This window comes from Rhynchophorus ferrugineus, unplaced genomic scaffold (genome assembly GCF_030347505.1).
Source record: "Rhynchophorus ferrugineus isolate W39M unplaced genomic scaffold, kcgeb_rfMv2 rfM2, whole genome shotgun sequence".
Classification (NCBI taxonomy): Eukaryota; Metazoa; Arthropoda; class Insecta; order Coleoptera; family Curculionidae; genus Rhynchophorus; species Rhynchophorus ferrugineus.
Genome location: NW_027472581.1, coordinates 72,455,641 through 72,599,819, shown reverse-complemented (window position 1 = coordinate 72,599,819; position 144,179 = coordinate 72,455,641). Strand labels below are relative to the sequence as shown.

At 30.6% G+C, this 144,179-nt stretch overlaps 1 protein-coding gene and 1 long non-coding RNA gene across 2 annotated transcripts; one reads left to right on the top strand and one right to left on the bottom strand.

Moving 5' to 3' along the window:
- Window positions 1-43,880: 43,880 nt before the first annotated feature.
- Window positions 43,881-126,644, bottom strand: Cad96Ca (tyrosine kinase receptor Cad96Ca). The gene is made up of 10 exons (XM_076394615.1): window positions 126,265-126,644; window positions 87,672-87,916; window positions 77,508-77,975; window positions 77,258-77,446; window positions 72,595-72,717; window positions 70,750-70,885; window positions 61,834-62,171; window positions 53,410-53,533; window positions 52,211-52,368; window positions 43,881-44,985 (listed from the first exon to the last, which is right to left on the bottom strand). Exons 1-10 carry the CDS (start codon window positions 126,332-126,334, stop codon window positions 44,761-44,763), a joined length of 2,076 nt encoding a protein of 691 aa, XP_076250730.1. The 5' UTR covers window positions 126,335-126,644; the 3' UTR covers window positions 43,881-44,760.
- Window positions 64,664-66,910, top strand: LOC143190371 (uncharacterized). The gene is made up of 3 exons (XR_013004218.1): window positions 64,664-64,716; window positions 66,687-66,770; window positions 66,828-66,910. It is a non-coding gene; the product is annotated as an uncharacterized LOC143190371 (long non-coding RNA).
- Window positions 126,645-144,179: the final 17,535 nt, after the last annotated feature.

Below are 144,179 nucleotides of genomic sequence, written 5' to 3'. Positions count from 1 at the left end.
GCAAAATATTCTCAAATCGAGTAACCAGGAATAGCCATCAGATCGGTGACACAAAATATACAAACATATCTTTTAGATTCTATTTTCATTGGACCTGTTCGAGGTGCTGTCAGCTGCAACTCTTATACGGTAGATTATTTTTCGTTTCTGTCTAAGAAAATGTTATATTTGAAACGAAAAGTGGGTGTGCTAAAATATTATTAATCAAAATCATTTAATTTTAAGCAGTGTTGTTTAAAATTTGTGTTTCATTAATATTATTTTCAATTATTCCTGTATTGTTGAAGCTATTAGAGTTATGGCAAGTTTTGGGTAAAAAACGATCAAGAATAGTATGATCATGTAAAGTTACATTTTACATTTCTTGTAGAGACTACAAATTAATGAAAGCTTTGACGGAAGGTGGAAGATGTGAAAGAAAAAACCGACATATGCGAAGATTTTATCCTAATATATATTAACAAAATTCGATTATAACTATGTATTTAGGTATTATTATTTACAAGGTATTTAGTTATTCGCAAAAACAGCTTTTTATTTAATTTGCTCTCTGCTGATCTGATAATAATTAATGTGGTTTTGGAGGTAAATCTAGAGGTTATTAAGATTTTTCTGTAAATTTTACTGGTGTTAGCTTCTAATTTATTTCAGTTTTTATTAGTAAATATATTTCCTCACAGAAAACATATTATCGCAGGTAATCAATATGTTGGTTTGTGCCATCGAGAGTTTACATAAATGTTGCAAAGAATATTAACAATTATAAATAGCTTCATTCATTTTTAATTCCTCATTTGTAGGTGAGTTATTAGACGCCACTTGGGACGCAAGACAAATTTCCTTTCCATTCCTTTCATATACATTTCAAATTTGTAAAAAATAAATTACCTAATTGTATTCGTTATATTTTTAACATTTCTGTGACAGAACGGGATATTTTGGGTACCCCAGTTACGGGTTCTTTCTAATAACTTTCCAAATGTTTTTTTCCTTCCAGATAAACCTATTATATATATTACTAAGGCCATTTTTAAACAAATTATTGAATTTACTTGGATTTTGCGGCGAAAAACTGAATTTAATTACGTGAAGTACCTTCGTTTTCCCGTATGGTCTGCAGGGTATCGAAATCCTGCGTGCACAATTCATGTTTCATCGTGAGACCGTAAACAGCGATAATTTTCACGAAACTGTAACAACTGCAATATATTTATTTCTTGCGAACAGCAATATTACGATTCAGCAAAATCCTGCCAGAGATATTCAACATTATGTAAATTGAAGATGCAGCTTTGGTGTCAGATCACACGATTTTAATGTCAAGATGAAAATATTTTTTTGCAACAAAAAAACGGTTCAAATTATCATTATTTTATTTTAAAATTTTTCCGAAAGTTATGCATAATTTACATAAGTTATCGAAGTGTTATAGTGGGGTATCACAGTTACCCTATCTGAAACCTAATTTGTGTAGCATGGTTTCGGAGAGGTTAATAGACATACTAAAGTCAAATATTAATTTTAAAATTGTTTTATTTATATATTCCTTGTTTTAATATACAAACATGCATAACTCCATTTATTATTTTATATTTATGTTTATAATACAAAAGTAAAGGAAGATCATATATACTTATATTTGATGCTTTGGCATTGTTATTACACTTTTGAATATAATCTTACTTACACTGCTTTTATTTTAATGTTTAGTGGTGTAGTAATTTATACTTATCATTACTTCTTGATTATTGAGACTTAATGGAAATTAGATTTAGTTAGATGGGATTAAAATGGTTCGTGACTGTTAGTTCTTGAGGTAGTTTGCATATATTTTAATATATTTTAGTATAGAGACATGTCTTACTTTAATTGGTAATATACATAGCAAATATATTTCTGATTTTTTGTTGAAGATATTGTTAAAACAAGTTTTAGTAGCATAACATATACTTTTAAATTATTCTCTTTATTAACGACGAAACATAATAAATTCAATAAATCGTGGTCGAACTTCTACCACTGCGCGATCACTGGTATTCATTTATTCTCTGTCTAACTTTTTTATTCCAGCATATCAAAAGTAAGTTGAGTGGCCAACGTTTTCCTTCGTATAAGAGGGGCCATTGGTGCATTCAGACACTTTGTTTTGTGTGTACCCCAATCAGAGCGGAGAAAGTGTTACGAGGATTAGCTCAAGACCATGCAATAGTGTATTGATGATAATGGAGAATACTTCAAGAAGCAATAAGGCTTTTTTTCCTTAATAAATTACCGTATTTTTATTATTAAGCACAAAATATAAATTCAAATTCGCTTAAAGGATGAAATTTAATATTAAAATCAGATGAACTTTATATTTGAGGGATTAAAAAGTATTTAAATTTTTATATGCAGATGCGTTGCATGTTCTCAGCTTATATTTTAATTTCTATTTCTTCTAGTATAGTGTCTTATCATACTGTATGTCGTATACTTATTAAAATTAATTTATTCTGAGAAATTTGCAATCGACGATATAACCTATGCTATATTGCATCGGAAATAATAAAGAAAAGATAGGGGAGTATGGCATAAAATCTGAAATCCTGCGGTCAAAGTAATGTTTAATAGAATCAGTAATAAGACGAATCGAAAAATTAAAGAACGTAAGCAGAATTGCTTCGAAAAATATGCTAGTGAATCAAGCTCAGGAAAAGACAAAAGTTATTCGCTATTAAAATCAATACGCAGGTTTAAAGGAACAATTATTGAAGTGCCGCCTAGAAATGGTCGAAATCAATAAGTTAGACGACTAAATCTGTTGATTTATCCGCACAATGTGTGGTTGAAATATTTCCACCGAAGTATATACAATACGCAGTGGATCCAATATCTGTTTATCAGGCCGAAATAGTTGTAAAACTGGCTACTCCAGTGGAAGCTGCATCAAAAATTGACAACTTCTAAACTATTATATTATAACAAATAGATAACACTTCACAACTATTTGACCGAGTATGACATTTGGGATTAAACAATATAACTTTCGCATTAACGTTTAAACCTATTTCAGCTCTAGTTCCCCAGGGTAGTGTCTTAGGACCTCTTGTATCTGTTGTACATTGATGATATCTCAAAGACACATTATTTGAACCATTTGCCGATGACACAGTTGCAAAACATATTATCTGCCTAGGGCTATAGAAAAAGTGGCAGTCAACAATATCCACAAATGGTCTAGAGATTAGAAAATACGGGACAATTTTGCGTTTGCGGCGAATTGACGAAAAGCTAATTATATCACTTGAGAGATGCCCAATTCAAACAGAATCAGTGAAATACCTCGACAATATCTCTCGGAAACATCATGTTAGATAAAGAGCAAAACAGAAAAAAAACTATAAAAAACTGTAGCGGCCATTCGAACATGAAGCAATTCAAATTTACTGGCTTTATTTCTATTGACAATATAAACCTTTTATATGTAAAAAATCTATGTTTGTATTTGTGGAATCGTCAACATGTTGAAATTTCCAAGCCAAAAGAAAGTTGTTGATAGCACTTTATTTCTTAGTTAATATTTGGTAGAATTATATATTTTTGCTTGAAGAATGGGTTTTAAATTTGATAAACACTTCTTCTTTGGAGCGAAGATTTGCCTTGGGCATTCCTGCAGCCTAATATTATATTTATTATTCAACCTAATATTATTTTTAAAATGACTTCCTAATTTCTATTTACATTCATCTAATCGATCTAAACTAAAATAGGTTTACTGAACGAGGTATTTTATAAAATATTTATCCAAACAAGTTATATTTCAACAATTAATTTTTCTTCTTATCTTTTTTCAAATTCAAATAAAATTCATCCTTTATTTTCACAAGCAATTATTTTTTCGGATAAATTAGTTTCAATGAATCAAAAGGTTCAATTTCCTAACGTAAAAATGTTATCATAGGGATGGGGAAATGTAGTGATTAGTGATAAAAATGTATTTAAATGTAAAATATAGTGCAATGAATAGGCTTCTCCATTGATACAGCTAAATAATGTCTAACGAAATATAGCATACATTATCTCATCGATGTTAATATTAATAACTTAGGTATTATAAAATAGCGTTTAAAGTTTTTACTAATTGTTTTATTAAGGTATCTATGTGATAAATATTTAATTTTTTTAATAGCGGCTTTCATAATATTCTTCAAATATCAGAAGTTATAATAAAAACACATGTTTTCACTTATTAATATTTTACTATCTCTATTTTTATTTTATAGATAAAGTTATTGGAAGTTAGAAGTTGGAAGAGTACAAGGGTTGCTCGTCTATTCAATCGTCAGAGAAAAATGACAAAAACTTTGTATGGGTCTAGAATTGAAGGGGAGGCAATTTAAGTGGGAAAATTGGCGAGTTGCTTCGTCGCTCCACATGAAAGTAACCAAACATTCTTTTTATTAATTTGTAACTTTTAGTTATTTTTATTACTAGTATTTTATATTCGGTAAAAAATGATTTTTTAAAAATTAACATGGAAATAGCAAGTGTTTTATATTAAAATTTTTATATTTATTTAAGACCATTATAACTTAATTTATATATCTATAGCCTATATATTTAATACCAATATATTATTTAATAAAACTCAAATCATGTATTTGTTGTCGTAACTTATCAAATATACTGAATGAACTTTCCGCTCTTCCATTCTCCAAACATTAGACATATGTTCGTCGCTCTACATGAAAGAAACCAAACATTCTTTTTATTAATTTGTAGCTTTTAGTTAGGTTTATTATTAGTATTTTATATTCGGTAAAAATTATTTTTTAAAAATTAACATGGAAATAGCAAGAGTTTTATGTTAAAATTTTATATTTATATAAGACCATTATAACTTAATTTATATATCTATAGCTTATATATTTAATACCAATATAGTATTTAATAAAACACAAATCATGTATTTGTTGTCGTAACTTATCAAATATACTGAATGAACTTTCTGCTGTTCCATTCTCCAAACATTAGAGATATGTTCGTCGCTCCACATGAAAGAAACCTAACATTCTTCTTATTAATTTGTAGCTTTTAGTTATGTTTATTATTAGTATTTTATATTCGGTAAAAAATGATTTTTTAAAAACTAACATGGAAATAGCAAGAATTTTATATTAAAATTTCATATTTATATAAGACCATTATAACTTAATTTATATATCTATAGCCTATATATTTAATACCAATATATTATTTAATAAAACACAAATTATGTATTTGTTGTCGTAACTTATCAAATATACTGAATGAAATTTCTGCTGTTCCATTCTCCAAACATACTTCTACTTTTTAGATTAAAATATCTCTAGAAACTCTCGCTTTGCACATTCTCTCGGGTTTTAAAGAAAAATTACTCAGGATATAAAAAAACTTTCTCAAAGACGACATTCGCTTCAGTGGCCCATACAAATTTCTTTGGTCGTTTTGCTACGTGAACAATAAAATATAAAACTATTGTTATTGGAAATAATTCTCGGATTATATTTTTTTGTTTGGTATTTTTATTGAAATTTATATTAATTAACATATTACTAATATAATAATTATATTTCATATTTTCCTTATGTCATTAATTAAGTATTTGCCGGTTTAAATAATTATACAGTTCATAGTGTTGGAGCTATTAACCCGCTATTTCCATTAACCAAATAATTAGTTATATATAAATTATCACGTACATCAAACTCGAAGAACCAATTTCTTTTTGCTTTTAATATACTTTATCTTTAGCAAATAATACACTATATTCTCAACTGTTGATGGACTTTATTTACTCGCTTTTATTATACATATTATGCTAGATGACCTAGTCTATATTTTTACACAGTACTTGTTTTCTTACTACATTTCTTAATACTCTATCTTAACCTAGCCTTTATATGCATATGTCAAACTTTACATCTAATTTTGTCGAAGGCTTTAAAGGTATAGACGAAAGAATTATTTCCCATCGACGCATTAACTACAAATGGCAGTGTCTTTACACGTAAAGACGCAACACATAGATGTCCACGTGAGGCAGTTGGTTAGACCATTCTGAGTATGTTTGTGATAATTTTAGGTGGCAATTGTAAAATCTAACTATCTAACTAAAATCAATGACGTTTTTAAACAAATAGTCTAAGTAGCAGTTAAAAAATAGTAAAATATGTTGTATAATAAATATATATATATATATATATATATATATATATATATATAAATAAATAAGTATGCCATTATATATGGTATACAACTACGTTTAAATATCCAACAAGGCTCGCGAGCAAACCATTTCGCTTCTTTTCATTGGTTAGTTTAAATTACTATTACATATGCTTGTAAAGAAAATATTTTATTAGAAAGATAATTCGTTGGTTGAGGATTTAATACGCATTACGTGACTAAATCCTGACGTCATACTCTGGTGTCCTATAAAATATGAAATAAAACCCAAATGCAATTTCTCAAAAAGAAATATTAAAATAAAATTCTACATAAATACAAATATTATAAAATATTAAAATGCTAAAATACAAGATCACAATTGAGAATCAGATCATTTGAGAATTGATTCAATTGAGATCAGAAAAATTAATATTTTAAAGAACAGCAACAAAATGTCAAAATGTAACAACAGTTTTGAGACTGAAGATACAATTATATTCAAATAATAGTGATTATAATTAAGTCACAATCAAAATCCTTTGTAGGGCATTCAAACGAACCAATCACAGAGACGGTCTCAATGCCGTATTGATGGGAGCACGCAAAACATTTCCTCGATATCCTATTTAAGTTAAATCTCTATATAATACTCCATGCAGATTGTCAAGCTATTTTGGCATGTGTTGGTTGAATGTTTTTTGAATTGATGGTTTTTATTATTTAAAGTATGAACCAAGAAACACAGCCAGAAATTTCATACTTATATGAGTATCAAATATCAGGATAGTGGATAGCATCAACTAATTTTACTCAACCCTTTAATACTATATAGAGGGACGGCGGTATTTTATATAAAAAGTAAAGCTGAATATTTTAATCCTTTGGACAATTAAGAGTTTATTATGATTTTTTGGTTGGATTAACTAGATCCTTGAACAACTTGCTTATTATATGGATCATTTATTTATAAATGATGCAAAAAGATCAAAAAATATTTGACTCTAACTGACTAATAAAAGAAAAACCTTCAGGATTACATTTTTTCTTAAGACAATATCGCGTTCCGTCGACTTTTACTCGAAAATTGGAAGTTATTTCAGTAAAAAAGGCAGCATGTTTACGATGACTACGCAGGAAATTGCCCAATTTACCATATTCAAACGCTGTGGTTTTTTTTCCGCCACCGAAGGAATAAAGACCCTCCTCAACCAACACCATGTTATGTCCGTATACGAAGCTGATTTAAAAATATACGATATCGGACAGTTTGTGTAAACTGTGTAGGAGTCAAGCCATATCATGAATTTTAAATGGTATCAAACATGTTGGTAAGTATTGTTTTATAATGTAGTAAAACTAAATATTATTCTTAGAAGGAGACTTAGGTATTTAAACAGCATCAATTATATAAGTGTACAAATACAGTTGAATGAATGAAGTTAATTTTCTTCAAGAAGTTATTTTAGCTTAATTTTGATAACAAAGAAGATGTTTTACTTCGCTTAATATATATTTAGAGCAATACTATTTTAGATTTACTTTTATCATTACGCACTTGCGTGTAGTCTGATTATTTTTCACTTCAAAAACATTTTAACAGCTTTTTCTCACTTTTGTGATAGGGATACCTTGTCGAATAAACGATGTTGTATTTGCAGCAATTTCGTACTTCTTTAGCATTTCAAAACTGTATGTCAGACAAACCATGGTGCATCTGTCTGAAAAAGCGGTAATGAGAGGACGTTATGTCTGTTGAGGGTGCGGCAGTATATGCAACTGTTGCAAAGCTTGCGGACCGTTTGTTAGAGATCTTTTATAATGAACTAACGGCTATTGTTGGGTACGTTTGTAAATTTATATTTAGGACATAGAATACCGTTTTTTGGGAAATTCTTTACCACCGTAGTCGTACCCCGAATCTTACTTATTTTACGGAAAGTACTTCCCAGGGTTAATGAGTATTTACTGGAAACATTTGTAAATCTGTTGATGGGGCAAGGCCCTTCGAAAATATAATATTATCTCAGGGTGGGTTTATACACCCGCCACGTTACGATACAGCTAGAGAGCATCGAATGAAACATTCACGTTAACGAGGTTGTGTTGAGAAGACCTCAAGAAACCATCGCCTTGAATCACTTCAGTGTAAATAGTTGATTAATAAATTACTAGCAAGAACAACGAGTACTTTATTTGCACCCAAGCCTAGTTGATATCGCCAGCTGTGAACAATCAAGGCAAATTGTAGTTAGCGTCAGTCTGTGAATCACTGGTATTAACAATACAAACATATAAAAGGGCTCCAAAGGCAGTTTGCTAAAGGAGCCATCGAAGAGGTTCTTCAATATCGACAAGTTTTATTAACAGCGTTGTCATGCAAGAAGATGGCTTTGTTTCTGTCACTGCTTATTTGCTGCTTATCACAATACTTACTTGATTAATTGGTTTAGTCGACGTGGGTAGATTTCTACAGTAATAGTTTCATTTTGTACACTTTGTTGCATCTCTTTATGGCCATGAATATTTCGCTTCGCTGTCGATGTGGATGACTGTCGATGTAGAATAAACGTTTAGAAATTATTTATTTTTTTGTTATTCAAAAATTAGTTACATCAGCACTTTTATATCATTTAGTGGCTGATAATAATGTATATAAGGCAAGAAAATAAAAATAAACAGCTAAAATTTAAATATAAGTAAAATATAATAGCTATATAAATGTAAATAATAAATTAAAAATGTGGAACGCTTCACGATTTTGCGTGTCCTCCTTGATAAAACATCACTAACATATTCTTTGTATCGTTCCAATATTACTATATGAGTTAGAAAGTGTGGAAGGGTTAAAAATAGAACAAGAATAAACAATTTTTTAGTAAAACTATTTTACTTACAAAGCTGTTTTATTTTATTGAAAGTAGAGATGACTTGTTGAACGATACTGAGGGTTTTTATCATTAGAAAACAGACAAAATGGACGTTATCATTATTCCGTCCGGACAGCTTATAGTTGTCATAAAAATTGTTTCTGAGTATCGATGGTACCTTCATAAGGCAGTTTGCCTTTCGAAATGACACTCTTTCTACCCAAATTTCCATGGCTTCTATGGAATGGTTTTCCAAATTTGGGGGAATTCATATTCCACTAGTCTCAGTTTAAGAATCTAAGCTAGTGCAATCCGCATTTGGTGGCCGTTCACCCTGAATTGCAAGTTTCTTTCCAATTTCTAGTAGACAACGTTAACTCACAGCAACTTTAGTCCGCCTTTGGTGACCTTGGTTGCATGTGCCGGGATTCCACGGACTACGGAGTGTATTTCAAAGCTTGAATGTTTCTTGGAATAGTTTATGGCTAGGGATCGTTGAGTACCTTCAATCCACCTTTTGTAACATTGCAGCTTCAGTTGTGATACTTTTGCCCGAACTCCAATTAACTGCGCCAAGAAACGCTTTGAGTAACTGCGGAACGATCCAACGTCAACCTGTCTTCTTTTCTTGATAATTAATTAGATTCCGATTAGTTGAATGACTTCAAAAAAGAAAAGCCTTCTGAACTCACCGGAATCCAGAGACCAGGCCAGTTAGAAAATATGAGAAAGTTTTATACAAAAAATAAACTATTTCACTAGAAAATTGTATTATTTTACGACAAGAAAAATCGATTTATTGAACGGCGATACAGTGCGACACTGAGGGCTCTTATCTATTAGAAAACAGATCAACCCATCTCATTTGTTCACCATTCAGGTAGTTTTATACATATTATTATTACAAAAGATGTGTACCACCTAAGCGAGTACCTTAGAAGAAATTGGTATATATTGGCATAATTTTGTTATAATAAAAAATCTGTTATTTTATATGCACAAATGTCGAACCCATCGAATTTAAAAGTTAGATAATGTTGTATTACAATGTATATCGGTAATCAATTCGCATGGAATCACCTAAAAAACTATAAGTAAGTAAGTTACACTGAGTTATTTTATTAATTCTTCTGTTGGTTGTATAAATTACTCATGATGCATTTTATTATAAAAATTGTGTTGGTTTGCTTTTTATGTTTTGAAGTCAATATTTTACAATTTTCGTTTTTCAAGGATTTCTTCTTGATCTATTATAATACGGTGACTTACACCAAATTTTTTCTTTGATATTAAAGCAACGAAATAAATATGTTCTGATATATTTCATAAAGCATCTATAAGAATGGGGAAATACAAAATTCAGTTGACATACTAAATTTAATTTAGTTACCAGGCCATCATACAAATCCCATTTAATCTCCAGCGATGATTCTTCGATTCGTTGACCCCAGCCGGGTTCAAACAAACAAATCTCTACTTAGAGACTAAAGATATATACAAATTAAAGTGTATAATAGAAAACAATTCAATAAAAATAGATTCTTAGATGTCCTGCTGCGTCTGTTTGCCGTTCATGCTATCTTAAAAATTTCATGCTACAGACAATGCAGACATATTGAAATGAAACGTGATAGAATTCGACAAACCGTAGCGAGAAAAACAAGACAAATTAAATGTCTCGACTTTTCTTTAGTAACAGAATAAAGCAAAAAAGTTTCGTCTAAAAATATACAGGTTTCTTTCATTGATTTCAACTAGCATCTGGATATTTTTTGGATAATTAGTAATTGAGATTGAAATATCGTAAAACCTACTGGATGTAAACTAGTTATAACGCGGGGCAGAAGTCCCGCTATCATTTTGATTACCTACAACTTTGCTCAAAGAAAAGGCAAGTAAGATTGATTTCCATAAAAAGTTTATTTGGTCTTTACATTTTATTTCGTTATGATTGAAAAATTATATCGGCTAAAATGTGACCGCGATTCGCTATGGAACTTTCGGCTCTTTTTAAGACATCTTTCATTTCCTGCAACATCTGAGGTTGAATCATTTGAGGGATATTCACAAAAATTTTTTATTTTAAAAAGCCTCATAAGAAAAAGTCTGGTGCCGTCAAATCCGGAGATCTGGCTGGCCGTGCTAAATCGCCATTTCGCGAAATTAGTCTTCGTTAAAAAAGTCATTCAATAATTGAATTTTTGAACGAGCTGTGTGTGCTGCGGTCCCATCTTGCTGAAATCACATGTCCTCTAGTCATTGCTCTTCTATTTCAGGCACAAAAAATTTCGAATCATATCTTGGTACCGTTCAGCAGTAACAGTAACTGCAACACCTTGCTCATTTTCAAATATATAGGGACCAATGAATTTCCAGCATACAGTAGTTTTTAGTGGATGCAATGGTGTTTCATAAATTAATTGAGGATTTTGTGTTTCCCAAAACCGACTCTTCTGTTTATTGATGTGACCATTGAGAAGAAAATGGGCTTCATCGCTCAGTATAGATTTAGACTAAGGATTACATTACCATAATCAACTGATTGATCAGGATCTCGTGGTAACAATTGTTGAATCGATTGAATTTTGTATGAGTACATTTTGAAATCGGTTTTCAAAATTCGCCTTAAACTGCGTGCAGAAATGGGACCCACGTCTGCGAATTGATGTTTCTGGAAACTCTGCAACACTATCGCGTACCAGAGCCTCATTTTAAGCGTTACGAGACGTCCGTTGTCTTCCAGAGTGAGACCTGTTTGCTGTGGTACCGTACTGTTGAAAATTCGCAAGTAAGCTATTCTTTTTGGTTTTGTGAGGCACTGGACGTTTAGGATATTTTTGAAGCAATTTCCGCAGAGTGGCAATAATGAAAATGATTATTTTCAATAAATATTGTCACTATTTCTGCTCATTCTTGTAGAGTATATTTACCCACAATAAAATTTGAAAGTCTACACAAGTCAATGGTTAAAGCAAAACTGAGCTAAACCTCAAAATGGCAGCGGGCCTTTTGCCTCACCTGTTACTTTCTAAATTTGTTCGTTCGATGTAGATATTTGAGAAACTGTATTAAATATTAGGTCCAATTCATGTTAGGAAGTGCAAATTATGATACATATATATATATATATATATATATATATATATATATATATATATATATAACACATATAGCACGTCTGAACATCTGAGTTACTGCAATCCGCCTTTGGTGGCCCTACACCACATTTATTTCTTTGTTTTATAAGTATATGTATGTATAGTATTTATATGGTTTCCGGTTAATTGAATTAATTCAAATTATAATCTCGAAATTCAACAACTTGTCCAGTTAACGAATTAGTATTGATTAAAACAAATACTTTTAATTGACTTAGCTAAAGTAAGCGGAGATTTATTGATTTAGCGGGTTGGGTGATAGAGCTGACAGGTAAGAGGCCAGTGATATCATAAGGTCTTGGTTGCTGTTTTTTTTTTCCGAAATAGCACATGCTCAATTATTTCTCCTACAAATTATTTTGACGGTTTCTTATCGAAAAAATGTATTATATAAATGATGATATTCATTATTTTAGGTCGAATAACACATATAATATATAAAGTCATTTATTTATTTTTAAGGTTTAGAATGTAATCTTGAACCTTTCTGATGATATCCTTGATATTATCCAAACTATTTGTACTAGGACAACTATTTGTATCAGCATATGTGAGTTCCCAGCATTTCTTTCGCATTGTACATGCTTAAATATTTCCGTGCTCTTGACAATATTTGGATGGTGGTACCGCCTTGGGGGCCATGCGTCGTTGTTTACGAGTGTAGTCCTTAGGTAGTGTTTTCTAGGATAATGGTATGTTTACATTATTCTTCTATTAGTTTATATAATTATTTGTTACCTAATAAGTAGACAGTACGAACATACGTATATAAGGTATGGATTATTAGTAAAATGTTATCATTTACTAACACTAATTTAGTAGATTGCTATGGACCGAACGGATGTTTATGTCAAATAATATGAGAATAGAACTTACTTGAAGACTATAGTTAAGATAAGAATGAAAAATGATCATATTTGCAAACGTTTATATTTATACATTACTGGTATTGCAGATATTTGAAAATATTAACAAAAGGTACAAGGTGTCCAATGGAAATGTCATGGATTTTTAAAATAGTATAAGATTGATAACATAAGATTTAAAGCTTTGTAATATATTATTTTTTGTAGTTTTTATAACCGATAAATCAGTGCAGAGCGGATAAATAACGCAGAAATATTGAAATAATCTATATCATATAACAAATTTTATTGCAATAATTGGAATAATATAAACAAGGAGCAAGTAATCTAAGGAAGACCCAGTGCAATTATGAATATAATTTTAAAATTATCTAGACTATAATTGAATAAAAACATTTTTGACAAAAATGAGGTATACATGGTGTTTATTAGCAACATAACCACAGCAAGCTGATGTAGAGTAAGTGATAAATTAGCTTTTTCCACAGCTTTAATATCCAAAAGGTGGAACTCTCCTGTTGGGATCTATGCACTATAATACTACTACCTTACATAAAATATAGATTAAATATTACTAGTTCCTGAAAATTATTGAATATTATGAAAATTGAGTAGTTAGTTAATTAGTTGAGTAGGAAAGATGGGTTGATAAAAGGTTGAATAGAATGAGGATGATAGAGAATTTGACATCTAATCTCTATGTGATTCCAAATTTCTTACCGGTTCCATTTTCTAAAAATTATTTACTTTTAAGAAGCTTTTATAATTTATTTTTTTTATGATTACCTCAGTAAATGACTTTTAAATAGCCACACAACCAACATAAATATCTGTCGCACTATATGTTTGACCATTAAAAGCTTGACTTTCTTGAAGAAATAATAAATGTTGAATAGGTTATGTATTGTTAGCTTTTACTGTCTTATCTCTTTTTGCATATCGAAGTTCATAGGCTTATTTTATTATTGATCAACAAAATGTGCAACGTCATGTATGTATTTGGCTTTGCTGGTCGAGAGTTTATTAATAATTAAAATTTCATCGTCATTTTTTACTGTTGTTGCTGAATATCCATAATCCTATGTCATCAATTTATTTGATATACTTGCTGATAACTGCATCTTATATTTATATTATTTTATAACTCCATGATATTATCAAGGCACTCTTTCTTTTCTACCTTTTGTTATTATTTTTAATTATCTGTAATAGTAATAGTAGAAATTGAGAAGTATAAACAGATACAAATATACAATAAGTTCTATTTTCATATTATTTGACATAAATATTCATTTATTCCATAGAAATCTACAAAACTAATGTTACTACGTTATAACATTTTAGTATTTATTCATTAACCAACAAATAACGCGTGACCATCGCTAACCAAACTAAAATAACAGCACCATCCAAAGGTTAACAGGAACAAGAGAGTCTGAGAAATGGTGAGAACTCAATGTGTACTGTTTGGACTATTCTGTACCTGACTTTGTAAATGGAATGGGATCATAAATTAGGTTGAAGGGGATGCCTGTCCAACGTGAGAGCATTATGCCTTCGGAATGTAAAATGGGGGGGCTTGTTATAATTATGCAACAAAAAACACAAGTTATCTAATGTTCACTAGGTTTTAATTTTCGTAATAATACAGCTAGAAAGTGTCCAACATCACGTCAAAGTAGTTCAGCAAAATCTAATTTCGCTTTACAGAGTCTATTGTGTTTTGCTTAAATTTACTGTAGCGTATATGGCGTTCAGATTTACAACTATCATTATTAACAATTCCACTTTTTACCAGATTTACAGCAGTCACACATACATTTTAGTACTCTACGCCTAAGATGCCACACCTAGCTTAAATTTGTAATACAATGCAACGTTTCAAAGTATTTAAAGGTAAGTATCAAAATACTCATCTTTAGTTGTTTCAGCTCTTTCGTGGACTCATAAACGCCTTGTTTCGAAATTTATAATCCAGCGAATCCAATAGCTTGTCACCTTATTGTCTCTTTAGTTCATTTATTTTTAATACAAAATTATTTATGGTGGTGGTGTCGATTACTACATTTCCTTACATACAAACAGTGAGCCCCCATCTCAATATAAATCATAATGTTAAAATTCATCTTCATCACCTTCTTGTTACACCACCAACAACAACCTACTGATCCCCGTAACTTTTGCCTAAGAATTAAAATATTTTGGGTAGTCATCGCTGATAAAGTACTGATTTTCAGGCTCTTCCTGAGTTCATTTTCGAAAGTTCGTCTAAAAAAGTAATAGTCTATATAACGAACGTGACAAATTGAGGTTTTAAACAGGTTTAAAAATACGCAAATATTTTTCCGATCTATTCGATTTGCCAAAGAATTGGAAATCTAGTATTTATGTTATCCTTAATATTAGTTGTATAATTAATACCAAAATTTTAGAAGTTCTGAAACGATAGTCTCATTAATAGTTGATTTACTCGAATTTAAGAAATTTATATTAGAAATATTGATTCTTAACAAACCAATGTGTTCTAGGGAATATAGAATTTCCCACAAAATTAGATTATTCGCAATATAATCAATTTGAGTTATTTTCTATGTCTCATTTTAAAACATCTCAATAAAAATATTTATTTTGTTGGCGCTCCTTTATATATGACAAATTTAAAGATGTTAAATCTGATTATATTTATAGGACAAAAACAAATGTAAAAATAAAATATTTATATAAATTTTTGGGATAAATACTCATTCACCCACAACGTATAGTAATATTGAAGTATTGACATAATATAGTAAATTTATAGATTATCTTTTACTCAGGTGAAGAGCACCTACTTCGGGCCATGTTTCCGTTAAAATATGACGTCAAGTCATAAATAAAGGAGGTCTAATATTTTTTATTCCTTCGGAAATGTATTGGGGGGCTATATTAGAAAACCTAGGAAGAAGTATTGCGCTTTTTAGGAGTAAATTTACAGACCATTTTTTTACATCCAAATGGATGTTTTTATACCCCTCCTATTTTTACAGAAATAATATTTTCGCACTATAGACATAGGCGTGGAAACATTTCTGGCGAGTAATTGAAATAAATAATTCTTACAGACCTTTATTTTCCTCACTTATATGTTATATATCAAACAGTCTTCTAATATATATGCTCAATATCCAAATATGTATATTCTAGTGAAGTGTATTGGTTGAATTTAATATCGATTGTCGATTTGGCTAATTTTGGTTTGAGAAATTTCCGACAAGGTTTTTATGGTGATAATATGGAATAATTGAGAGGCAAATAACAGAAACAACAATTTTGTTTTCCCACACCAAGTATCACTGTCATTGTCATCAATAGTTTCATTGTCATAAAGGATCAACATTGTTGGTTATTATATGTTTATGGTGCGTTCAGAGATTTGTTTTGTGACTAGAGTGTTAAATACTGATTTAAACTACCGGCCGCTGTTCAGAATCGCGATTAGAATATATGATATACTAAACATTGGAAAATGACTTCTCGGAACTGACCTTTTTATATTTTGAGATGATTTATCTATCATACAGATGTAGGTAGATCGATTCAATAGCGAGAAAATCAATTGAAAAATATTGATATATATTAATAGAGTATATATAGAGGTTATTACGAAATCAATCTTCGAAATTATCTCTCGACAATAACTTGTTATTTTATAAATACATTTTGAGACTAGTGTGGAGTTGCTATATAAAACCATATAGTTGTATAGAGATATATAATCTTAATGAAATTCAAACATATCAGAAGAGTCTTCTTCGGGTCATTTACTTGCTAAAAGCGATCCAACAAAAACACCCATTTTATTTTGCCAATTAGTGTATTGCCAATTATTTATGGGAAGTATTCGCTTTTTGACAAACATGTGAGTAGCATTTTTGGGCATTTTAAAATTATAGATTTCAATAGTAGTGGCTAATACAAGACCAGGCCGTTACATTTTTAACCGATTTCAAAAAAGGAGGAGGTTCTAGGTTCGGCTGTATATATATATATATATATATATATATATATATATATATATATATATATATATATATATATATATATATATATATTAATGTATGTTCGCCGATTTCTCTGTAGTAAATAGTAAGCAACTATTTTTTTGGTGTAGTGGTTAGAACGTTAATCTCACACGGCGATTTTCCAGTTTGGTTGGAATATTTGTCAAATTACCTAGACTAGGTAGAAACCTCAGCGCCTGAAACATTCTTAATGTTCAATCATTGTTTCTTTGTTTCTATTTTTCCTCACACGGACTGTACATTTACTTAGGCTATCGATTGTAGTACTTATTAAAATAACTGCGTAATTTATTGAGTAAATATCTAACATTAAAAAGAGAAATACAAAATATTTTTACAAAATGATGCCGAGCCTTCAAACTATACGAGAAAACAAAATAAAGCCAATGTAATATAACTGTTTGGACACGGTACAGATTTCAAACTGATTTTTATTTAGTTATTAGAACGATTATTACGTACTTATTTTATTTTAAAACGTTTCTTATGTTTTCAAAATATAAGTATTATTATTTTTTACTTTTTATTGAGTTCTTTAATTATTTTTTGAAGCCGGTTCAATTAAAAAAAAATTTATGAAAGTATTCATTTAGAACACAATTTATGAAAGTATTCATTTAGAACACAATATTTATATCAAACTCAACAGGACGTCACTAAACTTCAAGAGATTTCAGAAAATCTCAAGACCGTGGATGTAGTACAACCAGGGAACGTCCACAGACAATTTTTTACGTGCTAACTGCTACTCCCCCCTCCACAGAAAAAATGGGACTTTTGCACCACAAAAATGAACCAAGACAACCTAAAATGGGGAAATGAGCTAAACCCGACAATATATCAAACTAAACTAAAAGCGAGTGACAAAGCGCTGTTGGGATCAAGTCAAACTGATCTACTATAATCTGGTCCAGTCTCACAAAACTATTAAATAAAACAATTGATACGAGCATTAAAGTTGTAACGTTCTTAATTTGTTAAAAGGCGTGGAAAAATTATATTTAAGAGTAACAACGCTCGGCCAAATGTATAGAAGTCATTGAGGAGATTTCAATTCAACGCTTCAATTGGATCTTCTTCTACACCCGCCATTCTAAGTCTATCCGCCAGACATCAGTCTTTCTATCATTTGTCCTAGTTGGTGATGGTTTGGGCAAAATGCATTGATAAAGACGCCAAATATTGGATTGGTTCTTAGATCTTAAAAAGCAACGAAAATATGAGGAAAAATTGCACCAATTTTTCATGATAATACCTCACGCTTTACCTAATATTACTCAAAAATTATTTGTTCACTGTGATTTACAGAATTTAAAAATACCGTTGTAAATAGAGTCGCTTTATTTAAATTAGCGACTATAATATGTATTATAGATATTGCTTAATATGTGGTATTTCTAATTATAATACTTAATTGGTAGCTATTACTTCATGGCACATAGTACTTTCGGAAAATGTTTCTCTTTTTTCTTTATAATAATATAAAATTTCAGATATTTTACCAGAAATTATCATCAGTTGGTAAATAAACAACATAAAATTAATCCGAACATCATTCAAACTTTTGCATCGATAACTATGGTAAATATCTATACTCGGAGGTGAATTCAAACCTTTCAAACCCATCTTTTATTTTTAAGTGTATATTTAGGAAAATATTTCAGTTAGTAACTTATTTTATAAGCCAAACTTTATTAACAATACGTGTACTAACTTCACTAAGGGAAAGAAAGCGTAACTATCAAGCGAGCTAAATTCATTAATGTTGTAATGGCATCCGTATTGCTAAAATAACTTGTAATTAGCTGGTGTTACGTTGCTGAATAGCCCCTAAATAAGGGTCAGTCTAGGTTTATCGCTGGCAATTATTGCATTACGTTTTGTTGGCAAAGAAAACTTGTTCGTTCTAATTATTCCGTTCTGTTTCAAGAGCAATCTGGACTTAATTAGACAATATCAGAAATGAATGAAATTTTATCTTAACGAGTCTCCAGTGCCCTTGTTATATTAGTTTAATTGCAAAGGTCTTCAACTTAGAGTTCTTTTTTCTCATTTACAAACAAATAGTATACAAATTTCCCAAATTTTAAATATTAGGGATCTGTGATAATAGCTTACAATAACAGCGATTCGTCGATTGAAAAGTTTTTTTTTGGTATATTTTAAAGTCTTCTTTTTTACTGGACTGGACTATTGTTTAACGTGGGCTTCGAACCACGGTCCTCGGCATTAAGCCTACCGACTAGTTACTGGCGTAATTGAGATCATTTTTCTTGCCGGATTTTGCACTTTGCCTTTTGGACAATCAGAATTATAAAGAATCGGCAGTTACATTTACCAGACAACAAGATTTGAACCTGCGACTATCGCAACAGTAGGACTATCAGAACAGTAGGAATGCTACAGCCTCGTAACATTTGTAAAAGCTATACATTTAGAAGCTAATTTGAAAGTATTATAGTGGTTTCAAATTGCCTCACAAGAATATCGTCAACACAGTCAATTAAGAATAGGGTCAAACGAACATAGCTCTCAACAACAAGCATATTCTGCATGTCTTAAATTCTGGTAATGTTATTAACAAAAGAATGGCTATGACAGACAATGGATCTTCTCAATAGAGATTGCAGACTATTTGAATTAATAAAGCTTAAAAGGCACCTCTACTATTGAGGAAGAATTAGAAAAGGCTCCGATGGCATAATAACGCCTTTTTTGTATATTTCTACACTCTCCACAGATAGGTTTGAGTAAATGTATCTCTATAGGTGTAGTAAAACAAGGGATCAATATTTACAGTTCATTTACGATAGATTACCCGCCCTCATGCCAACAAGCGTTGAATCTGACGGGGGATTTTGTACATTTTGAGTCTCTATGTACATAACTACTGAAATAAGACATTTGTCGGATACCACTGGAAATACATTCTTAAATGGCTTTTTTTAATAATAGCCCTATCATTTATATCATTATTATAAATAATACAGGTACTACTATATTCAGCCGTAACCCAAAGTAAATTTTTACAAAGAATATATGTTTTCCATTATAGCAAACCTCCAGTTTTTGAAACCATTTTTGTAGTACGGTTTGTCCCTTGCTTCAAAATAGGCCGCAGTTTCGGCGATTACCTCTTCAATCTACGAAAATTTCTTCGAGCACCCTTTTGAGATCGGAGAACAGGAAATAGTCGCTAGGAGCCTGATCTGGAGAATACGGTAGATGAATGGATTTGTGCCATCGTCTTCACTGACTCGGTGCATTGTCCTAGTGAAGCAGCACTTTCGTTTTCTTCAAATGCGGCCGTTTTTTGGCGATTTCGTCCTTCAAACTGTCCAGTAGCGCTATGTAATTGTCGCTACTGATGGTCTTTCCTTTTTCAAGGTAGGCAGTGAAAATTATTCCATGCGCATCGCAAAATACAGACGCCATAACCTTGTCAGCCGACTGATGTGTTTTCCCATGCTTTGGAGCGGGATTATCGTGTGCAGTCCACTCGGATGACTGTCGATTGGACTTCGAAGTGAAACGATGGAGCCATGTTTTACCCTTTGTCAAATATTGACGCAAAAACTTTGGTTTATTACGCTTGACCATCTTCAAACACTTCGGAGCTCGCGCGGTAACTACTTTGCACAGAGCTTTCTTATACCCAAATATTCGTGAATGATATGATGTACACGTTCAGTTGATATCTTTAAAGTGTCTGCTATTTCATTCTATTTCAATTCCTTTTTATCTTTTGGGTGTGCACTGCGTTCACCGTCTTCGATGCTCATTTTTTTCACAATAACAAAAGTTGCTTCACTCAAAATGCTAATTCACAAACTAATTATCCGATAGCTGTCAAATTTATACACGCATCTTTTGAGGCTTAGTGCTAACTAAAAAACATATGGATTTAATTCTAGTAGCGCCATCTATGTGTCAGGCCGGGGACTTTCAATTGATCTGTATTCCATTTATGGTCCTATATTTTTACTTTTCTTAATACCCATCGGTCCTATACATTGCTTAAACAGTTTTCATCGCAAAAGGTATCTGATATCTTGAAAACCCAAATTTATATATAATAAGTAAATAATATATGTAGTAACTATAGTTTATTCGAAATACCAGTGAACTCACGTCATCAAAATGTCGAATGTATTGCTTATCGCGATTTGTAAGTTCGTTTCAAAATCAAGCAGTATTTTCCTTCTCATGTTATTCTATTTAAAAAGAGATACATTTCTGTCTGATAAGTTCGAGCATGTAACTGAATCAGTCTACCAAAGTCATCTGGAGGTCAGACATCTGCTAAATTTTTCAAAACATTAGTGGTAATACTCTAGTGGTAATTAGAACTAATTATATAAATCTAAATTTATATTTAGATTAAAATTTTGTTATATATCAAAGCCAAATTAAACTAAAATTAAAGTTGCGGCAACATTGCGACTTTTTAACGTCATAAATATAGGTGATAGTTCAATGTATTATTGTACGGACTAAATAATATTTCGTGAAGAGGGTTTTTAAAATCTTGAATCATTTTTCGGATCTGGATTTCATGACTATATTTTTTGACCTACCGGACATGACATCAAAAGTTCTACTAGAAATTTAGTGGAAACATTTTTGGTATATTTCTTTGTACTAGTGATCGGCCTATGGTTCTACTGCCACAATGTAATAAATTAATCATGTTTCTCTCACAATAGAGTAAGAGATCTAATTTACGTGTTTTTTTCAGTTTCATTTTAAATCCTGCATATTTTCATTACTTCGTATATGTATTCATATAGTCCTTATCTTTTATCCATATTATATCTCACGTAAAATATATATTACAAACAAAATAAATACACCAGGCTTTCATTATTTTATTTTTATTAGAATATACTATATAAAAGCTAAAACAAACTAAAAATCAAAGTTAAATTCCGCAACATTGCGACGTTTTGACGCCTTATGTTGAGTTGAGTTGAGTTCACTGATACTTTGAATATACTATAAATAAATATCTATTTGTAGAAAGGTCTTCCTACATCTGGAATGATTAAGAGTTAGAATAATTGATGATTTTAAATATACTGCCTTTTAATTAAATGATTTGTCCAAAAGGAGAAAACAGCCTGATTAAGCAGACATCTTTTATGCTAAAAAGGCGATTTAAGATTGATCTTGACAACAATACTATTTATTTTCATTAAATGACGCACGAAGAATATACAAATCAATATTTAAACTTTACATGTGTCTCATAGCATGTTGTTATTTAGATATGTTGAGAATGAAACATATTTTAGAGCCGCAAGTTAATTAAAACAGTCACTGTCGAGAAATATAATACTTGTTAATATAGTTGGAATTCACCTTTAAATAAGCAGTAATGGAAATAAGTATTACAAGCAGTAGTAAAAATAAGTATTGATAATAGCAGACATTTCTAAATGTATTGCTGCTGGAAATATGAATATATAGTCTATTCAACATAGCAGAGAACTCACGTGATCTAAATTTATGACGTATTAAAATGAAACTAATTTTACACAATATTATTTATTTCAACATTATACTATATCTAAGGCTTATATTATCAAAGTATTTAAATCAAAATTATTTATACAGACAAAATGGTTTGTAAGTTCTTTTATTATATTTACATTCAACTGTTTTCCTAACCACCTATGGTATCTCCTGGAGGCACAATCCACCTAATTAACAATTGTATATCTAAATAATGTATTCTACTTTCATTAGAGAGCATATTTACCTTTTTGTCTTTAGTTCTCCTATTTGCTTCATTGTGGTGTGTCGTTGTCAAGTCAATATCACTATCTATCACTTCTACTGTTAGTACCTGTATACAATTTTCTTGATAAAATTATATTTAATTATTATTTTTATATATGCGAAACATTTAGTATTTTTTATCTCCTCAATAATTGCAGCCAAATGTTTATGTATATTTTAAACAATTACACATATATCTATGCACATAAATCTGTTACCCTACAATATGATTTTGTGCAGTTATCTTATATTAATTATATTTCACCTTTCATAGTTTCCACCCTCATCACACTCTCTTGGTAATTATTATCATCGGTTCATAACCCACGCAAGGAAGTTTCATTATAAACCTAGTTACAATTCCACCATCAGTCAATTTCAGCCGAAGGGTTTTTATATACAATCAATCCTTCTTTCCACATATCCAAACCGTTCCTGCTTGTATTTCTTAATCTACCTCCAAGTTTATTGTATTAATTTTTTACATCGATTCTTTACACATCCCATAACAATTCAATGTGATTGAATATGCAGTGGTAGGAAGGAAAACGTTATACTTTGTGGCCATATTGTTCAGCCACTATGTATTTTTCTTCAGACCTATTTCTAAAAAATTACATAAAACGCAGTAAACATTTTATTTAATTTTACTATATAATAATATGAAATACTTTACTATTTAACATGATATTTTCATAACTTAATTTATATTATGCAAGCCATTTCTTAATTACAGCCTTTACCTATACATTTGGTGATATATTTTTCACCAGTGTACTATTGTATGGTGCATTGTCCATTACAATAATTGACTGTTCCTTCTAGTTCTTTAACTATTATACGGATATTGAAACCAGAACAGAAACTGTATTTCTTCATGCTAGTCGTTCTTGGACTTGGAGGAAAACACTAATTCTGCTTAAAGAATAAAACCATTCCAGCACGAAGAACAATATATCTGCAAGAAATTATTAAAAAAATAGTATGATTAACAAAACCTAGTCAAATAATATTATAACTTTTACGTTTATTAGTCAGCTTTTGTTGACTTTACACTATTTTTATTAGTGTCTTGCTTGGTGATCTAATGTTCCTTTTAGCAATATCTATGTCTATGCACAAATTGAAATAAGAAATATTCCTTAATTTTATTATATGATTTTAAAAATTTCTGTTAGACCTGACTTAGATACCACAGGGAGCTGCATATCCCTATGTTTTCTATGGATATTTTCTAGAGTTAACAATAGTTATGTCTGAAATAATTGTATTAAATTATGGTTATATTGAAAAAACTACTCATTGTTTTAATACGTTTCATAAATTTAATTTCGGATAAAACATATATAGAGGTATGTAGATACTTTCTTTTCGGCGAATCCAACATTATATTGTTCTTTTTAAGAGATTTTAATATTAATAGTTTAATGTCCCCTCGAGAAGTTCGTCCCCTCCAGAATCAGTGATTTAAAGTAAAAGTTGTTGTAACAATTACCTTTATTTCAACAGAACAGCGATGGTATCCTTAAGTTAGAACATCAAAAAAAAATTATTGATGAAGATATTATTGATAACTAGGAATGCCCTTCCATATAAGGTATGATTTGATATGCAACTTTAAGATTTGGGTAAATAGTAAATGTTAAAACTGAAATGAAGATAATATCTCAGAGGCTCATATCTCATGTTGATGGCGGGATGTTGTGTCAAATATTGATAACACTAGGACACAGTTCAGAACAGATATAACATAGGTTCAGAGTAACAGGAGAGGTATGTAGATGCTTCCTTTTCGGCGAATCCAACATTGTATCGTTCTTTTTAAGATATTTTAATATTAATAGTTTAGTGCAGCTGCAATACAATAAAAATAAAAACTCAAATAACTTAATATTTATTAGTATTGTGGCGACCGCCACGAACCTTTAGGCCACCACCAATTCACCATCAACAACTACAAAGGTTGGCAACGCCGGTGGATTGGTACCATGCAGTTCCAGGGTATAAAAGACCATCACGTCGACGTCTCGCTCTCTTTTCTTATCACCGTCCCCCTGTAACAGTACCACTTCCACAGCGCTACCGCACTTCCTTCACCTTAAACTAATATCCTGGCAATTCTCCCATCGACCACATGTATCAATCGTAAGTTAGAATAAACAACTTTGATTCAACCAGTGTTTTTAGTTCCCGTGCAAATTCCTTCCAAAAATAGTAGTGAGTGTTCTGACAAATAATCGCAGCGGCAGCCACACATTTCGACCGACCGACCGACCCAACGAACATTCCTACAATTGGTGACCCCGACGTGATCAAAGTGCCTAACAGATAAATCAACTCAACATAAGCCACTCGACAGGTGCTTGACACGTACATGGAAGGATAGCACGAGGAACGGAACCCATCAACATCACGTGGTCGACGACATCCCACGAGACTAGCCTGATGGACGAAAACCACAGAAGCCCATCATGTATACCAGCAACACATGAACACCCTGGCATCGCGAAACGGGACACGTAACCCACTTATAGGTCCCCTCAAACAAAGCTAAACGCCCCAAGACGAACGACGTCCTGCTACAACTCCGATGGCAGCTGATCCCGTAAAACTCCTCGCTCAGGTTGGGATCCCCATCTCATCAGCAGTCCCCGGGCGTTTTTTTGCGTGATTGCGGGTGCATTCCGGAACTTGCACCACATATAGGTACGTTCCACGGCTGTTCCACTAGGAGGGGAGTTATGTGGCGACCGCCACGACCCTTTAGGCCACCACCAATTCACCATCAACAGCTACAAAGGTTGGCAACGCCGGTGGATTGGTACCATGCAGTTCCAGGGTATAAAAGACCATCACGTCGACGTCTCGCTCTCTTTTCTAATCACCGTCCCCTTGTAACAGTACCACTTCCACAGCGCTACCGTACTTCCTTCACCTTAACCTAATATCCTGGCAATTCTCCCATCGACACCATATATCAATCGTAAGTTAGAATAAACAACTTTGATTCAACCAGTGTTTTTAGTTCCCGTGCAAATTCCTTCCAAAAATAGTAGTGAGTGTTGTGACAAATAATCGCAGCGGCAGCCACACATTTCGACCGACCGACCGACCCGACGAACATTCCTACAGTATCAATATTTCCTCTCTAATGAATTTTACTGGTAACAAGCTTCCCCGTTACCTCATTCTTGCTTAAAGTTGTTGATTAAAGACGTAATCTGTTTCTGATTATTTATTAGTTTCGAAATTTTCAACCAGATTAATAATAAGAAGGGATTTTAGTTTATAAAAACAAGCAAAGCACAACGTTTGCCGATTAATAATCTGTAATTATTATATTTTGAAGAATTTTGCAGACATTTGACAACTGGAGGACTTTTGTAGGCTGAATCGGTAAGTTTACTAAAATAAAATAACAAGGAATATATTATCTCATGTTAAAACCGATTTACAAACTCCAATAGGCAATACATTATACTATATTTTATAATTAGTGCTATTTTGGATGGTCTATATGGTTTTAGTTCATTTAGTCTTTCTTTCGATTTGTTATTGAATTTATGAAGTTTAGTTAGCTAACAGCTACCATACAGTAGCCAAAAGTACAAATCTTCACGTTATACAAAATCGTCGTCCTAGCCCCTCGCCGTTTAACTTGGATTTATTTATTATGCTTAGGGCCATAATGTCTAATAAAGCAGCTCATTAAACCGTTACAGTTTCGACTGAAGCGTTGTTTTTCAGGAGATATATTAGGCCGCCGATATATTATTCGCTAAAAATGAAACAAAACATTACCATTCATACCAAGATTCGGGTAAGTAGTAAATGTTAAAACTGAAATGAAGAGAATACCTAAGAGACTCATATCTCAAGTTGAGGTGGGATGTTGTGTCAAATAGTGATAACACTAGGACACAGTCCAGAACAGATATAACATAGGTTCAGAGTAACAGAAGAGTTTCATAAAATTGAAATTCGTGACACATTTTAGCCATGTGGTAAGTAATCCTCTGGAGGCATTCGGACGTGTTTAACTGTTATTTTAACTAGGTAAAAATGTATGATAATGAAATAATAGGTATAATTAAATTAACTTTTTCATAGATACCGAAGCAGATATCCAACACGCAATTAGAAAAATGAGAATATTCACCTGTCCCTATTTAAAATTAATTTAGTATGGCAAACACAATTTATAGTCGTAAAATGTAGTTGTCGTCACATAATTATCTTACTCAAACATATTAATTGTTACCGTCAACTTTCAGCTGCATGCAAGCCAGTATACTTTTCAGAACCGATGTAATAATTTATGTTGTTAAATAAATAATAAGGAAGAAAGGAGAGCTTACTTTTTCTAAGAGTTAATTAATCGTCGAGTTGAGAGATTGGCAATATATCACCTAATTTATTCACGTATTCATGTTCATTATTAGACTTAAATTTTTGCTATAATTTGGGTGTTTAAACACTTTAATTTTTTTTATTTAAAAAAAGTTTTGATAAAATCATCGCACTTATAGTGAACGTGGTATGTATCGTATATGTATATTGTTTTAGATATTTTAGAAACTGAAATTTCGATACAGTTTTTATTAATACTTTGGTAAATTTTTTTAATATATTCCAAATGGAAATCCAATTACGAATATAACAAAAATTGCTACGCTAGACAGATATTCCATTTCATAAGAAAAAGTTTACTAATTTTCATAAATAGCTCTGAATTTGAAAAAAAAATCATATGTCATCTGAAAACTACTTAAACATATCTTTTTTTGTTCTCTATATTGTCCTATTCTGTTGTTATCATTAGTTGTGTCATATATTTTGCTTTGATGTAAATATTTGCATAAATAGCATAATACAGAAATAGTGTTAGTGGCCATAGTGCGTTTAGGTTTCTGAATAAGGGATCATTTTATTATCGTGGAGTTGACGAAGGCTTTATACTAGCATTGGGAACTATCGACTGAAAACAGTCGAAACTGTCGATGGTCAAAAAACTAGCGACTGAAAATAGTAATTACTATTTTCAGTGAAATTCACGGTCCGACTGGTTTTTCAGTTCGTGATATCAGGCGAAGATGTGTGAACTGTTTCCTGTATAAATTATGAGGGGGGAAAGGACGGATATAATTGCATGGATCAGTTAATTTTATATGTGCTTTTTATTTTCCAACGGTAGTATAAGCGAGACGGAGATGTGCATATTTCCCACATGCTACCTCTGAAATAGAAAAGGAAAAAAATTACTGAATACTATTAACATGTAATTTATAATTTCATTTTAAATAATTTTACTTCTGTTTTACTATTTACTATTTTACTAATTTATATTTGGATGTCTTGTGGATGTGTAAAAAGGAATAGAATTTTTCTATAGAATGGAATAATTCTCCGCAAATGTTTTATGGTATTTTAATATGTTAATTGCTATTTCTAAATAATATACTATAATAAATATAGACAATACAATAAAACATAAACAAAACCTAAAAACTAAAGATGTACAATAACTATACATACTAAATAAAAATTAAACATATACGTAATCATATAAAAAAACTAATCGCACTAAAAATGATTGCACAATATTTACTAGTGCTTTTTTAAATAAAATAAATGCTTTATTTATTATTGACGGGAAAAATTTTAATCTTTTTACCCTATTACATTAACAATTTTGAAAAATATCGTTCCAAAATGATGCGATGCCGGCTTGGTGGCGCAGTGGTAAAGGCGATGGGACGGTCCTCCTACTGTTGCGATGGCCGCGGGTTCGAATCCTGCTGGAGCATGGTCGTAAATTTATGTTTGTGATTGTTTAAAAAAAATTGTGAATGTTCTAGGCAAGAGTGTAAAATCCGACAAAGAAAGTGATCCCAGTCACGCCAATAACCAGGCTGGGTAAGACCGGATGTCTTCTGGGATGATTTCTAAAGTTGATTACCCGCCAGTCGGTAGGCTTAATGCTGAGGACCGTGTTTCGGAGCCCACGTTAAACTTTAAGCCCAGTCCAGATAAACCCATAGTTGGTAAAAGGAGACTTTAAAATAAATAAAAAAAAAAATGTTGCTATATTACTATACAATATTGTTTTATTTATAAGCATACTACCAAAAATATCATAAAAATCTATGTATTAAATAAAATAAAGTCAAATCTATATATTACATATAAATCTATGTAAGCACAAATTCGGAACATTTTTGTCAAGGTCGCGGCTAGGACGACAGAGCCAGAACGTTAAAAATCAGTCGACTGAAACTAGTAGAACTAAAGCTAAAAAATAAAAAGTAATAAAATCAGTCGAATCAAAAATAGCGACTGAAACAGTGCATAGTAAAAGTAATCAATTACTATACTAGACAGTCGATAGTCGTTTTCAGTCGATAGTCCCCAACGCTACTTTATACGGTCACAGATATTCCATAGCTTATATTGCGTAAACTATACGAGGTACAGCCTTTTTGCTTAATAAAAATTGAGGTAGTTTTACATGAGTTGCACATTACATGAAGCGCACAATATCTTTTCAATATTTTATTTAAAAAGTGTTGCTAAAAACCATAATTATTGGTTAGTTGATTTACTCTGCTGTGTTTCCTTAATCTTAGAAGATATTACTTAAAATAGTGTATCAAAAAATACCTTATATCAATTTTTTTAAAAGACAAGTGCTCATAAATATAAGTAAAAGCAAATTTCATTAATGGTTGCTATTTATGAAATTAATGATTATGACAATTAGGAATTAAGAAGGAAATTAATCTTACTTTTCTTCGAAAAATATTGATTATATAACATCGATTATAGTAGCAAATGTCAGTATGTTAAAATATACACAAACTATCACAAGAACTCACTTCATTTTTTTACTAACATTCACTAACATTTTTTTAAATGACATTTAACTAAATCTAATTTCCATTATGTTTTAATAATTAACGTAATATTAATGGGTTTGAATTACTACACCACTGAACATTATATCAAAATAATCATATGTTAAGTATAATACCTTCTATACCTTCTTCTTCTATTTTCATAATTGTAACTCCCTGCAATATCTGCTTATGGCTTTATTACTACTATATTTACTTTTTGCTAAGGAGACGTGAGAAATGGATTAGAGGTTAATATCTTATATAAAACTTAAAAAAATCTAATAAACTTTACAATTACCTGTAATACAATAATGTACGATGTCCTTAGAAAGTATGAGTTCTTAAGCAAGAACACTTCTCAAGGAGAAACACAATTATGTTAGGGCCGGCTTCAAGGCGACAGTCAAGGTGGTCGTTCTACCGTTGCGATAGTAGCGGGTTCGAATCCCGGTAAGACTGGATGTCTTCTGGGATGGTCTCTAAGTTGGCCACTGGCCAGTCGGTAGGCTTAATGTCGAGACCATGGTTCGGAGCCCACGTATAAACTGTAGGTCCAGTCCTGATAAACCCTCGTTGCTAAAAAGGAGCCTTTAAAATATTAAATCGCTAAATCATAACTAACACAACTCCTTTACAGTTCCAAAAATACGGGAATAGCCACAAGTAATTCAAAATTTTAAATAATTTATATTTTTAAGATTCTCTATTGGCTGTATTTCGTTTTATTGGAATTTACTTATTTGTAGAGCACATTTCACAAACATTTTAGTCCTATACATTCTTACTCCGTATAAGCTTTAACCGTACCAAATTTTAAGCGTCTCAATGCTCCCGTTTTCCTCAGAAAGGAAAGCATTTTCACTAAACGGATTAATATATAGATTATAATTTGTACGAACATTATGTAACTTTATATCTCTTCGTAACCTTTTTATATATTTTCAATTAGTTTGTTCAATCAACTTTAAGTAACTTTTAACTTATATTAGACAAATTGAGAGTAAATGATTGCTTTTCATTTAGGTAGTACCTAATAGTAATAATAATATTGTTATTAATATTATCTACATTCGCTTATATTTAATTTTTAAATATCTACATTAAGTTTTTGCACAATATATCATAAATTAACTTTTTGGAATTAAATGTGAACATCAGTCAAGTATTATTTCCGAGGTAATTGACGTAAATATCCCAGTTTAAAGACATTGCGAACAATTTTCCTGAATTTAATGTTAAATTGGGAAAATACTCTACAATTTTCGTTGACTTCTGAAGATAGCCCGGGGAATCAACCTTTAAACTTTTGTAGGACCGATATCGTATCTAATTTAATTTGAAAGGGTTTCTGAACGAGCAAACTTTAAAACCGCCTTACAGCTTTTTCTCTATTTTGTCTTCAATGTGTTAATTAGTTCCTCAAATTTAATTTTTGGAACTCTTGGTTATAGTAGTTATAATTTTTTTTGTACGATTAGTATTTACACAATTTTTTTCATCGATAGTACTTTTAGAAATATTTAGATTGTAAAGTTATTTTCTGGTTGTCTTCTTTTTAATCTAATAATATTAATTAATTAATATATTATTCTTAATAATATTTTCGCCGATTTTTCCGTCATTGTGGGCCGATTTCCAAAATTATTTTTTATTCGAAAAAGTGTACTTCCGAGATAGTCCTATTTGTTGTTGTTGGGGTAATAGGGGGAAATCGAGGGAAGCGCTCAAGTTTCAAAGGCACTTAGAAAGTTTTCACATGTTTTTTTATATGAAGTAATCAGATATTTGGATATAATGTTATTGCTGAGCTGATGTTTTGGAAAATCAGAAGTCGTTCAGTAAAAAAGCCATTCAGTTTACGTTTTTAAGCACTAACTATGGCATACAAGACCTCGTAGAAATAGTGTAGAAAGATAGAAAACGGAGGTCGCGGGTTCAAATCCCTGCGGGGACAATAACTTTTTATTGTTGTTCAGTTAGGACATTTGTCAAATCACCTAAGCTAGACAGCGGGCTCCAGGTTCTGAAGCGTTCTTTATTTTCAATGATTGTATCAATGTCTATTTTTTCTCATACGGGCTGCACCTTTACTTAGCCTACCCATTGTAATATTAAATAAAATTACAGTGTAATTTATTGAGTAAATATCCAATACTAAAAAGAGAAAAATATTTTTAACATGGGTTCCGCACCGTCTTCAAAGTAGTCAGTTGGTAGTAGTTAAAATAATATTGTAGTGAGATAAATATGTTAGGTTTAGTTTAGGTAGCTTAATATTTTGCTAAATTGTGTGTATATAGTAGAATATAAAATACGTGTGGTAGATAGGTTGAGTAAGGTTTTTGATTGTTTTTATTTAGTTATTACAACGATTATTAAGTATATATTTTATTTTAACATGCTTTTTTATGTTAATTAATTTTTAATGAGTTCCTTAATTATTTTTTGAAGTCTGTTCAATGTTTCTCTTAAAAATATGTTATTATACATTTCTCTCGTAAATATTTAATTGTGGCTTTTGTATTTAAATATGTTGATTATATTTATGTTAATATATTAGTTTAAGTGTTATCGATTGGGATGGCAAATATGTTCGACGTTCCTTACAATACAGATGTGTGGGTTTGAATATTTTCTAGCAGCCACTTAGATTTCTTTTTATTGCTTTTCTTCATAGATACTCTCGTAACTATGTTTATATCAGTGCCCCTAAGATATGCCTTTAGTTATGTCATTTCAGTGAAGTATAAAATATATTTCTATTTATATCTTTTTGGATTCAGAGTGATCGAATTTTATAATAAGACATGTTAGTTATTAAAATATGAATAAATAAATCTTACATAATTCTCTTACATTAAATTATTAAGTATTTTTTTAAATTGAAGTGTATTCGTAGAGTATGTATATAAGAAATTTAATAATTAATTATTGGTCATACAACACCACAAGGAACTGAAGGGCTCTGCTTCTGTACATGAATTAGACGCGCTGTTTTTTTTAATATAACTATCGTAAGAATTATTGTAGTGACAGAGAGAACATTTACCTTGACACAATATCCATTTTTATTTAGGATTTTTAGTTTCAATTTATTATTTTGTCTAAGTAGTTTGTTTTTTCTTCCATCTCATTGGGAGTCATTCTGGTCGTCGTTTGACTAATGGTTTACCGTTTCTTCAGAATCTTCTTCGTGCCCGGATCCATCTGACCACGTTTTCCCTGCTGCATTCCTCGCAGATATCTCTGTTCCTTCTTAGGTCTCTTAACGTAGTTCCCATGGCGGTTTTTAATACTGTTTGTTACTCTATTTTGTCTGTTATCATTATTCTTGTTTTGATTGTGGTAGTGCTCCCAGTGTTTCATGTTCTCTATTATGTTTGACAAAGTCTATTAAACGAACTCTCTCGAACGCTTTTGTTAAGTCTAGGAAACGTATGTCTGCTGGCTTAGTGTATTTCTTCATAACTTGCCTGACCACAAGCACTGCGTCGGCTGTTGATCGGTTTTTCCGAAATTCCCGCGTTCCTCACTTATTGTAATATTGTCGCGGTGCTATAATTTTCATTATATATATATATATATATATATATATATATATATATATAATTAACAAATCAAAAAAAGGCAAATTTCCAGGACCCGACAATATTGCCAATGAATTGCTGACCTGGAGAAAGAGAAAAGCTAGCCGAACAACCTGGTGCGCTATACAATTATATGCTGAATGAAGCAATAATACCAAAAAGATAGAAAAACAGCGTCAACATCGCGTTGTCTGAACATGGAAAATCCTTGTTGGATACCGCGACAATATTACAATAAGTGAGGAACGCGGGAATTTCGGAAAAACCGATCAACAGCCGACGCAGTGCTTGTGGTCAGGCAAGTTATGAAGAAATACACTAAGCCAGCAGACATATGTTTCCTAGACTTAACAAAAGCGTTCGAGAGAGTTCGTTTAATAGACTTTGTCAAACATAATAGAGAACATGAAACACTGGGAGCACTACCACAATCAAAACAAGAACAATGTTAACAGACAAAATAGAGTAACAAACAGTATTAAAAACCGCCATGGGAACTACGTTAAGAGACCTAAGAAGGAACAGAGATATCTGCGAGGAATGCAGCACGGAAAACGTGGTCAGATGGATCCGGGCACGAAGAAGATTCTGAAGAGACTGTAAACCATTAGTCAAACGACGACCAGGATGACTCCCAATGAGATGGAAGGAAGAACAAACTACTTAGACAAAATAATAAATTGAAACTAAAAATCCTAAGTAAAAATGGATATTGTGTCAAGGTAAATGTTCTCTCTGTCACTATAATAATTCTTACGATAGTTATATTAAAAAAAACAGCGCCTCTAATTCATGTACAGAAGCAGAGCCCTTCAGTTCCTTGTGGTGTTGTATGACCAATAATTAATTATTAAATTTCTTATATACATACTCTACGAATACACTTCAATTTAAAAAAATACTTAATAATTTAATGTAAGAGAATTATGTAAGATTTATTTATTTATATTTTAATAACTAACATGTTTTATTATAAAATTCTATCACTCGATATAAATATATTTTATACTTCACTGAAATGACATAATTAAAGGCATATCTTAAGGGCACTCAGTTTAAAAGGCAAACATAGTTACGGGAATATATAATGCCGAATGAAAATTATAGCACAGGGTTTGTAAATTTTGCGGAAAAGCAATAAATAGAAATCTAAGCGGCTGCTATAAAATATTCAAACCCACACATCTGTATTGTAAGGAACGTCGAACATATTTGCCATCCCAATCGATAACACTTAAACTAATATATTAATATAAATATAATCAACATATTTAAATACAAAAGCCACAATTAAATATTTACGAGAGAAATGTATAATAACATATTTTTAACAGAAACATTGAACAGACTTCAAAAAATAATTAAGGAACTCATTAAAAATTATATATATATATATATATATATATATATATATATATATATATATATATATATATATATATATATATATATATATAACCACCTGAAAGCCTATATGTGATATCATTTATATGATCTGAGGGACGTAAAATTACAAAATCAAAACACAGATTTTGTAAACATCAGATACTTCTTCTGTGTGGCTGTCTATACGTACGTTTCCTGGAAAAACTGATACACTGTAGGTAATAGATCTAATATATATTGTGAATAAAATATTTGTTTACAAGATACCCTCTATATTCAGAACTAGAAAAATATTTCACAATACCAAAAAACTCTTATAAATTACCCTATTAAAGTGCACTAAAACTGAAATAACACTGGGATATTTCTGGAAGAAAAACATGGAATAAATCAAGCGAAACGAAAACAAAACTTTTTTAAGAACAAGCATTTGTTCAGTTCTTTGGAGAATGTTAATAGTTTTCGTATTTATTAGCAGTAAGTTTTCTTTGTGATTTGACTTGTGTCACATTAAAATCCAATTAATTGTAATAAATCTCATTTTCATTATAGTTCCCTTTATCTGAAAGTATGTTCAATATTTGAGGAGGAAATAAAACAAAGTAATAATATATATATTTTTTTAGATTAACATGATACACCGCATTTTTATTATGGTCATGTTTATACTCTATAAAGTTCTTTCCAAGTATAGTAAAAGTTTTTGCAACGAAAGATATACATGAAGTTTTATAGTCGAGGATTTAGAGGTAATATATGTGCCTTATATCGAAATTATGTTCATATTTTCCGACCTTTACATAACTTTGTTGTAATTTTAAAATGTTGCCCAATTTAAGCTTTATAAACATCTGAATTGTAGCAATTTATTTTAAATCGAATTATATAGGATATAATGCCAACATTTGGTTGTGAATTAAAACTTTTGAAAAGTTTGAAACAAGTCACAAGTAATAGCAGAATCAAATATGCCATAAGCTCCTCAATGTGGTCGTATTAGAAACGATGCTATTCGATTAACATGAGAGCTGGGGAAGAAATCCAGAGATGCGATTTTCAATGGTTTCTCGAGTGAAAGCTGAATGAATTTCTCGCATATTTTGTGAATCCTCAACAATTGTGAAGAATATATATTTTTTGAAGAATATTCAATTCCCTGTGACAATAAAAGAAGCGTATTGATTGAAAATACCTCTCTCCCCCCGAGCGCCAGCCATGGAATGATAATGATGAAACATTTAATATATTGTCGACGTTGGTATCCATATAAAAGATGCGTTTGAGTTGATGGCGCTTATCTGCCAAACATATCTCAGCTGGATTAGTATTGAAGGAGAGACAGTAGGAGGAAAATCAAAAAAGAATAGGTAACCATAATGCTCAAAAAAGGGCAATGATCTGAACTTAAATCAAGATCTTTACAAAAGATAACAACATCTATTTAAATGAGAATGAATCGTTCAAATGTCTATACGCAAATAACTTCAAAACCATTGCACCAAATTAAATAATTCTTTTTTTATTGGGTTTATTATTTTTAGGACAAGGTTTATACAGAAAAAATATCGTTACGGAATTTTTTTTTGAAGAAAATTAACGTTTGTTTTTAAATGAAATAGTGTAAGTCAAGAGCAATAAATTAGGAAGATATTTACAAATGTAGTTTTAATGAACACTTAAAACAAGCTAATTCAAGATATTATTAAAGTTACACTGAAGAACCCAGACAAGCTATGTAATCATTATGAAAATATGTTCAAAGTAATCTTGAACTACATAGAAAAGCTATTGAATGGGAAACATATGGGCTATATGGGGTAAACTTAACATATGGGCTAAAAAATCCCGAGCGTAACAAACAAAGCGAGTTTTTTTTGTTCAACATGCTTTATCTATCAACATTATCTCTATGAAAAGCCACACAATTACCACTTTTGTAGAACGATTTATCCTTTACGTCTAAGTAGGCTTGTCACCAGTTGCTGTTCACTCAGATGACGATAGTTTTGATTCTGGAGTGAAGTGATCCATTAATCCATATTTCATCCATTGTCACATATAGACGCAAAAATTCCGGTTTATTTAAACGGTTAAACATGGCCAAACACTTTGAACAGAGCTTTTTCATAGTCAAATTCTCATGCAACACGTTCTTTTGATATCTTTATGATGTTAGCTAACTCACGCGTTCACATCGTTTTTCGATCATCCAAAACGATTTTGTGCATTTTTTTATATCTTCTTTTATGTCTTTTGTGTCTCTACGACCAGGTTTGAAGTCAGCAAAGAAATTATTTATTGTTGTTTTTGATATAGTGGAGTAGTTGTAACACTTTTTAAACCATTGCTTCGCTTGAAAGATATTTTGCCCGTCAAGAGGTAGTGTAAAATTAAAACACGAAGTTGTTTTTGATCCATTGTTTTTATAATAACAAAAGTAGTGTCACTCTTAACAGAATAACTCACAATCTTATAGGTAGGGTATCATGAGTTTTTAACAGCTCTCTTTTGAATCTTACTACTAACTGAAAAAGCGGTGAGTGTAATAAAACTAGCGCTATCTATATGTTAGGCTCGGGACGTTACAGCCCATGGAGAAATATGGATTCGATACATACGTTTTGAAGAAAATTATTATAACATTGAAGAACACACCTAAATGATAGCATTTTACAGTATTATTGCAACAGATACGGCCTTTCAAAGTAAATTGTAAGGTAATCAACCAAGCCCGTACGTTAAAAATCACTCAATACCAGATTAGACTAGAATACAACCGTTGTTCGGAAAAATGTATAGGAGAACCCTAGGAAGTCTATTATACTTAATGCCTACAAACAACACCATTTGTTCGCTATGTGAGCTTAAAAGACCTTTAAAAAGCGGCTCAATTTTGCATGCGTGGCTACATTAGTAAACTTAATTGCCATATCCGATCTACGAAAAGGTCTTGTTCGGTTTAGATTTTCGACCAGAAGGCTTATGGGTTAATTTCTTAACGAAGTGATGCCTTCAATATGATGAAATTTCACTTAATTCAGACAGTATATTCAGGTAAATATACAATATCAAGTGGAAGGCTGAAAGATAGATTGTATTCTGCAACACAGTTTAGCGTGGATAAAATTATATCAAGTAGTGATAGCCCAGTGGTCGAAATTCGACCACAATTTATTATATAATTTAATTTATATTAAATCATAACAACAATTTTAAAATTATATGTTATATTACAGAAACGTGTGTTGACAACGTTTCTAATATTAGATCAGAAATATATTTGATATATAATATTAATTAGTGCAATACATGCCTGTGTATTAAAACATATTAACGTATAAATATACCTCAAGGACCAACTATGATTAAAATTACATATAATTCAACCTATTTTCCATTACGTTTCGATAATCGACAAAGTATTAATAACCGGCAATTGAAAAGTCCCCGGCCTGACACATAGATGGCGCTACTAGAATTAAATCCATATGTTTTTTAATTAGCCCTGACCCTCAGTTGATGCGTGTGTAAATTTGACAACTGCCGGATAATTAGTTTGTGAATTATACCACTTTGAGTGAAGCAACTTTTGTTATTGCTAAACAGCTGGATAAAAAGGATTTTCGCTTGTTGATAAAATATTGTTTTTTGAAGGAAGAAAATATAGCTGAAGCAAAAAATTGGATTGATGCCGAGTTTCCAGACACGAGAAATGAGCACCGAATATGGTGAACGCAGCAACCCACAAGAGGTTGTTCCCGACGAAAACATTAAAAATATCCACAAAATGATTTTGAATGACTGTAAATTGAAACTGAATGAACAGACAGTCTAAAAATATTAACTGAATGTGTACATCATATCATTCACAAATATTTGGGTATAAGAAAGCTCTGTGCAAAGTGGTTGCCGCGCGAGCTTACTTTTGACCAAAAACATCGAGGAGTTGATGATTCGGAGCAGTGTTTGAAGATGATCAAGCGTAATAAACCGGAGTTTTTGCGTCGATATGTGACAAAGGATGACACATAGCTCCATCATTTAACTCCGAAGTCCAATCGACAGTCATCCGAGTGAGTTGCACACGATGAATCCGCTCCAAAGGGTGGGAAAACGCAACAGTCGGCTCGCAAAGTTATGGCGTCTGTATCTTGAATGCGCATGGAGTAATTTTCATTGACTACCTGGAAAAAGAAAGAATCAACATCAACAGCGACTATTACATAGCGTTATTGGACCGTTTGAAGGACGAAATCGCCGAAAATGGCCGCGTTTGAACAAAAAGAAAGTGCTGCTTCACCTAGACAATCCACCATGTCACAAGTCAGTGAAAATGATGGCAAAAATCCATGAATTGGGGTTCGAATTGCTTCCTCATCCATCGCATTCTCCAGGTCTGGCCGTCAGCGACTATTTCCTGTTCTCGGATCTCAAAAGAATACTCTCAGATCTCTGATATGAAACAAATCGTACAAAAATGGTATCGAAAAGTTAGAAAGTCGCTATAATCGGTGTAGCACCCTTGAAGGGAATTATGTTGAATAAAAAAAAACTAATTTTGCCAAAATGATGTGTTTTACTATGGTAGGCCGGGGACTTTTAAATTGACCTGTTATGTAAAAAATATTACATCACTGAACATTATAAGAAAAGTGTCGTAAGTAAGATTATTTTACTTACTTATTACTTATATATAGCTACTTCAAAGTATTAAATATAAGTATATGTGAAAATGTTTTAATTTTATGTTATAGACGTAAGTATGAACTATTAAATGAAGCAATAGACTTTTGTATATTAAAACAGAAAATATTTGTATAGAGAAATGTTGAAATTATTATGTGGCTTTAGCGTGTATATTAAAACAATAAGGAACACAATTACTCACGTTATTTTTCAATTTAGAATTGTAGATTATAGATATTTATTTAAATTCATTAAATGAATTATTGACTCTTAAAAACCCAGGTATTTGAAGTAAATAATTAATGAAACTAAGAAATAATATTAAAAATAAATAAAAAAATTATAATGAAATATTTTAGGCCTATAAATTATTCCTGCGTATACAATTTAAGCGTGTCAAACTTCACATCGCCCGGTGCACTGAAAAAGATAAAGAAAAAAAACTAAGTTGATTTGCTGAATACGTTTATTACGGATAAAATACATAGTGTTAATAATACAGCATTACAATTTTACCTGGAGTAATTATCAATCCCATCTAATATTAACCTAATTAAACGCCCATTTAGTACCTTTTATTTATTTATAGAATGAATAACAATGAATCGGCCTTCCGGCAAAGCTATCGATAAAGTTCAGTGATGAATAATTGGAGGAATTCCTTGATGAAGAGTGCTCTTAAATATTTCAAGAATTAATAAGTTATTTCGAGTTGATTTATTAATAGCAGGTAAACGGCTAAATACCGTGATAGTGATATCACGGGAAAGAAGTTATCTCTCGTAAAAATTGCCACAAGGGCGTTTTGATTTGTCTTATGCTACTTACGTTTTTTACATTGTATTTTCACTGGTTTTTGAAAAATTGATCTGTTATAAGAATTTCAGTTACTTACCACAATCTATATATTAATTGGTTTAGCCTCCATTTTTGAAGAAAACGGGGGCATCTGAAGACGTGAAAATAGTGTTCGATAAATCTTAAATTTATTTTTTTTTTGGATATATTTTAAAGTCTCCTTTTAGCAACTATAGGTTTATCTGGACTGGGCCTAAAGTCTAACGTGGGCTCCGAACCACGGTCCTCAGCATTAATCCTACCGACTGGCGAGTGACCAACTTTAGAAATCATCCCAGAATACATCCGGTCTTACCCAGCCTGGTTACTGGCATGACTGGGATCATTTTCCTTGTCGGATTTTACACTCTTGCCTAGAACATTCACAAATTTTAAACAATCACAAACATAAATTTACGACCATGCCCCAGCAGGATTCGAACCCGCGGCTATCGCAACAGTAGGACGACCGTCCCATCGCCATTACCACTGCGCCACCAAGCCGGCTAAATTTTATATTCGAAACGATGTTAAAACGGAAAGTGTGTAGTTAAAACATTATTCTACTAAGTTATTTAATTTTTATTTTAAGATTTTGTGTTATTTTCGGTTATTCCCGTGTTTGGAATTATTAAAGAGTTATGGCAAAGATATCGTATGAAAAACGATTAAGAATATGTTAGTATGATATCTTAAAGTTATATTTTCATTCTTTGCAAAGAAAAACGAAAGGAAGCTGTTAAAGAAAAACCTAACATATATGAAAAGCTTATCCAATAATTTATCAAAATTCAAAAATAACAACAATCATCGTTTTTTTTACTTGCAGGATATTTGGAATTTCGAAATCGGCTCTTGATTTAATTTGATATCCGGTAAACAAGAAGAAAAAAAGAAAAAATGTTCTTTTTTAATGACTTAAGGAGTAATTTGTATGGTTCTGGAGAGATAGTATATAATTTTTTTTTTGGTATTGACAAATTTTACTGGTATTGACTTCTCTATTAATTTCAGGATTCATTAGTTAATTCATTTCTTAACAAAGCATTGACCGAATATTTCAGGTGAGAAATACGTTAATTTGTGCATTAAGAGTTAAAATTAATATTGCATAGAATATTAACAGTTATAAAATTGTTGCATAAAATTTTAATTCCTCATTTGTTGGTGAGTTCAAATGAAAGCTATAGAAGAGAAACTAAATATGAGGTATCTGCAACTGAGTCTGTAATCGATGAGCGAAATAAATAAGCAAGGAATAGCGAAATATAATTTAAAATTACACGTATTTTATATTATACTCTATATACACAATTTAGCTTAATAGCTACCTAAACCTATTAATCTCTTTCCAACAACGGCTTCAAACTGATCAGTTGGTGGTAGTTAAATTAATGTTGTAAATATAGAAATAGATTTAGGTAATACCTACCTAGCTAAATTGTGTATTTATAACAGAATATAAAATGCGTGTAGTAGATAGGTTCAATCAGTTTTTTGTTTATTTTATTACAACAACATTAAGTTATTACAACGATTATTATGTAAATATTCCATTTTAAAACTTTTGTTCTTTTGTATTAAAAATATAAGTCTGATTATTTTTAACTTTTTAGTGATTTCTTTATATATTTTTTGAAGTCGGTTCAATTTATTAGTTAAAATTATTTTATTTTTCTCTTTCTAGTGTTAGATATTTACTCAATAAATTACGTCGTTATTTTATTTAATATTACAATGGGTAAACTATATAAAGGTACTTGCCGTATGATTAATAAATACTATAATCTATAATATACTTATTTACAGGAATAAAGAAACAATTATTGAGAAACGGTATACATATTTGGCATTTGTAATTCTGAAAAGTGTCTCAGCTTAGATATTTTGTACTTGGTATTTTAAATGCTTATGGACTCCAAACACATTCGAAAATAAGTCATCTAATGGGTGCCTTCTGTAGAAAATAATGATGACTGATGAATTCGATGTTATTTTCATTATTATACGATTATTTTCAGAAAACTACGTTTGATTAAATTTATTAGTATGAATAACTACGATGCTATTTGATTATACAGCCGAACATAAAACCTTCTCCTTTTTCGAAGTTGGTTAAAAATGCGTTGGTGGCCAGAAAATTTCACAACCGGTGGGAGGCAAGTAATACAATATAAATCTTATACATAAATCTTGCAGTTCACGTCGTAGGGGCATATTACAAGAGATAACATAAGATAATGCCAGGGAGTAACGCAAATAGCACTATTAGTAAAGCATATGATTTTTTTACGAATAGAGGCAGTTTTCAACCATAGATATGACCTAAGATGGAGCTCTTACTGATAAGTAATCTAAGCTGTATTCGTTCTATTCTATTCACATAACCCAGGCCTCTTTTGCTAATTTGTATTTTGTGTTTTACAATAAAATATTTAATATATTGTATGTTTTATTTGGTTTTTAAAATACACGACGTATATTTTGTTTCGTATTTTAAGTACATATAAGTATTTTGTAATTTGTGCTGTATTAAGCCAAAGCAAGAATTTTTCACAGCTTTGCTAATTATTATAGCTAAATTATTATTTTTTTATTAATTATATCTTATATTCGATTTGCTTAGTAGAGAAAATTAATAGAATAGAGATATTAATTTACAAATTATTTTATTACTACTGTTCTGTTTTAATTGCATTAATAAAGAAACAAGGAATGCGGAATTAATACATCAGTGTATGTTTACCAAATTAGAATAAGACTAATCTACTTAAGTTCAAGTTAAAAATACACTTATACACTAAAGTAGTTCGTATGGTTTGATTCAATCTTCAGATTTTCTGCGTGTTGTCCAGTAGCTGTATTTCTTTCACATTGCTGTGATTTAACAACCTTATATTATGTTTTAGAGCGAAATATAGGGTCACTTCGTATATCTATTTGATTCCAAGGTCATGGTGGCGCTCTTCGTTGGCTACGTATCGATAAGCATTGGTAATTAATCGTAAAACTTTGTTTTGGGTGCCTTGGATTACCCGTTGGTTTGATGTTTTAGTGCAACCCCATATCTGCACCCTATAAGTCCAAATATGCTTTATGATTGACTGATAAACCAATCTCTTTGATTTTAGATAAAATTGAGAGTATCTTCCAACTAATCAATACAGTGGCTTCACTTTGAGCTTAACCTGCTCCGCATTTTGTATAACATGATGTTTCCAGTTTAACCTACCATCTAGATATATTCTTATGTATTTAGCTGATTCTGCTTGAAAAATCGGGCATCCGTCAAGTGATATAACTAAGTTTTTATCAATTAGCCGCAACATAAAATTAAATGGACAGATTTAGAGCTTTTAAACCGTATTTTCCAGACTGTAGTCCATTTGTAGATTTTGTTGAACGCGATTGGTACTTTTTTTATAGCCTTAGGCAAAGATTCATTTTTTACCATTATAACTGTGACGTTACCAAATATTCCAAGTACTGTTTCTTGTGGAACTCCAGCCGAAATTGGTTCAAGTGTGAAGTGTTCAAGAATATTATGACTAAATAAAAAATAAAAATTATGTAGTGTATAAAAAGTATATTTTATATATTTTTACAAAAATGATTACAGTATAATCTTAATGAAAATATTTAATGTTTTCTAAGATTAACTATCGCATAACGGTTTTGCTATGCTAGTATAAAGTCCTATATTTACAAAACAATCATTGATTTTTAACAACCACTTAGAGTGAGCGCTTCTTAACAACGTTAATATTTACATAGTTAATAGTTACTGACTATAACAAGGTCATTAATGAAACATTATTACGGCTATGAAACTACATCTACATACATCTACAAATATCTACAGACTAGATAATTTACTGAATATTTGCTTCTTTTTGTTATTGAGTCATTATAAGAAATATCCCTTAGGGTATCTAGTTGTTTTTTAATATTGACATTTCTCTTGGCATGATTGTTCTTTGGTATTTTTCTTAAGAAGATAAAACAAACACAAATAAACAAAATTAAAAGATTCTCCGTTCTTCTAGATATACGTTAGAATTTATTGAAATATATCTAAACTATAAAATTGCTTATACAGAATTTAATAATGCTCATTGGGAATACTGACTTTATTTTTTTTAATATATCTCCTAAAAACCTGACTAAAATACAATTCATAAATGAGTATACTATATCGAGATTTTTTTCATGCTAAATATATCATCAAAATTTTATTTTTTGCGTCATAATCATATTCGATGATATATACCAGCATGTTTAAATAAGAAAATTAACTAGGAATAATCAAAGTGGTGCTAGTTATAGTGTCTGTTATTGACATTTGATATCAATATCGCACAATTTAAATTATTGATCTACGCAAATGATTTGTTATAAAAGTAAAATAAATATTAATTTTAAAATATCGTTAAATGTCGCAGAGTATTAGAGTTTTTCTCCACTTAAACTCATCATATTGTAATAGGAGTGGTCTGGGAAACGTTCTAATTCAATATAATCAGTCTCTGTGAGCAGCAACCTTTCCAAAAGTTCGACCAGTTCACTAAATGACGGCCTCTTCTTTGGATCCTTGTCCCAACAGTAATACATAATGTTGTACAATTCTCGTCGACAATGTTCAGGTTTGTCCAGGCGATATCCATCACGGACCTACAAAGAAAATGATATATTAATATCTATGAACATTTATATGACCTAAATACTGAAACTAAATGCACGTGGCTTCACCGAGTCTGATGCTGAAGGGAAGCCAAATATTATATTACTGGTGAGAGTACTGAATTATGATGAATGAATACTGTGTGAAAAGCTTTTTTGTCTAAAGTTAAATTATAAAAATATTTGTCCAATTAATTATGGCTACATTTCCAAGGAAAGCTGATTCAAATATCCGTTTAGCAACGAAAAAAATGGAAAACCTATGATATACATTGATCTCTGTGTACCTCAAGCTGGTATATATATTTTTTGTACTTTTTATGCAGCGCCAGCAGCTTTCTTCTAAACAATCCATTGAAACTCAGTTTAGTTGTAGATATAGACCAAAAGCAAATAACAATCATGTCTTTGAGGCTTTCAATCTTTTGAATGTAAGTCAACTGAACTGATTTCCTCGAAGCATTTATTTATTTATCTAAATATATATTTAAGTCGCAGATACAACCGTTCGATACTGTAATGATTAAACAAATCGTTGGTCACAATGGCCAAAAATAATTAATACCGTACTTGCACCTTGATAAAAAAAAATTTTGCTGTTGAAAGAAAAGGAAAGAAGCGCTATTGAACATTGCCAATTAATGAAATGTATTGGCATCGACACTTTAAAAGTATAGTTAAAAATGGTCCTTTTGGTTATAAAACGTATTGATGTTAATGAATGGTCTACAATGAATGTTTTTATGTCCCAACATTCAATGTAGACCTATATGAAAATATATAAATTGAAGATTACATCTTACCTACCATATTAAGCAAAAATGGTTTTCGCGGTATACACTTCAAAAATTAAAAAAAGTGTCTTTTCTTTTCAAAGTATATAAAAAACTGTAAATTAACTAAAACTTAAATAAATCCGCTCAAGGTAATAAACTTTATATCAATCGACATATTATGCCTCCACTATTTTGGAATTTTATCGATACAGTTCAGATATTATCGAACAGTTCAGAACTAGTATTTTGTCATATTATTAAGACTAGTAGGCTTAGAAGACTAAATAAAATTCATCTAAAGTTGATATATTTGGCCATTGACTTTCCCACCAGATCTATGTCACATTTATTTTATTATCTGTGTCAGAAATTATATCCAGACAAATGCGTGATTGTTTGAAAAATATATCGAACGGTGAGAATGTATATATAGTCAATTCACACGAGTGTCAATATGTGTCTGTCTAAAGTTGTAAATTCGTTTTACAGTCAGACAATATTATCCTTGCCATTTTATTCTATTTAAAAAAAGATAGAATGTTCTTAGAGACGTTCGAACATATAACGGAATGAGCCTGCAAAAGTTGCCCATTTGCCAAACGTCCGAAAATTCTTCAAAATATTATAATTACGGTTTATAAACCGGCAAATCTTGTTTTAACTCTTTGTTTTAATATTTGAATAACTTGAAATTGCCGCGGTTTTTATTGAAAATATTTTTGATACACAAAATACAAAATATACAAAAAATAAAAAACAATATAACCTTAAATTCGCCAAAAAGAAACCGTGTTTATGTGAAACAGGTGACGAATCAAGATCAGCTTGGTGTTTCAGAGATCAAATATACGAAATGTATAAAACAGTAACAGAAAATTGTTAGTCTGGAAAGTATCCATAAAAATCCAAAAGATATGCAGCTATTTGAGAGATGTAGAACATCAGTTCATACATTGTTGGATAATATACGATTTAAATGGTGTAAAGATAACCCAGGAAGGGTTTTAATGGAACTTCCAGAGATTGCTTTTAAAAGAATACAATTTTTAAAAACATAAAACAAAATCAAGAAGAATTATTATATCAATTTTTATATTTAGATGACACATTAATATTTTAGAATGGTACATTGGGTTGCTCATGGCAAGATGATAATAAATATATTATAAAGACAACAAAAGTTGATGGAAAAAGGTAAATGTTGGAATAACTATCGATTAGGTTTTGTTAGTATGTTATGACTTATTTATTGCAGACATATAGTTCTTCATGCTGGAAACAGGAATGGTTTTGTTTCTGGTGCAGAATTACGTTTCTTTAAGTACAACGGTGACTACCATGAAGAAATAAAACTATAACTTGTCTTTGTGGTAGTTTTAAAATCAACTTTTAAAGAACTTGGAGGAACCATCAGTTATTATTATGTACAATGCACCATATCTGCCATATATATATATATATATATATAAATGTATGTGTATATATATATACATATATATGTATATATATATATATATATATATATATATATATATATATATATATATATATACCAAACAAGTTCATCAACAAAGGCTGCAATTAAGGAATGGCTTAAAGTACATAAAATACGTTTCGAGGGAGTCATGTTAAAGAATAAACTATTTCAAAATTTTACTCAGTAAATATAAATAAAATATTTAATTCCATTTTACTTTTTTAGAAATAAGCCTGAGAAAAGATACATAGTAGATCAGATTATTGAATGTTATGGCCACAGAGTATTATGTCTCCCTTCCTATCACTACATTTTTAATTCAATTGAGTTGATATATGGTATTGCAAAGAAGTATTACAGTAGATATTCAGGTCCAGGAGGATATTCAAACCAGATCTGTCTGGATTTATGGAAAGAGGCATTGTTGAAAATAGCACCTTCGGTTTGTGTGAGCTCGATTAGACACATTGAAGAAGAAATTTACAAATGGTAGAATCTTGAGCAAGTTTTTAATAGATTGGAAATAAATAGCTTAATTGGTCACTGATTAGTGTTTCTGAAAGTAACAGTGATTGAATAAATCCTTATGAATGTTGGTTTTTGATTTAATGCTGACGATTACCAAGACAAGGCGATGAAAGAGGAAACCACTAAATGTCAGTATGCAATTAATATACTTTATAGTTGTAGGGAATTGCATTATAGAGTCTGAAAGCTTTATGAGCATGTATATTATTGTTTAGAATATATATGAACGTTTAGTTAACATGTATGAGAAGAGGAATAACACTAACACTTTTGCAGCTATGGAAAATGCATTAAGCAGAATGCAGTGATTAAATGTAGTTTTATCAGAACTAAGCGTAAAATATAAATATGCTCTCTAATGAAAGTAAAATTCATTACCCAGGTATAGAATTGTTCATTATGTGGATTAGGCCTTCGGGAGATACCAGTACATACAAAACCGCGCCTAGAACCCTACCGATATTAGTGTGGAAAAAAGCTCAATGTATATATAATAAAACAACTCTAACATATAAATTATTGCATCTGTAAAATTAATTGCAGTTTTAAGTTCTTCGATAATAAATGCATTTGGTGTACTGTAATGTTAAAATAAATTATATTTAATAGAATATTTGTTCAATTATTTTATTTATATTAAAATTTTGTTATATGTCAGAGCCAAATTATACTACAACTCAGAGTTGCTGCGGCAACATTGCGACGTTCTGACATGTCTCCGGTGTCACTGCTATTTTGAATTGACTATACATAAAGTAAAAAATATGGTATTGTAAGAGTCAATCACCTATATGCTTTATTAATAATTTTCATTTTACATTATATAGTTATCTTAAAAATAAAATGATAGTTACTTTTATTGGTAGCCAATGTTTATTAAAAAAACCTAAACTTAATAAAAACTACTTGAAAAATAATAGTTAGGAAACTGCAACATAGATCGGCACAGGGTGTAACGCGACGCATTTGAAACAAATACAAAGACAAATTCAGGAAGAAATGTCAAAATTTAACAGCTAAATTTAAAGTAAATGTAAAGTAATTAAACGCGTAATATTCTGAAAATCCGTAGTTTAGAGGCAGTTAGTTAAAATATACTTTATCAACTAACTAAATGCAAATGTTATGCAGCAGACATTGAAAAGTTTTTATGTTAAATGCTTGAAACTTGTTAGTATATTTTACAGCAGTGGGAAACTTTCTGCGTCGATATTCCAAACTTTAGATGTGGATTTATTATCCCTCATTAATATGAATTTAATTTTGCCAGTAATGATTGACGAGTGAATGTGAAAATATTTTCTGGAAACGCAATTTAATTATATTTAGTGCTGAATATCGTCAGATTCATTGATATATGGACAAGTTCTGAGTCAGTACAATTTTAAAATATATATAAGATTGTATGAAAGTCATTCGTCCTGGATTCAATTTAGATTAATATATTATTAATGATGACGAAAATGGTGAAACCTAAAAGTTTTGTTTAACAAGCGCAGAAAATTAGAACTCCATCCAAAATAACAATGGACTTACGTCATCAAGATATCGAATGTATTGCCTATCGCAATTTGTAAATTCGTTTTGATATCAGACAATAGTTTATTCTAGTTAAAAAGAGAAAACACTATCTGATGCGTCCGAACCTGTAACACAATAAACCTATCGAATTCGCCTAGTTGTTCAAAATTCTTCAAAACATTAAGTGGTTTTTCATTTTAAACATAATTTAATGCAATTATTTCAGAAAATCTGTTAATCTAGAAGGTAAGTGTTAGGAAATATAGGATTTAATTAGTGTAAAGATAACCCACAAACGGTCCATCGAAACTTCCAAACATTGTTTTTGAAAGAATACAATTTTTAAAAGCATATAATAAAATTAAATAAGATTTGTTAATTCAAATTGTGTAACATAGATATTTCAAAAGAGAATATTAGGTCACCCTTGGTAGGACGCTAATACAAAGTGTAAAGACAATAAAACTTCATGGAAAGTGATGAATAATTCATTCAAATATATTAATTGCAGATATATTCATGCTAGAAACAAGAATGGGTTTATTCCTTAAACTAAGTTAATATTTTCCTCCAAGTTCAAGAACGACTACCATGGAGAAATAATCCATAAGTTTTTGCACGTGGTTTGAAAATCAGCTGTTAAAGAACTAGAAAAAAACATTTGTTATTTTTGTGGACAATACACCATAACGTTTTTATGGAAGGTGGTGATTCAGTAATGGCATAACATACATTAAGTTTTGAAAATGCCATGTTAAAGAGTAGTATGTTAAGAATTATTTCAAATTGTTACTTGGTAAATATAAATGAAATGTTTAATTGCGTTTTATGTATTTTTTTAATAGACTTGCAAAAAATACACAGAAGTTCAGATGGCTGAACAATATGACCATAGAGTGTAACGTCTTCTTCCATATCGTTGCATATTCAATCGGATCAAATTATTATGGGATGTAGTAAGGAATTAATACAATAGATATGTAGATCGAGAAAGAAATACAACCAGGAACTATTTGGATATGTGGATATAACGATTGTCTATAATAACTCCCTTCGACTGACTTGAAATTGGCACATGGTGGAAATGTGAATTAGATTTAGATTGGAAATTAACAGTATAGTTATAGACTTGAATAGTGTCTCAGAAAGTGAATGTGACTGAATGGAACTTTCTGGATGTGGAATTATGGTTCAATGCAGAATGACGAGAGTAGAAACAAATAAAGATTAGTATTTCGTTAATATAGGATAACTGTAGGAAATCTTATTGTGGAGCATGGAAAATGTATGTGCATAAATATGTTTGTAATTGATCAGAATATACATGAGCATTTGGTTAAAATGTATGAGAATGAACACTAACTATTTTGTACACCAGACAAAGACATTAGGGAGAATATAGGGATTAAATCTAATTTTATCCAGAAAAATTTACACAGGTAGTAATAGAAGAAATTAAGGACAAATACAATGATATTACAATTATTACTTGACAAGCAAACACAGAAGCGAAGGGAAGAAGTACTAATCCTATAAAGGCAAATTAATTCTGTAATGAAATTAAAATACAATACCTGGATATACAATTCTTAATTAAGTGTATTAGGCCTCCAGGGGATACCTTAGTTGGTTTCGAACTAAATATAGTTTCGATAATGTTAATAATTATATTTTATAACATTTTTGTTTCACTATTTTACTTGCCTTAGAAAATTGTTGTCAAGATTATACGTGGAAACCTTGCGATATTTTGACGTTATAAATTTACATGACATGAGTTCGCTGTTTTATTGGATATAAAATCTTGGTTTGTTGGTATTAAGAGTTGGCATAATGTTATCGTATTTTATTGGAATGTTCGAGACATTTCGGCAGAACTCAACATCAGTATTGGTAGTGTAGAATCGATATCCATGAACACCTTCAATATCGCAAAATAACGACGCGATGGGTTCTTAAACTGTTGAACTTCGAGCAAACATTCTAAAAATTGGTCGCCGCTTGCTAATGCGATACGAGGCGAAGGGGGGCGTTTTTTAATGCGAATATTCACTACAGACGAGACATGCGTACACTATTATACTCCCGAAAGCAAAATGTTGTTTATAGAGTGGAGGAAGAAGGAAGAAGGGGCGCCAATCAAAGCGAAGACAACCAGGTCCGCGGGTAAGGCTCTGTGTCCGGTGTTCTTGGACAGGCAGGGCATGCTGTACGTCTATTTCCTGCACACCCAATGGGCCATTAATGCTGTATACTACTCTAACCTTCTGAAAACACACGTGAAGCCCACTTATCGCTCGACACCGAGGAGCATGCCAGCACGAAGTGCGATTCTTCTCCAGGATAACGCGCGCCCTCATACCGCTCGTCTCACGCTCGATAGAATATCGGAATTAGAGTGGAACACCCTCCTATAGTCCGAATTTATCATCCTGCGACTACCACATGTTTGGACCATTGAAAGATGGTCTCAGAGGTCAAAGATTCAACGCCGGCGACAAGGTAGAGGATTTCGTGCGCAAGTGGCTGTCCGAATTACCAAGGAATTCTTCGATACTGGCATCAAAAAACTTCCGGAAAAATGCGTAACTAGGAGGGAAAATACCTAGAGAAACTGTAAATTTTTTTCAATAGTATATAAACCTGTCAGAGTATTTGTCTCGATCATATTTAAATCACCCTCGTATTTTTACTTGCTAAAAACGTTTAAAGGTAAATACTTTTATCGTAAAAAGAGAAACTAACAAATATATTTAGTGTAAGTAAATAATAACAATATATTTATTTTATGAATAATCATAAAGTCCTATATCTACTAGTATAAATATATATTAGAATAAATATAAAATTGGTACAGAACGTTATAAAAAAATATTGTAGATAAATAATGTATGAGTGTAAAATATTTGCTTACTTTCTTCATAACATCAGCAGCGGATATTCCTGGATATGGCGTGCTCCCCAAAGTGACTACCTCCCATATCAATATGCCGAAACTCCACACATCTGACTTGACAGAGAAAATATTATCATATAGGGATTCCGGCGACATCCATCTGATCGGTAGTCGTCCTGAAATAATATTTAAAAATATTAACCATGTCAGAGTTAACAAACGTTGCGAACAAATTTAAAATAGAAATTGTAGCCTTTTAATTATAATTAACACACGATATTGCCTAAACATTATTTTAAATAAATATGAATATGTGGAATCTGTAACGGTTCAATTAAATGAATAATAGTGTTCTCACTCAATTTCAAAAAGGTCTTCAAGAAGTTATAACCAAAAATATGTCACAAGTTTAGTGCCCAATGATAGGGGCGATATAAAAACCGAATAATTAATACCTAATTGCCTAAAACCTAATAATTTGAATTATAATGGACAACGCAATGAACTTCTCAGTACTCACGCAATCTAAAACTTCAGCAGCAGGTTTAAAGTACCCTAATAACTAAATTAGTCAATTCAGTTGAGTCATTCGAGTACCGTAAGAATGATTAAAATGAATGGGCTCGACGCAACAATGAGAAAGCTGAATTATTCGCACAATACTTATCTAGCATATTTCAACCTTATGATATAGACTCTACAATGGATACATCTCCTGTTTATCAACCTGATGTGAACGCTTATCAAATGACATTTAACCTTAAATTAATTTAACTTTAAAAAATGTACTTGGTATTGAATTGGTAATAATATAAAAAGTGAAGTAATTTTAATATATTTGAATAATATTGTCAAAGTTTTATTTTTTGTATGAAAAAAACTACGAAAAAATATACGAGAAGAATTTCAAAACATTATTAAAATTTTCCGGGCTAAATTATTTATGTTTCACCTCGACTTTCATGACAATTTTTAAATCGAATTCGAAAAAGTTGTTTCTATTTGACCCACTTTCGCGTTCTATATTGTTACGAAAACATATTTTCAGTTTCTCTTGTGTATTGAGGCTTTTTTCTAGGTATTCTTTATGTTATGTGACTTTTTTCTTTACCGAAAACGCAGGAAAACTGAGAATGTGTACCGTATGACGTACGTGGGTTTCGCGATAAATAAGTGAAGCGTAGCCTCTTAAAACCACGCCATTTTACGATGTTTACCTTCGCTTTTTCGTTCGTAGACGTGAGAGGCGATGACATCACGTGCAAATCCGAAATCTGCAACTTTGCAGGCGTGTTCGTCCGTGACTAGGACATTTCGGGCGGCCAAGTCTCTGTGGATGATCTGAAAATTAAAAGGACGCAGTTTGTTAAAAGCATTAAACACTTGAAAATAAATGGTGCGAATTAATATGTGTTTTCTTGAGTATCGCTTAATTTCTTTTTTTAACAGAATATATTCATAAGTTTCGATATTTGAGACACGGAAATAAATTTAGTTTGAGAATATACTTTTTTAAATAATGACATCATACATTGGATATACTAGTCTGTGGTACCTGCATTAATACATAAGCAAGGTGATTACGGTATTAATACATCAGTAGATATTTCCCAAACTAAAATTAAACTAAAGTATTCAAGCCAAAGTTAAGAGTAATACTTATATACTATACAAGTATATGTAGTTTGGTTCGCTTCAGTTTTGATATCCTGCGTGTGATACTGGATACAGTAGCTGTGTTAATTCCACGTTGATGTGATTTAGTAACTGTTTTCTCCTTTATATCTACTCTGTTAGCTTCGTATATCGATTTAATTTCAGATCACCGTACAACTCATCGTTGGTTACGTTACAATTGTAGTGAGTGAGTTTTATTTCTTTATATTTTATCGATATTTTTTCCTTAAAACACAGTCAAAGATATGTACCATTCTGGAAATTCGATATTTTAGACCTTTGACTTTTGGGTCGTTTATGTTTTTTTTAAGATTTGAACAGTAATATAAAGTTAACCAGGCGGGATTTCTTTTTAATTGTGCAATTTTTCGCCTTTGCGAATACATAATAAATAATTTCTATGTATAGCAATATTGTTGGTGTTTCTTCGTAGGCTATATTTGCGAGATGTGGCATCTTAACATATCTTAGGGACGTTAGAACTTCATAAAATAATATGAATGAATATTAACAGAGTATCTTTCCCATGATTTTTAAATTATTGTAAATTAAAGATTATAGTTTTAATGCAGCTGTAACGTATATATTATAACTGTCTTATAAAGCAGAAACTACCGCCAAGGTAGTCAAAGTGAACTGATGTGTAGTTATGATATATTGATAATTTGAAGCATACATAATCGTCACCGAAAGTGGTTTTTGCTGGCTCGTGATGGAAGGGTTTCTAGCATGTGGCCTTTGGCTTTGTTCCTTGTGCGCATTGCATGTTCATCATAGCTGGAGCTGGAGAAGTATTAAAACAAGAGTGTTGCTTATTTATTTATTTATTTTGGGTTTTGGCTTTACCCTAGCGAGACCTACTAACCTTAGTGGTAGGACCTAGCGCGTTTTTTACGTCCATTATTGTTAGTGTTAGGGTATAAGATTATACGTCGTGCGCTACTTCCCCTCGTACCGTGAACACATATCATCAGTTATATTATCTGGTGTGTGTTATTTGTTGTTTGTTATGCCAGTTAATGTTATTGAATACTATGGACTAATATTGTTATTAACCATCATGGTTATTCCATTATTGCTATTAACTACCATTGTCATTGTCATGGACGTATTTGGAGCTATTAAGCAATATTTTCCAGTCTCTAGTCGATTTCTAGATGGCTGTTACTAATTTTTATGCAGCCTTAGGCAGCGATATATCTTTTGCCGTGATAACTATATCGTCGAAAAATATTTCAAGTACTTTTTCTTCTATTGTTGGGATATCAGTAATGTAGGGTAGATACAGGAGTGATACCAACACACTACTTTGGGAAACCCCATTGAAAAATGATTGTTTTATTTTTAAATGTCTTTGATACAATATTATATAGTCAGTGTTACAGTTGCATCTAGCCTACATACAACATTCGAGTAGGTATAAAGTGTATAGAGATAAACACTGGTATCTTAAAACAAAGAGATATTGTAGATGAATCAAAATAGCAGTTTTCAGATAGAATATATTTCATAAAAGAATATATCAAACAAATTAAGATCTCAAATTAATAATTAAAAATATTTAAGTACATTTATTTATATTCACCTATTAAAATTCAGAAAAATCCTTGTAGATTGTAAGTTTACCTTACTATCTTTAACATAATCTTCATTAACAATATGGCTAGGAAGAAGATAGTAAAAATATAGTAGTAAATAAGATGGCTACGTAAAAATTAATGCTTGTGAGACAACAACGTGGTTTACCGTCGCAAAATACATACTACTGTGATTAAAAATACCTTTCAAAATTAACATCTGGATTATTTATTTTCTACGTTTAGTTCCATTCAAAGTAATCTCTATAGAGTAAATCATAATCTTATTTTCTAACACTCTACCACGTTTTATGGTTGGTGTGTCCTGAATCCCTCTTTTAACAATGCCATAAAAGTACCATGATTTTTTTACATCGACTAAATTATGGGCAAAATATGATGTGTGGTGTAAAATATCCAAAAAATAATGGTAATAGTGTCTTGTATTATATATTAAAATATTTCAAGTAACAGCTTAATAGAGATAAAATGCGTTAGCTTTAGAAATCTTTAACATACGAGTCTTTGTTCGATAAATAAATCTAACATCAAGATACCAATTATTTGCAAATTTGATTTCTTTTACTTGATTAACGTATCCTTTTCTCGATATCGATGATACAAAACTACAAAATATCAGATAAATAGTATGCCAACATTTTTTCGCTCTTTACGGCAGTTGTTAAATTCAGTATCTGTAATTGTTTTCTTCGATTCTGTTTTACTTTCCTTGATCGAGTCCAAGCCATATTGTTAGGAAGTAGACCAGAATAAATAAATAATCAGGGAGAAGTACGGTAATTATAACGAAGATGTTGGCAATCACTTTTTACATATTTACACATTTACATATTTACACTACATACCCACATTCTAGCCTTTATAGAAAAAATGGATGGAAACAGATGGTTTTTAACTTCGAAATTATGAATTATGTGATGGCCAAAATTGGTTACTGTCGATGTGAATGACTTTGTTGAAGATGGGTGAACAAAATATAGTTCTACTTGTACAGAATGCTATTAATTCGCGATTACAGGAAATAAAATCAACCAAATCGTCTTGGTTATAGAGCGACATTTTCATAATGAAGGTAGCACTTAATAGGTTGACGATACGAGATAATTAGAATTCGAAATAGATGTATCTTTGGTGCTACCAACTGTTAATATTTTTTGTACCAACACATTGATCGCTAAATGATATTGTTCAGCTTTCTTAATATGTTTATATATATATATATATATATATATATATATATATATATATATATATATATATTTGATTAGAAGAAGCTTTTAGTTAAGTTAATAATATATTTTTCAGAAGTGAGAAATCAACAATTTGAATTAATGATACCACGTAATGTACATCGGTATAATATATAAAATAATATAAAACACTCTAATCAATAATGAAAATTTTAATTGATTATTTTGCAATTTCTCTTTAAGAAACTTATAATTAAAACTATAATTATATAACTGTAATTTAAATAAATCACAGTGCGCGTTTAACAGAACTCAGAATATATTTTGTTAGCAAAATAATAGGTTTTATTCTCACCGATCTTGTTGATATTTCGAGTTTTGTTCAGTAAACTACATCATCAGTTCACCACTATCAGTTTCTGTTAAATAAGTTTCACTTTTAATATTTATGTTTAAATGTATTATATTTTAAATACAATCTTGACGTGGGTGTTTTGATTATTTGGAATAACTTATTAATTACTCAACAACTATATAACATACAATATAACGTTAGACTGCATTACAAAAGACAAAGAATATAAGCACTTGTATATTTTATGCCATAAGCCTGTGTTTATTTATACGACATTTTCTAGCATTTGCAATGTTCATTAGTATGATCAAAATGAGGTTATATAATTGGCTGCGTAAAATATATTTACGATATATTTTGCAATAATTGGCTTATATTGACGATTATATAATTAATAATGGTAATAGGAAGGGTTGTTTTAAAACTAAATATAGTTTTAATATTAAATTTTAATAAACATAGTTTAACATTATAGCTATTGTTACCAGTTATATTTAAACCATAACTTTAAGATATATCTGTAATAATTATATGTTTCTAAATGTGCAGATGTAATTTAATTTTTTAACAGTGAGATAATTCGCCCTAAACTATTTTATAACGGTTGGATTTTTTATATTATTCTCAAGAATTTAATATAAAATAATTTAATAATATTACGTAATATATTTTTTTCAGCTTCTTTTTTCCTATTTGGACTAAATTCCATTTATTCAACGACAGCGTATAATCCTAAAATGGCTTATAAAATATGGAATGTACTAATACAGTAAGTATGTTTTTATCAATATTATTCGGAGAATTTCTTCGAAAGTTCATATCAAAATTATTTTCTTGGCTATAACACGTTGTTTAGTAGTAAACATCTGATTCGTTAAAAATATATTGCTCGCGCAACAAGGAAAATATCCATGTTATTAAACGATAAAATGTCAAATGGAGAGAAAAAAAATTAATCTCACTATATGTCAAGGTAAATTTGTCTCACAATGTTTGTATCTGTGGAAATTATCCGGTATTTAAACCGTGATTAATATTCTTGTCAAATTTCTGCACACAAAATTAGTTTGTAGTTGTAAATAAGTATGGTTTTGTTATAACGAATGTGAATTAATTTTGAGATACTTGCGTCACATAATGCAACTATATCAGGTTTTACTTATTATTTTAGTTATTAAATTCATTCAATTGTAAAGAACATAATTTGTCATCTTCAAACAAGTCACGTTACGAGCCAACAAAGAATCATTTGCAATCAGTTATTTAGTAATATAACAACAATTGATAACAACATTGAAATTCCTAAATAGGATATTCTATTTCGCTGGTTGTTTTCACCAAGTTTTGTCTCTTGTAACAAAATGTATTCACAAATCTTTTATTATCATTAAAACTTTTAATTAAAAAATCTTCAAAATTCAATTTATTTACAGGAGCCAAAAAGAAGCCACTAGAATTTGAACAGAAGTTTACACGATGGATTGAAGTGACTCAGTTACCTGGAGGTAGATTTTTGGTTCAAAATTCATTGTCATCAAACGCAAACTGACGGATGAAGGTATAATCGATACTAGCAAGTTCCTGGCATATATATATATATATATATAGAAGATGATCGATGAATAAATATATTTTTTTGGAAACCGCATTAATTACTGGGCTTCAACTTTATTTTCTTATGTCAATGGAAGAACTACAATGTCGGAAACAAATGGTATCAACAGAATGGAACCATGCCACTCTTCAAATGAGTAAACATACGTGGCAGCAATAAGTATATTTCCACAGGAAGTAATATCAACGAGGGTTGACATATTTTGGTCCTTGGTATGAATGCTCAGCTAGAAATACTTCAAACCCTTCTCATGGGTTTTCCAGAATTTTAATTTTTTTAAAATGAAGTTATTTCCAAAGTATTCAGGAATTTATTATTAATTTTCAAAACATTAATACCCTAATATTCCATTATTTGACTATATTAAATAACAGGGACGTTAGTTATAGCAACCAAAATTAGGTTAATGTTAACATTATTATCGATAAACGGTATTTACTAACACGTTAGAAAATAAACGTTTTTTTTTCCGTACATTTTATATATATTTCTATTTCATTTTATAATAATATAAAAGATTACATATATTTGTAATATCGTATTTATAAATATAGTTTATAACCATCAATAACTACACAAAAACGTAAATGTTAATATTAAATTAAACTCAAAAAAGGTGCCTTTACCGAAGGAACGTCCTCTTAAGGTATCGACTATAGTCCGTATTAAAAATTAAGGTTGTCTTAAAGGCATATTTTTTCAAAAGGGACCTCGTGTATAATTTATTAAGGCGCACACCTCAGAAAAAGCTTTTTAATAAAATTATTTTGAGACAAGAGAAAACATCTAAGATTATTTCAAGCCTTATCCCATAGACTGTGATTTAATATGTATGTTAAATACAAAGTTTCTTAATAGTAACACTTCCTGGTATAAGAAAATAGGCATGTTGACAAATTCTAAAAACTCTTTTGTGCTAACTCTACATATTTATTATACCCGGAATAAGTGTTATTTCTACATAAAGAAATAGATATAAAAGAAAAATTAACTTTTGAAATGGTATAAATCTAAAAGTGCGGTAAGGATCTGTGCCTGTGTAATATAAATCTTTGCGTGACGTAGTTGTTTTGGTCGCAATAGACGGTTTGTATGGTCTTTTTGTACACAATTTTAATATTTTTTTGTTGCTATTAGATATTCTGATGTGTATCAGTTTTAATTATCAACTTTAAAAAAGTTGTTTTTTTTTGGTTCCAGCGCTGAAAAAAGTTAGATAATTGAGCTTTAATCTTGCAAGGCGCAAATCAGCAGTTACTAGCCTGAGCATCGATAAATTGTTACTGTCAATGCCGTGCTATTATGGGTATCTACTATTCAAATACTTCGAGTTATCTCTAAAGTGTATTGAAAACGTAGTATGGAGGTAAATAACATTATTGGTAAAAAATTTAAGTTAGACCGCATTTGTTTTGTTTATTGTATTAAGCAAAATCATTAGGAGTTTTTGCTCTTTTTTCAGTTACCAAATAATATGGACTATATTTAATGCGATGCAATGGATTTAGTTTTACAAGTATGCTTACATTCTTAGAAAATTCCAGACAGAAGAAAATTGACTGCAAGCTGAACTCATTGAATACTCACTGCTGTTCACTACTGGCGAACGTTAATAAAACACATGCCTTCAATAATTATCAATCAGATCCCATCAGGATAAAATTGCAAAAATTATCTGGTTTCTTGTACATTAAATAATTCAATGGCGAATTTTTAAATATTTTGATTTAAACCTACCAAAGAACGTAGTAATCACACTTTAGAATAACTTTAGAAATAATAAATTTTAAAACATGTCAATCATATATTATTATTATAAATCAACATTTAGGTGATTATTCATTACAGTCATCATCTTGCTGTTAATTTTAAAATTTAGATTAATAAACAATTCATTTTACTTTGCTTAAACTTAATAGTATTGAAGGCTGAACATCACAAGTAGTGCCAACGTTATTGCGGTTTAATAATTATTTCTTTTTAGTTGGTCACTTTTTAGAGGTTCAATATTATTTGTTATTTAAGGACGCTGTTTGTTACGGTTCATTCAAAACAATTTCACATAAAATAGATTTTTTAATAGATATATAATATTCGATATTAATAGATTTAAAATAGAGCACTAAGGAACTCGAAATATAACAAATATAAGAGTAAGAAATGGTTAAGGGAGATTTACATCTAATGCCATCAATTCGGGATATCCATACAGAAAACTGTTACATTCTGAGGAAGATAGAGTTTTTCGGACATTTAAAACTAGTATGGCATAATATATTTTCAAATAGATATATGGTTCGGCGAATATGAACATACTTAATATAATGTTGTAGTTGTTTACGTACAGCAATTTAAAAAATGTTTTAAACATCCTATAAACCGAAGATTGTTGTAAGAATTTAATTAAACCAGCAAATTTTGTGTTAGAATAAATTAATAAATTTTAATTCATTTTATAAAATAAAAAAATCGAAAGATCGGATTAGGAATTAATATAGGAATGTTTATTTGTAACAAACAGAGCTCTGGTACATTATTAGCAGGATACATTTTTAGGATTTATTAGTTTTTTAGATTTCAGAAAATTTCGTACATATTTGTTAAGACTATGACTAACAGTTGAATTAAAAATGCTAATTTAAAATGCTTGTGAAGGAGACCCAGAACCAACATTTAAGCACCATTACATTACTAGTAATTACAAATAGTACAGTAGACAACAGTTACAGTAGAAAAAATCAAAAAATAAGTAATAGTAAAGATACATCTGCTCCCAAGTATGTTAATCTTCATAAATCTACCAAGATTATATTGAAATTGTGAAGACCTTATGGTAAACTATTAGACCGGCTTGATATAAAAAATCGACAACAACCTATTTTTTCTGAAGTAAAGCATAAATTTATGTCAAAAACATTACGATATAATTATATTAAAATATAAATTGGTGCATTGTATTCGACATATTTAAAACATTATATATGCGTAGAGAACAATGTTCCTTCAAGAAATTATAAGAACTGTCTAAAGATATTTTGACTACATAACTATATTCTCAGTTCAATGGTGGAATTACTGAACCAAGTGTGTTGAATTTCATTTAGCTTATTTTAGACTTATTATTTCATTTCATCGAGTGATAAAACTTATTAGACAAACTAATATATGAAATGTTTTAATATTCAGCAAATTGCATGTTTACTTACCCCATTCGCCGATAAAAAGTCCATTCCCTTGGCCACCTGATAACAGAACGAGGTGAGATCTCTGGATGTTAACGATTTACTCTTGCCGTGCATGTTGTTGTAATAGCGCTCCGCTCTGGAATTTCGCAAATAACTCTGCAATTTACCACGGCTTATGTACTCCATAATGAGAAAGACGGGCTCCTTTTCCGTGCAGCATCCCAGCAGTTTGACGACATTCGGATGGGGATCTAACATCTTCATCACTTGTAATTCGGAGAGAAGGTCGGATTTTTCTTTTTCGTTCGCGTTTTCTTTCAGAGTTTTCACGGCAACTATGGCCGGTCCTGAATCCTTACCTAAAAACATAATATAAGAGCACTAAAACATTGATGTCTGATTCAGCTTTCTATCAATTCCAAACTTAAAACTCAAAGAAAATATGAAATAAAATATAAAGGATCTTATATATATTTAATTTCCAGTTTCTTTAAGCAAATACTTATGAACCAAGTTCGTATATATTTTATTGATTTATATCTCAGTCAGCATTGAATTTTTTACAATAATGAACAGTTTACAGGATAATACAAAACGATAGGAAGCAATATAGGTTCTTTAATAAATATTAAAGTAGATATGGAAATATTTATTATGTCGTTGAATGTTGAAATATATTGTATCTATTCTAATATAGAAGATCCTTTACTATAGAAGTAACAGAGTTGATAGTAAGTTTGAAGGGAGTTAATTTTGATTAGAAGTATATAGAAAAGATTGGAAAAGCTAGCAAATATATTAAAACTGTTTGACTCAGGGACATTTTGAATTGATTGATATATTGTTGACATTAAATGATATTAGATAATTCTGTCAATAACAAATGATGAGACTGAACTTTTTGAAGATTTGATATTAAAGAGAGAGGTAACAGTAAATCAAAAGACCCACTATGGAATAAGAAATTTGATGTTTGGTGGTTTTTTATTTGGCATAGTAGATGTTCAGTAATTGTTAGCAGAAAAGTTATAATTCTTCTTAGAGGTAGTGCCAAACTATAGGTGTTAAAACCTTTTTTTTATGTCGGACCTAATATTTTATCAGATGAGGGCTTTTCAAAGGCGCTTAAAATAACACGTAACCAATAACATATTTCTAAAAAATAATTGTTCATCTATAGTACGCTTTAAAGATATTGAAAATGCCGATTCAGACAAACAGTTACATTAAATTGACGGCTTGGTTTCCGCAGTAATAAAAGATATTGGACGATCCTCTTAGTGTTGCAATAGTCGTGGGTTCGAATCCTGCTGGGGCATGGTCGTTAATTTATGTTTAAAAGTGTTTAACATTTATGATTGCCCTTTGGCAAAAGTGCAAAATCCGACAACGAAAATGATCCCAGTCACGACAGTAATTAGGCTGGGTACGATCGAATGTCTTCCGGGATTATTTCTAAACTTGATCGGTTCGGAGCCCACGTTGAACTCTAGGTCCGGTCTAGATAAACCGTCATTGGTAAAACAAGACTTTAAAATATATACAAGTAACATTATAAAACATACATTTATACAAGTATAAATGTAACATTAAATTATCGGCAACTATTAAAACTATTAAAAAATTCGGTATTCATTCATTAAGTTATTAATTTTCTATTTCTCAGGTTCATTTCAAAGAAGATTAAAAATCTCTGATTAACAAAATGTCAGTATTATTTTAGTTCAGGAATATGAAAAAAGTTGGTTCAGAATTCCAAAGCATATTTATTAAAGAATATACCGTTAATTATTCGAGGATTTTTGAAAATTTTAATTATTTTCAGGTTTTTCTTTAAAGAGGATTTTTCAAAAGTATCGGAGATGTGTGTGCATCTTAACAGCGATTTTTCTCGATATTGTTTTTTTTTTGGAGACTACGCATTCGTCTACCATAGAAAATAAGGTTATAGTTAAGCAAATTTAGATGTCTTGGATTTTAGGTATTTTTGAAAATTCTGAAATTTGTTTGACTTGTATATTTTTTAGGACAGCAGCACTTCTCCTTATCAAAATTTTCCAAATTCAGATTACTAGGAACGTTGCAATCGTCATAACGAGAGCGTTCTATCTTTTTGACACCAACTGGATCCAAACTCTTATCTTCATCAGCGTGTCACTTTTTTGATTTTTAGTTTTTTTCGCATTTTTTCTTTTGCGTATTCCTTAAGCGTTTTAATATCTATTAAATAAAAGATAGTAAAAATACTGTTTACTTAAATGATTTACTAAATGAAATCTTATGTATCCCATTATAAGCGAGAGCATAGATTCCGATTTTTTCTAGTTTTTTCAGAAAATTTGAAATGATCAAAAAAACAAGAGAAAAATAGGTTTTTTAATCACTGCTATTTAGCAAAATTTTTTCCCAAGAGTCCAAAAAGTCCCAAGATTCGAACTAAAGTGTCATGATTTTTCACTTTGTCATGATTCAATGGACAGATATCAGACAGTTTTAGTCAAATGAAGTATAGTAATATATCAACCAATAGGACATAATTTTCTGTCAGAAATATATTTTGAAATGTTTGTATATACAATCAATATGCAGTCAATACTTACAACTATATGATAGTACCAAAGTTTTGAGTAGCGTATATTATTAGATAAATTAAAATAAATTAGAGCTAATATCTCCTATTGCATGTTAAGTCTAATATAGTTTTTGACATTAATACAAATATATTCTGTTATATATCCTTCTAGATAACTATAAAGTACATTATAAAGAAATTATGCCAAATTTAAAAGTTACATTTTGTCCACAGTGGCCAGGAATGATTTGCCGAGAACTTGGGGAAATTATAGTCAGGGACTGAGAGAATGCTTCCAGCGGGATCTAAAAGTGGTGGATAGAAGGTATCAGGTATATATGGATTTGTTACATGATGAAAAAGAGATAAGGTTTTGAAAAATATATTGTTCTAAAAGATTAAGAGACGAATATGTGTTTTTATGAAGTATAATTTAAATTATACAGTACACTCCAAAGTCATTCATAGTTTTATTGGTGTAAAAATTATTTGAAAGAACTCTTGCATCAAAGCCATTGTTGGTCATCGACATGTATTACAAATAAAAAACGGTGTAAATAAACATATTAAGTTATTTTAACATAAAGCCGTGTCAGTTACAATATTTTAAACTACTGCATTATTTTTATAATATGTTATAATTTGAGTGAATGTGTCGATTGCATTTAAAGGAACAAACTTCTACATAGTAAAATTGTTACATGAAACTAAGGTTATAGCTGGACCGTAAATGTATTTGGATAAACTTGCATTTCTTTGTATAAAAGGAATATCGTCTATTTATAAGAAAGAAACGGTATCAAGTTTGTAGACTAGCTAAAAACGTTTACACACATATATATTGTTAATAGATAACAAAATTAATTAATTCTAGAAAATTTTATACAAATTTTATTTTTATCGGCCAATATTTTAGAACAATAATATTTTTAAATTTTTATAATTTCAATCTATTTTCCGTTTCTAATTTACTTTGTGCACAAAGTGAATAGATTTCTATATATACCATAAGACGCAGGCCTTGTCTTTCCTAGAAAACGTTAATTAAGAAAAACTACTGATAAGAAAAGTACTTCAGACATGAGGCAAAGGAGATCATAACTTGTGCCGGGACAGAAGTAGGAAAACAATTCAGTCAGTGCATTACAAAAGGCATCAAAATATGATTCTGTCGGGAACATAGGACAGATCTAAATTGAATTTTTGATATCTGGGCTTGTACTACCTCAGACCGGAGAATACGCCTTTGTACATAAATAAGTTATACCTCGATATACTTCGAATAGTTGGAAAGAAATTACTGCTCTGGGTGTTGGGACCGGCAGGATCGAAAGTATTTATGGCTCAAAATATATTGTATATTGGAATTTGAGGAGCGAAAGGACAGGCATTTTGGTTTGGAATTTATGCCGATCACTTTATGTATGGGGAAGCTGATTTAATTCGAATAGTTCTCATATTATTGGCTTTAAGGTTATTTTTGATTTGATGTTATATTTTCCACTTGTTTTTACATTTTTGATTTCAATTAGTAATAAGTTAATCTTAAACAATTACTTTTTTTTTAAACATGATATTTTTTATTTCATAGTATGATTTTTTAATTATGTGGCATTAAAAATACATTAAACCCTAAATGTTCACTTTTCTATCACCAACCCCTGCTTTCACTAGGTCATTTAGTCATTTTAGTAGTAATAGTCATTTTTATAATTTTATCATTTTATATCCTGCTCGATAACATCAATTATTACCACTTGGTAAGTTATCCTCTTCATGTGTTTACCGATGTCACTTCTCACCCAGGAAACGGCACGGAGTAGAGATGACAACGAAGATGGTCTCCTATTTCACTCAAATAATAAGCCTTCTCTCACTCCCTCTACAGTTTTCGGCTATTATTAGTGTTTATGCGTCAATCAGCATATATATTCTCAAGTAACTTTATTATTTATTTATTAATAACTAATATTATTGAATATAATTTATTATTAATAAGTAATAAAATTATTAAATTTAAGTGTAATTCGCACGATCAGTTAATTATTTAATTTCTGCATAATCATTGAATCGCAAGATGCTCTCATTGAGCAAATATTTCCCGATATACACACGATTTACATAAATATCAAGTGTCTTCCAGAAGGAGCAATTTTAGCGGCACAAAATGTGGACGTTGACATTTTGAATCTGAAGGTATAACAGTTATACTTGGTATCACATAAATCTAGTGGTACAGTTTGCGATGCCACTGAAGCTATAAATTTTACAACAGAGCTTTTGAACTCACTGGATTTTCCAGGAATGCCACCGCATAACTTACAATTGAAGGTTGGATCTCCAATTATTTTGCTTCGTAATTTGGGTCCGTCATGGCTGTGAAAGGGTACGTGATTAGTCATTAGAAAATTAATAAAAAACATTATCGAAGCCACCATTTTAGATGGCAAGCTGGCCGACTGACTGGCGAGTGATCAACTTAGAAGTCATCCCAGAAGACACCCGGTATTACCCAGCCTGGTTACTGGCGTGACAGATGGTTATTTCTTGTCGGATTTTCCGCTGTTGCCTATAGAGACATTTACAATTACAATTACAGATACAGCTACATCCATGCCCCAACACTTATATTTTTTATTTAAATATTACACTTGTATATATTCAGATGACTTGACAGGTTAAAAACTACTCTTGAGTAAACATAGCATCGTACAGCACAAACTATTTGAAATAATAGTTAATATTATGGTAAAACGTTTGTGTGGTTAGCAAATTAAATTGCATGAAATACTATATCATTTTATGGCACTTTCCAGTTGATTCAACCCGTAGATTAAATTTTCTAGAAAAATAGACACGTCTCCGTAATAATAAGAATGGTAGGGCCTCTGATAGTTCTTTATCGTCAAGGGCAAAGCAATAGCACTGGAAATATTTTCAACAAATGAACATTTAATAAACGCGGTCCTCGAGAGGGAATATTTTACGGCTTCATAAAGCGGCAGGAGTTATAAAAATACGAATTGGATAGTCGTATGGTTTTATTCGACAATCTCGTATTATTCAGGAAAATATCCGACAGACTGATACGGTATAATTTTATATTTATACTTATCAAACAAATAAAACCGATAATAATTTATACTGATCAGCATTAAATTTATGATTTACAGATATTGAACAGGATTTTTAACTAATAATATTTAGATATAAAAAAGACTTATTTAATGACTGACAAATAAAAGAGTGGATAGGACCAGTCGTTAATATAGTCTATATTAATTTACTTCTAAACTGAGATGTCATATATTATCATCACAAATTATGTCAGGTCAGTATTACTCGTTGTTGGAGCCTTTGAATTATCAAAAGAATGTATTGACAACATAATATTTATTCACAATAAATATATAAAATAAAGGATTGGAAACAATTAATTTCTGTTTTTTCCATCTAGTTCAGTTCAGGTTTTTTTTCGAGTTTTTAATATGAATTTAATCATATACATTTCAAATGCTCACTGATGGAGATTCAAAACGAGATTCATGTTTGAAAATTGAAAGATTAAAATTATAGACTATACTTGAATGCGTTGTTGAAAGAGACTTTCGATTTTAAAATCGCATAGCCTTAGTCAAGGAATCCATACTATAACGCGTTTGAAATGTAAAATCTCATAGAGCATTCTATGTCTATTAAAAATTGCAGTGAATTCACTTCATCAATCTAATCAGTTACTTCGAAAAAGAACGAGAAGTGGAGAAAAAAATTGCCAGTAAAATTATATAAAGTGGTAAGCATTTTTACTGTTAATTATTAAGTTGCTGCGGTTTTTATTAAAGTATTAAAAAGTAATCTCAGAAAAGAGACCGTCCTACTAACGGGGTGTCAAATCAAGATCAGCTTTATGTTGGCTCTATCGGATATCAAATATATGACATATATAAAAACGGTGAGTAGTTTTTTGAACACAAACTTTATTTAATACAATTATTTCAGAGGAAACTGTTAATCTGAAAGGTATCCATAGAAAGCTTATCCATGCAGCTCTTTGAGAGATGCAGAGCATTCTTTCATAGACCGTTAGGTAATATTGGATTTAATGCTGTAAAAATAACCTACCAAAGAGGTCGGATGGAACTTCCAGACCCTTCTATTAAAATAACACAATTTTTAAAAGCATACAATAAAATCAAGGAAAACTTATTATTTCAATATAGATGAGACATGCATATTTTAGAAGAGGTCCGATATACCCAATGGTCACTCATGGCAAGATGATAATAAAATTAACGTTTAGACACCAAAAGTTGATAGAAGTAGTTAAATTGGAATAAATATTGATTAGGTTTTATTAGTAATAACATTTTTTGAAAGTTATGAACTTTGTAAATAACAATATATCTGCCATGGCAGATATATTGTTATTTATACTGGAAACAGGAATGGTTAATAACTCCTTCGGTTTGGATGAACTCGATCAGGCACATTGAAAAATAATTGAAATGATGAAACTGTGACCAATGAGTTGAAACAACTTGAGATGTGATATATAATTGTTATACGATAACTGTAGGAAATCTTATTGTAGAGTGTGAAAGTTTTATGTGCACAGATATGTGTGTAATTGTTCAGAATTTACATGAGCCTATGGTTAAAATATGTGAGGAGGGAAGGAATACTAACTATTTTGCAGATATGGCAAATGAATTAGGGAGAATGCCGTGATTAAATCTAGTTTTATCAAGAAATTGTAAAAATGACTTTACAAGGAGACACTGTTACGTAGGAAATTAGAACTAAGCGTAAAAGGTAAATATGCTCTCTAATAAAGAAAACATATCACTTGGATATATAATTGTTAGTTAGGCGATTAGGCCTCCAGGGAAACCACTACATAAAAAAAACTTAACCATAGGTGGTATGGAAAAAAATGTGAATATATTATATAAACACAACCCTAACTTCCAAACTATTGTAACTGTATAATTAATTGTTGTCTTACGTCTTTGGATAATATATACATTGTAAAGTTAAAATAAATTATATTTCATAACAGTAGTTTTTAATTTAATTATATAATTTTTTATTTATAGTAGCTTAATTATTTTATTTAGATTAGCTTTTATTATACGTCATAGTCAAAGTGAACTAAAACGGCAAGGATTTCATTACTATTTTGAATAGACCATAGCTATAAAGGTGGCGTTTTAACATAATCGTAAGTTGTGTTGGTTTTCTTTATAATAATATTTCTTTTTAAAGCGACATGACTCAAGACATATACTGATAACATGATAATTTAGATTTCTAAAATACATGGTCTGTATATGTGAATATATTTTTATTTTATATACTATCTTTTGAAATGAATAATTGCTTTCATATTTTTTTGACTGGATTGAATTGCTATTACAATTGAAATTATTAATTTTCTTTATTTCAAGACTTAGATTCACTATTCTTAAATACTATTTTTGACTTAACGAATTTATGTTAAAATATAAAGAATTTTATTTTTTCTTTGGTATGAATTATTTTTGTGTCTATTAAAATACAACAATATAAAAATCTGTCTGTATTTTGGGATGCGCATGGAATAATTTTCATTGACTCCCTTGAAAAAGGAAGGATCATCAACAGCGACTATTATATAGCATTATTAGGCCGTTTGGAGGAGAAAATCGCCGAAAAACGGCCGCACTTGAAGAAAAAGAAAGTGCTGCTTGACCAATACAATGCACTGTATCACAAGTCAGTGAAAACGATGGCAAAAATCCATTAATTGGACTTCGAATTGCTTCCCCATCTACCGTATTCTCCAGATCTGGCCCCCAGCGACTACTTCCTGTTCCCAGATCTCAAAAGCGTGCTCGCTGAGAATATATTTTCGTCGAATAAACAGGTGATCGCCGAAACTGAGACTTGTTTTGAAGCAAATGACAAATCGTACTACAAAAATGGTATCGAAAAGTTGGAGGGTCGCTATAATCAGTGTATCACCCTTGAAGGGAATTATGCTGAATGAAAAAAATAAATCGCCAAAAAAATGTATTTTAATATAGTAGACATCATACCAGACTACATAATTGATTATCAATTAATTTTGATCATTTTGAAATTAATAATTGATTTAATATTCTTTTAACTAAATTTAATTGCTATTTCAATTGAAATTATTAATTTTGTTTATATCAAGACTTTGATTCACTAATCTTAAATACTATTTTACTATACTGACTTAACAAATTTATGTTAAAATATAAAGAATTTTATTTTTTCTTTAGCATGAATTATTTTTGTATATATTAAAATACAACAATATAAATAATCATACATAATACTACATAACAAGTAAAACTCACCGTGTAAGTCCATCGCTTCACATTTCCATACTTGTCCGAAAGCACCTTCACCAAGGATATTGAAGAATTTAAGCCTATGTCGAGGGAATTCCCACGGATCTGAACTTTTTGGAGGAAATGAAAGTTCTGTTGAGAGCTGTATAAAAAAGTATATAAAATTAACAATTTGCAAATATTATTTTTTGTCATTATATATAGACTTCCGTACATTTCTATCTGTAAAACTAGGAATGTTGGATTGACTCCAAAATTTTAAGCGATATTGCATTTTAACAGATAGTGTTTCTCTATTATTTAAGTTTTCGAGTTTCAATATTTCAATCCTAGGCATTTTAAATTGACTTTTAATTTATCGTTAGTTATCATACGTCGCCATGGTAAGCGTTATAATGTTATGCATTGTTTTTTGCATTATTACCTGTCAAAATTGTTTTGGTGATTCCACACAACTAGATAAAATCGGAATCGCCTTTTTGGTTGGAGAATATATTTGATTGGATTATTTCTTTCCTATTGCCTAGGTGCTTTCCGTGCCTTATCGCATGTTTTCTGTTTATTTTTTATCAATATAATAGATAACAGTACGTTTAGCATGTTTTTATGATTTCCTTATCTAATTATAATCAATATTAGTTGATTATAGGGCAGAGGTATTACCTATTTGGATGTACAGAATACAAAAGGTTAATATATTGCCCTCTTTGGAAGAAACATTACATTATATTAAGGAATGTATTCCAATGCAACAGTGTCCAAGTTACATTGAAGGTAAATGTGACTAAAATGATCACTTATTTAAAGAAGTGTAGTCTAGTTAGTCTAGAAGGCTAGATTAGATTCACAAAACTGAATAATTTTCAATAATAATGGTATGGTAAAATGTTATAAAAAAAATGATAAGGTGCTCATTATATGGTGCCTTCAAACAAGTTATATAAATGGAATTTGAAGTTTGAATTCAATATTAAAAAAGAAAAATACAATTATAATTTCTATTAAATTTATGTCATCAAAGAAATATGAAATACGTAATATTATTTTTATTATTATTATATTACATAAGTACTAGTTATACATGTAATTTATGAAAACTGATTCTCTTGATTATTATTATATTAGTGTATTTATTTATAAATCATTTTTATACTTCTATAATAACTTTTAATTTTTATTTTAAGATAAATGTTTCCGAATTTGCTGTATTTGTGTAGTGTACTTTTTAATGAAGTGTCCTAACAACAATATAATTTATATTCTAAACTTTTTTTCGGAGTTACCTATAAAGTTGCCATTGTTTTAGTTTATAATTTCGTGGTATAAATTATAATTGTGATTCCAATTTAATCTTAGAAATATTAATATATTACAGTAATCATAAAATTTGCTATTATAAAAATTATCGTATTATCTAAAGTAGTCCATAAATTGATTTTAAATTTCAATTTGTTAACAATGTAATGAAAGAAAAATTAAAAATCAAACTAATCATTTAAGAGAACTTAAAATATTGAAATAAATCTAATCCGATTAAGAATAAAGTTATATCTGACAAAAACGTATGACATTTTCCCTCTCTATATTTAACACATTATCATTATTATTTATTTGTTTTTAAATGTGTCGAATATTTAGAATTCTAATACGACATAATTAATACATAAAAGTGAATTCAAAAATGTCTCCCTAGTTTTTAAAAAAAATATTTTTTAATACTTAAATTTTAAATATATATTTATCTAAAAAAAAACATTTATTTAAATTATATTTTCGTGTTTTAAAGAATTTCGTTTTATTTCTGACACGAATAACAAAGTATAATGAGAACCTGAACAATAATTATTTTACCTGCGGATGATCCTCTCCTTGACAGATTTCATATCTGTTGCTCATTGCTCTTGGGCCCCGCCATTCATGCAAATTAATGTTGGACTCCTCACTTAGTGAAATGCCACCGGTCGCTTCTTTACTCTGAAATATATTTAAACGTTATGCTGATAAATCTGTTTTAAATTATATTCATTTATTTTTCTTCTCTATTATATTTCTTCTGCTTTGTTTTTTATTACTACAATTTTGAAAATAGAGTATTTGGTTTTCAAACTTGAAACCATAATTGAATGCAAAAACTATCAAATATTCCCGTTAAGATAAAACACTTTAACGTTAAAATGAACTTGTTTTTATCATTTTGAAGAATGACATAACGGGTTAAAAATAACAGGTAACCCTAGAAATAACAGGTTAAATGAAATGTCCGCAGCCTGACACATAGATGGCCTGTATAGAATTAAGTCGATAGGTTTTTTAATTAGCACAAACCCTCAAAAGATGCGTTAAATTTGGCAGCTGTCGGATCATTAGTTTGTGAATTATAGCATTTTGAATGAAGTAACTTTTGTTATTGTGAAAATAAATGGATGAAAAGGAGTTTCGCGTGTTAATAAAATATTGCTTTTTAAGGGAAAAAATACAGTTGAAGCAAAAACTTGGCTTGATCGGCCCAGGAAAATCAACCATCAAGGATTGGTATGCTAAGTTTAGACGTGGTGAAATGAGTACCGAAGACGGTGAACGCAGTGGACGCGCAAAGGAGGTTGTTACCGACGAAAACATTTAAAAAATCCACAAAATGATATTGAACGACCGTAAATTGAAATTTAATGAAATAGCAGACACTCTAAAGATATCAACTCAACGTGAGAAAGTGCTTTGTGCAAAGTGGGTGCCGCGCGAGCTTACTCTTGACCAAAAACAATGACGAGTTGATAATTCGGAGTAGTATTTGAAGATGATCAAAGGTAAAAACCCCAGTTTTTGCGTCGATATGTGACAATGGATGAAACATGGCTCCATCATTTCACTCCTACCTCCAATCGAGAGTCATCCAAATGGACTGCACGTGATGAACCCGCTCCAAAGCGTGAAAAAATGCAACAGTCGGCTAGCAAAGTTATGGCGTCTGTATTTTGAGATGTTCATGGAATAATTTTCATTGACTACCTTGAAAAAGGAAGGACCATCAACAGCGACTATTACATAGCGTTATTAAACCGTTTGAAGAAGAAAATCGCAGAAAAGCGGCCGCATTTGAAGAAAAATAAAGTGCTGCTGCACCAAGACAATGCACCGTGTCACAAGTTATTGAAAACGATATCAAAAATCCATTAATTGGGCTTCGAATTGCTTCCTCATCCACTGTATTCTCCAGATCTGGCCCACAGCGACTATTTCTTGTTCTCAGATCTCAAAAGAATGCTCGCTGGGAAGAAATTTTCGTCGAATGAAGAAGTGATCGCCGAAACTGGGACCTATTTTGAAGCAAATAACAAATCTTACTACATAAATGGTAACGAAAAGTTGGAGGGTCGCTATAATCAATGTATTGTAAAAAAATTATTTGAATATGGTAGACCGGGGACTACAATTTCGAATATAGATTAAAGGTATTTTTTACTATGTCAACTCTTTAGCTCGTGGTATACTTCAAACACTGTTGGACTATCTGTAAGAACTACCAAGTTATTTAAAAACATTCAAGTCACATAGAACATTTCATTTGCTTTCCAAAATATATATATATATATATATATATATATATATATATATATATATATATTTTAAATAGAGGTTACACGCTAAATAAGAATTTTTGGTTTTTAAATTATGAAACTGAACTATTTTCTTATAACATAAATAACTAAACCGTAAAATCCATTAATTATTCATTAAAATATGTCTAAAGTTTGTCGACTAGAAAAGTCAATGACCTCCCTGGTAGTCAGTATGTTGAATTGGATATTATTAAGAACACATTTTTCATCCTTTTATAAGAATAAAATTTCTTTTCTATATTTTCCAAGTTTTTTTATGTTTGTTGTGGATAATCCTTGACTGACAAAAATTTGCGCACAACTGTATAAATATAGTCAATTCAAAATAGCAAAGGCGAGTGTCAGTATGTGTCTGTCTAAAGTTGTAAATTCGTTTTACAATCAGACAATATTATCCTTGTCATTTTATTCTATTTAAAAAAAGATAGAATGCTGTTAGAGCAGAAGCAGAAGTTGTCCGTTTGCCAAACGTCTGAAAATTCTTCAAAATATTATAATTACGGGTTATAAACCGGCAAACGTTGTTTTAGCTCTTTGTTTTAATGAATTTGAAGTCGCCACGGTTTTTATTGAACATATTTTTGTTCCTCTGTATATTAGTACAGGCACGGTTACTAAAATATCTGAAAAAATAAAAAACAATATAACCTTAAATTCGTCAATAAAACCGTGTTTATGCGAAACAGGTGACGGATCAAGATCAGCTTGGTGTTTTAGAGATCAAATATACTGAATTTTTAAAACAGTAAGTAGTTTTTTCGTTCGAAACATAATTTAATACAATTATTTCAGAGAATCTGGAGAGTATCCATAAAAATCCAAAAGATATACAGCTATTTGAGAGATGTAGAACATCCGTTCATAAATTGTTGTATAATATAGGATTTAAGTGGTGTAAAGATAGCCCACGAAAGGGTTTAATGGAACTTCCAGAGATTGCTTTTAAAAGATTACAATTTTTAAAAACATATAATAAAATCAAGGAAAAAATATATTAATTTATATACTTAAATGAGACATGTTGCTGATGGCAAGATGATAATAAATGTAGTGTAAAGACAACAAAAGTTGATGGAAAAAGGTAAATGTTGGAATAACTATCTATTAGGTTTTGTTAGTCATAACATTTATTCATTGCAGACATATAGTCCTTCATGCTGGCAACATGAATGGTTTTATTCCCACTGCAGAATTAGTGTTTCCCTAAGTCCAAGAGTGACTACCGTGAAGAAATGAACCATAACTTGTCTTTTCAGTAGTTTTAAAATCCGCTTGTAAAGAACTTGGAGGAATTATCAGTTATTGTTATGTACAATGCACCATATCTACCATATATATAGTACACTGGTGGAGAAAATCGCAACAAGTTCATCAACAAAGGCTTCAATTAAGGAATGACTTAAATTACATAAAATAAGTTTCGAGGAAATCATGTTAAAGAATGAACTATCTCAAATTGTTACTCGGTAAATATAAATGAAATATTTAATTGCATTTTATGTAATTTACTTTTTTAGAAATAAGCCTGAGAAAAGATACATAGTAGATCAGATTACTGAATGTTATGGCCACAGCGTATTATATCTTCCTCCCTATCACTGCATTTTTAATCCAATTGAGTTGATACCCCGTATTTCAAAGAATTATTACAATATATATTCAAGTCGAGGAAGATATTAAAAACAGAACTGTCTGGATTTATGGAAAGAGGCATTGCCGAAAATAACACCTTCGGTTTGTATGAGCTCGATCAGACACACTGAAGAAGAAATTGACAAAGGGTAGAATCTTGAGTAAGTTTTCAATAGATTGAAAATAAACAGCTTAGTTATTCATTTGATTAATGTTTCTGAAAGTGACAGTGATTGAATAAAACCTTATGAATGATGGTTTATGATTCAATGCTGACGATTACCAAGACAGGGCGATGAAAGAGGAAATCACTAAAGGTTGGTATACAATTAATATACTTTAGTTGTAGAGAATTGTATTATAGAGTGTGAAAGCTTTATGAGCATGTCTGTTATTGTTCAGAATATACATGAACGTTTGCTTAAAATGCATGTATGGCAAATGCATTAAGGAGAATGCAGTGATTAAATGTAGTTTTATCAAGAAAGATGTATACAGATAGTAACAGGACAAACAAAAGAGAAATATAGTAATATAATAATGGCTTTACAAGCATACATTGCATCGAAAGAAACAAGAACTAAGCGTAAAACATAAATATGCTCTCTGATGAAAGTAAAATATATTACTCAGATATACAATTGTTAGTTGTGTGGATTAGGCATTCGGGGGATACCACTACGTACAAAAACGCGCCTAGAACCCTACCGGTACTAGTATGAAAAAAAGCTCAATGTATATATAATAAAACAACTCTAACCTATAAATTATTGCACCTGTAAAATTAATTGTAGTTTTAAGTTCTTCGATAATAAATGCATTTGATGTACTCTGATGTTAAAATAAATTATATTTAATAGAATATTTGTTCATTTATTTTATTTATATTAAAATTTTGTTATATGTCAGAGCCAAATTGTACTAAAACTCAGAGTTGCTGCGACAACATTGCGCCGTTTTGACAGGTCTCCCGTGTCACTGCTATTTTGAATTGGCAATATATCATTTCTTTAAATTTTGTCAAATACATACTAATATATTAATTCCGTACTACCCTTGCTTGTATATTAACGCAATTACAACAGAACAGTAGTAACAAATTAATTTATAAATTAAGATTGTAATTATTAAGCATATCTAATGTAATATGTATTTAATAAAAACAAATTATTTAAATGAAACTTATGAATATTTTTTACTGATTAGAACTGTTAACTATTTTCGATTTTACAATCCGTTTTTATCACATTTGAACCGAAACTTACCATGTCTTCTTTAGAATCTACAGGTTTTCCTACTATAAACTTTTTCTTAAATACGACGACTAGAACTCCTACTGTGAAAAATACGGCACATACTGACAAAATGGGAATCAGAGCTGCGTTCAGCTCAGGAGATTTTATTGCTGAATCGACTGGTCCCAAATCATTTTCATTAGTTTCTTTTTCAGAAACCTATACAATAAAGGCAACATTTATTAAACATAAAATTTCAATATGTCGGAAATATTCTTACCTTATCAGTTGTCTCTTTGATTTTCAAGGGTTCCTTTGAGGTAGTTTCATCCAAACTATTGTTAGGAATATCTGGATCGACGATTCTCACTGGTTTCAGTGATGTTACGTTACTAGTCTGATTCTTGGGTTTCTTGGGCCTTTCTGGGTAAGTTTTTTCTTGGAAGTAAGGCCGCGTTGGCATTGGCGGAGGGTTGTTAGCAATATTTGGTGGTGGGTTATTATAACTGTCCAAGTTCGGTGGTAAATTAGAAACTTTTCCGGGTGGTGTATTTGGCGGACGTGGATTGAATCTTGAAAATGGATTGAATCCCGCCGAATTGAAGCCATTTAGTGATCCGGGGAATGGGGGCCTATTTACTGGTGGTTTGTATGGGGCTGATGAGTTTAAGATATTGACGTAGACTTCGGTTTTGGTAGCCAACTCTCCATTGGACATAGTTACGTAAAGATGTATGTCTTTTCCACCCTGGAATTAGAAACGATTATATTTAGTAAGTTTTATTTAGTTTTGCTGTATATATTAAGTATTTGCATGTATTTTGATCATTGTTATGTACACTGAAAAATCGAAGTGTCAAGGAATACAATATGTGAAAAAGTTGTACTTGTTAAAAATTTATATTCGGACGAGAACCTAAATGTTTAGTAGTTGACGAATCAACTGTTTTTAGGCGTTTCCATGCGATGTGGCCAATTTAAAAGGAGGGAAAATAGCTACCACACCAATTGGCTCAAATTGTCATTTTAGACCATTTCAGCATCTCGGCTTCATTATTTGTTATAATTAGCGATGAAAAGTGGATCTACTGGGACACTCCTAATCGCAAAATGTCATAGGTTAATCCACGAGAACGGTCCATATCAACCTTGAAGCTAAATATTCATGGCCAAAAAAATTGCTGTGCGTGTGGTGAGATCAGCAAGTATATGTATAATGTGTTATAGCAGATATCTATGGACATCAATTAAACAAATTAAATGACGTATTCTTGAAAAAAAAACCATTAATAACAAGTGTAACAAATTCAGCATGACAGTTAAAGTTATGTCCTACACAATGTACTGACTAAACATAGCGTCTTTTAATTGGAATTTTTTTCAGATCGATGCAGCATAGCTTGGCTGCCATATGGTTTTCAAATGCTGAAGAAGTGCGAAAATGAATCGATGATTGGATGGCTGCCAAACTAACATCGTTCTTTCAACACGGTATTGCCATACTGGGAAAGCTGGAGAGAATTTGTAGAAAATAGTGGATATATATATATATATATATATATATATATATATATATAAACAAAAATTTCAAGATTTGTCATTATTATAATAGATGTAATTTTAGTATGAAAGATGTGTTATACTCATTGGGACATTGACATAGAATTATTTTAAAATATTTACACTAAGCCGGCTACAGAAAAAGCTCCAAGAAATGTATATATTCATCATGAGTGGGAAGAGATTGGGATTGGGAAGTGATTTTACAAATTGCTTCATCAGTACCAACTTGGTTCATATTTTATTTTGATAAGAGCGAATTCCAAATTCTTGTAGTTCTTTTTTTGATGAATCTATGAAAAGATGCCATTCTGCTGTATCGTATTGTTGTGCTGTATATTATTTCCGTTTTCAGCATAGATATAAAGTATATAGACACCAGTGAAAATACTGAAACAGTTTTTTTTCGTTATAGACCTCTGAAATGCTAAGTAATTTAAAAAAAAACGCTCTATAATGTTTAATAGGAAGGTTGTTGACTTCCTGTGTGTTGACAACGACTGACCATGCAATTTTCTGATGGCCAATTATATTGTAAGAGCAGTTTGGAGAAATATTAATAGACACTGCAGAAATCTCACAATGTTATTAAACTGTTTTCAATAGAAGCCTGTAAAAATCACTTGGTTCAGTTTTGAGTCCGATATCTTAAAGTTCTTCATCAATGACATCGTAATTTACCCGAAATATGGCGAAATAGTGCCCACAATAATACAGCATATTTGCTTAATATAAATTCGTTCCGACGCTTTAATAAAACTACTCAAATTAAAATTTTATTTAAAAATATCAACGTCTTACATTTATGCTTGAGACCAAACTCGCCGTAATTCCTTCCAACTAGTGGTTGATACTATATTTGAGATACATTATATTCGTAACTTTCTCCATTATTAGTACCAATATCCAGCAACTTATTTAATCGAAACCCACTCGATTAATGAAATAATTTTTTGAACAGTATAATTTTTTTAGGGCGCTTAATATACGCTTGTGGTTGTTTTTAATTATATAGAAGGTCACTTAAAAACAGTGAAGGTTTTAGAATTCAAGGATCAATGTAATCTTTTAAGTTAAACGTCGAACTTCTAGGTCAAGTTGTAAAAAGACAAATGATTTTCTCGTCAGATCGATTAATAATGCAATACATCTTAATATGGTCGCCCGAACCGGATAATGTATGTCTTAACATGGAGATTCGAGATATAGATAACACTCCTTTGGTCTACGAAGTTTTTACTTATTTCATTTTATAGCCATGTAGTTTATATACAACCTGTTGCTTTTCCGATATAGTTTATTGTTTTGTGAATAAATCAAAATCTAATCATATATTCAATGTTATATTTTAAGTAATATGAGGGAAGATATGATGATGCTGTTAACAAATTTTTTAAAAATTATTATTTGTAATATACACTATTATTATTGAGTAACTCTGGTAGCAAAAAGGAAGCAGTTAAAATTAAAAGAGGTTTTTAGAATCGAGAACTTGAAAAATAGTTATTCAAGTTCGTATGTAAATGAAGGCGACATGTCAGATTTATTTTGAGCGTAATACGTCTTAGTTATTCGTCTTATAAGTTAGTCAGGATAATGTGCATTTGCGAATATTGCTTTAGTTCTTATTTTAACAAAATTTTGCTTTATGTTAATTACATCTGGAAACTCTTATGAGAAATGTTTTTGCCGGAAACATTTTTTTAATAAAAATTACAAAATCGCATATTTCTCTTAAATATTTAACTTAGAAAACTGGAATTATAAATAGACAAAAAATGGGTTTATTTGTTTAAAATTTTAGAAAACCTTTTTCCATAAAGCATGTGCAATTTTTTATAAGAGTATAAAAAATAATTTGAAAATAGACTAATACCTCTAACAGATGAACGTTAAACTTAACATAGTAATGATGTAGAAAAATATAAAACTTAACAATAGTGCCATTTAGTGCCATAAAATAATACTCCAATTCGTGTTCACCAATATTAGCACAAAATAATAACGTCAAATAATGGTCACATCTCTACTTTTAAGGTCATTGGAAATATCGGATTTATCAAAATTGTACTGGATATAGACCATCCATAGTTATTTTGTACATACGTCATCAAGATGTTTAATGTATTGCTTGCCGCAATTTGTAAATTCGTTTTAGAATCAGATAAAATTTTCTTTTTTCTTTTATTCTAGTTAAATAGAGACACAATGCTGTCTGATAAATACGAACCTGTAACCGAACTCATCTGCCAAATTTGTCCGGTTGTCAAACCTATGCAAAATTCTTCAAAACAATCGTGATAAGAGGTTATAAACCAACAAATGTTTTAATGCTTTACTTGTTTTGATAAATTTCACATCGCTGCTTATTACTCTGATTGAAAATTCCGAAGCCACACACAACAGATTGCGTCTCTAATCAGTTACTTTGAACAGGAACGAGATAATGGAGTAAAATTCGTTGGAAAGGTAAGCATTTTTACTGTTAAATATTAATTTGCTGCGATTTTTATTGAAAATATTTTTTAGTATTTTGCAGATGCACTGAATGTTAGTTTGGAAACGGTCACTGAAATATCTCAAAAAAAAAAGAAAAAATTATCAAGATGATAGAAAAATACAATTTTTAAAAGTATATAATAAAGTGAAGGGAGACTTATTATTTCAATTTATTTATTTAGATGAGACATGCATATTTCAGAATGGGACCAATATACCCAATGTTCACTCGTAGCAAGATGATGGACAATGCGAAATTGACAAATGATGGAATTGTGAACAAATATTAGATAGATTGGTAATTAACAACTTACTTATTTATTTTAATGAAGTTTTCTGAATATGATATGGTTCAATGCTGCCAATTTCTAAGACAGGGTGATGAGAGTTGAAACAAATGAAGTATATAATTAATATATGATAACTTTAGGAAATCTTATTATAGAGTGTGAAAGTATATGTGCGTAATTGTTTAGAATATACATGAGCATTTGGTTAAAATATGTCAGGATAGAAAGAATAGTAACTGTATTGCGATAGTGATTTAATCTAGTTTTATCAAGAAAGATGTATACTGGTAGTAACAGAACAAGCTAAGGAGAAATACAGTTATATCAAAATCTCTTTACAAGGAAACACTGTAACGAAGGACACTAGAACTAAGCGTGAAAGGTAAATATGCTCTCTAATGAAAGTAAAATATATTACTTCCATATATAATTGTTAATTGGTGAACTAAGCCTCCAGCGGATACAACTACATAAAAAAGCACCTAGAACTCTAACTTATAGGTGGTATGCAAAAGAGTTCAATGTATATATTATCAAACACAACCCTAACCTACAAACTATTATAACTATAACTATTATTAATTGTAGTTTTAAATCCTTCGGTAACATATGCATTAGATTTATTGTAATGTTAAAATACATTATATTTGGCAACAGTATTTTTGTTTTATTATTTTATTTAGATTAGAATTATGTTGTGTATGTCAGAGCCAAACTGAACTAAAACTCACAGCTGATAAGGCAACATTGTGACGTTTTGATATCTTTGGATATAACTTTGGATAAACTGTATAAATATTTGTATGTGTGAATATTGTGCGTGTCTAGGATTAAAATCAATTAAGGTGTTAGTATTAACATCTTAGTATTAGGCTTTATATAGGGACCATAGCTATTTAAGTTTTCCCTTCTTTCATCACGCTGGCAATATCAGTCTGTTGGCAATTTCCAACAAAATTTAAATAATTTTACCCAAACGTTGCGTAACTTTCCATAAACGTATTGTTTAAACTTGAAGCTTTTCCTCGGGGAAAAGCGGATATTTATCAATGCAAATTGGGTTGCTACCAACCAATGAAGAAAAAAAAACAGATTACGTAACGTAACGTAAACCGTAATGCACCTTACAGGCCTCCTTTATTTATTATAACTATCTAATTATGCTCGATATTAAATGGTCAATTTCAAGGAGTTAGAGTACTATTTTTTCATTTCAATTAATAAATATTCCCTTGTAGGCTTGCAAATATTATAAATTCAACTAGAATTAATCTCAGATTAGTTGTTCTAGAACGGCGAGATGAATTTTAAAAGAGATTTACTTAGTATAGTATGGATTGTATAAATTTACAGGGTAAGTGTAAATTTTCCAACAAAAGACAATGAAATAGAAGGAAATATATTTAGAAAAAATAAAAATAAAATCTCAACTGTAAAGTAGTTTTTCGCATTTTCAGCATTTTCTGAACAAATTAATCCCTTGCGTATTCGTTGATTTCTAAAGCACTTCCTTCATTGCGAAGTTATTGCTAGGGATGCAGAAAAATATATTGATTTTTCTTGGCCTATATATCGATATATCGATATTTTTTTAGCCGATATTTTTCAATATTTTTTCAAAATAAATTTAATATAATTCTCAATTAGCCTTTTAAATTGGTACTTAATTTTAAAAGTCTGGTGAATTTTCTACTATATATATACTTTTTTAGGATAATATTTCACTATTTTTATTTTTCCTTAAAAATATATTTTGTAAAATATCGATGTTTCTATATATTTTTTTAAAATATCGAAATATCGATATTTTTTTCATTGGCCTACATCCCTAGTTATTGCCATTACTGAGAAATAACTAAACAGATTTATAACTGTATAGTGGCGAATGCCTAATATGATTTAAAGATTACCTCTAAAGCTGCAGAGATCATTTGATATGATCTAAGTCATGAATTTTAGTTATATAATGCTACTAATATGAGACTAAATATTCTACCAAGTTCTAATAGTGTTTAGTCATATGATGTAACGAGAGACAGTCTTGACATTTTAAGTTTCATTTATGTTAGCATCGGATTGAATTGATAGTGTTAGCCTGGCAGTGAATCGATGTTAGAGATTCAACAAGTCGCCATTTTTTTCCGTTCAAATAAAATAGTTTTCAAATAAATTAAACGTTTTTACTCTAAACAGGTCTCATAACTGATACGGTGGGTAGGAATCGAGAAAGATTATACGGTCTTGTTATTTTGAATATTTTCAATTAACTGAAATTGTAATTACCGAAATCGGATAGCTGAAAACAGGCTAACGTTGACATTCCTTAGGATAGTTAAATCAGTAGAAATATCGCAGTGAAAGCTGTAAAGATTTGATTGAAAGTGTTCGAAGTCCCCTAGCGATAAACTATTGGTATTATAAATAATCTATGCTTTCACATAGACTGTTAGAATTTGGAGTAACCAACATTTAGGAAACCATTCCGTACAAAATACCTTAGAAATTTGGTTAAAACCAGTGCAATACAGATTATCAAAGGAAAACTGAAGGAGGTAGGTATATTCACAAATATTTTTAATACAAATATCTAGATGGAACAACTATGTTCAATTTTTAGATGGGATTTATTATATAGCGCGATTAATATACTGGATATTTTAATAAATATATGTGATACCTAGCGATGTAATGTGCCAAAGGATATGCTTATATTATAAAGGTTTGATTTACATGACAATAATATTTTTTCATCGAATCAGTTGCAAGAATAATATCATTTGAAGCCCATTGCGTCTCTGCAAGAGGTATCAGAATGCTGAAACTGTGTTACATTGGTGTAGGTGGAGAAATACCTTGATTTATCCATCCATTATAATATATCGTTTTACTATTTTTCAAGCTCTATAAACACCACACATAGCCCGATATGATTTTTCTAAAGATCAAAATTATAAGAGAAAATTATTGAAATAGTTGAATTATTGATATTCCTATGCTTCTCTATACTCGGTCACTTTAGTGAAAACTTAATGCTAATTAAGTATTAGCACCTAAAATAAGCTCAAAATAATTACGTTTAATTACATCCTGTCGATCTAAATATCTCCAATATTGAATTCATTATTTTTTATTGCTACGTTTCTGAGTCAACGAGCAGTGATCCTTTTTTAAAATATTTTCGTATTCGTTTCATTTTAAACATAAACGGCACCCATTGTACACAGAGTTTTCCTTAAAACATATTTTCTATAAGATATAAGTATAAAAGAATATTTTCTTAATAGAATACATTTTTATAATAAATTAACTTTGGGATAGCAGGATCCTCCGCTCGATCTTACTTTTCAAATTCGATAAAGAATATTGTTAGCGAATTTTGGATGGTTGAGGTGATTCGTTTATTGATTCTCATTCCACTTTTAGTCTCGTTTAGTTTACGAAGTAACCTTCAAGGCATAACTCGATAATATGAACGTGGAAATACGACGAAATGTATTCAGGAAAAAGACACGGCTCTCGCGGAACCCAAAGCTTAATTGAAAATACGTAATCTATGTATAAGACTTAAAATGTTTCGGTGATAAAATGGGAATGAGAGGGAATAATCTCGACAAATTGAAATACGGATTATTTTTTAAAATCTCCAGTTTATTATTTCGGTATTTCGGAGATGAAAATATCAAGCGATCTATTTTTAGACATTAATTAGGAAAATGTTAAATTTGTTATTTTTGATCGAACATTACTTCCGTTGTAATTAGCTAAAATTAGAAATTATTATTCATTCATTTGGGGATTATGTATTTTTTCTTTTGAAAGAATAACGACCAATATATTTTGTAACTGAAGGGTTTTGGTCGATGTCTTGGATATTTAAATTAAAAAGAAAATTAAACAAAACACGTACTAGTAAGTCCTTGTTTTAAGTAATATTTTGCCATTTTTATCTAAATATCGTTTGTGATATCTAGCTGATTCTAATATCAGTCTCCCGAGTTGCAAATAAAATAAAAAACATATATAGATAATAATACGACGAAATTTTTTTTTATTTATTGTCGCTTTCAACACTGTTGTGTTAATTAGTAATTCTCAATAGACTCATTTAATTTTCACGAACATAAAACTTATGTAAACGATCTTTAGCCTCAGTGAGATTCGATCCTAGTACATTATTATCGACGCACTAAACTCTTAGTCCACTCAAGATACATTACTCCGCAACATCTCAGAAAGGATTTGGCGCATGCGTACATACCGAGCATATCTATTATTTACATATATATATATATATCATATATATATATATATATATATATATATATATATATATATATATATATATATATATATATATATATATATATATATATATGATAATAATATATGTCCAGCTATTCTGTTTTTATGAAAACATCATATTACACATTATCATAATTTTTATAAATAAAAATACACAAATATAATAATAATTGATTTAATGTTGAAACTATATATAAGGATGGAAATAAACATTGAACATTTTTTGAAATAATATGTTTTATTTCAAACAATTATTGAATAAAATGAAATAATAAAAATAATTTCTTTATGCCTTTTTATTTTTATAAAAGCACCATATTTAAATAAATTTACATATTTGAACAATTAACAAGAGAACCGTATAAATATTATGATAGAAAAGACCCAGATCGTTTAGATCAAGGAGCCAGTATAGTTAAAAACAAGCGAAAAGGCCACCATTATAACAGTTCAATTGAGAAGTTTGGAATTGATTTGAATTTTTTTGAATTGAAAAATTAATTTTTTTATTCAACATAATTCCCTTCAAGTGTGATACACTGATTATAAGGACCCTCCAACTTTTCGATGCCATTTTTGTAGTACGATTTGTCCTTTGCTTCAAAATAGGCCTCAATTTCGGCGATCACCTCTTCATTCGACGAAAATTTTTTCCCAGCGAATATTCTTTTGAGATATGAGAACAGGAAATAGTTGGTGGATACCAAATTTGGATAATACGGTGGATGTGGAAGCAATTCGAAGTCCAATCCATGGATTTTTTCCACCGTTTTGACCGACTTGTGACAGTGCGTTGTCTTGGAGAAGCAACACCTTCTTTTTCTTCAAATGCGGCAGTTTTTCGGCGATTTCGTCCATCAAACGGTCCGACAAAGCTATGTAATTTGTCGTTGTTGATGGTCCTTCCTTTTTCAAGGTACTCAGTGAAAATTATTCCATGAGCATCCCAAAATACAGACGCCATAACCTTACAAGCCCACTGTTGCGTTTATCCACGCTTCGCGAGCAAGTTCATCGTGTACCATCCATTCGATTGAACTTTGGAGTGAATTGATGGAGCCACGTTTCATCCATTGTCACATATCGACGCAAAAACTCGGGTTTATTTTGCTTGATAATCTTCAAACACTGCTCCGAATTATCAACTCCTCCTTGTTTTTGATCAAAACTGAACTCGCATGGCACCCAGTTTGCACAGAGCTTTCTCATACCCAAATATTCGTGAATGATATGATGTACACATTCAGTTGATATCTTTAGAGTGTCTGCTATCTCATTCAATTTCAATTTACGGCATTCAAAATCAGTTTATGGATTTTTTAAATGTTTTCATGGGTAACAACCTCTTTTGGGCGTCCACTGCGTTCGCAGTCTTCGGTGTTCATTTTACCACATCTAAACTTAGTATACCAATCTTCGATGTTTGATTTTCCTGGAGCAATGTCCGGAAACTCGGCATCAATCCAAGTTTTTGTTTCTACTGTATTTTTTCCTTCAAAAAGCAATGTTTTATCAACACGCGAAATTCCTATTTGTCCATTTTATTTGAAAATAAGTTCCGACGGCTGTCAAATTTACTCACCCATCTTTTGAGGGTTAGGGCTAACTAAAAACATATTTCGAAATATGTTTCAGGGCCGGGGACTTTTCAAGTAATCTTTTATATATATATATATATATATATATATATATATATATATATATATATATATATATATATATATAGAGAGGAATTGGAACTAATTTGAAATAAGCATGCTGGAGAGATAAAATCCTGTGATTGTCTAACTTACTTTGCCTTGAAGGGATTCATTTAAATAAACTGTTCCGCTGGTGGGATCTATCCTGAACGGCAAAGGTTCCGGCTTTTGATTCGATCCATAAAACTCAATCGGTTCCAGTCCGTACGTGTAGTTAACTCCGTCAACAATTTCCCCGTGAGCCTGTGCAATCCGGCTTCCTACCGGTTCGTTATCGGGGATTTGCCACGTCCTTTCGATGTACATCGACGGAGGGGGTTGAAATAATTGAGAGTGTCCTGTAATTAAATATATCTATTAATAATACTCTTCTTTGTCGTTAAAATCTCTTTTAAAGTTTATTTTATTTTTGATTGTAAATATAGAATATAGTCTTTCCAATTAAACAACCAATACATATCACATAGTTGATGTCGAGTGTACTGCCAAATTCCGTTTGTAAAATCGTAAATTTCGTTTTAATATCGGAGCGGATTTTTCCTTCTCATTTTACTAACTAGCATTACTCTAATTAAAAAGTGGGATAATACTGTCTGATGCGTCGAAACATGCAACCGAATCATTCAATAAAATTTGGTTAGTGTTATAATAATTAGATGTTAAAAATCGTCAAACGCTCATTTGATTAATCTCCTACTGCCATTTAATATGTGTAATTACTCTGACTGAAAATGCCAAAACCGTTAATTAGCGAGGGTCAAGAACCCATTGCGTCTCTAATCAGTTATTTCGGGCGAGAACTAGAAATAATGGAGACCCTCTCTTGCCAGTGAAATGCTTTAGAGAGGTAATTATAGTTTTTATTAAATATTAAGTTGTTGTAGTTTTATTGGAAATATCTTTAGCGTGTTGCAGCGGCACTTAATATTAATATAAGCATTGAGGGCCGGTGAACACAAAAAAGGCACAATACAAAGCGGGTGATGAATCAAGATGAGCTAAACGGTATCTCCATTCGAGAGTACATTTATGAAGTGTATGAAAGCAGTGAGTAATTTTTTTCGAGCTCTTTCAGGAATGTATGTCATCCACACTATTAGGCAACATAGGATTCAAATGGTGTAAAGATATATATTAAATATTTGTATTTTATGTAATTTACGTACTTTAAAAACAAGCCTACACAAGGATACACTGTAAAAAGAATCATTGTCTAAAAAAAAAACTTCGGTTTTTATCAACTCCATCAGATCGACAGAAGAAGAAACTGATAAATGGTGGAATTGTGAACAAGGGTTCGATATTTTGAACACTTGAACAGTGATTCTGGTGGTGAAAGTGACTCGTTATTACCAACATTGAGAGATGTAAACCGAAACAAATAAACACGAGTATATAATTAATATAGGAAAACTGTAGAAAATCGTATGTAGAGTTTAATGCTGCAATTGGAATTGTAATAATTTAATACTGCTTTGCAGATATGGTAACACATTAGAGAGGAAGCGCTGATTAAATCTAATTTATGAATTTCATGAAAAATAATGCACATAGTCAATAATTAGCATGCCGAATATTACTTGGAATGTGAATTGGAACGAAATCGCTAATTCATAAGACCATTTTACAATTTTGGCCCAAGTTAGAAGCAGAGCCAATATTGTAAGATGTCGATAGTCCATATCTCGGAAACTATAAGAGATAATGCAATTTGGCAATCGGCAACGTAATTAGCATGCCGAATATTACTTGGAATGTGAATTGGAACGAAATCGCTAATTCATAAGACCATTTTACAATTTTGACGCAAGTTAGAAACAGAGTCTAAGGTGTAAAATTTCGATAGTCCATATCTCGGAAACTATAAGAAATAATGCAATTTGGCAATCGGCAACGTAATTAGCATGCCGAATATTACTTGGAATGTGAATTGAGGTGTAAAATTTCGATAGTCCATATCTCGGAAACTATAAGAAATAATGCAATTTGGCAATCGGCAACGTAACTAGCATGCCGAATATTACTTGGAATGTGAATTGGAACGAAATCGCTAATTCATAAGACCATTTTACAATTTTGGCCCAAGAAACAGAAGAAACTAAGGAGAAAAGCAATAATATCGAAATGACTTGTTATCAAGGTGTAGATTCTAGGAGGCATATCAATTATATTTTTTATAGGCTTTTCGAATAAATCTGAAGAAAATTCTGGTTTTCTTGTAGTTCTTGATTCTTGATGGAAATACATCTACGAAGGAAACAAGAACTAAACCTATAATGGGTAAAAATGCTCTCCAATGAAAGTAAAGTATACAATTTTGATATAAACATATAATATTAATTCGGTAAATTATTCCTCCATGGGATTCCACTACTTAAAAGACGCACCTAAAACTCTACCTCATAGACTGCGTGAATAAAACGTTGGTAATAAAACTACTCTAACCTACAAACTACTACGTATTTTTAATTAATTATAGTTTAAGCCCTTCAGTAATATTATGCATTATATGCACTATAATGTTAAAATAAATTATATTTTTTACGTTGTTTTAGTTTCATTATTTTATTTACATTAATATTTTGTTATATCGAAGTAAAAATAAACCTAAACTTAAATTTGATGCGGTAAAAATGCGACATTGTGACGTCATACATTTTGATGATGTATATTAGCAGTTTTATTAGAAGAACTATAGTAATTATACACAAACAGCTGCAGCAAAGTTCGTCACAGGTAAAACTAAACGTTTTAAAGTATCTTAATATATCATCTTTTAATAGTACGTACTCAAAATTTCACCATCACGTTAAATTTTATTTAAAAAACATAAGAGAAAATGCAAAAGAAACGCCAAGCTGTCAGTACAATGTTGGCCGCATTCTCGTGTGCAACGTCAAAAAGGATTAAAAGGATTTTACTCGTCGTTACATCTTTATGTACGAGACTTGAAGCGAACCTGGATCAAGCAAAAATGATATGAATTTGACTTTTCCGCTTAACAACAAAAGGGTAGAAGTTTCTATCATATAGTTTTTAATTTTATTAACCCTAATCTACTAAAACATTAAGTTAGTGTTATTATTATAACATCTGATCGAGAATCTGAAAATATGACATATGTAAATTATTCAAAAATTAAAACCACGACATATAGTTTTGCAATGGATACGGGGAATGATATCCAGGACAAATAGCTAACCTGCTTTATACTGCTAAATCCAACCAAAATAAACTGGCCTTGAACGAAAGATCTTAACACCTCAAGAATTATTAGCATCCTGTCTACGTCATCTCTTCAACCTGTTATGAATAACATTAGAAATCCCCATCAATAAAACCAAGACATTTCTCTCTCACAAATGATTGTATTTGTAATATATATTTCTAGTGTTAAGAAAATTTCTATTGGAAAACAATATCCTGCGCCGTTATGTGTAATCTCATATCTCCTATTATAGCCCTTACCTTCATGGAATATTTTGCGAAAAAAGCACTACCCACAACCCAACTCACACCTACTCAATGGTTTAGATATATGTAAAACATCTTTGTAATTTGGTATCATGGAAGGGACAAGTTCAAATAGTCTTGTCCTTACCTAGATTCTCAACAGTTGACGTTCCTCTCTTAGAGGTTTTAGTTCGAAGAAAGGACAAAACGAATTAAGATATTAGGGTTTCAGGAAATCAACATATGTTAGTATGTAGATACCTTCACACCATCACCCATCCCAAATATTGTAAAAATAAAATCTGTTGATTAAAGTACGAGTTATTATGCTCGTTCAAAAATTAAGTTGCTCTTTCTGATGGGCGGCTTTTTTCACATATCAAATAATTCTTTCATGAAAAAGTGTTAAATCAAATGAAGATGTAATAACTGTCCTTTAGGTATATCTCTCAGGATTTTCGGAAAACCACTACAATAATTGGATGGAAATTGGAAGTCCCGTTTAAGTAAGTTAATTGAAATTAAAAAAAATCAACAATAATAAGGTTATTTTTACGTTATCATAATTTTTGATTTCAGCTACCTTATTGAATAAACTAAAACTCGTAAAGTAAAAAAGCATTGAAGAATGTCCGAAATTTCATTTTAATCATTGAGATTGTTAAGTAAATTTAACGTTACTAATGTGCAGAAATATTTTATACCAAAAACAATCTTTTTGTGTTAAACTATTTTACAGCAGAATAACATTTGTGGGAATCGTATTTTTATGCCATAATCATAATAAAAATAGCACTGAAAATCATTTTGTGATTATTGAGATTACATATCATATCAGATGTTATGAAAAAACTTATTGATTTAAAGGCATGGGTATTCAGAAATGGTGGCTATCGAAGATGGAAAAAGCCATGTCCCATCATATTCGCTGCATAATTTGCCTATTTTAAACCTCTCGTTCCTATGAAAAGGTATATAAAAATATTTCTAATATTATTGAAAAAGATTTAATTTAAAATAAGAGCTAATATCGGTAATGATTTAGATAAAATTAAATAACATTCCATAGTTAATATATTAAAATTTTGCTTTACTAAAAAAATTATAGCAGTCTGAGAGTTATTCGGTGCGAAATTCTGGATAAAACATTTTAACATTTTAATTTTTAATTAAAATTGTTTTTTAATAACTCAACGTCATTAAAGCCTAACACAAAATTGTCGTTTTTATTAACTGTACTTTAATGCCAATAAAACACTTGGATATTCAATAGAAAATATTTTTAAAAATTCACAGTCACATTTTAAATAATGCGTAATTGAAAATCTCATTAGTTGCTAAAGGATATTTGTCAATACTACTAGCTTGATTTTATATTGCAAGGGTTTCGTTTTTATTAAAAGAAGATTTAATCGACAGTGTCGTTCGTGTAGTCAACCCATTAAGTCGTAGCAATATTTTATGACTGTTTATTTTAAATTGTACACGTTTCATAAATAAGTAAGTAGGATTCTTGGGAAATCATATGGCTGTTATCTTTTGAGTTAATTTAGTTAACCATTATTTATAAAAAAAAAGAAAAAAACTAGTAAGAGAATGAAACAGTAGTTAGGCAGTAGCAGTGGTAGTAGTTACTCGATAAATTTCTTGACGAGTACAGCCAAAAATATCGCAGTTCAAGCTTCAAGATCACCAAGAGTGGGTTGAAGTTGAAGTTGAGAACGCTTCTGGTTCGTGAGTTATGAGGCCGCCAAGGTAGGCTGAAGTTGATGTTAACTAACATTGTAGTCGTGGAAACGTATTCGCATAGTCTTAATGAATACTAATATATTATTATCCAGGGATAAAATAATTAGTGAATAAAATGATATGCAAATAAAGAAAATACATACGATATATGATAATTAAGTATTTAAGGGTCTGTTTCAAATGTTATAAAATCGTGTTTACCTAATCGAAGCATATTACCTGTTACAGAAGAATAATTAATCACTTATAATGAGAATTGGGAAAAAGAAACATTAAATTAAAGTGATATCTAAGACTATCAAATGTAACACACTTGTCAAGGGTAGATCTAAAGATCCTACGACATTTTAATATATCATATTTTGAGAGTTGTTTTATGTCAGTGATGTAAGTATTGCCTATATTTAATAGTTTAGGTACACTATATAATTAACATTTGCACAAAAATATGTATTTTATATTTATTAAGCAGTTATACATAATATTTTAATATATAATCTAAGAATGTATTATTACAAATTTTGTTTATTTCAGATTACGGGGACCATCGTATGGAGATAATTTTATAGTTGTAAAAAAACTTTCATGGGATTCAAAACGTGATAGGTTATTATTAGTACATAAAGCTCGAAATATTATCAATATTAAAAATGGTCAATATAATTAATAAGTTCAAGATCATACTGTCAAATATTTAACAATTACTAAGGCATTTTGTTAAAAAAATGTTAACGCCCAGATGCAGTTGCAAATGTATTTAATATAGCTACAAATTTGTTACTTTAACATAGCTGATTTGCTGACACGTGCATTACTTTCTTTTAGCAGATTTGTTGGTGTATCCAGTGTCCAAATTGCCTTGAAATATTCATGTAAATAAAATTCACACATTGTAATTTCACAATTTTATTTTACAATTGCAAATTTAATCTGTTTCAATAATAGGTAAGTACAATAGTAATCAAGTAGCTTTACAAAATGCACATACAGATGATATATTAAAATACTTTAATTGTATTATAATTGTACACTACCTAAACATAATAATATTAATACGATGTTTATTATCAATCTAACATGTATCAATTACTCTATAACGTAGCGAAATAAAATTAATAAAACCATTTACTGCCTCCGTTCACATAATAGTATTATTATTTTATCTGACTCTAGAGTTTATTCACACTTTTTTAAGGCATTTTTGTTGCAATTGATACTTTTTTTCTGAGTAAAGTGCGTTCCGGATAGGCAAAAAAAATTAAGTCCCGAATTTAAAGGCATTAGTCGATACAACCATCAAAGGGGATCGCTATCGACTATAATTGATGCGTTTGAGCAGAATACTGCGCGAAAATTGGCCGGAATACAAGCAAAGACATAATAATGTTATTCTTCAACATGATAACGCTCGACCACATGTTACAAAGCCGGTGAAAACATACTTGGAAACATTAAAAAGACATCTTTTAAAACTAATTTATAGGCCTAGTAGTTCATACTAAACATGTCCTTATAATTTTTAAATTATTTATATGTTAGCAGATCTGCAATTTTTTTCGGGTATTACTTAAACATATTGTGAAATAGTTTCTCAAAATTAGTCATCATATCCATTGTCAGATCTAAATTCCATTGCTAAATAACTAATACTTAACTATTACTATTATATTAGCGGATATGTAAATTTTGTAGATTTTCCGTTTTTTCTTTGAAATTCTTACAGAATGATACCATAAGGTGTAACCTGTATCTTGCATATTAAATATGTACGATGCCAGATAAAAGACTGCAATGAAATACGGCAACCACGTTAAGTTGTCTTTCCTCTTTCGGTTAATTAGTTTAAACAGAATTGCGCTTTCTAGTGTTTCTGAGTAGCGATATTTCTCGATGGACATTTTATGGCTTCTTACGGCAAACCAGCGTAAACTTCAAACCCAACAGCCTCCGTAGAACAACGTAAAGAGCCCGTCTACTTTACGTCTTCTGTTAATTAAACTCAGTAATTAAGGATTTATCGATGCACCTGCTATTAAAAATATATTTAACATTCTTTTGATTTGAGGCCACATAAATGTCAGATTCGAATCTGTATTTTAACGTGGCTGGACAGATATTCATTTACAAATTAATGTTATTTAACTTGTATACAATAGAATTCAATTATTTTTTATTTTTCAATTCTAATTTGTTTATATAGTAGTTTATGAATATAACACATGGTATTTACAAAAAGGACTTTTTTCTATTTTATTAATAAATCTACGGACATTTTTTATATATTACATAAAATGATATGATTGTTAGTAATTAAAATTATGGCCCATTAAACTCAAATTAGCACATTGCTACTATAACTTGAGACCGCAGAAAATTGTAGTCCAAGCTTGTATCTCAACATAATAACTGTAAAAGTTAGTAGTAGATTTTGAACAGAATAAATATTCTACCACTTTTTAATATTTAAGTAGCCTTGCCCATTAACTTACAATTTGTCTTTATAGTGACTTAAAACTTGATTCTTATTTCTCATTGGCCTTACTTAAATATAAGTTGGTAGTACTACACAAGACCATACTACACAACTACACAAAATCATAAGGTTTGGTTGTCTTGAGTCTACGTCCTAATTCAGTGTTATCCAAGAGTTACAACATTTCGGTGTTAACATGTTAATATTTTTTTTATGAATCTCCTAGAACGTCAACAATCTGCCCGTGGGCAATATGTATTATGATATTATTTCAGTTTTAGAATATAACTATCCTGACATGTAGTAAATCACTTCAGTAAGTGATCTACTGTACAACTTATAATCTAAATATTATTCTAGATTCTATTCTATCTTATTTTAAACTCTATCCTGACTTATTCTAAAAGCTATAATGCTTATCCTAGATTTTATTAAATCTCACTCTATGTGTCCATTAATCAGTTTCATTCTGGTTTTGACCTATCAAATTAATAATATTCATATTTAATGTCATGCTAAGACTTAATTACTTTCCTATCACTTGGATAGTGGCTCAAATCATTATGATTCTAAACCTGGTAAAAAAATCAAAATAGACTTATCGTCCTATAAGCATGTTACCTGTGATCTCTAAACGATTCGAAAAATTATACATTAAGAGACTTAAAATAATCGCAGAGGCGAGAAATATTATTCCAGACCATCGATTTGGCTTCCGTGATAAACACGGAATAACAGAACAAATACATGGTTTAGTCAACCAAATTAACAAAAACTTAAATGATAAAAATTATTGCTCCGCTGTATTTCTCGATATATCTCAGGCCTTCGACAAGTTGTGGCACACTGGACTACATGTTAAATTGAAAACGTTTTTGCCCCATACACACTTTCAATTGCTGAAATCGTACCTTACAGACAAACATTGTTATTGTCAAACAGGGTGGCGATTACACTGACCTGACCTACACCCAATATACTGTTGCAACATATGCTGATGATACAGCGGTTTTAACATCACACGAGGAGCCAGTTTCAGCCACAAGAAACATTCAACTTCATCTTAACAAAATCGAATTGTGGTTGAAAACGTGGCGTATCAAAGCAAATGAAACAAAATCAACCCATGTGACATTCACCCTTTGTAGAAGAACATATCCTTCAATAAAATTGAATAACCATGAACTTTCGCAAGCACACAACGTTAAATATCTGCGAATGCATTTCAATCGACGTTTGATATGAAAAAAAACATATAGTTACAAAATGCAAATAGCCAATGGACTTAAACTAAACCAAATGTAGTGGCTGATACGGCGTAAATATAAATTATCATCAAATAACACGGTTTTGCTGTATTAGTCGATACTTAAGCCCATTTGAATTGATGATATTGAATTGTGCGGTATTACTAGCAAAGCTATCATAGATATCCTCCAGACGTTCCAGAATAAAGTGTTTCTAGTCATCGACGATGCCCCATATTACGTGTCCAACAAACTGATTTAGCGTGATATCCCCATAAAACCTATAACGAGTGCGATTCGGAGTGTTAGTGTGAAGTACTCTGAAAGACTATTAGTGCATCCCAACGCACTCGTCAAACAGTTAAATGTGCGCGATGATAGTGAAGTGCGTAGCCTCGAACGCAAACTGCCATATGAACTGATTAACATGTTAACATGGAGTGGAGTTTTTCCTCGTGTCTTGTTGTGAATCTCTTAAGTCGCTCTATGACAGAATCCGAAGGTATCGGTGTAATTAGTTATTCCGATAAAATCTGGGTACATCCACAATAGTTCTTAGAACTTTATTCTAAAATATTTGTATTATATTAATATTACTTTCTTACTGAAGATCCCTATAACTGAATTCCATGGTTTCCATGAGGTTCATATAGGTTTTTGAATTTGCTTGTACATTAACAACTTATATGTATGGATAAATTAGATTTTCTTCCAAATAATCAATACAATTTTACAGTTCGATTTTTTTACTTTTTTATATGCTATTTAATAGTTTAATAATAATTAAAATCTTTAATAATTTTAATAGCTCTTATTTGCTATTTATTAGTTAATATGCCACCAGAATAATATAATATTGTAATATTTCAAAATAATACTAATCTTTTTGTGACAGTTATTCAAAAATCGAGGAAGAACTAATTAATAAATTACGAGGATCACAACTCGCTAACAATCAATCAACAAGTATTTATACCGGAGTATGAATAATTTAGTTTCGCAAAATCAAATATGCTCCTGTTAATATTGATGCTTAACGTATACTATTTAACATAATGACATAATTCCATCACTTATGCAAACTCTGGGGTCATATTAGACTTTATTTAATAAACATAAATAAATAGAACTTTTTTAGATTTTTATAGGTAGGTTTTTTTATGTTTTTCAAATTAAATCTATTTGTATAAATTTAAAATACTAATCAATGGTTTTTCTTCCATTTTAATCGATTAATTTTTACTACATTATATAATTCCGTGAAATTTCTTGATAATCTTGGTGAAACTTATTTTCACAAGCCTCCAATGATGCCAGCTTTCTGCCATTAAAAAAGCTTTGCATAGACCAAATCTGAAACTCCCCCTCATTTTTGTTAAATATTTAAAGATGTGATTTTGTCGGATAAAATAATATCTGGTATATACAATATTTATTTAAAAATGAGGTTTTGAGCCCCTGTTTTCTTTCAAAACAGCTACATTTCTTATCGAAATAGTGTCTGAATACTTTCAAACGAAATTTACTTATATAAGCAAATTTATCACACACAAATTAAGGAATTTTATAGCAAATTAAATGTTATAATTATAAATAAATTTTAGAATAAAGTGCGAAGGAATATTATCAATATTCCAAAGAAAGCGATGTATATTAGGAAATGAGAAACAAAGAGATGTCTATCAATATGAGTTACTAGGCATTAGCAATATCTAGACTGAAACTTTATATCGGATCTGAATTTTACTCCTACGCCCATTGTACCCTAAATAACAAAATCCTGTTTAAAACCATCCGGTCGTATCCTGCCGAATAATTAACTTGACTAAGATGGTTATTTCTTGTCAGACTTTATATTCAATAGTTGCTTACTTTATATACTTTGGGAATAAACATAGGCGCCCATATCTCCGACGAATATGAGTATGCGGCGCCTTAGTAATGAGGTGAACGAGCCTACTACTCACCCACTATATCACCGAGCCCACATCACCCACTATACATTTTTAACACTCATTTAAAGACAGTATATTTAATTAAGCTTAAGGAAATATATCTACAAGATTGTCATTTGGTTAACAACATATAACATATGGGCTTATTCAAAATGTCTCGGTACAAGGGTAAGTTAACAAATTTGTTTGTATTTAAGCAAAAATCTATGTTTTCTGACATGGTACGTGTGTTATTAATCTTCGTTCGGGTTTTTCGCTAAAATACACACATTTGATTATAGTTTTTTTTATTAATTACATCTTACATTAGATATGCTTAATACAGTCTTAATTTACAAATTAATTTATTGCTACTGTTCTGTTGTACTTGCATTAATACACGAGCAAGGCCAGTTCGGGATTAATACATCAGTATATATTTCGCAAATTAAAATAAAACTAATCTACTTAAGCTTAAATTAAGAATACACTTATACACTAAACAAATTTGTGGGATTTGGTTCGCTTCAATCTTCTGACTTTTTGTGTTTTGTCCAGTAGCTGTATTGCTTCCACGTTGCTATGATTTAGTAATCTTATTTCATGTTTTAAGGCGTAATCTTGGATCACTTCGTGTATCCATTTGATTTCGAGGTTACAGTACCGGTCTTCGTTGGTTACGTAGCGATAATTAATCGTAGAACATTGTTTTGGGTTCGTTGAATTACTAGTTGATTTGATGTTTTAGTGGAAATTGGTTTTATGATTGACTAATAAACTAATCTCTTTGACTGTATTTCAGGTTGAGAGTATCTTACGACTAACCAGTACAGTGGCTTAACTTGAACCTAATATGCTCTCTTTCTTCTCTAACATGATGTTTCTAATTTAAGCTACTATCGAGATATATTCCGAGGTATTTAGCTAACACTGCTTGAATTTAACAATCGGGCATTCGTCAATTGATATAATTAGGATTGTGTCATTTCGCCGCAACGCAAAATTAACATGGACAGATTTGAAGCTATTGAGCTCTATTTCCAGTCTCTAAACAGAGATACATCTTTTGCTATGATAAGTGTGTCGTCGACGAATGTTCCAAGCACTGTTTCTTTTATTGTGGGATATCAGCTATATAGAGTAGATGATATAGGAGTTGTCCTAAAGCACTACCCTATGCAATTCCAGCCGAAATAGGTTTAAGTTTTAAGAATATTTGATTATAGTGCGGCTTGGCTCCTTGCATGCCAACCCTTTAAAAGTGGAATTTACATTTAAATACATTGAAAGACATAGAATAATTAAATGCTAATATTAGTTTGAGAGAAAGTTTGGGAGAGGAAGAAGCCTGATTTATAGAAGAAAAAATTTCATTCATCAGAACATCATCATCCATACAAGAGGGTGTGTTGACGATGGAAAAACTGTAGGTACGATTTACTAAGCTCTTAGGAGAGTATCTATCTTCTTGATTTGGCACCTTCAGAATTTTGACTGTTCCCAAATGCAAAGAAATTTATTCTAGTATAGTAGATAGTTAGCTAAAATCCAATGAAGATACTTGAGAGAACTGTAGATGAATATTTTCTCAGCCTTCCAAACTCTAATATTCGCCAATTAATACTGATGTAAGGAGAATGCTTGGCCAATTGGATTGAAGTCAAAGGAGATTATCCGGAAAAACAAAATATTTTTAACAGAAAATCACAGTCTTTCATTATAAGGAGGATCTTAACTCTGCCATTAATATAATTGAATGGATGTGAATTGATGCTTATGTGAACATAAATCATAATATAATATTCATATAATATATGTCTAGATAGACATTTAGTAAAACATAAAATACAATAAAATTATAACCAATCAAATCAAGGTAGTTGAACAAAAGCAACTAATATGGATGTTATAAAAAGCTATGTAACAGATGGGGCTGATTTTAGAAACTATGGATTGTTTAAAATATTTTAGCACTCTAGAAAATCCAAAGATATTCCGTACTGAAGATAATTTGCCTTCGAATAACCATCACATAAAGCCAAGAATTGAATGAGGAAATAAATTCGATAATTGTTTCGAAGTTGAAAAATCTGGTATTAGAGTTTGTGCATATCCATTTATGGCCGCTTATTATTGGTAATTCTGAATAAATTGAATATTATTGTCGAAAAACATGTATTATTTATATTAAACAAATTATTCTATACACTGCAAGTGAATCTGATTTATAACATTTACAATTTTCTTCATTTGCATAATATTACAGGCTTGTTTATTGTTGAAAATTTAAACCATTTCTACCGACCGACATATTTTTATTAAAATTAGCATATTGCTGTAAATTGAGGCCTTCATGCGTTTTATATGAAAAATTCATATGTACATTGAAATCATGTTTGATATAAAGTAAATGTAGAATGATCAAAATTGAAAATGAAATAACAGTTTGGAAGAAAACGATATCGTTACTGTCTTATATTTCATATTAATTATAGGAAACAAAATATGTTTCATATAATCAATTTTTATTCATATTCAATTTTAAAATTATAACTTTAAAAATCAATTCGTGCATTAGAAAGTTAGCCAATGTTCTAAAATATATTCTTTTGCTGTAGAAACCAATATTCAGTGATGCTTTTTCTTTATTTATTTATTTCTTATCAGCAACGGACAGAATATACGTAGAGTGGGTATACATGCTTTCCGCTTCATTTGTTCCGAAACAGTCTCTTTTTTTTTGGGTCCGGTCCTTCCAACAAATTGGCAAAAGCCCAGGGATATTTCCCGTTCGGGATAATAATTTTATTTTATTTTTATTCCTTAAACGAACAATTGCTTTAGACATGTAAGGACCGTGTATTAATATTAAGAAGTTTACAATACATTGCTTAACATACATTATAATATCATCGGACACTTCTCATATTAAGTCTGATAATTTTAGTTGGAATTACTACTTCACTGCATAACGTTTAATTACGCCATTACTTCAAATAACACCTTTTTAGTAATTGAGAAGGGACGGTAATAAATATTACATAAATATATTTAGTTTAACTAAACTTTAATTAAAATTTTAATTTAAATTGGAACAGTGAAATGATCTAAACACTTATACAGAATAAATAGTTTTAATTAAATGTATTTGTCAAATTGAATGCTCTTATGCCAGGGCTCCTGTTCATGTTTCTTCAAGGCCCGACTTTTTTCTGTTTCAATTTGTTTGGTTTTTTCCATGTAAAATAATCTTCTACCTAGATTATTTGTATATTAATTAAATAAAAACTTAGATATTTAACTTTTTTGCCAATTTGATGCAAACATTCGCAGAAAGGACCGAGTCTATAATTGAAAAGCACATTTATTCATGATTATGACCATTACATAGCTCAATGAATTCTAACAGGTGAATTGTAAAGTTCCCGGCTTGACACATAGATGGCGCTACTAGAATTAAATCCATACGTTTTTTAATTAGTTCTAAGCTTCAAAGAATACATGTATAAATTTCACAGCTGTGGGGTCAATAGTTTGTGATTTATAGCATTCTGAGTAAAGCAACTTTTGTTATTGTAAAACAAAATGGGTAAAAAGGAATTTCGCGTGTTGACAAAATATTGCTTTTTGAAGGGAAAAAATACAGTTGAAGCAAAACCTTGGCTTGATGCCGAATTTCCGGACACTGCCCCAGGAAAATCAACCATCAAGGATCTGTATATATACATGGCTGCATCATTTCACTCCAAAGTTCAATCGACAGGCATCCGAGTGGACTGCACACGATGAACCCGCTTGCCTAAATTGACCTGTGATCAGCGAGTGATTAGAAGTACTATTCATTTCCATATCTAGCTGATTTGCCACAGTGAGATGATGATGAGAAGATGTCAAAATTCTGATATTATTACAGCATATTTCAGATGAATTACTAACATCTAGAGAATAAAACATGTGGGATTATCCATTTCAAAAAATTTATTTACATTTACAGCAATTTTGCAACGCGTGTTAGAAAATTGTATTACTGCAATAATAAATAACTTAATTGCATTTCATTTTTACACATCACGCCAGAAGCGATCTCCAATGGTTTCTTTCATATTTAACATTAGTTTCTGCTTTCAATGTCTCGCCTTCATTTTCGACTTTGTGTTACATGATTTTCTGTCCTCGTTAACACAGATACGACTATTATACATCACCATTATGATGAGACGTTGTTTTTACATGAATCTACTAATAAAAGCGGCCTCATTATAAATATATGAGTATGCATTCAACGTGTATCTGCTGTAACTTTCTTAATGTAGATGTTGAAAATTAAATTTCTCACAAATAACGAGATTTCCGCTGTTTCTGCTGCAACTACCATTATCAGTCGAAAATAATTTTAGAATACAGACAAATCTACTAATATCTACATGATAATATTAGAGACATTGTGCTCAAAAGATAAGCTAGTGTGTAAATACCTAAGCTGGTGTATTGGGTACTTGCGTGTACTGTGATTATTTTTCGCTTTTTAAAAAGTATTTATTGAGAACAATTGTTGCTATATATAATAATCAAAAAAATACTTTTCCCATTCTTCATCGTCAGTTAAAATGCGTCACAGGAAACTCTTGTTTCATTGTCTGGGAACTAATGAAACCGCGATGAATGACAATTTCTGTAAGTATTTCTGTCTCTAAGCTGGATTTTCGTCCAATAAGTTTTGTAATTCATTGTCTTTGAATATTTTTGCTCCTAGAGGCTGTCCTTCATCATTAACATCAAAATCACCATTTTTGAACAGTTTAATCCAAAACAGACTGTAATATAACGGAACAGAATCACCATATATTTCTAAAAATGTTTCACACACAACGATAGTAGAATTCTTCAAATTAAACTACAGAAGTAATCTGTATACACTGAATAATATTGCGTTTGAAAGAAAGCACTTAATATATCATATAACACTGTAATTTTTTGACGAAGAATTGCAAATTTTTTATATTTTTCAGTTTTCAGTAATTAGCTAAACGGCAAAGACAAATGTCAAATTCTAGAAAACTTCCTAATTGGCCGTGTAAAACAAAGCTACCTTTAAAATCGCCATAATTTAAACAAATTGCGTGATAACAAAGACGATGACTTTTACCAAACGCCACAAAAATGGTGGCGAAATGTGGGACTTGACTTTTTAGGCTCGGACAGCTTAACCGGCGCTGCCAACTTTCTCCATTAATTCCACGGACGAAACATTTGAATAAATAAAACAGTTGAAATTGGACATCAAGGACTAGCTCCTGCAAATTTTATGACGTGTATCGCGGCGCGTGATAAAAGTTTTTCCACATTTAATAAAATGTTGAGAAATTCCAAAAGTAAGAAGCATATACATTGGAACAAATAATCTTGTCTTGAGTCATTAGAAAGAATGGATTAGGGGAAAATAAATTGTGGCAGCATCAAAAAAGAATCTATGTATGCAATAAAAATATGTCTCTCTCTCTCTCTCTCTCTCAATATATATATAATATGTTAGAAGAGTATACCTATTTACCGAAAGCCGAAGGAAAAAGAAAAAAGAACTATGAGACCTGTCGATAGGAATTTATAAAAAAATATTAAGTTGGAACCTATGCACAGCGGTATGAATGTTTTCTTTTTAATTTACGCATTAGGAATACAATTTATAGCTATTACTTGTCCTGTGCCAATGTTTTGATATCTAGGTGTTTTGCAATAACCATAACTTATGTTTACATATATGACATAGTTTTAAAAAACGTTTTTTTTTTGTATAGTCCTCGCAACATTATTCTGTTATTTAGTGGCTTGACGTTTTTGATAGCTTATTTTATTATACTATAACATATAACTTTGATTAATATTAACTAATTTAAAGAATACTATAACATATAACTAAAATAATATATAATGAACGGAAATGAAGCAGCTCAATGTTTTATACATTAACTAACCTGTAGTGGCAGAGATCATTAATCTTTGTGTGTACATGTTTGAATTCAATATGTGTACAAATATTTCCTGGAACTTTATATATACTACCAAGATATTATTAATTGTTTCTGGAAATATTTGTTGTTATTATAAATTATTACGTTATTTATTATTTGCATTATTTGTTATTCAGAAGCCAGCATGAGCAACAATTTATTATAAGAAGAACAAAATTAATAAAAGCTAAAGTTAAGTTCAATTAAGAGCTTGAATTGAACTGTCACTCGCTTGTTTTTGTTAAGGAAACTATTTCCCACAATTTATTGTACTATTTTTTATTATTTGTTCATTTTTATGGGTTTATTAGAAATATAGGAATAGGTCTCCATATGACCTATATGAATAGGAAAAGACTCTAGAAAAAAAGATTATTTGTTTATAATAATTGTGCCCCGAAGATTGAATATTTGTTATGTTTACTAAATAAGGTATAATATAATAATGACAGGGGAAATTATTTTTCTTTTGTATTTTCGTAGAAACATATCAGTCATATTCTAAATCTTGTTTCAGTGCAAAACGTTTCGCAAAACGTTTGCGTTGTACTTAAATCGGTCTAAGTTGCTGTGACAAAATTAAAGGCCTTTTTTGATATATTAGATATTCCCCTTATAATTTGGCTGTTAACTTGGCCAATAATATTTTTTGAGCTGCTTGGTTGGCGCAGTGGTAAAGGCGACGCGACGGTCCTCCTATTGTTACGATAGTCGCACGTTCGAATCATGCTGGGGCATGGTCGTAAATTTATGTTTTTGGTTGCTTAATTTTTGTGACTGCCCTAGGCAAGAGTGTAAAATCCGACAAGGAAAATGATCCCAGTCATGTCAGTATCCAGGCTGGGTAAGGCCGGATGTATTCTGAGATGATATCTAAGTTGGTCACTGGCCAGTTGGTAGGCTTGACGCCTACGACCGTGGTTCGGAACCCACGTTAAAAAGTAGGTCCAGTCTAGATAAACCCTCGTTGGTAAAAACGAGACTTTAAAATATTTAAAAAAATTATATACGAAGAACTTGTTCAAAATATTCCCTTTTCCAAGGATCTATGATCTGACGATAGGATAGTATAGAATAAAAATAACATATAACAAAGCATAATAATATAAAAATAACAGGGAAAAAGGAACATGAGTAATCACACACACATATCTCTATATGAATCGATCACTATATAAATATAAAATAAAAATGACATATAACAAAATGTAATAATTTAAAAATGACAGAGTAAAAAAGAACTTCACTAAGGACATGCAGATGGAAATGGGTGAATTTACAGTGTCCTAGCATTAATTGGTTAGGTATAAGTGGGCAGAATCTGGATAGCAGGTTAGAGGAGAAGAAATTTTTATTAGCCATAACTTATTGATATCTTCTATCACAGCCCAGATCAGGTGAACTATGTTGTTTAATTTGATTTCGATATAAGGGAATATATCTTTATATAGGGGCTAGTTGAAATGGCGTCCTCGGCCATGAGATCAACCATTTCGATTCCCTTTATTCACATATTCTTTAGTTGGGAATATACAAAATTTGTAAAATAAGTCGTGATTGTTTTAAAATATAATCGCATTTCGTTTTTTTTGAGAAAGTGAGAGTGCTTGACTTCGCCGTCATATAAAAGCACAGTTGGAGTAGCAATAATCCATAAAATAATCTATGATTGTGTGGTATTTATAGCCATAAGTATATGAACGCTGTTGTCAAAATGGATTTTCTATTTTTCATTGAAAAGGTCGAGAAAATTCTTGAAAATATCGAAGTATACCGGCATATTTAATCTCGTTACATTACTACGGAATTATACATTGACCATAACAAAACTTTGAACAATTTAGATACCATTGTATGCCAAAAAGGATTTATGCTTGGGTTCCACATGAAATTTGATTAAAACATTTTATAAACTCTACATTGTTGTAAACGCTAAGAGTGTTGATATGAAAATTGTTAGATTGGAAAATAATATGGTTTAAGCAAGTGATAATAACTACTAAAACTAATCAATCAAAAATTAGTTATGTTTATCGTGACAACGCTAAGCCACACACATATTTGGTGACCGGAGAGTTTCAGAAATGTTGATGGATCCACCATATAGCCTGGATCTTATGTCGTCCGACCACTATCTGCCCCGGTCCTTCAAGACTCTCTTAATGGTATAAAGATGGTTGCGATCTTATGAAGATCACTTGTTTCAGTTGTTCGCCTAAAAGTTCTGCAATAACAGAATCACGATTTTACCAAATTAGAATTTAAGGTTTGTATGAAATCGAAATTAATTTTTCTCCTTTCCGATATGTTCTTGGAGTAGTACTTGGTAATATTAAGGTCTTTAACAGCTTAGAGAGAATATATATTAGATGGCAAATTCATCAGTCGACAGTCAGACAAGCAATAAATGACCTGAAAACAAAACTATTTGTCAATTCTTAATATTAAGACAATTGTTAAATAGAAATTAATAATACAAACTGTTGATAATATTTGTAATATACGCCAATATTTAAAAACTCTTGCACGCCTCCTATTATTCTTTATTGTCAAAATCAAACTGTTCTTTATATAACTAAAGCAATACTAATGTATGAATCATCGTGTCGGAGGCAATTCTTTATCGGTGACGCAACATTGGAATTTCCAATCTTGTATTTTGGAAATCAAAATAGTGGGTTTGTCGCTATTTATAAGGATATATTATCATACTTTACACAATTTTTCGCCGTTTATCTTTGGTATTCCCCTAAAATTTTTATATTTACAAGTTTTATAGTTGTTCTTTGTTTTATTTTACACCTATTAGCAATCTGTGACGAAGTCGTCATTCTTTTACAAGCAATAAAAATACTATATCTTTGCTGATATTATTATAGTTTTTCACAGTTAATAGTGAATCAGCAAAAATAATCAGAAAATATAGTTCATTTTCATCCATTCATTTTAGATTTGTCTACTTATATGGCAAACCAATTAACAATATAGAGTTGACTATAGGGGACAGTTGAAAATTTAGAAAAATATATTGTATATATCCAAAGATAATTTCTAAAATTATTAAATTCTTCTATAATAGAGGAGGTTTTCTATATTCAAAATAAAAAGTTCGTTCAAAATACATTGTCTCTAAAAAAATATATAGAACATTAACACAATTACTACTACTATTATCTATCGCAATTTCTTTCAAATCTATCTTCTAGAAGCATCTTGTGCATTCGAAAGCTGATACTAATTGACGAGCATGGCCGAAGAATGAGAAATCTTTCGATGACATACTTTCATTTCGGTCGACGAAAGGAAAGTGTTCATAAAGAAATTCTGATTGATACTATACGATAAAGCACCAGTTGAATAGATGAATAACGGGACCACAATGGTGCAGCGATCATTAAGTATAGACAGATTGTTCTCGTTTAATTACTACTCTATAATTTTTATATATTAATAATTTAGTAAATTGTAAATGGGGGAGTGGTAAGACGCTTGTCTTGCTATGACATTGGCACAAATACTGAACAATATATTTTATTGTAAATGCATTTAAAGGCCGCTTAGTAGTTTTTGTGTGATTGAAGGTTTATCGGTTACATTAAATAATTAATGTTCATATATCGATCATATATTCAATATTCAAAATCAATTTAAATTCAAAGGCAAGCCATAAATATTAGATGAATGGTTTATTTGAAGGAATATTTCGTAAAACTATACGAGAAGTAGTAAAATAGATTAAACATTTGGGTGTATTTGAGGGTGAAAGTCTTTTAATAGTCGTGTGTTAAAAAGAAGTCAATTTTATAAATATACGCTGTTTTATTCGACAACTTATTATGATATTGATGAAAATTCTTAGTAAATCGTAAAGGACTTTGTCGCTATTATTCAAAAGTTTGATAGTCGATTTTCACATGTATTTGTTGACACACATTTTTCATCAGTAAAAAAGCTGATGACGCATCAATAAACTTTGCAATCACTTGATGCTAGGCCCAAAATGTAATGTGCGTGCATATGAATATTCCACCCTAGATACCGGCCAAGAACAATTCAAATATTCACAGTATAGGTTCGAGTTAGGAGTTTAGCCTTATGGAAGTACAGTAAAACCTTTCTGGGTCAATTCCATCCTAGCCGCTGCTTTCGCAGGGCGATTATTATCATAAGTGATGAGAATTTACATCGCCAGTCATCATCCAGTTCAGAACTAGATCGAATTTGTTGAGATTGACAGTAGTAAATTCGTCCCATGGGGTTTTTTTTTTTGGTTTAACTAGTGCGACACTAGTTATATAGCTTCTTTTTGTATCTAGTTATTTCCAAATAGTTCTAAATTATGTTTGTGGAATATTTTGCTCACGGAATATATTAACTAGTGTTTATGTCACATTGAGATTCGGTCATTTTCATGATCTGATCTATATTTTAGACAATTAGACAAAACCAAAACTATGTTTGATTGGCTGTTACAGTATCAAAACCATCAAAACTATTCACATTTTCAGTCGCCTCGGTTACGTTTTCACTTTTATCGAAGAAAAACTGTAAGATATAGTGCATTTTAACTCCTTTCTTTCAGTGAAAAGTAAATATATATTCATTTTTGTAATTTCAGGGAACTGTAAATTTATAAAGTTTAATATTTATAGTTAAAATTTAGGCAAATTTAAGTATTTATTATGATAAATTATTAGCTTATTAGATAAAACTATTAGCCTTTATAGATTTATTAATGGCTATAGCTAGCGATTTTATGTGATGATTTTGATCAATATGTACTTCTCTTTTAGTCTAGAGACACATATGTCATCATATTTTTGTAAATATTCCCACAACAGAAGTTTCCAACAGGTCCCTTGGATTGTATGATTATGTATGATTCTAAAAAATACTAAGAATTGTATTCATAAAGATGTGCTTCATTTGAAATATTCAGTGGAAGTAGCAATACTCGAAATATTTAACAAAACCCAAGTTATGGTTTTTATCGAGAGTTCTGAGGCTATTTTCTGCAACTATGGGAAAACGTTGATGTATTACATTTCATACATTAGCATATCTAGAAATAACTCTTAATCTAACCATACATCCGTTACTGATTTCAGATATAGAAGAACAATAACAATAAATGTTTGAAATATGGTAAAATCAGTTGGAAAAATTTTAGTTTTGGTTTTGCTTTGATACATGGATAATTATCAATACTAGTTGGTTGGAGGAAGGAAGACATTATGACTTCAAAGATTAGAGACAGGCGTTGTCCGGTTGGTACCAGAACATGTACATGTACAGAATAATAGAACTCATTCTAGAATATTTACCGGCTTTTCTAGGTTTTGCCAGTAATGTTTAAAAACGGCTGTACAACTAACGATGTCGAACACGGATGTAATTAATTTCGCCAAATAAACCCGTATTCTTAGTACCTTAGCGAACCATATATTTTAAAGGGTTAAAAAATATTCAAGATATGTGTAAAAAATAAAATAGTTGTTAACTAACACAAATATATTGAAAATAATTTAATTATATTTTGTCCAAAAAATTGTCGAAAGAACCTCGTGCGCACTTACTATTAATAAATAAGATTGATATATATTCTTTTAATAAATATAATATAAATTATATATTATATAGTATAAATAATAATTCTATTTGGCTAAGTGGTAAAAGCGACAGGACGGTCCTCCTTCTGTTGGGATAGTCGAGGGTTTGAATCTTGCTGGGACATGGTCGTAAATTTATGTTTGTGCTTGTCCTTATACAATAATGCAAAATCCGACAAGGAAAATGATCTCATTCACGCCAGTAATTAGGCTGGATAAGACCGGATATCTTCTGGGATTATATTCAAGTTGGTCACTTGCCAATCAGTAGGCTTTATGGCGAGGACCATAGGCACATACTGGATAAACCCTAGTTGGTAAGAAGCAGGCTCCAAAATATTTTTGAAAATATAATAATTATTCTATTATAAAAATGGTTTGAGAATAGTTCTACCCATATTTCAAATTTATATTTAAAAAAAAATGGGCTCATAAATCAAATGGAAAAAATTTATACAGACAATAGTCGATAAGCATACGAGAAAATATACTAAAGCAGATATTTCAGAAATATTCTTTCTTTTTCGTGTACTTTCTAACATTGATCTTTTTATATCGAGGAATAAAAGTAAAAGATTCGAAAAAACTTGCGTTTTCACTATTAAGAAGCAGAGTCCATATACAAAATGTGTTGTTTTGACAAGACATTTTTCAGTCTCGGGCAAAACAATTTCACTTTCTTTTTTCTCTTGTGGTAAATGTATTATCACGAAAAGCCATTATACAGCGCACAGTCGCCAACAAATTTTATACGCAGCATGAATAGGATGTATATCTCCTGACGTAGCTTATGCGAAGGTCGACATCAAATTTGGGTCGAACGCGTAACGGATATTTGAAAATCCTTTCACTTTACAGGTACTTGTTCTTATGGAAAATACGATATATTTATAAGTAGTTGTTGCCATCGGTGATATGAGTTGTAATTTAAATAATAACCATTATTTCTGTAAAACTTATTATTTTCATACAAATCTGTTTACAATATATCATGTTTTTTATGTTATGTAACATGCAATACTCCTGTAACTATAACAATGTTAAAGATCCGTCTTTAGGCTTCGCTTTTCAAGTGTACTCTGTATTATATACTATGAGTATATTAAGCTATGACAATAGAATACTATCTGCAGACAGTTTAACTACTCAATTAACAATAGTATTCCGTTAATTAAAGAATGCTACCGAATCGTATTAGTGGTAAGTTGTTGGTAGGAAACGAACTGGTTAATTTTAAACCTTCTATGTCATCAATACATAGATGCACTTAGGATAATCAGAACAGTGGTGAAACAGAATAATGCAAAAAACAGAGGGAGAGTAGCTCTACTAGATTAGCCCTAAATATTAATATAAAAAACGCCTTCAACTCGGTACCCTGGAGTGGACTAGATCGGGAACTGAGGAGGAAGGGCTTCAGCGGATACCTGGTTGACATCATTTAGTCGTATCTGAGTTCAAGGTACGTGGTAACTGAGGCAGTAGGGAGTACAAGGATGTGGTGGGACTTTCCGCAGGGTGAGGCGAGAGACTTAAAAGCATGGGTTTCACCTTGGCCCTCATAAGAGGAAACTGATGATCTTGGCAGGGAGGTGGATTTTGAAATCTATCGAAATAAAAATAGACGGTCGGATATCACGTCAGGAAGCCACACAATATATGGAAGTACATTTAAAATATACTTTAAAATATAGTGGTAGAATAGTGGTATGTTTGTAATATAAGATTTTCGTTTAGAGTAGAATTATTTTCAATATACTACAATTAAGATTCAACAAATTGCCTCTTGTCAGATTAAAGGTGTATTTTAGCATATAAATATAAAAAAAACTTTTTTTTTCAGATTTTCAAATACTACTCCTTTAAGGATACACCTTTAAGGGGATATTTCAAAATTTAAATAATTTTCGGAGATGTACCTGTTTATATATATGGTGGTCAACGTTACCGATATGATAGAAGAAGACTCAACCAAATTTCAAAAAATCGGCTTAGTAGAACTTGAGATATCATTAAGAATAATTACAAATCCTTTATATAATATTTTCTTTTTGCAATATATTTTACTATATATTAGGATTGTGAATTAGTCTTAGAATTAAATGCTAACAAAGGCATGGAAAAAATAAGGCTAGATATGGAATACATTTTGAAAATTGAATGCACGTTAACGTTTTACGGTGAATATACAAATACATTATTATTATTATCCAGAGTATAAAACGAATATAGATATCAACTTTCTACAAAACAAAATATAAAAGAAACTATGAACTATATTATGTCGTTATTGTTGTATGTTCTCGAAACTATGTAATTTATATTTTTTTGTTATAATCTAAATTGTCTAGATATTTAATACATTTAAAGATGTATACTACAGGATTTCTAACCGGGATGTGTTGATGTTTACATCGGTCAGTACCACGTTAAATGATCCAGAGATCTCGAGCAGTCAATTACTTAAAAGATCAAATTAATCCAGGAACCCAGAGCTAATGACTATAGGCAACGCCGTTTGTTCACTGACTGGACTTTGGAATGTTTACAAGAAATAACAATTTTGACTGAAAGAATATTTTTAGTGGTTGGTGGCATTTTGAATGAACATTTTTTACTCGTCAACCAAAAATGTGGTTTTATTATTTGTGGATGTTTATTTGAAGCCTGTATAAATAAGCCACAATTGACTGATTCCCTAAAGTTAAGATAACCCAAGCCATTACTTCATTTCAGTGGGATTTAGACGGCAGTGTTATTGAAAAATAGACTGTTCGGATTGATGTACTTTAGCACGACATTCCGCAGTGGACATTTAAACGATATAATAATCCATACATGTAAATTTAGACCTTTCAAATAAAAGCAAAGTTTCGTTAACGCTTAATACCGAATTGTAATCAATGCACTTCGATCAATCCTTATAAATACCCGAAAGAAAGTATTACTAAGAAGCAAGTATTATTTAGTTACTATTATCTTTTAGCTAATGTGGAGTGATTAACATTCGATTAACACCTTGTGGCCAATAGATGAAGATTATTATTTAGGCTAGCGAGTCACTATTACGGAAATCGTTGGGGAAAAATATATATCCTGTTTTGATTACTGGAAAAACATTTTTTTGTGTTAACATTTGTGTATAAAATAAATATTACAAATATTCATGTCCAGTCTGATATTTATACAAAGAAGCCATACTATTAAATACAGCAATATTCATTAAATTCTGGCTTCCAATGTTCACATATATTGTGTTATTATAACAATTGTATTAGCTCTTTCTAAACCGTTATAATATATACGGTATATAATATAGAAAAATAGACAACAAATATACGAAAAACTAAGCTACACGTAAGCGGAATTACGGCTCACCTCACTATTTTTAGTTCTGGGCGTCCTTCAGAATTCCGACACAATTTTTTGTGGTACAAAGAATATGCCATTATTACACAGTTATTTTCTCGCTATTTTAATACGAGAATATCAAGGCTGTTCTGACTTACCCGGCGATTTGCTTCCTTAAACCTGAAGCATGACTTTAAGTCACGTAGCTATTTACTTTCGTTGAATGATCACCTGGATTTCATTCATTTTATTTAGGAACTATTTTTTATTTCCAATTCAATTTATGACTTAACTGTTCGGACAATACGTCACAATGAAGTCAACTAGGTTTGAGAAAGGTAGTTTTCACTTTTCTATCCATATTTTTAAAGCAGATTGAGGGAGTTCAATAAGTAAGTGACTTTCCATTGAAATTTTTTTCGCCAAAAAAAATGTTTTAATTTTCAACATTCAAACTTTCAACTCAATACATTTAGCATAGCCTTTTTCACATTTTTTTTGATTCTATCTATATAAGAAGTTTTCTCAAAGTTCTCAAAATAGACGTTTGTTTCAATGATGACCTCTTCATTTGACGTAAAGGTTTACGTCCCTACACCCAGCTCTTTCTTCAGGTGTGGAAACAGTGAATACTCGCAGGGGACTAAATGGGGAATATGCTGGATGAGGTATCAGTCTTGCCGAGAATCAATATAATTGCAACGCTCATTATTTTGACAGATCAAAACTTTATTTTTTACCAAATGCGGTGGTTCTTGCTTTAAATCAATATCAAATATGTCCAAAGGCTCTAAATAATATTAGCTGGTGATTGTTTTACCCTTTTTAAGATGATCAATATGAATGGCATCGCGTGATTGCTAAATATAAGTGTATTGCGGCTATACATCGACAAAAATTGAAGACGTCAAATAGTTGCGCTAGTCGAGTATGATCGCGGTACTCACAAGATGCCTACAGCTTCAGCTATTTCACTTAATTTCATTCTTCGATTTTGCAAAATCATCCCATGGATTTTATCAACGAACCATAAGGTGTGATGACCTAAATTTTCGGCGGCACTTGTGCTAGTATAACCACAATGGAACTCAGTAAACGACTTCTTAACTATCGTATATTTATCAAAAAGATTTTCTTCACTTTCAGTGATGCCCAAAAAATAATCAGAATATCATTTTTTTTTATTAAAATTTGTTTGAGTTTGAGTTTATCTGCTGTCAATGGCTGTCAAACACAAAATAAATAATGCGACTTGCTCAAGGACTTACAATGGTCTATAGAAAAATTAAATGTTAAATGTAAAATATGTATATATTCAATTTTTTATTTAAATTTTATTCCAAAAATATCATAAAAATTTAAGATATTTATATTAACCGATATTTCTTCATAATGATACTTAATTTTAAAGGCTTGGTATATTTTCTTACTTAGTTTTAAATATCTGTCGCTTCTTTTTAAAATGTTTAGGAGGTATCGATATTTCTTGGACCTGATATAACATTACTTTTATTTTTTCTTATTTTTTTTTCTTAGTTGCTACAAAAAACGGGGAATATATTTTTTTCTCCGATATATAGATATTTTTCTCCACTGCCGACATTTCTTACTCAAATATTGCAAATCTAATTGTTCTAATTCTCGATGTCTCAAGAGGATATATGTTCGTCTTCACGACTGGGATCACTTTAGTTCCAATGATTTGAGAATTTCATGTATTTTTTCAACGATTGAGCAACACAAGACTCATCTTTAATATCAACATTTCAGGGAAGAAAATGAGCAAAAAATTCGAAGATTGGCACTAAGCACTCAGCACTTTAAACACCATACATATTTAATAACCTTGTGTTAATTTTTTTCCTTTTCAGAAGTGAAACAGTGAAATATGAGGAATACTAACTTGTGAAATATTTATTTAAAACTAACTATTTCAAATTTTACCTGAGTCAGCTAATGACGCTTCTTTTATATTTACTAAGTATTACTAGAGATATGCGACTATAAAGCTTAAATTAAAAGAATCGAAAATTACTTTATCTTCAGCTTTATATTTGATATCAGATGTATGGTAATACAACGACTAAAAACTCATATTTATTCAAAATAATACTTAAAATTGAAGGTAGCGAAGTACGAATATACAATAAAATAACTCTCTTTTAATGTTCTTGCCAATTTACATTACATTTCCCTTTATATTTGAAAGCGAAGCGGCTATACATCATGTTGTTTAAAACGGATCCTTATACAGTATGCCGAACTAAGTTAAATATTAATAAATAATACAGTATTGTATTGAATTATGTTTACAATATATATTTATCAATTATTTTCTTTGCTATTACATGAATTTACTCATGAATAGTAATTATATTTTAGATACCATAAAACTATATATATTCAATTCAAAATAGCAGTGACACGAGTGTCAATATAAGTTTGTCTAATGTTATAAATTCGTTTTACAGTCAGACAATATTATCCTGGTCATTTTATTCTATTTATACAAAAGTTGTCCGTTTGCCAAACGTCTAAAAATTCTTCAAAATATTTTCGCCGCGGTTTTTATTGAAAATATTATTTACAGCTGCACTGTATATTAGTACGGTCCCGGTCACTAAAATATCTCAAAAAATAAAAAACAATATAACCTTAACTTTCAGAGATCAAATACACGAAATGTATAAAACAGTAAGCAGTTTTTTCAATCGAAACATAATTTAATACAATTATCTCAGAGAACATTTTTAGTCTGGAAGGTATCCACAAAGATCCAAAAGATATACAGCTATTTGAGAGATGTAAAGATAACCCACGAAGGGGTTTAATGGAACTTCCAGAGATTGCTTTTACCTGGTGCATGGTGCAGAATAGGGGTAACTACTATGAATAAATGAACCATAACTTGTCTTTAGTAGCAGTAGTTTCAAAATCAGCTTTTAAGGACCTATATATATATATATAGGATATATATATATATATATATATATATATATATATATATAGAAATTCTAACAAGTTCATAAGCAAAGGCTACATAGTAGATCAGATTTATGGAATACCTTCGGTTTGTATGAGCTCGATCAGACACATTGAAGAAGAAATTGACAAAAGGTAGAATCTTGTGCAAGTTTTTAATAGATTGGAAATAAACAGCTTGGTTATTAACTTGACTAGTATTTCTGAAAGTGACCGTGATTGAATATAACTTTATAAATGTTGGTTTATGATTCCATGCTGATAATTACCAAGACAGGGTGATGAAAGATGAAACCACTAAAGGTCAGTATACAATTAATATACTTTAATTGTAGGGAATTGTATTATAGAGTGTGAAAGCTTTATGAGCATGTGTATTATTGTTCAGAATATACATGGACGTTTGTTTAACATGTATGAGTAGAAAAGTAACAGTAACTCTTTTGCAGATATGGCAAATGCATTACGAAGAATGCAGTGATTAAGTGTAGTTTTATCAAGAAAGATGTATACAGATAGTAACAGGACAAACTAAAGAGAAATATAGTAATATCATACTGTCTTTACAAGGATACATTGCATCGAAAGAAACAAGCAATAAGCGTAAAACATTAATAATGCTCTCTAATGAAAGTAAAATACATTACTCAGATATACAATTGTTAATTAACCACTGCATACAAAAACACGTCTAGAACCGTACCGATACTAGTGTGGAAAAAAGCTCTATGTATATATAATAAAACAACTCTAACCTATACATTATTATGGCTGTAAAATTAATTGTAGTTATAATTTCTTCAATAATAAATGCATTTGATGTACTATAATGTTAAAATAAATTATATTTAATAGAATATTTGTTCAAATATTTTATTTATATTAAAATTTTGTTATATGTCACAGAATGAACTAGAAGAAACTGTACTGAAAAGAATGTACTAAAACTCAGAGTAGCTGCGGCAACATGGCGACGTTTCCTGTGTCACTGCTATCTTGAATAGACTATATATACCAATATTGTAATGGGAAATATTTTCTTTTTTTCAGTATTGATTAACAATGCAACAAAATTCCCATTACATGTAAAGTATTTGATTCATATTCTTGACTTATACACGGTAACCTTCATTAATAAAACAAAAGAATATTAATTAGTAATTGTTTATTTACTGCTTAATTATAACTGCATTATTAATGAAATTGGGTTACGATATTATTTTAAATGTGTTTGTTTTATGCATGTGTCACGTCAATGTTATGACATATAATTTATTATTTTAGATGTTGTTTCTTCTTAGAACCTGAACTTTTTAGAAATTTATAAAAAATTAAAATAATAATTAATCAATACTAAACGGCATTCGGCATTATCTAAGTTGTTAGATATGATGATTTGATTTGTGATGGAGAGAAGTTGTTTTATTAATATTGTACCGGTGTAAACGGTACCAAAAATAAACCGAATGCCTACCTAAAAAAATGAGTTAGTTATTATGTAGAAAAAAAAACGCCATGTGGTGCCTCTAAAATGGTATTAGAACGGTATGTTATTCTAGAAACTGATAAAATGTATTGAAAATTATGATTTGAAATTATCATATACGATCAATACAAACAAAATACTCACCTAGGCGTAACATTTCTGAATATACTAATACACACGAATTGATTTGTAATACAAACTCATTTTGTAGCATAATATATCTATATAACATTTTCGTTTTTATTATTTACATTAAGTTTCTGTTACCTAATGCGTTAATAAAATAACGGTAGAAGCTGTGGACTGAGAAGAAGACTATTAAACATATTATGTCGGTAATCTATGTAATATCGCATATTTAAATTCTACTTTATACATGGATATTTCAATTGTAAGCCTGGACATAATTCATAAATTAGCAACAATTACGCCAGAAAATATTAATTATGCCGATGACCAGTCATCAAGGAAAGTTCGTGATTCGGAGTTCTGAAACCGATTCTGAAATAATTTTGAAAATTCCAAGAGGTTAACGTGACTAAAACCTGTAGAAATACATATTAAATATATGTTGTTTCATTAAATTAGAAAAACTTGCGTAATAAATCGTAAACTATGGCATATAATAATATAAATTCTTAATACTCTTACTAATCTTAATAAATATATAAATTTCATATATACTCTATTGTATTGTATATACTAAAATTATTAATATTAGTTCTTTATAATGGTAAGTATATATTTTCTTAATTCATATTTACAACATTCTTCCGAAAGTTATCTCATATTTTATTTTATTTTAATGAAACTAGATTACCTTATTTTTATAATCTTTACATTATAATTTATATAGCATTTTTGTCTGAATATATTAATATATTATGTATTTTGAACTATATTTTTTATATTATTATTTTATTTTACAATATTTATATTTTGTGTATATTTTTATATTTGTCCACTGTGTTAATATATTTTATCATTTAATTTTACAATTTGGGTCTGTATCGTATATTTATTTTATTCATATTTATTCTATTTTGTTTTTGTTCCCTAAGCATAATTTAAAATATATCACAGTCCTAATTAAATAAATATATGGTTAATGTGGCTAAGTAGCATAAAAGTCCTGAAGGGACTATAATGTAAAAACACAGTAAGCATTCATGTTAATCCTTTAGAGCATATCATATAACTGTATCAAATATATAGTTACGAAGCTAATGACATATTTTGAGTGTTCCCATAATTTCTGAACAATATTACACAATCATTTGTTGGATGTACGTATTTTACACGTCGTGTTGTTGCGAAGTCGCTAATGATTATGGCGAATATGTTACCGTTATTTCACAATAATGAAGTCAATTATCTATTTCATATGAAATTACCTCAAATACTACATAAATAAAGGGAAAAAACCCTATTCAATATTTAGGGGAATTAAAATGAAAATATAGATTCTATAAAATTAAAAATAGATTATAATTTATAAGCATAATAGAAATCATTTGAATTTTTAGGATTGATTATCGTATCTGTATATTTATCTTAAATCTATTTTAGATAATAAATATATTAAAAACTTGATTACATTTTATGACAAAATAATTTAAACGTTTTAAGGTAATAAATGTTGATACTACTGTGGTAACGCTGAATGTTATAGTACTTTAAAATTCATTAAAAAACAGAATTTCACACCTCTCGTGGAACTTGTTTACTGATCTTATTTTGGTATTAAATTATGGGCCTAGAATTAGGTCATGGTGTCCAGGTATGTCACAACACTTATTCATTTCTGTTTCTATAATATCTGGAATATAAATGGCTTTTGCTGTGCCTATGATATGGACAGATTAGATGATGATTGTTTTTTTGACTCATCAAGTGCTTCAACACCAGAATTAAAAGTAAAGAACAAACTAGAAAAAAAATTCACTATTTAATGATATGTATACCTTATATTTTACGAACTTTAAGGAAATTGAAGCAAAAACGTAGCATTTGAAAATTTATTAGGCATTAAATAGTCAGAAACAAAACCTTCCTATTAAGTGTCACTCCATATTTAAGATAATATTCACCTATATATTAATTCATAAATTACATAAAATAAGTTAGTTATTATGTATAAAATAGAAGGAAATCTGAGTGAATATTGCGACTTTGTTTTAGTATGAAGTTGGGGGACTTCTGTTTTTAGAATAGCTGAACTATAAAAACGATGAATAACTTTTGCTGCGCCTATAGTTTGGTGATGTAGATGACCGGTATTTTAGTTTGTTTCTATCTATTAGAATTAGATTGCCAATAAATAAAAAAAAACAGTTATTCCAGACCTATTCCCTATTCAGACAGTTCAACATTTCCCATCCCCGTTCAATTTTATTCTCACTATTATTGAATTCTAAGCAAGAAATAAAGAGAGTGTGAAGGGCTGAACAAATTTCAACATCCCATGAGCAAGAACTTTGAAGAAAAAGACGACCAACCGCATAGATTGAGTTAATCGAAGTTGAGTGATGTCATCCGAGATCTTGATTGGTCACAGGAAAAGGCATAATTTCTCAACCAAGGTTACATTCTTAGAATCTTTTGCCATAGTTTGCAGATAACGGCTACAATATCTGCCTTCTTTTTTGAGAAGAAAAAACATAATCCAGTAATTTTTTTCTTTCTCAAAGTCGGTTTTTAAGCATTTTCTTTTTATACAAGTGCTTGTTTACTTGTAATTGCAAAAAAACTGCAACTGTAGCGCATATAATGATATTAGATATATAGCGGTGAGTGCTTTGGTATTAGAACGTCCTTTGAATGTATTAAGAGCTTCAAATGAGATAAATTCTGCGTGGAAAATAACATTCCGATACAAAAAATAGCATACCATTTTAACAAGAAAATTTGCCTATTATAGATACTTCAGTAAACGATTTTCCGTTAAATAAAAGTCTTAGGAATAGTGAAAAATAAAAAATATTGGCTTAGTATTAGAAAACAAAGATTTTATATTAAAAAAGACCAACCAACCAGTAGAAACATTATTGGCATCTCTGGGCATCTTTCTACATCTACGAAGAAACACAAACAAGGAGCGAAGATCTTGTTGTGTATATGATAGGAGTAACTCGACGTAGCGTACTACAAGTTGCTTAAACTTTCATTTATTCCGGTCAATGACACGGTCTGGCTGAACTGTAATTTCGTTATTTTGAAAATGAAATCAAATTTTGGGTCGGTTTTCAAAAAATGGCCATTTTTTTAGATCTTTTAGAACATCAATTTAGAACATGAACAATCTGCCCGTGGGCGATAAGTATTATTATATGATTTCAGTTATATAATATAACTTCAGTAAGTCATCTGCTGTACAATTTATAATCTAAATCTTACTCTAGATACTATTCTAACTTATTTTTAATTATTAAAATAATTTAAGTCTATCCTAACTTATTCTAAAAGCTATTTTACTATATATCTATTAATCAGTTCGTATGGCAGTTTGCGTTTAAGCCTAAGCACTTCACTATGATCGCGCACATTTAACTGTCTGGCGAGTGCATTGAGATGCACTAATAGTCTTTCAGAGTACTTCGCACTAATACTCCGAATCATACTCGTTATGGGTTCTATGGGAATATCATGCTGAATCCGTTTGTTGGACACGTAATATTGGGCATCGACGATGACTCGCAACATTTTATTCTGGAATCTCTGGAGGATATCTATGTTAGATTTGCTAGTAGTACCCCACAGTTCAATACCATAGGTTCAAATGTAGCTTACTTATACAGCAAAACCTTATTATCTAATGATAATTTAGATTTACGCTCTATACATTTGGTTTAGTTTAAGCTCAAGCTGTTTCCGTTTTGTAACTATATGTTTTTTTCCTTGTGAACGTCGATCGAAATTCATTCCCAGATATTTAACGTTGTTTGCTTGCGGAAGTTTATGATTATTCATTTTTACTGAGGGATGTTCTTCTGCAAAGGGTGAATGTCACATTGGTAGATACGCCACGTATTCAACCACAATTCGACTTTGTTAAGATGATGTTGGAGGTTTCTTATGGCTGATACTGCATCCTCACTGTATCGTCAGCATATGTTGCAACAGTAGTATTTCTTCAGGTCGACCAAGAACACTGCCCTGCGGAACACCCGAATATATTGGGTGTAGGTTAGTGTATTCGTCATCCTGTGAGACAATAAAATGTTTGTCTGGGAGGTATGACTTCAGCAATTGAAAGTGTGTATGGGACATCATGGCTAATGATTAAAAATATTTCTCAAAATAAATATGTAATTGTTTTATTCCATAATAAAGCTTTAACGTTTTTAAAATAATGACGATTTTAAATTTATACAGCTACTTATGCATTTATGATCAGCTATTTTTTAATTAAATTATTGTATAATAAGTTAAATTGCATCCACGAATAGAAAGTTCCATACAAATAAGTTCATCAGATTTCTTCGACTTATGGAATAATTTATCAAATGAATTTCACATACAACGAGTACCATATGTTACCATAACATGATTTTTTAATTATTACAGTTATATTTATTTATTAACTATGTAGTACGAGCCAAATCCATAAAATAGTTTAATTTAAACCAATGCACATGATCATTTAATTGGTAGGCAATGCTAAACCTATCCGAAATTAAATTACCCCATATTTTTACTTAATTTTATGTTTGTAATCAAACCGGATTCTATTAAAAACAACTTCTACAGGATGGTAAGTCTTTAATTAATCACTAACATGGGTAGACGTATTTCGTAAGTACACCGCATCCGTATGGTTTTATATTCTTGTATGTAATATTTTAGGATTCCCTAGAATAGTGTTTATATATTTATATATTTTAATTAATATTACCACAATTGGTTTAACATTTCTTTTTATATTGGAAAGCAAGGCGGATATTCTTTATTACGTTGAAGCGGATGCTGATGCAGGATACCGGATAGGACATGTTTTTTTGTTGTTTATATAATCATTTTAAAGTTCTGTGAAATGCCTTTGGCCTTATTAATATAATTACAATTTGATGAGAATTATGATTTATAAACTAGAGTTTATTGCCACCGAACTTACTCTATGAACCAAGGTCATCATTATTATTCCTATCGAGTAGGGGTTTAAAGGCCACTACAAAATATATTTGGCCTTACCCACTCTGATCACCAACTCGCAAAACCATCCCACTCTAGCAAAATTATAGTATAGACAATTAAAAGTACGATTTGTAAAATGTAAGCCCGAATTGGGATTCGATCCCACGAATATCGCAACAGCTGGAGAGCAGGTTCCCTGTTCGCTCCCCTTACTATCAAGCCGGTTCAACTAGATATAGTCCAGATAAGCCTTAGTTGGTAAAAAAATATTACAAAAAAGATATATTACCTTATTGTAAAAATAATTTTATTTTATATTTAAGATCATTTTATTTAGAAAAATTCTGCAGCAATTGTGAGATAAAATATAAAGTTGGAGTATTATATCCTTCTATTCACACTGTACGTCTCGCAACTTAAGATCGACACCACAACAATTCAACGGCTGGATAACGTCACGTACATAGGTCTCCACGTCGACCGATGGTTCGGTTAATATTCCCAAATCAAAAAAACAATACACAAAGGCTAGCAAACTTTATCTTCTTTTACAAGATGTCAATTCAGTCCGTACTCCTCTACGGATCTAATGTCTACTTCAAGTTTGTTCTACCCAATCAGGTGAAACAGCTTCCAAGCTTTTTAAAAGCTCCATGGTTTATCAGAAATAATCAAATTCGTAAGGAAACTGACATACCAGAAATCAAGCATTTCATATCTCAATCATTCCACAAACAACAACTCAGCTCAAGCTTAGTACCGCGTCATCGCTAACCTCCCCTTTTCCAGCCTAAGACGACCTCATCCGTCGCTGCAGTCACAATTTTTGCCCCCATACGACAACATCCAGTCGTATGTTAACTCAAGTTCGCGAATCAATAGAATCACCGGGCCCTCGTGCCCAATAACGGCTGCCCGATCAGCGGGTGCCAGGTCCCCAAATTTAATGCAGTAGCAGTAGCGACCCACAGGGGTCAGCTGTGAGGTGGTTTCGGTTTAATGTGTTGGTAAGCCCAGAGGCAATGCATCATAACCCAACTTGTCAATCCAGGGAATGTCTCCGCGGCGAGGTATGCGTCATGCATTCGACCGCCTGGTTTTAGACCAGAAAAAAAAACATCCCCCTACTAATACTTATTTAAGGAGGCCAGATTTTAGGGCGGTTGAAAAGCAACGGTTTTTTGTTATCACTTGTTCCTTTGAAAAAATATCCTTTTAATATTATGCTTTTTCACTTTTAAAGTGATTAGTTTAACTCGTTTTTGTTCCGGAAGTTTCGAAAGGCGAATGTCTCCTCCAGCCAAGTGTTTAAAAATACGATCAAACTCTTAAATATATCGAGGCTCACTGGTAAATCGGAACATTTATATATGTACATATATACCAAAAGAAGCTTGATACTTGGACTCCACGTAATTTAACAGTTAAAGTTTTAGTGGCCCTGGTTTCCATTTCTAACACTCTGCTGCAATGAATTAAAATGGAGTCATTTAAGAAATGTATATATAATAGATCTTGGTAGAATTTTACGGAAATTTTCAATCAGTTGAAAAGCACGCATTGACTCACTAGTTGGAAATAATTTATTTATTATGAGTCTGATTCTCGAGTCTGATCAAACCATTAATTTGACTCTCTACGATCAAGGAGTAATACAATTGAAGCGACTTGATTTGATTAATAGAAAGGATATTACCTTCCACCATTACGACATAGACAATACACATCTTTAATAATTCGGCACAATTTGAGACCTAAACTTGACTTAGAGGTTTTGGAAGCATCCATAATATAGCCCGAACCTTGTCCCACTTCAATTTTTATTCTGGCCTCTGCAAAGCTCTCTTAATTATGTAAAACTAGCTTCAAAAGAGGCTTGTAAAAATCACTTGATTTAGTTTTTTTAAAGAAATCTCTAAAGTGACAAAGGAACTTCCAGGAAGGAATCGAAGGAAATTCGATTAGCGGTTACCTCCGTAACGAAAAAAGATGTATTGTTTAACTTTTTACGAAGGACGAAGACGAAGAAATAATGGTCGAAACCCGAAGTAAACTGACAGAAACCAACAAACACTAAAAGGGATTGTAGAGAGACAAAATAATTATCGCAGCAAAAGTGAAAGTAAAACTCAACACTCAATTTGGTAATACTTTTTCGACAAAAACAGTACGATGGGAGCCCCACAAAGCTGATATCCATAGAAGGTCTGTTGTTGCAAAACCGTTTATAAGAGAAACAACTCTAATCTGTAAAACAATATGGAAACTTGAAGATTGGAAGAATATAGTATGATCCGATGAATCATTCTTTACATTGTTTCCTATAAACGAACGGGTTTACGTATGGAAAACTACAAAATAAACCTACGATCCGGACTTCCTGTTTTCTATAGTCATGGGGAGGTTCCGTTATGATTTGAGTGGCAATATCCTGTATTCAGCTGATCCTCATCGCTGGCCGTATTACTGCCAATGATTATATCACAATATCATAAAAGGTATTCCCATGTCAATATAATCACCAGACTTCTATTTTAATTGAAGTGTTATATACAATTTCATCTCCAACATCATTGAATCAATTAGAAGATGTTCTGGTACTAGAATGGGACATATAGAGTGGATATAATCCAAAAATTCTTTGAAATATAAATATTGATAGAAGATAAATATAGATAATTAATAATGTTCTCAAACTATGGTTGGAAACAACACTCACATAAAACATAATATTAATTTTTCTGTAATATATATATATATATATATATATATATATATATATATATATATATATATATATATTGTGTGTGTGTGTGTGTGTGTGTGGGTGTGGTTATAATTCGGTTAATTATATATAAAAATATCTTAAATTAATTGCCCCGTTTATAATTTTAGGTCTAATTATGTTTATTTATCAAGCATCGAACATAATTAAACGATATTCATAGTTATAACAAGACCAGTTTATATTAATAGGAATGCAGTCGATCAATTTTATAACAGACGAAAGGTTATCATTGGAATAATTATGCTAAAGTATATGTTTGATAATAAACTAGACAATTATCGTGTCTCAACAGTTTAAAAATATAATTTTTATAATTAACTATAAATACACTCATTTGCAGTGTTTTGCATATAAAATATTTAAACATGTTTATTATAAAACTGATTAGTGTAACCCAAATTACACAGTTCTTACCTGATGTGTACTATATTAAAATTAAAACATGAAAACATTACGATGATCTTAGGTCTTACCTTGAGATAATATCTCCATTATAGAAATCACAACGATCCATAACCTCCAAGGTTTCGAAATCTCCCACATTTTCACCGTTACGTCACTTCTAATCACTAAATAAAACAAAACGAACTTAAACACACTTAAAACACTCGTTAAATTCAAGTCATAATTCCCGAGAAGATCCGTCGATGGTCGGCGAGGGTTTGTCGTCTCAGTGACTGTTGATATTTTTACGGGAAACCATCAGGTAACGGTACCGTGTCGCGTCACTAGTTAGGCATCACGCAAATACGAACGAATATTCGCTGAAAACCGAATGAAAATGGATGAAATCTATAGTCAATATGACGACATACCGTCGATTGAAACCGTACGATGGCCGACGACTGACTGTTAAGTTTTTGATCGGCACGGCACGGACAGGTTTTTAGAAAGTAAAAGAAACACATGACTGTGTAAACATAAATGGAGTGTTAACGGTGATCGAGCGGCGAGCGGCACATTCAAAACGCTGCTGTTTCAACGGAAATGGCCGCCGGTGAAGCCCAAATGATTTACAGATGTCCAAGCCGCTTATTAGATCAATTTTCTCGCGGGAGAAAAAATTAATTAGCAAAAGTGGAATTAGTCGCGCCTGTTAAATATGAGCGTCGGGGAAATGTCGACCCGGAAATCTATATTTCATAATTTATGATTGCCAATTTTGACTAAAATGATGAAAGTTTACTTTATTCTGACAAGAAAGTTATGTACCATAATAAACTAATTTTTCGTTCTTTCATCCCTAATAATAAAATAACTTCATGGGAACAACAATATATCGTCCATGAAAATATTCCCCAAAAGGATTCTTTTTTCGAGATTATTCGCTGGAAAAAAAAACTCTGGGATCACTACTTTATATTGATTGGTGGCTGAGGAGAACTGAACTTGGCAAAGAAGACGCTTGAACTAATACAAGAAGAAAACCATATATCATATATAATAGCTACAAACGCGATAAGCTCCCTCAAGATTCCTTGTTCCGTGAAATCCAAACACCCTCTAGTTGAGGCTGTAATAAGGAAAATAAAAAACATAATTGAAACATAAATCTATTTCTTTTACGTGGCTACTATCTCATACCGGCATCGAAGTTAAAGAGCGGGTCGACTAAGTTGCAGGAAAGAAACAAGAACTATATATGATTAACACCCTAGTTAGGTACAAAGACCTAAATGCTTATGTAGTGGAACTTTACGGGGGGCTTGATCAGTTGCGATGAAATTTAATGGATAAAAATAAATTATGGGAGATTAAAATAAAATACTTTGAACGACCACATATAAAGAATATACCAAGGAATAGTTTATCTGCATAAACCCCACTGAAAATAGGGCATTGTTGAATAACCCAGGAATTTCTTCTAAAAAGTGAAGCTCCTCCGGTTTACACGGAGTCTAGTACAGTTCTAACTGTGAAGCATATATTAATCGAATGCAGAAAGTCTCCAGTTCAGAGGCTGAGGTTTGCGCTAGGGAGTAGCCTTATGAACTGCCTCGGGCTAGGAAACTTGAATGGATTGATGTCATTCCTGAAGGATACTGATCTCTACACGGATATATAACTCCTACTATTAAGATGGGTCGTACTAATTAGTTATATAATTATAGTATATACAAGATGTTATGTTTGCATTTGTAATTTTTCACCATTTATATGCACATCTTTTGGTGTATAATTATACTTCAATAATATTCTAAAACAACTTTGTAAGTAACAGACTTTGTTTTCTGTAACAACTTCTACTAACCGCAAGATTATCAAGAAGCTAGTGCATCAAAATTAGAGAATTTGCATGAGAAAAGTCGCCCGTGAGACTGCTATAAGTAAGTCGGCGGTTTATCGAATAGCCAAAAAGTTAAGGCGTACAAGCTCCAAAAAGTTCAGCCCCTAACAGATGAAAATAAACATTGGGACACAGGGAGGTCTTTCTGTTCGATCTATTAGGAAGGAATAGGTAAATTTGCAGTGACCAGTGAGCACTTATTTTAATTTGACTTGCAAATATCTCTACCCCAAAGAGGTAGCAGGGCAAAAAAGTCCTTTTAAAACGGTGAAAGCTTTCCTTTTCCAGTAGGTCTTACTCAAGTTGTAGATCCATATCATCAGAAGATCCTTTATTATAAAGTACTTATAATTTATTTACCACTCACAGTAGCATTTTTGACGAGGTCATTAGCTAATTCGTTCCCAGGTAGGCGCTTCTGGTTGGGGATTCAGGCTAATATGATGTTGTTTTGTCGAGATATAACCTCACGGTACAATTCAAGGATCTGCACCTTTAGCGGATGTGAGGAAAGTACGTCATCGAGAGCTTGAAGCTAATTTTGTTAATCTGAGCATATAAGCCGGGTTTAGGATTTCCTGTATTGCAAATATTTGGCTATATGTATAGTCGAAATACAAGACAAACTAAAGAGTTTATTTTAGGACCTATTGTGTATTGCAGAGCCTACTTTCATAGAGAATTTAGAGCCTTCCATATAAACAACCTCGCAATACGTACTGATATGATTTGAAGGAATATTCTCCGAAAAATTAGTGAACTCAAATGTTGCTTATATATCCAATAATAATATCCGCTAATACCCAATTTATTTTGATGAGGCGCGAAGTCCATGGCCTCTCAGATGTGGAACATAGTGGTTCCTGTATATATTTTCGTCCTTTGAAAGCAAGGACCATATAATGTCTGCGAATTCAGAGCTGTCGTCAGTTCGGTCATTGATTCTTATATTTTCTTTGAGAGCCAGTCTTATTCCTTGAAATCTAAGTGGTTAAATCTAAAATGAATCATTGCAATCAGTGGTAGATGCTGAAATATATAAGGAGCAGCCCTAATATAATTTGGATCTGATTATAGATTTATAGGTCCTTAGTATTAGAGGTGGTCAATGGCCGGATTTTTGCAGGATAAGTACACAATAATATTAAGATCCTTAGCTTTTTTCGTTTTTAAGGACTTCGATGTACTATCTCCTGTGGAGGTAGTAGATGCCATGGGTCCAATATTTCAACAGATGATTTTGCTGGTATGGCGTTATTGCCAAAAGTGAGGAACTTATGTCTTGAATAGTTTCTGATTTTGCAGGATGACAGATCAATTTGAAGCTGACATTCTAAAACCTGAAGAAGAAAACTACTGAGCGATGGGATTAAGACAATTCTGTATTGTATTAGATATAGAGTTCAAACTTGGTAAAGAACAAAACAGGGCACGGAATTCAGTATACGTGGGAGATAAAAATTTGCCCAAACGAACCTTAAATGTGTGGTTGTTTAAAAATATGTTAATAAAGTAAAAGATATTGCTCTTTATTTTCCAGGAGTGTAGTTGTTAATAATTCTGTATATATGCATCTATAGAAATATATAACACACCTATGTTTGTGTGATATTGAGTGGTATGCAGTAAAGAGTTAGGGGAACATTCGCTAAGTCGAACGTGGAGTATCTAAAACGGTGGAGATAGTTTTACGCTTACAGGTTCGTTCGTAACCGCTGATTCCGCCCTCAGTATTGGAGACGTATTTATTGCCTAAATGAAGCTGTGTTAATCTCTCCTACTAAAGTTATTATATTTAACTAAGTCACGGTTCATTGATCAATCGTTAAGGACCAAAAGGATGTTTGGCATGTAGGGTTGGTCTTATATCTGTTGTCTCTGTTGAAATTATTTTGATGTGTATTGCATACTACGACATCGCGATATATCGACATATTAACACATGAACATAACACACAATAAAAATTTTAATAGATGGAGTTTTCATCTGTGAATCCTTGTTGAAACAGAATGCTATCAAACCATTTTTGAAACTTTCAATTAAAATGCAGTCTTCACAAAGCTATCTTAATGATCTAAATATCACATAGTTTAGTTTTTCACGCATAAAATATTCCAATTGAACTTGCAGGGACGGAATTATGATTTTACTAGGAAAAGGAAAAAAGTTCATCGATGAACACAAACGGTACATGTCATTGATTAGTGCTTAAATTTTATATATGAATTATCTCGTTTTCAAAAACATGAAAACTAATAAAAACCCTTGAATGTTTTCCCTAACCTTCTACTATATGATAAAATTATAACATCACGATTTACATCCGTAACATTTCAATAATATTTTACCAATAAATAAATAATAAATAAACAATAAATAAATTTTAGATATTCTTTCACTTTACATCTGAAGTGTGTTAAAAATACGCGAACCAATTGTCAAACAAATCAGCCAACATTTTAGCCAGCTTACAAAAACTTTGTCATGAACTGAACGTCTTTCAAATGGAGCAAAACAAATCTGCGGTTGTAATAGTTGAATGAATAATGAATATCACAACCCTCTAATTGTTTTTCCTCAAAATATCCTTGTGATGTATTAAAGCCTTAACTTCATGGAACTGAATATTGTGACCAGATCCATTCCAATGGCCATTTTTTCTGGATAGTATGTCTCTAGCTCATACATTGTTTATGATATTTTTTCTCCTATGCATACATTTTCACACTCAGTTTCTACCATTCCAAGATTTAACTCTCCTAAGTTCTTTAATTTATAGGATCTTAATAACATTAGAAACTGATTTAAATCTCAGAAACTACATTTTCTAATGACGAGCCACTAAAGTATGGTAAGTATGGTTCACTGGAGTAGACCAAGGAATAATAGATATTTTTGCAGGTTTCAAACCAACAATTTTGTCAATATGTAGTGTGAAATGTGAAAAAAAAAGTGGTAATTGTTCCTATATTAATAAAAGAAAACAGTAAATTTTAAAAACTGCCGCAGAGAAGTCTCCCCTATATATTGTTGAAAAAGAGTCAAAATTTTGTAAACGAAACTTCATAAAGTTGATGAAGTACAAACCTAGAAGAGTATTTCGACTAAATCACGTGATATAGACAGAATATTCATACCCCGGAAACGCAGTGGAAATCTTTATATATCGTTCTCTACCCTGAAGTATTAATTAAGTTTTCTTTTGTTTCAGAATACCACAAGGGTTGGGACCACCATGTCGAGTCTGAGGCATACTTCTTAACCAACTCTTTTAATTACTTGGATGGTATTTTAACTCACTATGATGTCGCATATTAACTGGTTAACAAATATATGGGGTCTGCTGTTACAAACACTCTAAATTACACTCCTGTGTCTTAAAGAGACCACCAATAATGACACGTAACACTTTATTTTGGAATCGTTGAATGATCGCTACATTGAACATGCTTGCAGTATCGTTATCTAATTATAATCTGGATTTGTGTAAGATGAGCCAATAAATTTAATATAGTTCAAGTTTTTCTCGTTTTGCAAATATATGCTTTTAGCCAAATGTTATACATGTTCAGATATTTAGCATCCTCGAGCTGGGAAAGTTATTAATTTTTGTTCACTGGTGGGCACGTTCTTCGTCAAAGTTACATGAGTAGATTTTCGCTTGCCATGATTCGCCATATTTCCAGCTACAGTATTTTATTTATGTGCATTTGGAGGTAAATATTTCATTTAAATATGTATTACGTTTGTCCTATTTTTGTACATCATTATTATTATTTGATCCGAAATTATATTATTTGGTTCGAATTCTGCTGGGGCATGGCCGTAAATTTGTGTTTGTAGTTGTTTAATATTTGTGATTGTTCTTAGGCAACAATACAAAACCCAACAAGAAAAATTATCACAGTCACGCCCGTAAGCAGGCTGGGTAAGACCGGATGTCTTCTGGGATGATCTCCAAGTTGGTCGACTTAATGGGGTAGACTTAATATCGAGGACCGTGATTCGGAGCGTTAAAAAATAAGTCCAATCCAGATAAATCCTAATTGGTAAAACGGAGACTAAAATGTAACAACAATAAATAATTAAATTAACTAAATTGAATAAGAAATTTTACTACACTAGCGGTATTTATTAACTCATTTAGTTATAGTAGAGTAGTATTTTTTATTCAGAGACTTAAATGTAAACAAATCTTGATTAGCTTCAAAATATACACCATTCTCATGCCATATTGATGAAATATCGAATTTAAAAAAGTTAGCCATAAGTAATATCAACATCATGTGTTGTAACAAAAAGCAAAACACATTAGAACCAACATAAAACAACTATACTTGTTAGTCGGAAAATATTCTTAACTTGATCTAAAATCAAGGAGATAGATTTATCAGACAATCATAAAGCCAATTTGGATTTATGGGGTGCAAATATGGGGCTGCACTAAAACTTCAAATCAACTAGTCATCCAACGCTGTCAAAACAAAATTCTTCGATTAATTACCAATGCCTATCGCTACGCAACCAACAAAGAACTGCACGATGACCTGGAAATCAAATGGATTTATGAATTTATCCAAGATTTCGCCTTAAAACACGAAAGAAGATTACCAAATCATACTAACGTGAAAGCAATATAACTACTGGACAACGCGTAGGATATCAGAAGATTGAAGCCAACCAAACCATACGAACTTATATACAGTGTATACCTTTAGTGTAAACTATATCTATAAGTTATAATTTTATTATTGAGGAATACATATTGATGTATGTTCTCGCACTCGTCTTGCTTCTGAATTAATCCAAGTACAAATGAAACGTAGTAATAAATTGATGTATAATTAAGATTGTACTAAACATATCTAATTGGGATATATGATAAAGATGAATTAATAAAGAGAAAACAGAGACGTCGTCATGCTGGTCTTTAATAACCGGATCCGCATGGTCATCATTTTATAGCGTTGCCAAACTTTATATTCAGCCTGATTGTATTTGTGGTGGCCTACAAGGATATTGCAGTTGCTACAGGCATAGCATAAGTTGCGCCATCTAGTGCAGTTTAGCCAAAATTAAGTCATACTAATTACAGTTAACAATAATTTAACAAAGCAAGATAATTTTACTAAATTATATTCATATAAAATGAGTAAATAAATTTGCATTGTATTCATTTTCGGTTTCAGTCGGATTATTTATGTACTCTGAAGTTAGTTTTACAAAAATTAAATCGCGATTTAATCAAGTGAAATTATAAAATGAAAGTGTAAGTTCGGAATAGACCAAGGAAACAAAAAGATTTTTAATATCTAATATAATTTATCTTGCGTTACAGGTAGCTGTAATATTAGGTGTTAGTACGTAGCGCCATCTGACGACCATATTGAAATTAACTCAAAATAATTATTAATGTGTAGAAATATTTATTATTAGTAGTTTCAATTTTTCCCACCAGAGAGTAATATGTTTCTGTTTTTCCAATTTCAACAATAAACATTAACATAATAATGTTCGCATCATTTGCTTGCTGCCATTATATTCCATGAAACGAGGATGTTCTCAGAACGAAACAATATTGTAATGACGTTAACAGATAATTACTTTTCAGGAAATTATATTATAATAATAAATGTTGTTGCTGTGTTATAGCAAGTTCCGTGATAATAAGTGTTCAAATGTTAACATGATATGTCGATATATATATTTTTGATGAAAATAACGTATTAATTAAAATATGGAACATTTGCTAAAATTTAATACCCGAGAATATTGAGAGAGATAGAAGTGTCCAAAACGCCCATATAGTCTATCCAAAGAAGTTATGAACATATCTCATCTGCATTTGTGATGTCAAAACGTCGCAATACTGCCGTATGAAGTCTGAGTTTTAGTTTATTTTGACTTTGACATACAACAAAATTATAATCCAATTAAACTAATTAAACAGTTATACCGTTATCAAATATAATTTATTATAACATTATAGTACATATATTAACGAAGGACTTACAAGTTATAATAGTCTGTAGGTTAGAGTTGTGTTTGATTATATTTACATTGAACTCTATTGCATACCACCTATGAGTTTATTTTATATAGTTGTATCTCCTGGAGGCCCAATCCACGCAATCAACAATTGTATATCCGAGTAATATATTTGACTTTCATTAGAGAGCATATTTACCTTTTACGCTTAGTTCTTGTGTCCCTCGGTATAGTGTTTCTTTGTAAAGGCATTTTTATATCACTGAAATTTCCCTTAGTTTATTTTGTTAATACCTGTATACATCTTTATTGATAAAACTAGATATAATCATTGTAGTCTCCCTAAAGAATTTGCCATATCTACAAAGTAGTTACTATTCTTTCTCTCCTAACACATTTGAACCTAATCCTCAGGTACATTCTGAACAATTACACTAATATCTGTGCACATAAATCTTTTACACTCTACGATAACATTTCCTACAGTTATATTATGAAATATTCATGATATACTCACCTATAGCTGTTTACACTCTCTTCACCCTGTCTTAGAATTTGGCAGCCTTGGCCTATAAATAACTAAGCCATTAATTTCCAATCTATCTAACAATATCTATGTTTACAATATCAACATTTGTCAATTTCTTCTTTAACGTATTTGATCGAGTTCATCCAAACCAAATATGTTATTAACCATTCCTGTTTCTAGTATGAAGTATAATATATTTGCAACGAATTATTAATAAATATTATGACTAATTAATCCTAATGAATTGTTATTCCAACGTTTATCTTTTTCCATCAAATTTTTGTTGTATTTTTATTACCATCTTGCCATGAGTGACCATTGAGTATAATGGCCCCATTCTGAAATATCCATGTCTCATTTAAATACATAAATTGAAATAATAAGTCTTCTTTCATTTTATTATATGCTTTTAAAATTGTATTCTTTTAAAAGTAGTATCAGGAAGTTCTATTCCACCTCTTCGATACTTTTCAGACTAACAGTTTCCTCTGAAACAATTGTTTTAAATTATGTTTGTATTGAAAAACTACTCACTGTTATTATACATTTCATATATTTAATCTTTGATAAATCTAACATCAAGCTGATCTTGATTTGTCACCCTCTTCGTATGACGACCGTTTTTTTTTCGCTGATTTCAAGATTATATTTTTAATTTTTTGAGATATTTCAAATAATTTTCAATAAAAATTCTGGTAAATTGATACTTAACACTAAAAAATGTTTACCTCTCTAACGAATTTTACTGACACGAGTAGGCCTCCATTGTCTCGCTCCTGTCCGAAGTAACTCATTAAAGACTCAATATGTTCTACCTGGTTTCGGTATCTTCAATCAGAGTAATAATAAGCAGATATTTAAAATGTATTAAAACAAGCAAATCATTGAATCAATGTTTGCCGGTTTATTGTTTTGATATAGGTTTATTGTTATAATGATTGTTTTGAAGAATTTTGGATACGTTTGATAACCGTATGACTTTGGTAGGCTAGTTCGGTTACAACTTCGAACTTATCAGATGGCATTATGTCTTTTCAAATGGAATAATATGAGAAGGAAAATATTGTCTGATTCTAAAGAGAATTTACAAATTGAGACAGGTAGTTCATTAAATATCTTAGTGACGTAAGTTTAAAACTTCTTTGGAGAAACTATACATATATCGTTCGTTCAGAGCATACGTTAAAATTAGTAAGTCCAGATCAAACACACCCTAATTGGTAATAGAGCGATTCTACAATATTGAGACCTCTCTTGGAGGGATCTTAGAGGACTGGGGAAATACTTTATTAAAGTCAAAATTCAAATATATATATATATATATATATATATATATATATATATATATATATATTGTAATGTATATAATGTTATGCAATGTAATCATATTGTAATGACAATTTTGTTAGCTTAGTTATTGTTATGGTTATTGTAGAACCTCTAACTTTTTGAATACTCCTTAGAAGCCAACCATGAAGGACTGTAGTGATTTATCAGAAGAAAGAAGATATAATATGTAATCATTAGTCTATTGAATTACGCTCATAAATATATGAATGTTTACGTTTAAACGTTGTAATGTGATTGATATTTCTAATTGCTAATTTGTCGTTTAAAAGGTATGGTTTCTCATTTAAAAGAACATTCTAAATCAACAAAAAGTTCTTATATTTTTTAGTTGCTTTGAAAATATATAAATTCCTTATCTATAACTATCACACTACCTACATGTTAATAAAACTGATATGACATCAGCAGAAAACAGACACTTTCCAAAAATATGAAACGAGTATTCAAATAGAAAATGGCAGTGAAACCACATTCGAATTTTTATGACGAGTTATATTATTGAATGTTCACCTATATAGTAATTAAATGATCTTTGTTTTACCATAAATATTTAATAAATATTACACGTGCTACTCGAAATGACGTGAAGTATCAGTTGAAATAAGACATTATGTTGCTAAATTAAGACAGGTCATCCATTCTATAAATTTAATATTCCTTTAGATTTTACTATAACGCATATAATTTTTATATACATATTTTAACATATGTTATACATATATTTGTATATCTTTCTAATGCTTATATTCCGCATCATAGCGATTTTACTTTTTGTTTAATTATTTTAACACAAATTAAATAATAAAGGCTAATATCAAGTACATTATTCTAGTGTACGTCAAAAACAACAATTTTAATGAAGCTTATATGGTAAATTCTGTGACAAGTCATTTGTTTTAATTTATAAAAAACCGTCTACCAGTTTCTGTTTTTTTAAGTTTTGTTGAATAAATATTAAACTACTTGTACTATTGTTTAACTGACAAAAACAGTACGTATAAAAATATTATCAAATTATGTTAATTTTTAGTAATTATTCCATATAACCCTAAATTCTAATATTTAATTTGATTTTTTAAATATTCCGCTTTTCTTTAGGTTTATATTAAATTTACTCCTCATTATTTTGCATACTAATATGCTATTTAGTCATTAGTGTGAAGGCATACTGGGTTTCTATTTTTTTTGTTTTGTTATTTTATAGTACGTAACACGTCTAATTCTAAGAAACACGAAGGTGAATTTTCAACTGGAGTTAATAGCTGTGGTTGATTGTGATGAGCAGGCTTAAACCATTAAACCTTAAACTATCTAATAATTAAAATTTTAAATTATTACTGTTAATAAATATATTTTTCATCACTGCTAATGGTAGTCGGAATAACACCCCATAAATGAAGAAACGCCTCTCGATATGCTTGGATTTCATTTAGTAAGACAGCTAATTTAATCTGTCATAATTCTTAAGGCTTTTAAACATTCCAATATTATTTCTGTTCCGTTTGCAACATTAGGTATAGCACTTAATTATTCAAGATTTTGTAGTTCGCTTACCTAATTTTCGTTATAGTATTTCTGCAAATTTGGTGATTTAAATAATTTTTATAACATAATTAAAATGAAGTTAAAAAATAAATTGAGGTAACAGTGGATTTGAAGCAACAATTGATGCAATGGAAAAAGTTATCAGGTTTAGTGATCTTTTAAAAGGAATGTTATATTTAATGAATTTATTTAAATAAATTAAGGAGTGCATTGAAAAATGGTTTATTAATTTTTAAATTACAGAATATGAGAATTTATTTCTTAAAAATTGATGAATTCCTGTAGAAGAATGTTTTACTTAACGTTAAGAAACGCTTGATTCATTGGTTAACGAAGTGAAGCCTGTGATTGTTATCCTGGGATTTTAGTTCTTGAAGCAACTGAATTTTGTAGGGCTCCAGCCAGCAAAAAGAGTATATTGCAAAATATTTGATATGCTGCTGATGCATAATCACCGATTATGTAGAACTTTTATACTTACTAGGCTTAATATGCTCTCGAGAAAAGCTCCATACCTACCGACGTTTCACCATCCCACATGTTCCAAATATTCCATAATTTTCTTCATCGCATTCATTTGCATCGATATCGTTTTATGAAGAAGATTAAAATGTATCGAAGTGCAGTTGAAGTATACTATCAACCTTTTTTTCCATTGTTTTGAATTTAACTACTTAAACATAATACATTTTAAATAAAATGATAGTCGCCATATATTAAAATTTAGAGAATTAATTACGTATATGTTTCCTGACAAGTAATTTATTTTCGAAAACAGACATATTAACCTATTTATTTTTTGCTTATGGTCAAATGTTACTAAAATATTGTCCTTAAATTACTGAATTTATTGAAACAGATTTTATCCTCGACTATTACATAAAGCTTGTCTTTAGGTTGATATATTAACAACGAAAACTATAAACTAAAAACAACAATGCTGAAGTTATAAAATGTATATATACCTACTGCAAACATCACTTATTTGAGGAAATTAGTAATGGCACTATATATAATTTTTATAATTCTTCTCTTATTAAGAATTCTGTATGCATATGAAACAATATTTTAAGCAATATTGTATCTATATTATAATGTTTTATCATAAAATATTAATATAATCCAATTAAGCACATATTGTATCAAAAGGTCTGAAAATTAATTTACTACCACTTTACGAATAAACGAGTTTATGAGGCTCCCAAATAAAGAATGATGTGTGGATCCCGAGGAACTCTGTATTTCAACTTAATTCATAATAACTATAAATAATAATATATCAAAATAAATTATAATAAATATACTTAACACTAAAGCTTATCTACTCTTTCGAATACTTGGACATGTTTAGCAAATGGCAATATTTGTTATATAATAGGTAAAAAAAAATGTTTGGTCTCATGAATTCAATCATGGAAGAAGACTTTAAAGACCCCAATGTATTACATGTAGCGACGACACCCATAGAATAAATAAAACGAATATATATTTAGTCCTAATATTAAATAAGGATGACAGAAATATTATGTTTTCATTTGCATTTTTTCACCAAATAAATAAAACAGTTAACTTCTTAACTGTTTCGGTATATTCGATCGTTTTGGTACATTCCACAATAAAAAAATATATACGTTTTATTTATATTAATTATCGGAAACAGATTATAATTTGTTGGTTAGTAAACTTAACTAATTTTTACAATTTCTGTTGTTGATTCGGTAGTGTATAACTAAAACTCGGTAGTATATAATTGGGACTAAATTACTGCCAGTATAGGTTAGTATTTATAACATGGTTATTTCAATATTTGTTATTTTTTTATGATATTTGAAGTGGCATCAGGATTATTCATTTTTTATATCAGCGGACCTCGGAATGTCGATATAATTCATTCAGCAACTATTTTTAAGTGTTCCTTTGAACCTGTAACATTTATTTCATTGTATTAAGTTCCTAATATTGGGTCTCTTAAACGAACTTAAAGAAAGTATTCACAAGAGCTCGAAATTCAGTATATTATGAGCGATGATGATCCAAAATATTTTAATGCTTAGGCAAAAGTTATAGGCCATAAATGGTGTTATATGTTGTTGTAGCAAGAAGCTGATGAAACTAAATTTTTAGATTTTTTATACAAGTAATTATATACATTTATACAAGTAATTTATAATTGCAATAGCAATAAAGACTTAACTGCTTCTAGCGTAATAAAGTTATTAACACAAACATGGCTAGTGTATAATATTTTATTGAAAAGAAATCAAATAAAGTGGCCTGGTAGGACAGGGCAAAGCTATAGGATTCTTCGGATGATTTTCTGACAATTACATAAAAAAACTGAAACAACTAAATATAAGTATATAATATATAGTTATTAAAACATGTAATTAATTGCCTTGTTATAATAACTAGTGTTGATCCGACAATATTTTAATATAAAGAAATGAACATTAACTTCCAAACTCTTGTCACTCTTCAGAAAAAATCTGTGCCATATCAGTCGCGCTATATAGCGCCTCCATCCTCAAAGAATCTGCTATAGGGATGTACGTAATTGTACAGTTCGGACATCTTACAAAATGTAGTAAAATTCTTTGTTACTAAAGACTGTACTTTCGTCTGCCAATTTGCCTTTGATGATCTTTTAAATGCACTGTTATTAATTACTTTTTTTTTGTAAATATAATATGTGAAAGTGTTTCAAACAATAAAACTTAATTTTCTTTGAAATATTATGTTGTTTAAGGGAATATGAGGTGACTTGTTGAGCGGCGATTAAACGACACTGAGGGTTTTTATCTACTCGATTATACACAAAACTGCCTATGTCTAGACATCTCCCTCATCACCACCATATAATAAGCACCCTACCTCGTCTTCAAATTCGCAGATTTCGTAAGTAAACACATTAACAGTTGCATCATATAACATCTAAAATTAACGTCTAAATTAACAATCTAAAGAACCAACAACAGGGATGTACTTCGTAGTTATATCTTTTGGACAGCTTATTGCTGTAAAATATAAGTATCGCCTGTATCTTCGTCCGCCAGTTTGTCCTTAATGATCTTTTGAATAGCGCTATTTATATCCATATTTCCATGATGTATCTTGTATGGAATGATTTCTTAAGTTTTGGTGACTCCATATTCTAATGGTCTACGGCTGAGAAACTAGGAGTGCTTTTTAAGGAATTAATGTTTGTTACTTGTAATAGTTTATGGTTAGGGTTATTTGAGCCACCTTCAATTCACATTTTGTGACTTTACAGCTTCAGTTGCGATGCTTTTGTCCGAACTCAACTACACCAAGAAGTACTTCGAGTAATTACGGAACGATTCCACACAACTACTTTTCGTCGTTTTCTTTTCTTGATAATTAATTTTATTCAGGTTAATTAAGATAATTCAAAAGAGAACAGCGATATGATCTCCCGGAAACATACCGACTGCACCTATTAAGAAATGTGAACGGGTTTAAAACATTAAAACTTTTAGTCGGCTTAGCTGGTGCAGTGGTAAAGGCGACAGAGCAGTCCACCTACTCCAAGAGACCTACCACAAGAGAGCAAAATCCGACAAGGGAAATGATCCCAGCCATGCCAGTAACCAGGTTGGGTAATACCGGATGCCTTCTGGTATAATTTCTAAGTTGGCCACTCGCCAGTTGGTAGGTTTAATGCCGAGGACCGTGGTTCGGAGACAGGTTAAATTGTAGGCCCAGTCGAGATAAATCCCTAGTTGGTAAAATGAGACTTAAATATATATTAAAAAAAAACTTTTAATCTATTTTATTTAAGGAAACAAGAAGCCACTTATTGAATGACGGTACAAACATGGTTTTTTGATTGACTCATTTCTGTAACGCGATTGTTGCTTTCAATTTGTTTACGACGCAATTTTTGTGTGCCTGACATGAAGTACGATCAGCATTTTTGTACCTTAAATATAATCACTATTATTTGATTATAATGTATCTTCATTCAAAAGTGTGGTGTATTCAGTGTATGTGCGGAAATAAACCACACGTAGTTTTCCTTGGAAGAAACAACCCCAGTTAGCTAGACTAAGGATGTGGGTGTGTGACTTAGCATTGCTCTCGCCTGGTATGTATAAATTTATTTATATAAAGCATTTGTGTTCATATGTATTACTATTTACAGGAATACAACAGAAGTAATCATGAAAATATTACCCACACTTTGAGACCAAAATGTGTACAAATGAGGCAATGGTAAAATTTCATTGAAGGTAAATGTGATTATACTACATGAAAAGTTTGTTACCCTTTAAAAAGTTGTTTGTAAAGTGCCATCAATTTAAAACTTAATTATTTTGAAGGGGTTCATTTACTTGAAACAATTATATGTTGGTTAAGATACTTATAATTAATATTTGGGGTTAAAGCTTCTTAACCGAGATAACCTTTTCAACAAGGATGTAAATAAAAAAACATTAATACAAAATAATATAATACAATTTGTAGATTAACAAGATGAGATGGATTTTATAGATAAGAGACTATCATGCTTGTTTTATTATATTGTTAATAGATGCTTAAGCTATCTTTTTAACTCCTCGATTTTACAATGACAAGAGCACAGCAGTAATTTTGAAATATATCATATGTTTGAATATTTGTTGCTGTTCTTATACTTTTTACTATATATTTTCTCCATCGTGACGTATATCATAAAATTTAACAGTTTTATGTCGCTGTTATTTAAATTATTACTTTTTGGTTGGTTTTCTCCATTCCGACGTGTATCATACGATTTAACTGTTTTAATTATCCGGTCCATAATTTTCATAATAGCATTTTAAAATTAATTATAACTTACCTTAATACATATTTGTGGTGAACAAGTAAGTAAAATATTAAAAGACCCTGACTTTCAGCTGTCCTGCTCTGCTTTCAGTATGAGGCAACAAAAAGATAGAAACTTTAATACATCCTATTTGAATTGATAGCACTAAAGAATTATGAAAAAGTGAAAAAGAAGTGTAGACAATTTTGATTATATTTACCACGAGATATGTTATATTTTCAATTAGATTGCCGCGATTTTAATATCCACAATTAATTATTTTTTATTTATAAATCTATATTTCATTATTGTTTATTTATTGTATAATATTTGTATTTATATAGATATTATATTAATAAATTGTTTTAAAAAATTACATTTTGGTTTTATTTGAATTTTAATTTTTTAGTACAATGTGACGTCAGAGATTAGTCACGTGAAGGGTATAAAATCTTCGATCAACGAAATGCTCTCCTAATAATATATTTTCATTACAAGTGCCTGTAATGGCAATTTAAACTAAGCAATAAAATTCAGCGATACGATATTCTCAGCGCCTTTCTGCTGAGACCACGCAAAATAATTCTGAAATTATTTATATTAAGATAACACTCTATATATTAAACTATGGTACACAGCAACTTTAAACTTCCTTTGGTGATTTTACACGCTGAATTGCATGCCAGTGTAAAATATCAACAGACTACAGAAAGAAGTCTTTCAAAGTGTGAAAGTTTTCTAATTCCAATAATCCCTAATTTGGGGGCTTATCCGAATTGCGAATATTTTATTCGAACGTCAATCTGCCTTCTTTCCTTGACAAGTTGATTCATGAACAGGTACAATCTATTCAAAACAGTAGTGACACAGGTGATATATGTGTCGCATTGCAGCTGCACTAAATATTAATACGGACACAGTCACTAAGATATCTCAAAAAATAAAAAACAATATAACCTTAAATTCACCAAAATGAAACCGTGTTTTTTCGAAACAGGTGACGAATCAAGATCAGCTTAATCTTAGCTGTATGAGTTCAAATATACGAAATGTATAAAAACAGTAAGTAGTTTTTTCAATCGAAACATAATTTAATACTGTTAATTTAAGAGAGAATTGTTAGTCTGGAAAGTATCCATAAAAAGCTAAAAGACATACAGCTATTTGAGGGATGTATAACATCCCTTCATGTGTAAGATAATCCACGAAGTAGTTAAATAGAACTTCCAAAGATTGCTTAATATATAACTATTTTTAAAAACATAACAAGATTAATGAGAGATGAATATTTCATAATGGTACATTGGGTCGCTCATGGCAAGATGATAATAAATATACTGTAAAGACAACAAAAGTTGATGGAAGAAGGAATGATCGTTGATATAACTATCTATTAAATTTTGTTAGTCATAATATTTATTAATAATTTATTGCACACATATAGTTCTTCATGCTGGAAACAGAAATGGTTTTATTCCTGGTGCAGAATTAATGTTTTTCTATGTCCAAGGAGAAATGAACTATAACTTGTTTTTACAGTGGTTAGAAAATCAGCTTTTAAAAACTTGGAGGAACCATCAGTTATTGTTATGTACCATATCATACACTGGTGCATTGGTACACTGGTCATACACTGATACACTGCTCAAGAAAGGCTGCAATTAAAGAATGGCTTAAAGTACATAAAATAGGTTTAGAGAAAACCATGTGAAAGAATGAACTATTTCAAATTGTTAGCCGGTAAATATAAATGAAATATTTAATTATATTTTATAAAATTTAGTTTTTTAGAAATAAACCTGAGAAAAGATACATGGTAGATCAGATTAGTGAACGTTATGGCCACAGTGTATTACGTTTTCCTCTCTATCAATGCATATT

What these genes read in the sequence shown, in the direction of transcription:
- Cad96Ca (XM_076394615.1), bottom strand. Translation starts at nt 126,334, where the DNA reads ATGTGGGAGATTTCGAAACCTTGGAGGTTATGGATCGTTGTGATTTCT. An exon ending in ACTTTTTATCGGCGAATGGG is followed by an intron (nt 53,534 to 61,833) that starts GTAAGTAAACAT and finishes TTTAATTTTCAG; the next exon opens with ATCATCCACAGAGACTTGGC. An exon ending in CTGCTGATGTTATGAAGAAA is followed by an intron (nt 44,986 to 52,210) that starts GTAAGCAAATAT and finishes TTTTCTTTGTAG; the next exon opens with GTCCGTGATGGATATCGCCT.